This window comes from Hemitrygon akajei, chromosome 1 (assembly GCF_048418815.1).
Source record: "Hemitrygon akajei chromosome 1, sHemAka1.3, whole genome shotgun sequence".
Lineage (NCBI taxonomy): Eukaryota > Metazoa > Chordata > Chondrichthyes > Myliobatiformes > Dasyatidae > Hemitrygon > Hemitrygon akajei.
Genome location: NC_133124.1, coordinates 12,136,308 through 12,258,203, shown reverse-complemented (window position 1 = coordinate 12,258,203; position 121,896 = coordinate 12,136,308). Strand labels below are relative to the sequence as shown.

Sequence of the window (121,896 nt, the reverse complement as noted above, 5' to 3'; positions counted from 1 at the left end):
TTATTGGTGCCTTAAAACCAGCTTCTGCAGGTAGATGGGTCTCGTCAGCCATGGTTAGCAGCTCACCTAGAGGAAGGAGAACTCTGATCTCAAATCTTGCAGCAAGACCCAGCCATGGGCAAGGCTTCAGGAGTAAACTCTGAAGCAAAAATCTGGAGCAGGAGGCCCTAAGGCAGTCCTACATTGAGTTCCACACTGACTGGGGACTTCTGTGATACTTCTTGTGCCAAACTGTATCGGTCTCTGCCATTCCTTTGGGTGCATGGAGAGGGGATGCTTGCTACATGGGTAAGAGCTTGCTCTCCACATTGTACTGCTCTGGTTTGTGTATCTAGACAGCTAGATTGCAATGTCCATGGTCGACCCTGACCGACGGAGGCTTCATAGAACAGCCAACAGGATGCAGTCGGTCTCCATGTTCGTGAGCTGAGACTGAATCCCATGTTTCCTGTTGACCTATAAGGCTCACATATTCCATCAAACTGATCGCGTGTTCTTACCTTTAACTCGCACATTCCAGGTTTTACCTTTCCCTCAGGCATTCTCCGGATCTTATCACGTGCCTTTTTAATAAACTCTACATTGTTGGTATGCTATCACCCAAATTTTTCATGAATTTTATCAAACTGTGATGTTTTATTCAGCTGAGAGCTCAGTTTCATGATTTTAGCCATTGTCTTAATAAGATTTTGTATACAATTGATTTGTACTTTAACCGTGATCTCAAAATAGTAATGGATGCAACCGATAGATTTTCCCTCAACCAAAATATTATTAGAATGCAACAAATAGATTGTGCAACTGAAGTTTCAAAAGATTGCTGTTCTACCAAAATTTCAATAGATTGTCTTGAAACCAGAAAATTCTTGCGTACACCACTGGCTTGTACAGCTGACTATGATATTAATTTCAGTGTTTCTCTTAATTTTTACAGATCTGTTTATTTTCAAAATAGCAATGTATAATAGTTTCCTCACTCCTACATCTACCAGATGGTGTATCAAAGATAGAACTAGGTTTCTCTTGGATGACTTGGAATTGAGGAAGATCCCATTTCCTTTGTTTGCACACTGAAAATGTCCACCTTGTTTGGGATTTTTCCAAGTCCTTAAATCTTTGCAAACAACCTGCAGATTATGCCAAAAATTGTTTGATTCTGATGTTTTTAGTCCAAGATTTTTTCAGAAGTCAAGAGGGAAGCATAAAGCTTTTTGGTCCACGGTCATTTTATGAGCACTGACAGAACAAAGAAAAAGGAAATGGGGAACAGCAAGAGTCTACGAACAAAGAGGAAAGGAAGGGAAAGAATAAAGATGCCGGGACACTGAGGTCAACTTATCTTAAACCCCACAGATAAAAGACATCCAATTCAGATACATAGATAGGAGTTAACCAATCAAATAGCTCTTATTCAAATAATGCAACACTATAGAAGCTTCCAGAATCATGCAAAGAACTGTAACCACTAGGGGCCACACTGATCAATTGCATATACATTCTGTGACTGTAGGAAAAACATACAGGTAGTTACATAAAATACAAGCAGTCATAATTTTTTTAAACTGCAATATAAACTAAAAATTATACAGTCTAATCCAACAAATGCTAATGTAGCATGTCCACAACTCACACTAAGTGTTATGTCTTTGGAATGTGGGAGGAAACTGGAGGAAATCCAAATGTACAAACTCCTTACAGACAGTGACTATGGTGGGAATTGAACCACAGCTGGCACTATAGAGCAACTGCATTAACCCCTATGCCACCTCAATCAATTCAGGTTAAGAACTACGAGAATAGTTAGAAATCAAACATCTATTAAGTTGTAGAGAAGGGGGAAGGGTGACCAGAATAAATGAATGAATGAGTGATCGTGGGAGACTAGGAAAGACTGAATGACACTGTTAGATACTTGGGTTATGACCAAAGGAAAAATAGCCTGGAGCTGCTTAGTCATTTCATGCAATGGTGTTTATTAGGTGTGTCAATAATCAAACTTAAAAAAATAAGCGAAAATAGTGAAGCGAGAACTGCCAATATTTACCAAAAAATATCTACCAGAAAACACTATAATAGCTCTGTGCTATTTTTGTCCAATGTGAACTCCTGGCGGCCTCTATCTCAAAAGTTAATTTATGCAGTTAACAACTCTGAGATCCATCTTCTCCAGATAACCATGAAACAAAGAAAAGCATGAAGTTATTCAAAGAGAAACATCCAACCCCTGCACAGAAAAAAAAAACAAATCTCGGCAAATGGCAACATCAACCTTCCCCCCCATGCTCCCTTGCTAAAAGCGAAGAGCCCCATTTATTAAGCACCAGGGCACACCATCGTTAAATCACCACAAAGTCTACTTATTCATTTACTGAGGTCCCTTGAGCCATGCTGCCCAGCAATCCCATGATTTAATCCTTTGTGAATAATGGGATAACTTATAATGACCGATCAACCTACCAATTGGTAGGTCTTTGGACTGTGGGAGGGAACCCATGCGGACATGAGGAGAACGTACAACCTCCTCACAGGCAGTGGCGGGAATTGAACCCAGGTCGCCTGTACTGTGAAGCATTATTCTAACCACTGCACTACTGTGCTACCCTACTTAACTTAAGACTTAAGTTATTTAAAATTACACATGAATTTGAATATAACGCACCCCACAATGTAGTTATAATCACATTACAAAATAAACAGAAGTATTGACTTTAAGTGCAGTATACAGACTACATATACATGTTTATACATCCCCATTGCTAAAGAAATGGAATATTTAGCTGTGTATGGTGGGAAAGGCATGAATAGGTTCATTTCATGTCAGAGAAATGTATACAATATATATCCTGAAATTCTTCTTCACAAGCATCTATGAAAACAGAGGTGTGCCCCAAAGAATGGATGACAGTTAAACGTCAGAACCCAACCCTCCCCCATCAGCTCCCCCTCCCATGCACAAATAGCAGCAAGGCAATGAACCCCCCCCCCCCACCAGCAAAAAAGCATCAAGGCCTTCCACTGAGCACTCAGGCGTGCAACAAAGCATCAATAATGACACAAACACGAGGAAATCTGCAGATGCTGGAAATCCAGAGCAACACACACAAAATGCTGGTGGAACACAGCAGGCCAGGCAGCATCTATAGGGAGAAGCACTGTCGACGTTTCGGGCTGAGACCCTTCGTCAGGACTAACGAAGACATAAATATCAGGAATAAAGACACAGACTTGTAGTACCCCAGACTACTCGTTCACCCGGTAATTCAACATACCACAGGCTCTCTCCCTCCCTAATAAGGGAAAAAGAGGTGTCCCCGTTTCACAGCGAGAGGGGAGACATAACAAACAACTCGCTGATTTATGATGTTAGAAGTCTGTTGTGTCACTCTGCACCCAGAGAGCCGGCCCCAGGGCTGAGGTCTCTGGACGCACAGCCCACGGCAGCTAACCCGCTGCTCCCGATGTTTCGTGTCCTTCCGCGATGCCTCAGTCTGGGACACCGGCCTGGAATCAGCCCATCTCCAGAGCCACGAAAATCCGACACCCTGAAGGCACGCTAGTCTTCCAAACCGTGTCCTTGGGATATCAAAAAGCTTCCAAGGTCAGTGCAGTCAACAAAGATGTCTTAATGTATTTAAACGAACTATCTCTGCTTAAAACTGACGGAAACAGTGCCGTTTGGGGATGGAATTGCCCTCGTAGGATTCCACGCAGGAAACATGGCTGCAGGTCAGGGATACAAGTGCGTTTAAGGAAACGGGGTTTTAAACTCCCTATACTGACTATCTTGCTGGCGAACGTGCAGTCTCTGATGAATAAAATCGATGATCTGAGAGCTAGGGTGCTAAATCAGAGGGACATTAGGACCGCGTGTGTCCCTTGTTTCATGGAATCCTGGTTAACGCCTTCGTACCAGATGCAGCAATTCAGATCGACAGGTTTACTATACACCATTAGGATAGATCTATAGAGTCTCTCAAAAGCAGAGTTGGAGGGGTATGCCTCATGATCAACTCTTCTTGGTGCACAAATATATCAATTCTGTCCCAATTTTGCTCACCAGACCTGGAACATCTAGCAGTAAAGTGCCGTCCTTTTTAACTACCATGGGAGTTCTCCGGGGTCATTTTGGTAGCAGTTTATGTTCCACCTCAGCCAGTGTCAGTCAGGCTTTAGATGATCTGAGTAGTGGGATCAACGTGCACGAAACAACGCACCCTCACGGCTTCACCATTGTTTTGGGAGATTTTAACCAGGCTAGTCTGAAAATATCACTAAACAATTACCATCAACAGATCACTTGCAATACCAGAGGAAACACATTGGACCATTGCTACACCACCATCAAGAATGCCTACCATTCCATGCCCTCACTTCAGGAAATCTGATCACCTGGCTGTACTTCTACTCCCTGAGTATAGGCAGAGAATGAAGACTGCAGCACCAGTAGTGAGGACCGAGAAGGTTTTAACAAGGGAAGCACAGGAGCACCTACAGGACTGCTTTGAATAGATGGACTGGACTGTATTCAGGGATTCATCTTCGAATCTGGATGACTATGCTGCAGTTGTTACCAACTTCATTAAAACCTGTGTTGATGAGTGTGTGCCCACAAAGACTTACTGTACATTCCCAAATCAAAAGCCGTGGATGAACCAGGAGGTACGTCGTCTGCTGAAGGCCAGATCTGTGACATTCAAGCCTGGCGACTCAGTCCTGTACCGGAAAACCAAGTATGATTTGCGGAGGGCTGTTTCAAGAGTGAAGAGACAATTTCAAATGAGGTTGGAGGTGACATTGGATGTACGACAACTCCGGCAGGGTTTGCAAGACATTATTTCCTACAAAGCAAAACCCAATAGCGTGAATGGCAGCGATGCTTCACTACCAGATGAACTCAATGCCTTCTATACCCGCTTTGAAAGGGAGAATATAACTGCAGCTGTGAAGATCCCTGCTGCACCTGATGACCCTGTGATCTCTGTCTCAGAGGCCAATATTAGGCTCTCTTCAAAGAGGGTGAACCCTCACAAGGTGGAAGGTCCCGATGGTGTGGTTCTGAAAATCTGTGCCAACCAACTGGCAGGAGTATTCAAGAACATTTTCAACCTCTCACTGCTGTGGGCAGAAGTTTCCATTTGCTTCAAAAAGGCAACAATTATACCAGTGACTAAGAAGAATAATGTGAGCTGCCTTAATGACTATCGCCCAGTAGCACTCACGTCTACAGTGATGAAATGCTTTGAGAGGTTGGTTATGACTAGACTGAACTCCTGCCTCAGCAAGGACCTGGACCTATTGCAATTTGCTTATCGCCACAATAGGGCAACAACAGACGCAATCTCAATGGCTCTCCACACGGCTTTAGACCACCTAGACAACACAAACACCTACGTCAGGATGGTGTTCTTCAACTATAGCTCAGTTTTAATACCATCATTCCCACAATCCTGATTGAGAAGTTACAGAACCTGGGCCTCTGTACCTCCCTCTGCAACTGGATCCTCGACTTCCTAACGAGAAGACCACAATCCATGCAGATTGGTGATAATATCTCCTCCTCGCTGACGATCAACACTGGTGCACCTCAGGGGTGTGTGCTTTGCCCACTGCTCTACTCTCTCTATATACCCATGACTGTGTGGCTAGGCATAGCTCAAAGACCATCTATAAATTTGCTGATGATACAACCATTGTTGGTAGAATCTCAGGCGGTGACAAGAGGGCGTACAGGAGAGAGGTATGCCAACTAAGTGACAACCTTGCACTCAATGTCAGTAAGACCAAAGAGCCTACAAAGTACCCAGGACATCTTCAAGGAGCGATGTCTCAGAAAGGCAGTGTCCATCATTAAGGATCTCCAGCATGCAGGACATACCCTTTTCTCATGGTTACTTTCAGGGAGGAGATACAGAAGCTTGAAGGCACACCCTCAGTGATTCAGAAACAGCTTCTTCCCCTCTGCCATCCGATTCCTAAATGGGCATTGAACTTGGGAACACTACCTCACTTTTTAAATTATTTCTGTTTTTTGCAAAAATTTTAATCTGTTCGATATATATGTATACTGTAATTCATTTACTCATTTATTATTATAATTATTTTATTATTTTTCCTTCTTCCATATTATGCATTGCATTGAACTGCTGCTGCTAAGTTAACAGATTTTGTGACACATGCTGGTGATAATAAACCTGATTCTGATTCAGATGATGAGAATGGGCAAAGAAGTGATGGATGGAATGCACTTTGGTACAGGATTCCCCACAGGTTAACTTGCAGGTTGAGTCAGTGGTGAGGAAGGCAAATGCAACGTTAGCATTCATTTCAAGAGGACTACAACGTAAGAGCAAGGATGTGATGCTGAAGGAATTGGTCAGGCTGCACTTGTAGTTTTGGCCCCCTTATCTAAGAAAAGATATGCTAGCATTGGAGGTACAAGAATGACCCTGTGAAAAAAGGGTTAATGTTCAGGCGTGTTTGATGCCTTGGGTCTGTACTCACTGGAGTTTAGAAGAAGCCGGGGAGGGGGAATGTAATTGCAAACTATTAACATTTTTTTCAAAAGTGTTTCTTCCTCAGTAATTTTTTGTTTATGTTAGACCCCTTGAAGCTGAACACAACTATAATTTCAGACTACTTGCATCACACAGGAATTTGAAGAAACAAGATTTTAACTTTTATTCAATATAATGTATTTAATTGCATAATGGTGCTGACACCTTGCAATAGTTCAACTAAGCTAAAAATGTTTCGTTGATGATTTTCGTTTGTACTTCAGTGTCTCAGGCTTCTTGCTTAAGTATTCAACAATAATCAGCCAGCATTAATTGACTCCAGTTGCCCTGATACCGTTTCTCCACGACCGCAATGTCCTGGTGAAACCTTTCACTGTGATTGTTACTGACAGTGCCAAGATTTGCAGGGAAGAAGTCTAAATGGGAATGCAGAAAATGAATCTTTAGTGATGTGTTGCACTTCATGGTTCTGTATGCTTGAAGCATGTTGTCAATCAGCTGCACGTATTCTGCTGCTCTGTAGATGGCAGGAAAATTTTCAGCGACATCCTTGAAACCCTTCCATGTGATTTTCTCTGGTCCCACTAGAAGTTCTTCGAATTATCTGTCATCGATGATCTGTTTGATTTGTGGACCGACAAAAATGCTTTCCTTAATCTTGGCATCAGTTACTGACTTGAATTAAGAATTGAAATAACAAATATAGGTGATTTTCATGACCAATAGCCCAAAATTCATAAGGTACACACAAAAGTATTCACGAAGCAAAATCTTTTGTTGTCCAGCGATATTGAAAGCCCAAGATATAGTGGACGTGGACAGGACGCTTCCTACAGTGGAGGAGTCTAGGACTCAAGGGTACAGCCTCAGAATACAAGTATGTCCCTTTATAACAGAAATAAGGAGGAATTTCTTTAGCTAGAGGGTGGTGACTCTGTGGAATTCATTGCCACAGATGGCTGTGGAGGCCAAATCATTGGAATATTCAAAGTGGAGGTTGATAGGTTCTTGATTAGTAAGGGCGTCCAAGGTTAAGGGGAGAAGGTAGGTGAGGGATAATATATCAGCCATGATGGAATGGCAGAACACATTTGATAGGCTGAATGGTCCAATTCTGCTCCTAGGTCTCATGGTCTTATCTCCCAGTGGCTGCCCATTTGAATTCAACTTCCCCTTCCCATTCTGACATGTCTGTCCATGGCCCCTTCTAATGCCATTTAGAGGCAAAACTTAGGTTAGAGGAGCTACACTTCATATTATGTCTAGCCAGCCTCCTACCTGATGGCATGAACATCTATTTCTCCACCTTCTGGTAATCTGCCCTACCCCCCCCTTTTTCTATTCCCCATTCTTGTTCTCTTCTAACCATTTCTCTTTTCCTCACCAGCACATCACCTCCTTGATTCCCCTCCTCCCCCACGGTTCACTGTTTTTCTCCTATCTTTCTTGTTCAACCTTTTACCTCCTTCAACTATCTCCTCTCCCGGACTGCCTGATTTCACCTATCACCTGCCAGTTTATATTCCTTTTCCCCCACTCCCACCTTATTCTGGCTTCTTTTCCAGTCCTGATGAAAGGTCTCGGCCTGAAGCATTGAATCTTTATTACTGTCCATATATGCTGCCTGACCAGCTGTTCCTCCATTATTTTGCATGTTTTGCTCATGATTTCAGCATTTGTAGAATCTCTCGGTGTTACTCTTCACTTGTTTTTCCACTTAGATTACCTTAATGCACTTTGTAAGATTTGATTTGTTCTTCTTCCAGTAGTGTTGAATGGCAGCTGGCTGACCAATGTAAGATGCATTACTGCCACCTACTGAGCGTCAATCAAACACATCAAATGCTTGTCTTCCAACACCATTCTTTTCACATTTGTATCACTACAACCCCACATAAAACAATTGAGCATTAAAACCCCCTCACCACTAGTTAACAAACTTTTAGCATTCCATTGTAAAATTTAAAAAGGTGAAAAGAAATAAAAGAAAAATACTAACAACAGTTCTTTAAAGTCTGAATAGTATTTACCTCGCCTTGTAAAGCATCATTAACGACTTCTAGAATTGTCTTATCTCTAGACGTTTTTTCTGCTTTTAAAATAATTTTTATTTTTTTCTGTCCTACTTTTAGCTTGTGCTGTACACTTTACCACATCTGCTATGAAAGTAACAGTTTTTAGTTCATCAACAATCAACAAATCCCTTTTTATAAAATCATGCACTACATCCACCACACAGTGTTTTACCTCTACACGCAACTCCACATGACCAAATATCTGTCACTGAAAGGATCTCAGAGGGGGCGACATAAAGACTTGAACCATATAACTCACATAGTCTAACTCAACTCTATCTGACAATTTTCCCCCCAGCAAATTTGATCAACACCGATGAGCTATCTGTTCTTCCTACACCACGAAACCCTTTTAAACATGTATTGTCTAACACTTGCCCCCCAATTAAGTTATTTTTAAACATGGTCCATGGATTATCTGTGGGCTATTAGAGTTGCCTAGTGGATAAGGCATCGGTCTAGTGATCTGAAGGTCACTGGTTCGAGCCTCAGCTGAGGCAGCGTGTTGTCCTGAGGCTCAAGGACATACCTTGAGCGTGACACTTAACAACACATTGCACTGCGACAACACCGGTGCCAAGCTGCTTGGGTCCTAGTGCCCTTCCCTTGGGCAACATCGGTGGCGTGGAGAGGGGAAGGCCTGCAGCTTGGGCAACTGCCGGTCTCCCATACAACCCTGCCCAGGCCTGCGCCCTGGAAACCTTCCAAGGCGCAAATCTATGGTCTCACGAGACTAACGGACATTATAAAGTTTTTGACAAGAACAGGCCATTTGGCCCAATAAAGCTTGCCAAATTCCTATATTCACGGTGTGTTGAAATAACTATTGAGTTTAAATTTGAAAGTCTCTAAGGTACTGCTCTCAACTACACAACTAGGTAGTTTGTTCCACGTGGCCACAACTCGCTGCGTAAAGAAATGCTTCCTGATATTAGTCTGAAATCTCCCTTTAACCAGTCTCCACCCATGGCCCTGTGATGATGATGGATTAATTGCCTTCAGCTGGCATCCACCTCCCTTAATGATTTTGAACACTTCTATCATGTCTCCTCTCATTCTACATCTTACGCTAAAACAATTTAATTCTTTCAATCTTTCTTCATAGCTCATACCCTGCAGACAGGACTGAGTCTCATCTCCCTTCTCTGAATTCTCTCCAGTGCCTTCACATCCATCACAAATATGGAGACCAAAATTGTACGCAGTACTCAATGTGTGGTCTCAGAAATGCATTATGCATTAAGGAGAACATCTTTAGACACTCTGTTAGCCTTCCTAATTGTTTCTGTGCATTGTCTGGATGTTGATAGTGATGAGTCTACCAGGACACCCAAATCCTTCTCATACAGTGCACCTTTAACTCAAGACCCCCCATTGTATATTTATATCTAATATTTCTACTTCCTATATGTAATATTTTACATTTTCTTGGGGGCATTCTTGTGATTCCCCAAAGCCTCATCGTTCAATATAATTCCTTGGGGTTACTTTCCTTACTCCCTCAACTTTAAACTCCAACGCTTTCTCACGTTGCTTACTGCCTTTACAATACCAAGAGCGCCCGACTTTCTAAAGGTCTTGTGTCCACCGAATCTCCTAACGCCTTTTTTCCCCAAATCATGAGCTAATCTGATCGGATTGATATCAGAAACAGGTCCGCGTTCAAAACTCAGCAAACCCTTCAACCCTTCCTTCTTATATTTACATCCTGTCCACTGTAATCATCACTAGGCGATAAACTACTACGATCCCCAATTCGCCGATTTTTTTTCCGTTTCCCTTCCTCCTCATCAGCCAACACCATCTCCCGTTCGCAACTTGCGTCTTTCTCATCACTTCCCGACATCTCTACCAGTCTTCCTTCTCTCCATTTGATTTATATGAACAGAATGCAAGGTGTTTTCATATGTTACAATAATAACCAATTGTCCAATCAGTGTGCAAGCCAAAGCCTAGGGAGCCGTTGATTGGTTAGACGGTAGAGCGGATAGCGGTTATAATAAGGGCTGGAGACGCAGCGTGCGCAGTGACGTCAACCAATTGGCAGAGAAAGAAGGTCGAGTGCTGGTGACGCAACCATGCGGCTGCGAGAACCTCACGCGCCTTAGGAGAGGGGCCGAGTGGCCGCCGACGCAGCGTGCGAGGTGACGCAAGAGCAGCCGTCGGCAGGGAGAGGGCCGAGCGGCCTGCCGCCATGTTTGTGCCCGAGTCGGTGAGAGCGCTGAGGGGTGGAGGAGGTAGCGGCGGCGTCGACAGCGCCAGCCCGGGCTGTGCGTGAGCGAGCAGTTCTACTCCGCCGGGGATCGCAAGGCGTCACGCTTCCCCCCTCCGCACCGCCCACCAAGGAGTCGTGACTGGGTGTGTGAGGAGCCGCTATGGTGGCCTGAGCCGAGCCGGGGAAGCAGGCGAGCGAGTGCGAAGGCAGGCCCGCTTTTCCAGTGAAGGGCCGGGGGGCCGGGGGCCGGGGACCGGGGGGGGGGGAGGTCGGGCAGCGTCTCCTGCCGACACCCGCTTTCCCCCTTCCACTAGCGACGGTGGGGCTCCTCCCGGGCTCGGCTGCCCTCACTCACCATGGCCTGGGTGCTGAAGATGGACGAAGCCATCGAGTCCGGCCTTGTGCACGATTTCGACTCCAGCTTGTCGGGGATCGGCCAGGAGCTCGGCTCCGGGGCTTACAGCATGAGGTGAGCGGAGTGGAGCCCGTTGCCTGAGCTCTTTGTTCCGCAGTTGCAATGATCTGTTAGGGCGCCGCAAGCTTCCCTCCTTTTCGGCTTTTTTTCCCTCTCTTCTTCCCCCCCCCCCCATGAGGATGCACCGCTCTTGAATCGCCACTCTGGTTCTAAATATATTTTGTTGTTGATGGCTTCCAGGAAGTAACTGCTCTTCAATTGACAGGGGGGTTTAAGAGGAATTAACCGGCCTGCGAATGTGTTACAAAATAAACATTAGTTCTTCCCAAAACTAGGGTAAACAAACACAGAAATGCTGAAACACGCAGGAGGTTATCATTTCAAGTACCGCTTCCTCAGATTTAGAATATAAAACAGTACAGCACACGACAGGACTTTCCATCCACAATGTTATGCCGAAGCAATTAAATTATGCCAACTAAACTAATACCTTCAGCCTACACAATGTCCATATCCTTCCATTTTCTTCACACTCATGTGCCTGTCTAAACGTCTCTTAAAAATAAATCCCTAATGCAAGGAGTTCACAACCTTTTTTACGCCATGGACGAAAACCATTAAGCAAGGGTTCCGTGGTCCCCAGGTTGAGAACCCCTGCCCTAATGTTTCTGCCTCTAACACCACCCCAGGCTGCACATTTTAGGCATCCACCACTGTATCTGTGTGTAAAAAGAAAAACTTGCTCCTCGCATCTTTGAACTTAACCCCCTCTTACTTTAAATCCATACCCTTTGGTATTAAATATTTCAACTCCAGGGGGAAAAATGCTCTCTGTGCTTCTCAATCTTATAAACCTCTATTGGATCCCCATTCAACCCCTACTGCTCCAAAGAAAACCACCTCAGTTTGTCCAACGTCTTACACGTCCTCTAATCCAGACAGCATCCTGGCAAATCTCTTCTGCACCCTCTCCAAAGCCTTAACATCCTTCTTGTAATGGATGACTAGAACTGTGTGCAATACTCCAAATGACACCTAACTAGAGCTTTATAATGCTGTAACATATCTGTAATCTTTGACATGAAATGTTAATTTTATATCTGCACAGCTGTCTGACCTGATTTCCAGTACTTGTGATTTGTTATGCTATAAGCTGGGTTGGTGAAATGGACAGCAGGTTAGGTAGTGTTTAAAGAAATTAATTTGAAGCATAATGCTATTATGAGAAGCACAAGAGGTTCTGCAGATGCCAGCAATCCAGAGCAACATAAAATGCTGGAGGAACACAGCAGGTCAGGCAGCATTTATGAAAATGAATAAAGAGTCGATGTTTCGAGCTGAGACCCTTCATCGGGACTTGGTCTTCAGGACTTGTGTGTGATACTATTAATTGTATTTTTCTTTTACTTGTGTCTTGTTATCATAACTACTTCAATATTTCTAAGTATTTACAACCTATGATATAACATGGATGTTATTTCTTTTAGAGATTCAGTTATTGTGCATCAGACATGAAATTGTAATGCCTGTGATGCTGCAGATTCTTGGTTTTGTATGGATTGGTCTTGAGGACTATGCATTGAGGTTGTCAGTGTATGGATAGATCAGTGTACACAGAAACTTGGCTTAGTGCTATCCTGCCGAGTGCTGATTTTGTCTTCTGCCCTCTAGTTCAAACTTGCAATATGGTACCTACCTTAAAGAAGACGTCTACTTGGGCTGCATGCTGCCATCTATTGTGAACACCTTGTTCACAGCTCCTGCCCTGCTGAGAATTTGGCACAAAATTCTTTCCTCTGCTGTTACTTTTCCTGTAGCTCAATAGCTCTGTGTGGACTGGTTCCTTGTTGGGCGAGCTAGGCTAATCAGGACAGACAGACAGACATACTTTATTGATCCCGAGGGAAATTGGGTTTCGTTACAGTCGCACCAACCAAGAATAGTGAAGAAATATAGCAATATAAACCATAAATAATTAAATAATGCCAAGGGGAAATAAGTCCAGGACCAGCCTATTGGCTCAGGTTGTCTGACACTCCGAGGGAGGAGTTGTAAAGTTTGATGGCCACAGGCAGGAATGACTTCCCATGACGCTCAGTGTTGCATCTCGGTGGAATGAGTCTCTGGCTGAATGTACTTCTGTGCCTAACCAGTACATTGAGTGGATGGGAGACATTGTCAGCTGCTGAGTGATGAGATGTGGGGCTCAGGACTGCACCCTGCCCACTTGTTGATGGAATACCCAGTAATGAGCACCCAATGGTGATTATCATTTAGAGATACAGCACTGTAACAGACCCTTCTGGCCCAACGAGCCAGTCTTGCCCAATTAATCCATGTGACCAGTTAACAGGGACAGGGCAGGATGTGTGTGGAGTGCTGTTGAAATGAGAATCAATGAGATTCAGGATGCCTTAATGGGGTTATTTATGGGCTCCCCACACAGCTATGGAAATGACATAACATTAACCAGTGCAGGTAAGAGAGTTAATTCAATAATCATGGGGATGTCTGAGCTGGTCATACTAAATAGTAGGGGCTACACAAGTGTATAAGTAGTACAACACAAATGTAGCTTGCTGTGTTACTGCACAGCTCCAACAACCTGGAATTATTTCAAAGTTCAAAGCAAATTTATTATTAAAATACAATGTATAACCCTGTGATTCATTTTTTTGCAAGCATACTCAATAGAATAATAACCACAACAGTATCAATGAAAGATGGCACCAACTGGGCATTCAACCAGAGTAAAAGACAACAAACTGTGCATTACAGGGAACACAGTAGCAAAAAGAAAGATGATAATAAATGAGCAATACATCAAGAACCTGAGATGAAGACTCATTGAAATTTAGTCCATAGGTTGTGCCATCAGTTCAGTGATGGAGCGAGTGAAGTTAATCCCTTTGGTTCAAGAATCTGATGGTTGAGGGATAATAGCTGTTCTTGAACCTGGTGGTGTGAGTCCTGAGGCTCCTGTACCATTGTCCTGATGGCAGCAGTGAAACAAGAGCCTAGCCTTGGTGGTGGGGGTTCCCTGATGATAGATGCTGCTTTCCTGCAACAGCATTTCATGTAGACGTGCCTATTGGTGGGGGTGGGGGGGTTACCTGTGATGGATTGGTCTGTATTCACCACTTTTTGTAGGATTTTCCATTTGTCTGATCTGTTACTGTCTTGTGGAATTTGCATGTACTTTAAACAGTTTCTTCTTGCATCCTGAAGACATTGGTGCCTGTAAGTGAATTGGCCTCTTGATATGCCCATTATGTATGGATGTGAATTAGTTGAGGGAGTGTAATAACTGGAGAATAAAATGGAATGGGTATAAATGTGTGGTTGATGATCAGTGCAGAGACAGTGAGTCGAAAGATCTCAACTCTGGTTTCTAGATCAGTCGGCTGAGGTGCTAATGACACTCTAGGTTTTTAGAAAGGCTCAGGATTAATTGATTTGGTGACTAGCGAACCATGAACATTGATTAAAATCTTATCAATATTGAAAGTGATTTAATTCAGTCTAAAATCAGGGTCTCTTATAAAGGAAAAATATAGAATAATTGGTAGCTGAGCGAAGGGCGCTGATTAGGCTACGGTCAATTATGGATAACTCTGAACATCCTCTACATTGCACCATCCAGAGACAGAGAAGCAGTTTCAGCGACAGGTTGCTATCGATGCAATGCTCCTCAGACAGGATGAAGAGGTCAATACTCCCCAATGCCATTAGGCTTTACAATTCTACCGCCAGGACTTAAGAACTTTTTAAAAGCTATTATTAATGCTTTTTGAGATAGTGATTTAGATGCATATCATATTTTTTTACTGAGTTAAGTATTGTATGTAATTAGTTTTGCTACAACAAGTGTATGGGACATTGGAAAAAAGTTGAATTTCCCCATGGGGATGAATAAAGTATCTATCTATCTATCTATCTATCTAAAAGACTGAGAATGTTCAGTTTGTTGTTTGGGACAACACAAAAACAAGAACTTGCAAACTACTTTCTTGCCTGTACCTCCTATCTGTTGCAGAGCTTGTGGGTACCATGTTGATTTCACCAGTTGCTTTGCGACAAACAACCAGAGTAGCAGCATCCTCAATCCCAAGGGACTGTGAAGGATCAACAGTGGGGCACAAATTCCACTGGGCATCAGTGAAAGTCATGGCACAAGCGAATACGTGACATACAAGATAATACCTAGAAGCATGGTTTTCCACAAACACTTCTGTAAGCAAACGTGTACCTCAATCCTGTTGATTGAGCCGATGCGGGCAGTTCGCCACATAGCCACATTAGCGAGATTTCCTCCTTACATCACAATTGTTTCCGGAATGACGACCATTTAGCTGATAGAAAAGTGTATAAAGGCCAAGCATTCGGAAGACACACTGCAATCACACGCATTGGGGATGTCTCCTTGCATGATGATGAAACATTTTAAGTAAATTGCCAAGCTTGGAGAAGAAACTCAACCCAACCATCAACCACCTGAGCTACACATCTTCCAAATCATTTCCAGTAGTTGAATAATGATAATAACAATCTAGTTATTATTGCAGTTTGCTTCAGCCCTAGGGAATATGAACAAATGTAGAGAGATTTCCAAGGTTAAAGTTGATTATGGTATTTGAATGATCTAAGGGAATGAATCTTAGCAGTTCTAAGATGATGAAAGGTTAGCTTTGTTTGTCATATGCCCATCGAAACATAGAGTGAAATGCATCATTTGCATCAATGACCAGTGCAGTCCGAATATGTACTGGGGCAACCCACAAGTATTGTTATGCCTCTGGCACCAACATAGCATATCCACAACTCACTTGCCGTAATTCTTCTGTCTGGAATTTGGGAGGAAAGCTGGAGCATGGGGAAGTGTGGTTACGGGGAGAATGTACAAGCTCCTTACACACAGTGGTAGGAATTAAACCTTGAAGGCTGATCTCTGGTGTTGTATTGGTGTTATCCTAACCACAACACTACAATGCCACTAGGTTTTGCCAATATTTAATTTTCTTGGTTCACTGAAACCAACCTTAGTTGGATAATGTACACGCACTGTAACAGCGGTTTATTATGATATGAATTTCCTTATCACTTGGAGTGAATGTTTGTGTTTTGCTTCTTTATTCTTCAGCATTTAGTTGAAATAAGTTTTCAGTGAGACAGTCAAAACATAAAATTCCTCATGTTCGTGCTGGAGCAGATTAGACAATAAGACATAGAAACAGAATTGGGCCATTCATCTTGGCAAGTCTTGCTTTGCCATTCAATCATCATGATTTATTAATCTCTATCAACCCCATTCTGCCCTGTACCCTTAATCTTTGATACCCTTTGTGCTTTACATTGAAGGGTAGAATATGGCTTTTGCATAACACTGCATGACTGCATAATAGTGGAATAACTTGCTTCATGTTTGTTACTAATATTACTTGGGTGATGGTATTTATTGTAGTGATGCAATATTATTTTCTACATGAATTGAGGTATTGTAACTTGATGGGAGTTAAAATTTTGTATGAGTGTCCTTGTTGCTCCAATTGGCAAAAGGTAAGAATCAGTAAAGCAGGGGTTCCCAACCTGAGATTCATAGACCACTTAATTAATGGTATTACTCCATGGTATAAAAAAGGTTATGAACCCCTGCTTTAGAAATATTATATAGGACACAGGTTGTTAAAGAGGAAAATTGTGGAAACACAGGTTCAGCAAAGATAAAAATGGTTGGTGCTTCAGGCTGATCTTTCGGCACATTCCAAAGAAACAAATTGGCTGAGTATTTCCATGTGATTTTTTTTTTTGAGTCAGGCTTCCAGCGTTGTCAGTGTTTTTGCTTTTCAGTCTGAAACTTCTTGCTTCTGGGACTGTAAGGAAGTATAATTGGAGTTCAAAAGAATTACAAGAACCATTGCTTTTCTACTTATAGAGGGTGCCGTTGCAATAACAACTTTAAAAGATAACTATTACATCGAAACATACAGTGAAATGCATCGTTTGCGTCAGCCACCCTAGTTTGCATTCTGTATTGTGCTGGGGCAGTCCGCAAGGGTCACCATGCTTCCAGCACCAACATAGCGTGCCCACCGTTTACTAACCTTACCCCATAGGTCTTCTTGGAATGTTGGATCTTGGAGCTAGCGCTGTAAAGCATTACGCTACCACTATGCTGCTTTTCACTACTTGCAGGTGTAGTGATGAGTGGGAATCATTGCCCCCTGTGGTGCAATAGGTGGAAGATGAAAATGTTGAGAAATGTAAAGTGATGCACTTCAGTAACAAGAATGAGTTATAGAACACAGCAACTGGCCCATCAGCTCATGATGTCCATGTTGACAATTACACTTGTATGAGGTGCCGTTCTAGAATGTAAAAGACCATAAGACACGGAAGCAGAATTGGGTCAATTGATCCATCTAGTCTGCTCCACCAATTCATCATGGCTGTTCCATTTTTTCCTCTCAACTCCATTCTCCTCCCCTCTCCCTGAACCTTTCACACCCTGACCAATTAAGCACCTGTCAATCTTCACCTTAAATACAATGACCTGGCCTATATATCCACCGTTGGCAATGAATTCCACAGATCTACCACCCTCTGGCTAAAGAAGTTCCTCCTCATCTGTTCTAAAATGGACATTCCTCTATTCTAAGGCAGTGCCCTCTGGTTTTAGACTCACCCACCATAGGAAACAGCCTCTCTACATCCACTCTGTCTAGGCCTTTCAACATTTGATTAGTTTCAATGAGATTCTCCCTCGTTCTTATAATTTCCAGCGAGTACAAGCCCAGAGCCATGAAATGCTTCTTGTATTGATAACCCTTTCATTCCAGGAATGGTTTTCATGAACCTCCTCTGAACCCCCTCCAATGGCAGCACATCTTTTCATTGATAAGGGGCCCAAAACTGCTCACAATACACAGTGTGGTCTGGCCATTGCCTTGTAAAACCTCAGCATTACATCCTTGCTTTTATTCTAGTCATCTTGAAATGAATGCTAACGTTACACTTGTCTGTCTTACCATTGACTTAACCAGTAAGTTAACCTTTAAGCAATCTTGCACGAGGGCTCCCAAGTCCCTTTGCATCCTGGATTAAGAAATCTCCTCATTTAGAAAATAGTCTATACTTTTATTCCTTCAAGCAACGTGCATGACTATGTAGTTCTGAAAAGAAAATAGAAATCTGGAGTGATACACACAACATGCTGGAGGAACTCAGCATGTCAAATAGCATCTATGGAATTGAATAGTCGATGTTTTGGGCCGAGACTCTTCAGGACGGGAAAGGTAGTGAGAAGACTCCAGAATAAAATGGTGTGGGAGGGGCAGGAGCTGGAATGTGATAGGTGAAACCAAGTGGGTTTGAAAGGTAAAAGGCTGGGTAAGAAGGAATCTGATAGGAGAGGAGGGTGGACTATAGGAGAAAGGGAGATAGGTGGGGATCTAGGGTGAAGTGATAGGCAGGAGAGAAGAAGTAAAAGGCCAGAATGTGGAATAGAAGAAGGGGGGAGTGGGAGGGAAAGTATTTTTTACTAGGAGAAATTGATATTCATGTCTTCAAGTCAAAGGCTACCCAGACAGAACATAAGGTTTTTCTCCTCCACCATGAGGGTGGCCTCCTCTTGGCACATGAGACCATGGACCGATGTTGGAATGGGAATTAGAATTAAAATTCTCGCCACTGGGACGTTGGACCTTTGACAGATCTTAAGTATTTTTATATACTTGTATATAGTTTGTTGCAAGTGGTAGGATAGGTGCTAGTTTTGAGCAACGCTAGCTTGATGAACCATCACACAACATTGGTCATGTTTGGTGTATTGATTCCATTTCTGAATAGCGCAATGGAAATCTGAGGAGACTATAGAAAGAATCCCATGATTTACTAAAATGCCTCCATGAGAAATGTCAGTTACATGGCTAGACAGGAAAAGATGAGAATGGGAGCATAACATAATGTAATACAAATGTATTTTTAAAGATTAGCCTTTTATTTGATATGTACATCGAAACATACAGTTAAATGTGTCATTTGATTTGATTAAGTCAAATTGGTGAGGATTATGTTGGGCAGCCCACGAGTGTCACCAAACTTCTGCCACCAGCATAGCATGCCCAGAACTCAGAAATTGTAACCATACGTCTTTAGAATGTGTGAGGAAACTGGTGCACCGAAAGGAAACCCACATGGTCACGGAGAGAATGTATAAATTCCTTACAGGGAACTGTGGGAATTGAACCCCGAAGGTGATTGCAGGTGCTAACCACCATGCTACTATGCTGCCCCCTTAAGAAGTGATGTGTTGTAGATTGTAAAGTTTATAAGCAGATTAGATGGGAACAAACTGTTCCCATTGGAGGCAGTCTCAAGAGGACAAAACAAAGATAAGTTGCAGAAGGAACCAATAGAACATGAGGCTTAAACCCTTTCACAATGGTTGGAGTCTGCACATGTAGGTGAAGCTATGATGCAGGAAGATTCTTTGTAACATTCAGTTGTGATTTTGGTTTCCAAATCATGTCTATTCTGTTGAGTGGCATCTTTTAGTTTTCCCTTGAAAATGATGAATTGATCTGAGTTTCTTATTTTGCAGTGACGTCTTGGCCCTGCCCATTTTCAAGCAAGAAGATTCTAACCTTCCTCCAGAGGATGAAAGTAAACATCCACCATTCCAGTACGTGCTCTACGCAGCCACATCGCCTGCTGTTAAGCTACATGATGAAACACTTACCTATTTGAACCAAGGTATATTACACATTTTGAAGAGCTTTGCTCCATGTTGTTAATTGTTATATGCTTTTTAATGTGATTTACAATACCATCAATGGGTGAGTTAGTTGATGGGGTGGTGGCATGCAAACTGCTGGGGGCTGTGGCAATGTAGATGCTGATCATGTTTTCTTGCGTTGTGAACTTGAAGATCTATACATTCAAGAGGAATACTAAACTTATTCTACAAATAAAAACCTGAAAGCATTCTGCCTTTTAATGAAATTGATATTTTGCTATTTCCAAAGGCGAGATTTAAACCTTTGAGATACAAATAATACTGTAGTGTTATTCCCTGTTAATTTGATACAAAGCTCCTTCATGTTTGTAAGACATGACTGCATTGAAAACTTCATCTGATTAGGCAGTTTGTTGAACTTGTATCAACTTTGCTCATGTTTCAAAGAATATTTACTGTTACTGTTTGGTAAAGGCTACCTACTATAAAGATTCTGGCAAAAAGTCCTTTATTCCACATTCATCAGTGGGTGATTAGCATTGTAGATATATTAGGATGGAGGACCTGCTTGACTGTTCTTTCTGTTCAGACAATAATGCAAGAGGATGTTACCCAGTTTCAGTTTTAGATTCAGATTTATTTATGATGGGCTCATTAAAATGTACAGTGTAATACCCTGTTTGTGTTAACAACCAGCACAGCCTAAGGATGCACAGGCAACAATAGCAAAACAGCCTCCTTTCCCACCCTCCCACTTACTTAGATGCACCTCCAATACCATGACAGGCAGCTTCATTGACTATGATCTCCAGCTCTTGGCCCCGGACTTGCAGACATCAGGCCTCTGACTTCTGAATGTGCCCACGTACAGGCACTTCGGCTTTAAGCCCTCAACCTCTGGACTCAGACTTCGGTGTTTAGGCATCGACCTCTGGTGTCGACTCCACAGCTTGCTGATCACGGGACTTTGACCTCTAGATACGCTGACCTGGGGTGGTGGGAGAATCTTAATGCCTTTGCCTCCGTGGACCTCAAACCCTGGGACTAGGTGGAAGGTGATGGGTAAAGCCAGGTGGGTAGAAAAGATCAAGGCTGGAGATGAAAGAATCTGATAGGAGAGGCAAGTGGGCCATAGGAAAAAGGAAGGAGAAGACCCAGAGAGTGGTGATAGGTAGGTGAGAAGAGGTAAAGGGCTAGAGTGGGGAATAGAAGGGGAGGGGGGGGTATTTTTTTACCGGAAGAAGAAATCAATATTTAAGCCATCAGGTTGGAGGCTACTAAGGTGGAATATAAGATGTTGCTACTCCATCCTGAGAGTGGCCTGATCGTGACATGAGGATGCTGTGGACCAACACGTTGGAACAGGAATGTGAAACGTAATTAAAATGTTGGGCTATCGGGAAATTCCGCTTTTGGCAGATGGTGCCAAGGTGCTCGATGAAGCGATCCACCAGTTTGCAATGGAGGCTGCATCGAGAGCACTGGACAGAGTGGATGACCCCAGCAGATGCACAGGTGAAGTGTTGCCTCTCCTGGAAGGGTTATTTGGCATCTTGAATGGAGGTGAGGGAGGAGGTGAATGGGTAGGTGTAGCACTTTTGCTGCTTTCAGGGATAAGTGCTGGGAGGGAGATTAGTGGGGAGGAATGAATTGACAAGGGACTTATGGAGGGAGCAATCTCTACAGAAAGTGGAGATTAATGGGGGGAGAAGGTAAAGATGTATTTAGTGGCAAGATCCCTTTGGAGATGGTGCAGTTGCAAAGAATGATGTGTTAGATGCAAGGGGTTTCAAAGGTACATCTAATGTCAGAGAAATGTATGCAATATACATCCTGAATTTTTTTTTCTTCACAACCATCCATGAAAACAGAGGTGTGCCCCAACGAATGAATGACAGTTAAATGTTAGAAGCCTAAAACTCCCCATCCCATGCAGCAGCAGAGCGACAATTCCCCCCCCCCCCCCCGCCATCAGCAAAAAAAAAGCATCGGCACCCCCCACTAAGCACACAACCGTGCAGCAAATCATCAATAAAGACACAGTTTTTCAGTACCCCAAAGACTACTTGTTCACCCGGTAATTCAACATGCCACAGGCTCTCTCTCCCTAATAAGGGAAAAAGAGGTGTCTGTTTCACAGTGAGACAAAGAACCCTATTACTTTTAAGGTGGTGGAAAGATTGGGTGTGCACAGATGTCCAGGAAGTTGAGGAGTTGTCGGTGAGAGCAGTATCAATGATGGAGGAAGAGAAAGCCTGTTCTTTGTAGAAGTAAGACATCTCTGATGTCCTGAAAAGGAATACCTCATCCTGGGAACAGATGCGACAGAGATAAAGGAATTGAGAAAAGCATTTTTACAGGAGACAGGGCAGGAAGAGGTATAGTCAAGATAACTGTAGGAATCAGTAGGTTTATAAAAGATGTCAGTTGACAAATTGTCTCCAGAGATGGAGACAGAGATTGAGAAAGGAGAATGAGGTGTCACAAACAGAACGATTATCTGTAAGGAATGCCTTGCTTTCTCTCTGGGTTTTGAGTCTTTGTAACTTTGCTTTCATTGCATTTTGAGGAATATTTTAATGCCAACTTTAATAGTTGTTTTCATAATTGCAAGGGATTGAAAGGAAACATGCATATTTCAGGTTGTCTCATTGCCTTGCTGAATCTGCTGTCTTGCTACTTCCATTTGATCTAGCTTCAAGAGGTTGCAACAGAAATGCTGTTTTTAAAAATAAATCCACAAATGTCTTAAGGACCACTCAAAGACTCTGTTCAGATGATGTTTCTGACATGTAAAGCTACTACAGTGTCCTCTCTGTATCTGAACTGTGCGTTTGTCCACCATAATTAGCACATGTGAAGACATTATTATATTCTGTCAGAAAGCACCTAGACTGTGTCTAAACAACAGCTGGTAATTAGTAAGAACACATGAGATCCAAATAACTTATTAGCACTACCTATATAGATTTCTCAGCATTGAAAAGACCACGTAACACCCAAAGACTTGTCCCACTAAGAGCTATCCTTTCCACCAAGGATAGCAAAGTGAAAAGCGAACTTCAGAGAAATGCTTTACTATGTTTCTGTCTTGGCACAAATACCCTTAATTTCACTCTATATTTCCTATCTAATTCAAATTTAAAAAAAATCCTTATTGGAAGTTGAAGATATTTTAAAGATTTGCTTTATTTGTCACATGTATATTGAAACATGCAGTAAAATGTGTCATTGGCCAACTTAATTAGAGGATGTGCTGGGGATAATCTGCAAGTTTGCCATGTTTCCAATGTCAACATTGCACGCCTGCACTTTACTGCCCTTAACCCATACGCCTTTGGAGCGTGGGAGGAAGCTGATGTGGTCACCGGGAGAACGTACAAGTTCCATCCAGTGATAGGAATTGAATTCTGATTGCTGGCATTGTAGAACGTTATGTAACCACTATGCTATTGTGCCACCCTCAGCTTTCACCCATGGAATGAGCCAGGCTCAAGCTGATATTTTGCTGTTGTAGTTATAAATCTTGGAGAGGGACTTTGCACAAACTCATCCCTAAATCTAGGAGAAGCAGGAGAAGATATAAAGGCACCTCATATGCTGTCATTGTGACCATTTTTGAGAAAAGAGACTTGTGTTTCCCTGTTGCTTACTGTGGAAAAGGTTGTTTCAAAGATGGTCTTCAACCATTGCCATTTGCTGAAGACCTATTGCTTAAATTACAAGTGTGAATTCAAACCATTGAGAGGGATAATTGTCACGCTCTTCAGTGCATTAAATGCCAAGCGAAATGTGGTGTGCAGTAACATACTTGTGTGTCCTTTAATCTCAAAGCTCCTCCTAACAGAGGATTGAAGACAACCCTTCTCATTTATCTGTCTTTAAGGAAAATTGGTTCCCTTGTACATTTGCTAAATGATGCCAAGATGTCTGTGATTCTAATCAGAGAGTCAATCTGTTTACTGCCAGCATTGGAGTGATGACACCACTCTGAACAAGTCTACACCAACACTTTTCAAGGTTTAGTTATTTCCAGTACATAGTGTAAAGGAGAACAAAATAATTGGTTCTCCGGACCTTACAGCAATTCTGGACCAGGTCTTCAATCAACTTCTTATTTCTTTGGAACTAGTTTACATTACTAATGGCAAACTTTTAAACTTGTGAAGCCATTACTCCAGAATCCAGGTCACTCCAGTCATGGAGTTGTTTCACACAGATGTAAGCTGTTCCACTTGTATCTACCAACATTAATGCCTTTGACTGCTTTCGGTCTTCTGTGCCTTGGTGATTCAGGTATTTGCTTGCATGTAGCTTAAATGTTGAGTAGCAGCCTCTGTCACTAGGACAAGTGTGTATCCAGTCCCTAACCGCTGAGTAATTTCCCCCAGTTCCCCTTTAAATTTCCTGTCTCTTTGCTTAAACCTACACCCCCTATTCTTTGAAATCTTAAACATCTTCATGGGGGGAAGGGTAGTTTTTTGTTTGCTGCTGTCAAGTGAAGATGACCATCCTGATGCTAGGCTATGACCTCATATCAGAGGCTAGCTTTGATTGCCTGTATATTTTTCAACCAAGTTTTGTAGCATAGTGTAAATAGGGTGCAGGGCTCTGGTATGTTTTGCCTTGGGTATTTACCCTGGCTGTGTAATTTACTATCGGAAAATGACAGGTAGCTGCTGTCGGTTCTGCTCAGTGCACTGTATACTTGCTCATATCTACACCTGAGTGTGTGTGAATCATTGGTCTTGGTAAGGGTATGAGATGTATATCATGGTGATGGAATTTCTATTATGAAGCTGATTTGCACATCAGATTGCAGTTATTTTTAAACATTCTCTGTGATGCTGGTGAGTTTAAGTTGCAGTCAAAATGGTTGAATGATTTTACCAAATAAGTTTGTTGTCATATATTGAGGGACAACTTGTTTTGCATGCATCCATACATTCCATCTCATTGCATTGGTGCATTGAGGTAGTACAAGGGAAAACAATAACAGAATGCAGAATAGTTCAAAAATTTATTTATTAAAGTATACAACTTGAAATAATTCTTATCTAGGTAGCCATGAAACCAAGAAAAGAAAGGCGTCCTGATTATCAACTCCAAAATCCCCCCTCACCACATAAAAAGGAACAAACACATCAACCCCCAAATCCCTCCCCCGCATGAAAAAATGAATAAATTGGAACAGGAACATCAACTCCTCAAATCCCTCCTCCTGCACAAAAAACTGAACAAACCAATAAAACACATAGTATTAACAGTTACAGAGAATTTGCAGTGCAGGTACAAGGCCAGTGCAAAGTGGATTGAAGTCAAGAGGCTGTCTTAAATTTGTATGTGACTGTTTAGTATTATAAGTGGGATAGAAGCTGTCCTTGAGCCTGGTGGTATGTGCTTTCAGGCTTTTTAAAATCTGGGGTGAGGTGGGAGAAGAGAGAATGTCTGGGATGGGTGGGGTCTTTGATGATTGATATAAGGCAGTGAGAAGTGTAGACATTCCATGGAGGGGAGGATGGTTTAGGTGATGTGTTGGGCTGTGTACACAACTCTGCAGTTTCCTGTGGTCTTGGGCAGATCAGTTGCATTCCAAACTCTGATGCATCTGGATAGGGTACTTTCTATGTGCTATGACGTGGGTGATCATGATCTTTCCATGACTGTGATTCTCCTTGGCAAATTTTTCTACAGAAGTGGTTTGCCATTGCTGCCTTATGAGCAGTGTCTTTACCAGATGGGTAATCCCAGTCATTATCAATACACTTCAGAGATTGTCTGCCTGGCATCAGTGGTCACATAACCATGACTTATGATGTGCACCAGCTATTCGTATGATCATCCTCCATCTGTTCCCATGGCTTCACATGACCCTGTTCAGGGGCTGAGCAGGTCCTACACCTTGCCCAAGAGTGACCTGCAGGCTAGCGGTGGGAAGGAGAACCTTACACCTCCTTTGGAGATGTATCAACACCCTGCCATCTAACTTTCTATGTTGCATTGATTAAAAATGGGTGAGGGTGAAAGGGGACATACCATCTTTATTCAGCTTCCTGAGGAAGTTTAGGCTCTAGTGCATTTGGCTGTGATATTGACATGGTTGGACCAGGACAGGCTGTTAGTGTTTATACCTAGGAACTTGAAGCTCTCAACCCTTTTAACATCTGCACTGTTGATGTAAAAAGGAGTGCATTATGTACATGAGCTACTTCCTGAAGTCATAAAGAAGGTTGGAAACCCCTGCACTAGACTTTGCCTCCTCCCTTAACACTGAATTATTATTTGAGATTCAGTCCACTGCAGTGATGTTGTCTGCAGACGTGGCGCTGGAGCGGAATCTGGCCACGCAGTCATGAGTGTCCAGGTTGTAGAGTAGGGGGCTGAGGGGGCACAGCCTTGTGGAGCACCAGTGTTGGGGATAATTGTGGCAGAAGTTTCTGTGTCTATCCTTACTGATACAGACTGTTCAGGAAGTTGAGGATCCAGTTGCAGAGAAGGTGTTGAGTCCCACATCCAGGAGTTTGGAGATGAGTTTGCTTTGAGTTATAATATTGACAACAGAACTGTAGTCAACAGTAGACTATTTTGTTCAAAACTCTGTCTACTGACCAAATGCTCCAGAGATGATTGTATGGCTAGGGAATGGTACCCACCTTGGAGCCCTGTGTCTGGTCTGTAGAATGTTTGCTATCAATACTCAAGGTGATCTGTATTTTGGTTTTCAGGGTTGAAAGGGGTACCGCATCAGTTCAGACTACTTTTTAATCAGTATTTGTTTGAAGGAGTGCAGGTCGGTGGGACTAGGTGAGTGTAAGCGTTCGGCACGGACTAGAAGGGCCGAGATGGCCTGTTTCCGTGCTGTAATTGTTATATGGTTATTTGCATTGAGAAACCAAGAGTGGGGTGGCACAGCCTATGGAGCTCCTGTTTCAGGACTCCGGTGACCTGCATTCAACCCTGACTTCAAACACCACACTCATGAGTTAGGGTAGGTGTGTGTGCTTGGTGATCTGCATGGGTTGGTTAGATGAAAAGCCTGCTTTCGTGATATACTTTTGCATAATTCTAACATTACTAGTTCTAAAACTTCTATTGTACTTTTTAAAGACATTTATTGTTGAGACAATTGCAACAGCCATGGATATGTTTTAATAAAGTAAACTTATAATAATTGACCCTTTGCTGCACTGACAGCTTTCTGGACTATAAGATATTACTATTTTTACATTACGTTTACCTGTGAGCTAGGTGAGTTTAAATGGAGCACAAGAATTGGGATTGAGTTCTAAAAGGAATGTGGGACTTGGGTGTGTTTAAAGGTTACAGAGAAAACAGGTAAGTTCAATGCTGAGTTACTGGTGGTTTTGAACAACAGCATGGTGGGTGTTTGGAGTTTTGCTGTATAGAGCATTATTTGTGTAAAATGTATTTTTTTTTCCCTGGTGGCTTTTCTATCAATCTGAAAGCTAGGCAACTTAAAGCATGGACAGTACTACATAAGGCTTTTTAAAATTGATCACTACATAAGATAACTAAATAAATCAATCTTACAAGTGTTAAAATGTTATTTATCATGTGCCACATCCTGCCAGGCACTAGACTATTGAGAATATTGGTTCATATTTGTGATAGAAAAACTAGCATAGGAACATTAAGGATTTGTACAGGAAAATAGATACGTGGATTTGTACTTTATATACTTATTTAAATACAACCAGCTGAATAGAATTCAGCATGTAGGAATATTTTGTTAAATACTGTAGGTCTGATGTAGAATCTTATGGGAATTTCCATGAAGTGGGATGTTTTAGAAACAGCTCAAATTGAAAAGTGTTATTAGAGATGAGGATTACTATTCCTCTCTTTAAAAAAAAGTACCTAAGAGGCAGCATTGGTTCAAATCTCTGTACTTGACTGTTGTCAGATGGAGATGCATTTCTTAACCTGTGCTGTAACTTTCAATTGTTTGGAGGTTGCAAAATGATAATTAATCTCAAGAAGCCAGTTCATATACTTATTAAAATTAAGGTGTTTCTGCATTTATAATCTCATGTTCCTTGAGTAAAAGTCCTGTTTTCTGGAATCGAGGATTCTGAGGTGGCTAGTCTGGGGAGTTGACTTGCAGTGCAGATGGCTGGGTAGTTTGTAGGGAAGTAGGAAGCAGAGATGCCCAGCAGATCAAACAGCACCTGTGAGATGGAAACTGTCAATGTTTCAGAAAAAAGGTCCTTCAACAGAAGTGATCATGGGGATGAGCTATATAACAGGGTGAGTGAAGGACAGCAGTTAGAGGGTGAAAACATAGACAAAAGAATGTGTGAGTTGTGAAATGCAGAGTAGGAGGACCTGTCTGCAGATGAAACCAAAAGAATAGGTAGGACCTAAGATTTTAGGAAGTCTACTGATGTTTCCCTTTTGAGACTTTGCAAGATGCCCTTGTTGAATTGAAATGTTCAGGCTCCAGAATCCAAAATGACATTACTAGTTCCAGTGGTATTGACTTACCCTGTACTTCACATAAAATTGGGCCCTGAATAATAATTACAAATCAGTGTTTTTGAATAAAGGTGAAGGACATTGGCTGTAGGACCAGCACAGCAACAGAAAACATGCTTGAAATAAAAGGGTATGTTTGGATATTTTTGCAAATATACCTTTTTACTTGTGATTTCTCCCTCAGCAGCTGTGCATCTGTTTTATTATCCATTAATACAGTAGTACTTTATTATACTATTGTGGATATATATTACATTATACCAATATTCTTTTCTAAATTACCCAGTCCTTTGCATTTAATACAAAAGTCCTACCTAGATTTATTCTTTCAAAATGTAACATTCCATTCGCCTTTCCTCCACCCACCTACCTTGTTGATTAAGTTTCCGTTGCAATTCTTGATGCTCTATGCTGGCTATTTTATTAGAATCTGCCAACTTACTAACTTTTTCTAGCACAGTAATTTACAAAACGTTTTAGGTGTATGCTGTGGAAAGGGAGTAGTTCAGGTGGCAAAGGCAGGAAGTGGTGTGGGTGCAGACACACTCAGCCTTGAGACACCAGGCAATTCCAAACAATTGATTTATTGAACATAACAGAATGTCCCTCTGGTGCTTCCACTTCCCTTTCCCTTTTCCCTACCACGATTCCCCTCTCTCCTTGCCCCCTTCCCACTCTCAGTCCACGCTAGAGACCCATATCAGAATCAGGTTTATCATCACTCACATATGTCATGAAATTTGAGTTTTTCTTTTGCGGCAGTACAGTGCAATACATAAAATTACAGTACTGTGCAAAAGTCTTAGGCACCCTAGCTATAAGACTTTTGTACAGTACTGTATATTCTCATCCAAATCATTAACATAGATCCCAAATAATAATGGGCCCAGCATGGGCACACCACTAGTCAGAAACTTCCAGTCTGAGACCATAAGACATAGGAGTAGAATAAGGCTATTTGGCCATTGTGTCTGCTCTACCAGGTATGAGCAGGGAGGTCTTGGTACAACTTAATGAAACATTGGTTAAGCTGTAACTGGAATATTGTTGTAGTTTTGATCACCATACTATAGAAACATGATTGCACTGGAGAAGGTGTAGGGGAGATTCACCAGGCTGTCCTCTGGGATAGATATGTTTCAGTTATGAGGAGAGCCAAGATTGGCTGTGTTTTTTTTTCCTTGTAGTATTGGATGCCTGGAGAATTGGGTAAAGCTGCACAAAAATATGAAAATCATACAAGTGTGAAACTACCCAATGGCAAAAGTACATGAGACTAAAGAGCATGGGATTACAGTGAGGAATCAGAGGATCTGAAAGGAAAAATCATCTGAAAGGTGGTTGCAAGACTTGGAATATTTAAAAAAAAAAGCATTTAGACGAATAATTAAAACTCCAACACAGAAAACACTGAAAACCAAATGATGGTCAGTGGGGCTAGTATAGATTGGACCTGATGGGCTGAAGGGCCTGTTTCTATGCTCAGCTCTTATTTCTTACACTGTTCATAGATGATGCCCTGACTAATCCAGAACCTATCAACCTCTGTTTTGAATATAATTAATCACTTGACCTCCAAAGCCATTTGTGGCAGTGAATTCCACAGATTCTCCATCTTCTGGCTCAACAAATTCCTCCTCATCTCTATTCTAAATGGATGTCTCTCTATTCTGTCTGTGTCCTCCGGTCCTAGGCTCACCACCGTAGGTAACACCCTCTCCATATCCACTGCTCTATGCAGGATCTGCCTGTCTGTTTTGGATTTGGGTCTCTTTCCAAGGAATTTGGGTTGACTCTCCAGTATAGAAGTGAGGAAATAAGGTGCTGTTGGAGATGCTGCTTTTTGAATGGGGTGTTAAATGGGAATCTCATTTGTTTCTGGGTGGATACAATTTTTTGGCACTATCAGAGAAAATAAATTGTTGAGAATCACAATCAGGTTTATTATCACCGAATTTGTTGTTTTGTGGCAGCGGTACAGTGCAATACATAAAACTTAATATCAATTGCAATAAGAATATATTTTAAAATGGTGCAAAAAGAGCAAAAATGTCATGTGTTCAGTCCTGCCTCTTGACCTAAAATTAACTACCGTAGATTCCGGATTTTAAGCCGCTACTTTTTTCCCACATTTTGAACAGCTTTGAACTTTGCGGCCAATAATCCAGAGCGGCTAATACATTATTTTTTTCATGCCGCCTCGTAAACATTTTGCCTCGTAACAGTAGACCAATAAAATTGATGAGTAGTTCACAGAGGTCCAATGAAATTGTACGATAAATCAAGCGCACTTTCACAATTAAATTATTGTAAATCAGTCATTTGTACTCACCCTCATCAACATGGAAAACACTCGAAGCATTGTGCTACCTACCCTACTTAGTTTAAACTATATTTGTTTTCTGTACTACATCGCGGGATGCTATGACGTCACACCCGGTTTCGCGGCGTCTTGTGGGAAAATGCCGTTTGCGATGAAACGGAAAGGAGGGGGGAGCGGATTACGCGAGCGGCTTTGGATCCGAGCGAAATCTGCTTTTAAATGCCGTTTGCGATGAAACGGAAAGGAGGGGGGAGCGGATTACGCGAGCGGCTTTGGATCCGAGCGAAATCTGCTTTTAAATGCCGTTTGCGATGAAACGGAAAGGAGGGGGGAGCGGATTACGCGAGCGGCTTTGGATCTGAGCGAACTCTGCTTTTAAGTTAAAGGTATCAATAACTTTTCCTGGTAGGCTGCAGTATATATATTTTTTACCAGTCGTTAGGAGATATTGGAATGTTGTTCAGTAAAGAAGTATACGCAACGTATATTTAAAAGTAGCCGCGTACGGGCACGGTTCGAAAAAAAGCATTTGCAATATGTATTTGTTTTTGTTACCATATGGATTTAATTAAAAGTTAAAAAAATCCTCACGTGTAATATCTTTCTGTGTAAATATCTCATATTACAACGTGGGACACCTGCGGCCGAAAATCCGGTGCGGCCTAAAATCCGGTGCGGCCTTTACATTTAAAAAAATGATTTTATTTCTAAAATTAGTGCCAGCGGCTTAAAATCAGGTGCGCTCTGTAGTCCGGAATCTACGGTAGTCATTATTGTGCTAATGAACTGCTGTATACAAATTCACTGCCTGTTTTTTTGTGTGTTACATCAGTGATTATACTTAAAAACTACTTGGGCATTCTGAGAAGTGCAAGAAGTTCCTTGATTGTGTAAGCTGTTGCAGTATTGCAGGCTGTCTGAATTATTGCTATGTTCAACTTGATGCAATTGCACACCTACTTGAAACCTTCTGATGTTTGGAGATTAGAAATTTTTTTGTGTTAGAGGTTGTATGTGCGTTAATATAACTTAGTGTGAATGGAAACTATTGGGGTTTGAGGCTTGCGATTTTAGGTATTTGCTGTGCCTTCAGATACAGTGGCATGCAAAAGTTTGGGCACCCCAGTAAAAATTACTGTTACTGTGAGTAGTTAAGTGAGCGGAAGATGAACTGATCTCCAAAGGTCTTAAAGTTAAAGATGAAACATTCTTTTCAACATTTTAAGCAAGATTAGTGTATTATTTTTGTTTTGTACAATTTTAGAGTGGGGGGGGGAAAGGAAAGCACCATGCAAAAGTTTGTGCACCCCAAGAGATTTGAGCTCACAGATAACTTTTACCAAGGTCTCAGACCTTAATTAGCTTGTTAGGGCTATGGCTTGTTCAGTTATTGTTGGGCGAGGCCAGGTGATGCAAATTTCAAAGCTTTATAAATACCCTGACTCCTCAAACTTTGTCCCAACAATCATCAGCCATGGGCTCCTCTAAGCAACTGCCTAGCACTCTGAAAATTAAAATAAATGATGCCCACAAAGCAGGAGAAGGCTATAAGAAGATAGCAAAGTGTTTTCAGGTAGCCGTTTCCTCAGTTTGTAATGTAATTAAGAAATGGCAGTTAACAGGAACAGTGGTGGTCAAGTTGAGGTCTAGAAGACCAAGAAAACTTTCCGAGAGAACTGCTCATAGGATTGCTAGAAAGGCAAATCAAAGCCCCTGTTTGACTGCAAAAGACCCTCAGGAAGATTTAGCAGACTCTGGAGTGGTGGTGCACTGTTCTATTGTGCAGCGACATGTGCACAAATATGACCTTCATGGAAGAGTCATCAGAAGAAAACCTTTCCTGCGTCCTCACCACAAAATTCAGTGTCAGAAGTTTGCAAAGGAACATCTAAACAAGCCTGATGCATTTTGGAAACAAGTCCTGTGGACTGATGAAGTTAAAATAGAACTTTTTGACCGCTATGAGCAAAGGTATGTTTGGAGAAAAAAGGGTGCAGAATTTCATGAAAAGAACACCTTTCCAACTGTTAAGCATGGGGGTGGATCGATCATGTTTTAGGCTTGTGTTGCAGCCAGTGGCATGGGGAACATTTCACTGGTAGAGGGAAGAATACCAGCAAATTCTGGAAGCAAAAAAGCTGAAGATGAAAAGAGGATGGCATCTACAACAGGATAATGATCCTAAACACACCTCAAAATCCACAATGGACTACCTCAAGAGGTGCAAGCTGAGGGTTTTGCTATGGCCCTCACAGTCCCCTGACCTAAACATCATTAAAAAAATCTGTGGATAGACCTCAAAAGAGACGTGCAAGACAACCCAAGCATCTCACAGAACTAGAAGCCTTTTGCAAGGAAGAATGGGTGAAAATCCCCCAAACAAGAATTGAAAGACTCTTGGCTCTAAAACAAAGTGTTTACAAGCTGTGATACTTGCCAAAGGGGATGTTAGTAAGTACACCTTAGTATGCACAACCTTTTGCTTCGGGCCCTTTTACTTTTTTGTTAATTTGAAACTGTAAAAGATGGAAATAAAAAAAATAATCTTAAAATATTAAAGAAATGTGTCATCTTTAACTTTATGCCTTTTGGAAATCAGGTCATCGTTTACTTGCTTAGCTATTCACAGTAACAGAAATTTTGACCGGGGTGCCCAAACTTTTGCATCCCACTGTATGTTTACTTTGGGCACTATAGCAGTTAGTGCAGCACTCTTCCAGCTTGGGGTGTCAGAGCTTGGAGCTCAATCCTGGTGTCCTCAAAGGAGGCTGTATGTCCTCCCCATGGAATTCGTGGATTGCTTATATACATTGTATGTACATAAAGTGATGCTAGGTACAGGGGAGTCTGTATGCAAGGTGACTGACAGGAAATGAAGTAGTGGCAGTGGGAGTTGTAGAGTGAGTTGTGGGTAACTGTTTCTGAGTCTGGTGGTCCTGGCACGGATGGGAGTGGCACAAACAGTCCATAAGCAGGGTGGGTAGGATCCTTCATGATATTGCTGGCCTTTTTCCTGCATTTTCCTGTACAGAAATGTAGACGTATTTCCTAACAGCATTACTGAAAATCATCTGTCTACATGTAACGCTTAAGTGACAGGCAGGTATATGTCAAGGGGAAAAATTCCAGCCACTCGCCAACCCTGCCTCCCGTATACTCAGATGCTGTGGAAAACAAGTTAACGCAGCGTCGCACACACAATATCAAGCTCACACCAGACACAGTTACAGAATATACTTTAAGGATTTTACTAGTACTAAGTGATACAGTATATATGAAGGGAAAGAAAATAAAGTAAAAGGCGCCAAAACTTATCAGAGTTCAGTCAGTTTAGTGCACATTGTTGGAGCTCAACCATTGAACCGTTGGACCACTCTTCGCACTCCTCTGACCTCCACGATCTCGCACCTGGGACCACCCGCAGTGGTCGACCAAGCAGTGTGGCACACGTCCACCTTCTTCGGCGTCTTCTCCCTCGACTCTTGAAAAGACCGCGAAATCCCAGCTTCCATATCCACAAGAAAAAAAAATGACATCCAACCCCATTGGTTAACAAATGAATACAATCCCGTTATCAGCAATTCTAAACCTAAACAGGCTGTGAGAAGCTTCGAGAGTGCTCTGCAAGACAACACTCTCACCAGTTAGCATAACAAAGAAGCAGTTTTACTTTTAACAAACAGAGAAGCCATTTTGATTAACATACACAGTACATACAGAACTCTTGAGATTGATGGAGACTATCAAAATTCCACAAAGTTTTTCATTCTAGGCACAGTGGCTCAACTAGTATTCCTGCTGCCTCAGTGCTAGAAACTCTTTCATTTCAGGCATTGGGTGTTGCAAACTCCAAAAAGGCATGTTCTTTGTTATGGGTTTCCACTGAGTTTGGGGTGGCATGGTAGTGTAGTGGTTAGTGTAACACTATTACAGTGCTAGTAACCTGGCTGCAGTTCCCATCACCCTCCTTGAGGAGTTTGTATAGTCTCCTGTGACTGCGTGGGTTTCCTCCCAAATTCCAAAGAAGTATGGGTTAGTAGGCTCATTGGCCATGTAGCTGTAATTGAGCACACAGGCTTGTTGGACTGGAAGGGCCTGTTTCTGTGCTGTACCTCTAAATGAAAATAAGTAAGATTCTCTGGTTTCCTTAGATTTCTCAAAGCATCAGGTTCCTCAGCCATAACTCTCTTGTTTAAACACCCACTTCTCTTGTCTAAATGAAGACTGATTGGTTTTACGAGTGGGCTTGAAGAGCTGGGGGCTGTTTTTCATGTTTAATGTAGTAATTTTAGAATAATAGTTATAAAATTAATTTGTCAATGTTCATTGGTTTCACTTCACCAAAGCTGTATAGCGACCATGAGCATAGAACACAGTACAGCACAGGAACAGGCCCTTCAGCTCACAATGTTGTGCCGAATGCAATAAAGTAGTAATCAAATACCCAACTAAACTAATCCCTTCTTCCATTTGTTGTACATCCATGTGTCTACCTAAGAGCCTCTTAAACACACCTATTTTAATGTAGAATCAGAATCAGTTTTATTATCACTGACGTGGAATTTGTTGTTTTACAGTAGCAGTGCAGTGCAATACATTCAATATTCTATAAATTACAGAAAGAAATATATAAAAAATAAATGGTGTAAAACCACAGCTCAAATAACAAGATGGTGTTCATGAGTTCATCGTCCATTCAGAAATCTGATGGAGGGGAAGAAGCTGTTTCCTAAAATGTTGAGTGTACTTTCCCTCTGATGGTAGTAATGAGAAGAGGGCATGTCTTGGGTGGTGGCGGTCCTGAGTAGTGGATGCCATCTTTTTGAGGTATTGTCAATTGAAGGTGACCTCAATGGAGTTGGCAGAGTTTACAACTTTCTGCAGCTTTTTTCCAATCCTTTTCAGTGGCACTACACTAGATAGATGCAACCAGTTAGAATGCTCTCCACGGTACAGTCTAAGAGAAGGCTTCCTAAATGAAGAATTTTATAGATAATTGATAATGCTTCAATGTGCAAATCTCCATTAAATCTGCGTTAACCAAATCTGCACTGCTTCTATGAAAATGAGTTACAACTATTCTGGATGTCTTAACAGAGATTTTATGCTAGATAGGCCAATATTTTCAGCTTAATGTGTTATTGCAGTGAAGTTTATTGACTGTACTATAACTGCTATTTGAAAGCATTATAGCCTAGTAAAAAACAAGTTTTGTTAAAATTTGAAGTATTTATAAACCTTGTGTCTTTTAGGATTTGAATAGACCATATGGCCACTGCACTTCAGTAACTTCTCACTGAGTAACTACGTAATTTTATTATTGCTTTTAAACCACGTTTGTTTCTTATTTATAACAAATATTTCTGGTCTTTAACAGGTCAGTCTTATGAAGTCCGAATGTTGGATAACCGAAAAATAGGAGATTTGCCAGAAATGAGTGGGAAAATGGTTAAGGTGGGTGATTCATTTAATTGACACACTTGTACAATGTTAATAGAATAGCTTTGTGATTCCTTGTCAGTGTACCAATAGATGAGAAGCTTTTATGATAAAGGCATTGACACCCACTAGTGTCAATAAAGAGATCAGGATCTTTGTCATCCTCATGAACTATGAAGATGAAAGAGTTAAATCTGAACACTTAAATCTTTATTTATGAACTGATAAACTATTGTTCACATGTGCTGGTGGGATTAATCAGTAAATAGAATTGATTATATCCAGTGATTGTGCCAATTATTTAACAAAATAAATATGTTTGCAATCTGTGGGCATGCTGTGTTGGTGCTGGAAGAATGGTGATACTTGCAGGCTGACCCAGAACAATCCTCTGACTGTGTTGGTCATTGATGCATTATTTCACTGCATGTTCGATGTACAGATGACAAAGCTAATCTTTAAAACTTTTAACAGCAGCAATACCTCAGACTATAAATGCTGCCCTCCTCAAATGGTCAGTTTGGACAGATATAACGATCTTCGTGGTGGTGGTGGTGACCTTCACCTCACTTCCAGTTGATGCCACTCCAGCTATGGTGGCTTGACTGCTGTCTTTCTTGGGTGTACCCTGTGTATACCTTCCTTGCCTTGCAGCGTGGACAATTTTTGGCCAGCTGCGGCTTAGTTTATTTTTGAATTTATCCTTCTAATTCAGAGAAGGCTGTTTAGTTGCTAGTCTGTAAATGTCGTGCTATGACTGTTTAAAGTAAAATTTATTATCAGAGTTCATCTGTCACATATACAGCCCTGAGATTCATTTTCCTGTAGATGTTCTCAGCAAATCTATAGAAATGTAACTACAGTCAGCCCTCCTTATCTGCGGGTTCCGCATGCGCGGATTCAACCAACCACAGATTGGGAAAACTCAGAAGTTCTTTCTCCAGCACTTGTTGTTTGAGCATGTACAGACTTCTTTTCTTGTCATTATTCCCTAAACAACATAGTATAACAACTATTTATATAGCATTTACATTGTATTAGGTATTATAAGTAATCTAGAGATGATTTAAAATATACGGGAGGATGTGCGTGGGTTACTGCAGATCGGAAATCGAAAAAAAACCCAGAAGTTCTCTAAGTTGGAGCAGGTACATCCGGTATTATTTAGCATCAGTTAGTCAAACATTTGTCGTAGTATGTAGAATATATTTGACCTTTCTATGCATATAAAGCACTTAAGAAATGTATGTATTTCAATAATTAAACCACTGTGTTGCCTAATAATAATTGTAGCTTTCATCGGGGCAGGGCCTTCACATGCTCCATTATTCTCACTTTATCCTTTAAAATTGTTCCGATCGTTGACTGACTGTAGCCTAACGCTTTTCCAATGACTGATGGTGTTTCGCCTCTTTCCGATCGCTTTATTATTTCCACTTTATTTTCAATCGTGATCGTTCTCCAGAACAGAAACACTGTGGGAGGTGGGTCCTGAGCTCTGCCGGGTCCTAAAGTCCACCGTGCTGAGACAGGTTAAATAAACTCCTGTTCTCTGCTGGGTCCTAAAGTCCACCGCACTGAGACAGGTTAAATAAGCTCCGGAGCTCCGCTGGGTCCTAAAGTTCACTGACTTGAGCATCTGCATTTTTTGGTATCTGTGGGAGGTCCTGGAAGCAATCCCCCGCAGATAAGGAGGGCCGACTGTAAACAGGATCAATGACAGATCAACTAGAGTACAGAAGACAACCACCAATGCAAATGCAAATATAAATAGCAATAAATAACGAGAACATGATAAAGAATCCTTAAAGTGAGATCATTGGTTGTAGGAACATCTCAGTAGATGGGCAAATGAATGTAGTTATTCCCTTTTGTTCATGAGCCTGATGGTTTTAAGGTGGTAACTTCTTGAACTTGGTGGTGTGAGTCCTGAGGCTCTTGTACCTTCCACCTGGGTGGTGAGGATCTTTGATAGATGCTGCTTTCCTATGACAGTGTTTCATGTAGATGTGCTCAATGGTTATCCATCCTGATCACGTTAATTTCCAGCCCCATAAGTTGATGAGCAGCCCAATGAGCTCAATCGCCCACTGAATCTCCCTATAGAACAAAGAAATAGTTTGGACTGACATGATACAGCACAGAAGTAGGCCTTTTGTCATCCAAGTTTACACCTTCCACCAGCCCCCCATTTACACTAAATGTACACAAATCCTTTGTTTTCCTTCTCTCAACATTCTCATTAATTCTGCCCCAGATTCTACTGTTCTCCTACTCTAGGGGCAATGTACAGTGTTAATTAAACTACCATCTTGCATGTTGTTGGGATGTGGGAGGAAACTGGAGCACCCAGAGGAAATCTAAGTGGCCATGAAGAGAACATGCAACCTCCACACAGAGCACACGAGGTCAGGATTGAATCTGGTTGTTGGCATTGTAAGGCAGCAGCTGTACTGGCTATGCCGCTTTTGCCATCTACTAGATTGGCATGCAGTAGAGGCCCAGGTAATTATTAAACTGAAGACTTGATGTTAGCATACCCAAGAGCTGAATAGGCTTTTGGGGACTGAGTTAGGACACAATTGCTACTAATAATTTGGTTGCAGGGGCAATCTTCTCGGAAGCCCTGTTTGGTGAACCTGCATCTTTTTATTTTCAATCAGCCCGATTTTGATGTGACTAATGTCACACTGGCCAATGCAAACACTGCACGTCTTCAGCTTGGGAAGCTGTGTCAAATGTGGCTATTTATTTAAGACACACATGGAGTCAGACAGTTCGCGGAGAAGGTGTGGGGGAGGATGGAAGGGGCTGTGTCGAGGTTCATCCCCAGCAGCTGCGTAACAGAGGACTCTCTGATCTACGGGCTGTTCCCGGGGACGCACACCGAGACCAACATCTGGTGCTGCTGGCAGATCATCAACTAGGTCAAAGACGCTCTTTGGTCGGCCCGAAACTTGATGGTCTACCAGCACGCGGAGATGTCCGTGAGGGAATGCTGCCGACTGGCACATTCTCGCCTGCAGGAGTATGTGCTGAGGGACGCACTCAAACTCGGTGCAGCCACCGCAAGGGCCCGGTGGGGAAGGACCACAGTCTAGGGTCCTTCTCCCGTGGGAGTTAGGTGGGTGGTGGGGTGTATACCCCTAAACCACTGTATGTAAATATGGAATATCAGAGTGCCACCTGGGTGGCAAAAGTGTGGGAATGTAAAGACTGTAATGGAAACATTTGTAAAGGACTGAGAGTCATGGAATAATTTATTGTACCTAATTTTATTTTTGAATAAAGTATATTTTGATTTAAAAAAAAAAACAAAAACATATGGAGTCAGACACTAACATTCAAAGTTTCTGTTTAAAACGTTCCAATTGGTTAGACAATTACCCCGAGTGGTCCTTTTTAATTGTTTCTTCTCCATGGATAATTAGCATCAGATATCAAAAGTCCTTTCATTTGTTCCAAAAGAAATGAGATAATTAATCTCTGCAATAAAAACAAAAGCAATTCAAAGTTGAAGAAAAGTTATTTTATTTTCTAATGACCTGAAATGTTTTGTTTTTCTCCCCACAAATGATGGCTTATCTACATATATTTACAGTACTTTGTTTTAGTTCAGGGTTCCAACTTTACAGTTTCTTGATTACTTTGTTTAGTTTTTCTATTGCAGCTGCCTATCTCTCCCAAGTTACATTAACCACTAATTCTGCATTTTCTGTGCCATATTTGAGACCCCGCCTTATTTTAAAATTATCTGCATTTCACATGGTACTTGCCTTTTAATCTAACCAAACAGTGATCCTCATATTCTTTGGAATGTACTTTGTACTTGAATCCAACACATCTTTCAGTCTCCAGATAATACTAATTCCATTTGGTCATTGGGGTGCCACAGTAGCTTAGTGGTTGCATAATGCTGTTACAATTCAGGTATTTGGAGTTGGGAGTTCAATTCCATCGTATTCTGTAAGGTGTTTGTATGTCTTCCCTGCGCTGTGGTTTCTTCCCACAGCCCAGAGGCATTGTGGTAGTAGGTTAATTGTCTCATGAGTAGGCTAGGGTTAAATCGGGAGTTGCTGGTTGTGCGGCTTAGTGTCTATTCTGAACTGTATCTTTAAATAAAATAAACGAGAAAATATGCAGATACTAGAAATCAAAGTAACACACAAAATGCTGGAGGAACTCAGCAGGTCAGGCAACGTCTGTGGAAAAGAATAAAGAGTCAATGTTTCGGGCAGAGACCATCAGGACTGGAAGATTTGAACTTCATGGAGGAGACTTTGCATTGTAGTAATCGAATCACAAACTCCTGGAGCAACAAATAATCTGGAGGAATCAGAATCTGGTTTAATATCACTGCATATGTCATGAAATTTGTTGTTTTGCTGCAGCAGTACATTGCAATATTAAAAGCTATTAATGACAATTAAAAGTATACAGTGCCTATGTAAAAAAAAACAAAAAAAAATTATTCCCCCCCCCCCCCCCCCCGGGAAGTTTTCATGTTTTATTGTTTTAAAACATTGAATCACAGTGGATTTAATTGGGCTTTTTTGACACTGAACAACAGAAAAGATACTTCTGTGTCAAAGTGAAAGCAGAAATGAAAGGGTTACCATATGAGGAACGTCTGTCAGCTCTTGGGCTGTATTCCCTGAAGTTCAGGAGAATGGGGGGGGATCTCATTGAAACATTCCGAATGTTAAAAGGCCTGAATGGATTAGGTATGACCAAGTTATTTCTGATGGTCGGAGAGTCTGGGACAAAAGGGCACGAGTTCAGGATTGAAGGATGTCCATTTAGAACAGAGATGTGGAGAAATTACTTTAGTCAGAGGGTGGTAAATCTGTGGAATTTGTTGCCACGAGTGGCTGTGGAGGCCTAGCCACTGGGTGCATTTAAGGCAGTGATGGATAGGTTCTTGATTAGCCAGGGCATTAAAGGGTATGGGGTGAAGGCAGCGGAGTGTTTGCTTGTATCCACCTTTCTTTATTGTTGCACCACTACAGGTCCTTGTGTTACAATGCAGATGACGAATTGCCCCAGGTTCAATTTTTAATAGTTTTAAGCAGAACGGTTAAATAAATCTTTACACACCGAGATATCATTATATTAATTTTCAATGATGAATGAGGTATCTATGGAATTTCAGAATCAGGTTTATTATCATTGGCATGTGACGTGAAATTTTGAGCTTTGAAACAAAAGATTCATTGTTTCAAAAAGCAACCTAACTTATAATTTCTACTCTAGAGTATAGTTCGAGTTGTATTCCATGACCGGAGACTCCAATACACAGAACATCAACAGCTGGAAGGCTGGAAATGGAACCGCCCTGGTGACAGACTCCTTGATTTGGGTGAGTTTGCTACAATCTCATGTTCTTTTTCAGTCGTGGTCTCTGTGGTGCATTAATGTAACGGTGAGTTACAGGCATAAATTGATACATTAGATAATAAGACTGTAAGACATAGGAGTAGAATTAACCCATTCAGCTCATCCAGTCTGCTCCACCATTCCATCATAGCTGATTTACTATCTTTCTCAACCCCATTTTCATGCCTTCTCCCTGTAACCTATGACGTCCTGACTAATCAAGAACCTGTCAACCTCCGCGTTATACATACCAATAACTTGGCCTCCACAGCTGTCTGTGACAATGAATTCCACAAATTAGCACACTCTGGCTAAAGAAATTCCTCCTTATCTCAGTTCTAAATGGATGTCCCTCACTTCTCAGGCTGTGCCCTTTGACCCTAGACTTCCCCACTATTAAGAACCACTCTCTCCACATCCACTTTTTCTAGGCATTTATTGAGATTTGCTCTCTCCTCCCCCCCCCATTCTTCTAAACTTCAGTGAGTAAGTACAGCCCCAGAGCCATCAAATGCTCCTCATGTTAAACTTTTCATTCCCAGAATCATTCTTGTAAGCCTCTTCTAGACCTTCTCCAATACCACTATATTAGTTAAGAGGCCCAACACTGCCCACAGTACTCCAAATATGGTTTGACCGATGATCGAAATGAATGCTGATATTACATTTGCCTTCCTTACCACTGACTTGACGAAATTTGTTAGTGGTAGCAGTATAATGTAATACATGATAAATAGAAAAAAAATTGAATTATATGAAGTATATATACGTACATAAAATAGCTAAATTAAGAATAGTAGTGCAAAAACAGAACTGGGGGAGAAAAAAATGAGGTGATCATGGGTTCCAATGTCCATTTTGAAATCAGATGGCAAAGGGGAAGAAGCTGTTTCTGAATCACTGAGTGTGTGCCTTCAAGCTTCTGTACCTCCTTTCTGTTGGCAACACTGAGAAGCCAAGTCCTGGGAGATGAGGGTCCTTAATGGACACTGCCTTTCTGAGGCACTGCTCTTTGAAGATGTTTTGGATGCTATGGAGGGTAGTATCCGTGATGGAGCTGACTAATTTTACAACTTTCTGTAGCTTCTTTTGATCCTGTGCAGTAGTTTTCTTCCCCCATACCAGCCGCTGATGCAGCCTGACAGAATGCTCTCCAAGAGCATTCAGTAGACATTTTTGAGTGTTGTAGATAACAAACCAAATCTTTTGAAACTCCTGATGAAATATAACCACTGTCTTGCCTTCTTTATAGCTGTATCGATTTGTTGGGACGAGGTTAGATCCTCAGATACTGACATCCAGAAACTTTAAATTGCTCACTCTCTCCAATTCTGATCCCTCTGAGACTTGGTTCATGTTCCTCGTCTTACCCTTTCTGAAGTCCACAATCATCTCTTCTGATGTAAAGGCGATGACAAATACCTGTCTCAAAGAATGGGAGTTTAATATTCCTAGCTGTGTGAATTTGAAGAAAGTGAAAGAATAAAGGAAACAAGTCATGATAAGAACAATAATACTAGAAGCCCTGAAATGACTAATAATTTTTGATTCCACTCAGGTTGGAGGATCAGCACCTTATATTCTCTCTAAGTAGCCTTCAACTAGATGGCCTAAAAATCGATTTTTCGAACTTCCAGTAACTGTTCCCTTACTGTTCCGCATTCCCACCATTTATTTGCTTCCCCATCAGCTCCCTCTGGTGCTCCACCCTCTTCCCTTTCTTCCTTGGCCTTCTGTCCCCTCCTGTCAGATTCCTTTGTCCCTAGCCCTTTATCTTTCACCAATCGACTTCCCAGCTCTTTACTTCACCCCTCTCCCTCCCCCTTCCCAGTCCTGATAAGTGTCTTGGCCCGAAACATCGACTCTTTACTCTTTTCCATAGATGCTGTTTAGCCTGCTGAATTCCTCTAGGATTTTGTGTATATTAATTTGATTTTCAGCATCTACGGAGTTTCTTCTTTATAATTGGATGTACAGTCAGCCCTCCTTATCCGCAGGTTCCGCATGCGCAAATTCAACCAACCGCGGACTGGGAAAACCCAGATGTTGAGCATTGTTTGCCTCGCTTCTTGTTCGTTCGCTACTTGTGTTGTGAGCGAGAGGAGGGAGTTCAAGGCTAGTAAGGGATGACTGGCTAGCTATGTAAAGTGCTACAGCCTCAGAACTTAAAGAATCACGGGAGAATCGGGATCGACTGTTACTGAGGCGGCATCAGCGTTCCCAGAAGAGCTACGATGGTTGCGTCTGAACTGAACATGTATAGACTTTTTTCCTTGTCATTATTCCCTAAACAATACAGTATAACAACCATTTATATAGCATTTACATTGTATTAGGTGTTATAAGTAATCTAGAGATGATTTAAAGTATATGGGAGGATGTGCATAGGTTATATGCAAATACTACGCCATTTTATATAAGGGACTTGAGCATCCGCGTTTTTTTTGGTATCTGCGGGGGTTCCTGGAACAAATCCCTCGCGGATAAGGAGGGCCGACTGTAGTGTGTGTTGGCAGTAGAGTAAAAGGGCATTGGAGAAGGTGAAGTTCATGCATTGTTTTATTAAACCTGAATCAGTATGTTTATAGCTGTACTGAATTGGTTTATGGATCAAGGGGTGAGATTATATTATTTGTGGGAAAGAATTTGGGGAAGAATGTCATCAAAGCAGTTTTGAATCTAAATGGAAAAGAATAAGATACAGTCTACAGTAAAAAGCTCAACTGAACATCACAAACTGAACTGAGTTGGAAATTTATACAAATATATATTATGGATAACTCTGAACATCCTCTACATAGCACCATCCAGAGACAGAGAAGCAGTTTCAGCGACAGGTTACTATCGATACAATGCTCCTCAGACAGGATGAAGAGGTCAATACTCCCCTATGCCATTAGGCTTTACAATTCTACCGCCAGGACTTAAGAACTTTTTAAAAGCTATTATTAATGCTTTTTGAGATAGTGATTTAGATGCATATCATATTTTTTACTGAGTTAAGTATTGTATGTAATTAGTTTTGCTACAACAAGTGTATGGGACATTGGAAAAAAAGTTGAATTTCCCCATGGGGATGAATAAAGTATCTATCTATCTATCTATCAATCAAAAACAGGCCCATTGGTCCACCGAGCCAATACTGATGCTTTTGCCCATGTGCACTACTCACATTTCTTAAGTCCTGTTAGAGTCATAACTATAGCACAGAAACAGGCACTCTGAACCATTTAAGCTGTCTAGTCCCATCGACCTGCACCCAGATCATAGACATGTACATCCATACCCCTCTCATGCATGTATTGAATTGACTTTATTATGTGCATCCTTCATATACATGAGTAAAAATCTTTACGTTACATCTCTGTTTAAATGTGTAATCTATAATAAATGCATGTCCAATAGGATAGTCAGTATAACATAGAAATAGTGAGTGGAACAGTCTGATCGCCTGGTGGAAGAAGCTGTCCTGGAGCCTGTTGGTTCTATCCAGACTTCTCTTGCATGTTGAAATTGAAATCACATGCGTTACTTTTGCTCCACACTCTCGCTACCCTCTGAGTGAAGGAATTTCTCCTCCTATTCCCCTTATATCTTTCACCTTTAACCTGTGACCTGTCTTGCATATTTTAATGTCTCTAATTATCTCTTAAACATACGGACTGTATCTGACTTTGCCACCTATTCTGGCAACATATCAACCACTCACTGCTTGTGTACTAATAAGTAACAGAACATAATAAGCTACAACACAGTACATTCCCTTCGGTCCACAATGTTATTCTAAGTTCAACCTAACCCTTCCTTCTACAGCATTCTCTATTTTTTTTTATTCATTGATGTGCTATCTAAAAGTTTCTTAAATGCCCCGAATGTATCTGACTGTATATTTAAAAAAAAAGTTGCTCTTAACATCCCTTTTAAACCTGATTCCAGCCACTTTAAACCTATATCCTCTTGTTTTTGATACCATGGGAAAATCTACTCTTAACTATGCCTATTAGAATCTTTTATTTCTGTCCAATTACATTTTGGCCTCTTCCTTGCTGGGATGAACAATCACAGCCTATCCTATCTCTCCCATATCTAAAGTCGTCCATTACAGCAGAATCACTCTCTAATGCAAAAACACTTTCCTATAGTATAGGTGGTACAATACACAGCATTGGCACATGGGTGAAAGATAAATGGTGGGCTATGTATGAGGGAAGGGTTAGACTGATCTTGGAGTGTGTTAAAAGGTCGGCACAATATCATGGGCCAAAGGGACTGGTGTGCTTATACTGTTGAGTTGTAACCAGTGTTTTACAACTGAACTGAAAGGTTAAGCATGTAATTAAATATTTAAGCTTTCCAACTGGTGATTATTGATCGATGCACAGAGGAAAAAAAGATACCAGGCCTGTAGGGCCAGTCATACAGAGTTGAGTAAAAAGTATTTTAAGATTTAATTTGCTGTAGGGAGTGAAGGTAATTTAAATGTATTTTTTATTTTATTGTATTATTTAGAGATACAATGTGGAACAGGCCCTTCTGGCCCAATGAGCAAAAACGCCTGGCAACTCATCTATTTAATATGAGCCTAATCATAGGACAATTTTACAATAACCAATTAACCTACTAACCAGTATGCCTTTGGACTGTGGGAGGAAACCGGAGAACCCAGAGGAAACCGACATGTTTCATGTGGAGGCATGCAAAGCCCTGCAGACAGCACAGGAATTGAACTCCAAACTCTGGAATGCCCTGAGCTGTAATAGCGTCGTACTAACTGCAATGCTACTGTGGTGCCCTTTGGGGAGGAATAAGTAATGATTAGTCGAGAAAAAGAATCATTTTTAACAAATGCAAGAAGTTGTAAAGGTCCATGGGAACAACGTAGAACTGTTTTGGAGACCCTGTATGGTCCATAATTTCCTACAAGTGGCTACATACTTATAAAAGATGCGAGAGAAGGCAGTTGGCATGCTGGACTTCATTGGTTGAGACATTGAGAAAAGGGTGGCATGGTAGTGTAATGGTTAGCACAATGCTTTATTGTATGGCAATCTGGGTTCAATTCCCACCACTATCTGTGAGGAGTTTGTGCATTCTCTCCATAATTGTGGTTTTCCTCCAGGTTTCCTCCCACAGTTCAAAGGTGCATCAGTTGGTAGGTTAATTGGTCATTGTTAATCGTCCTGTGATTAGGCTAGGATTAAATCGGGGGATTTCTGGGCCGTGCAGGTCGAAGGGCCGGAAAAGCCCTCAATCAATCAATAAATAAATATGAGTCAACAGTCATGTTGCAGGTGTATGAATCTAGGGCACACTTGGAGTGCTGTGCGGATTTTATTGTCACATTACAGGAAGAATATGGAAGCTCTGGAGGGGATGCTGAAGAGTTTCATCAAGATGTTTTCTAGATTAAGGATCCTTGAGAGGATCCAAGGAGAGGTTGGACAAACTTGGATTGATTTCTCTGGAATGCTGAAGTTTAATAGAAAAATCTGAGAGGCATAGATAGGTGAAGAATATTGAACTTGGGGAGGCAGACAATTGCTTGAAATCTGAACCAAAAAACCCGGAAAATATCCAATGTTGTTCCTCTGCCTCTGCCAGGAGTTCATGCTAGACAAAGAAACAATCTGAACAAAACTTTAATGCAACTCAGTCTTGTACTTAAATCTCGTAAAGCATACAATAACTCAATTAACCTTGATAACTTTCCATTACTTTGGGTATAGCTTGCTACTCAACATGTTAAATCATAAAATGCCTCACTTGGACTCTGATACTGATGCAGGATGAACTAGCTTGGTTTATTTTGATGGGCTGCAGTCATGAGTTTTGAAGTTGAACCCTAGGGCTGCGCTCAAACATAATTGTTCACCAGTTACTCATGTACTCTGTTTGCTTTTTTTTGTTTTTACGCCAATCTTTCACAATGCTGCAGTTCAGCACAGAAGAGCGGGATGTTATTTGTGATTAAATTGTTTTCTTGAGTGAGTATCATGACTAAGTCTAACCATCAGTTTAAACAAGACAATTTAAGTGGTTTGGCATGGACTAAATGGGCTGAAGGGCCTGTTTTTGTGCTGTAGTTTTTCTATAACTATTCTGCTGTTTTAACCTGGACCCCTGTTATATCTTATTCTTGACATGGCAACAAGTTGTACTGACTGCTGCTGAGACCTGGATACCATGGAAAATTTTTAGTTTCTTATCTCATACAACCAAATGGTCCCTATCTTGCTGGTTCCAAGACTGTTAGCCTTTTCACACTTTGAGTACAGCACTGAGAATAATGAAACCTCGCAACTGTTTCCTTTCTTCATGAGGTTTAGTTTCATTTTAATTGCTGATGGATGGCCTCTCAAGACCTTCCAATTCACAATTCTGTGTGCATTCATGGGTTAAAGGGCCCTTGCCTGCGTTCTACTATTCTATGTATCAATAATTACGGAAAACATCCTTCCATTTGAGCAATCAGTTCTCTGTGATTTTAAAGAACACAACATAGAACAGTACAGCAGATTATAAGCCCTTCAGCCCAAACTTTGTGTTGACCTTTTAACCTACTCCAAGGTCAATGTAACACTTGTCTTCACATGGCTTTCCATTTTTCTATCATTTGTGTGCCTATCTAAGAGTCTCTTAAAAGTCTTAATGTATCTTCCTCTGCCACCATCCCTGTCTGAATGTTCAGTGCACCCACTTTGTGTTATTGTTCATATTTATATAAAATAAAATCCTACCTCTGACTTCCCCTATACTTCAATTACCTTAAAATTTTGTCCTTTCCATTGGCCATTTCAGCCCTGGGAAAAAGCCACTGGCTGTCCACTTGATCTATTGCTTTTTAGCCTACTCGGATCAATCTGACCCCTCCCTCCCTCCAAATAAATAGTTATGCCCCCTTGTACTAACAACTTCAGCATTGGGGAAAAGGTCTGTAGCTAACCACTTGATCTATGCCTCTTAACAGATTGTACACCTCTGTCAAGTCACTTCTCATCCTTTGCTCCAAAGAGAAAACCCTTAGCACATTCAACCTATCTTTGTAGGACTTCGTCTCCAATTCTGACAGCAATGTAGGAAATATTCTCTATACCCTGTCTAAAGTTTCCACATCTTTCTTATAATGAGAGAAATGACGTGTTTTCGTGCAGAACTTCACAGACCATTAACTATTCTTGTGTGTGACTTCTCAAACTGGAAATACTGTCCGGAATCCTGAGATGAATGTTTTGTGGAGTTTAGAAATATAAAAGGCTATGCAGTAGGGTAAATCTAGTCAGTTTTCTGCCCCTTTTTATTTCTAGAGTAGGTTACATGGTTGGCACAACATTGTAGGCTGAAGGGCCTGTAATGTGCTGTAGATTTCTATGTTCTATATGTTCTAAACCATTTTTTTCTTAGAATGCCTTTTGCTTTTGTAAAGTTGGCTTTGTTTCCCATAATACTTTTGGGTTTAATTGTTAACAATGCAGGTAAAGTAGTGCATCTGTGGAAAGTGGATAAACTAAATAAGGGTGGAATATCTCGCCAAATTGGTCAATTGAAATTATTAACCTGCTCAGTTGAGGAAAAACATCAGAGACACGAAATTACCTCTGAAACGGTTTTTATTCAGAGAGGAGTTCGCAGCCCCATGCACTTCGGGTGTAAGGTAGCCAACTCCCAATTTGTCGGTTTACAAAGGTCATACTTATACCCAAAAGCAGGGTACTACATTCGCAGATATGGTTACCGATTCAAATTCATCAATTGATTGGTTATTGCATAGCTAAGCACATGAAATACTCGGAATAAGCATAGACGCAAGCGTAATACTTGGAATAGGTATGGACGCAAGCAAAACATTCGAAATAGGTATATAGCTCAAAATACTTTGCCGAACACATTGTCTTGTGGTCGCAAGGTTCTCTTCTTTGTGGTTGCCACATGCTGTCTGGCATCTTATTTTAGCTACCTCTTCCCTGTCCTCCTACACTTCCCCAATGACGTATCCTCTCCCTGGTCCTGTCTACATATTTTGCTACACTTACCCCTCGCCCACCCCTTCTACACGTACCCCTTACCCTCTTCACATTCTCAGTGCCAGGACTGAAACAAACTGGAGAAGCTGGTTATCTGAAATTGTTGAATTCCGAATTGAGTCCCAGGGCTACAAAATTCCAGATGCAAGCTGAAGTGATGTTCCTGGAGCTTACAAATAAGAGAAAAATGCAGCAACTGGAAATCCAACCAATGCACACAAAGAGAAAATGCTGGAGGAACTCAGCAGGCCAGGCAGCATCTATGGAAAAGAGTATTGTCAACGCTTCAGGCCAAAACAAGAGTCCACCAGAAAAAGTGGGATCTCCCAGTGGCCACCCATTTTCATTCTGCTTCCCATTCCCATTCTGATATGTCCATTCATGGCCTCCTTCACTGTCGTGATGATGTAAAACTTGGGTTGGAGGAACAGCACCTTGTATTCTGTTTGGGTAGCTTCCAACATTATGGCATGAACATTGATTTCTCAAACTGCCGGTAATGACCCCCCTCCCCCTTTCCTCTGTCACCTTATCTCCTTGCCTGCCCATTGCCTCCCTTCCTTTCTTTCATGTCCTTCTGCCTCTTTCACCAATCAACTTCCTAGCTCTTACTTTCCAGGTTTCACCTATCATCTTGAGTTACTCCGGCATTTTGTGTGCGTTGCTCAGATTTCCAGCATCTGCAGATATTCTAATTTTGTGTCTTTCCAGGAGCTTACAGTGGGTTTTGTGGGGAGAGAATATGCTGTCTGAGAAAGAGGCCAGAGTGGACTGGGGAGGAGTCATTTGAATGGAAGCTTGAAATGACCCTTGCAAAGCATTCATCCAATAATGTATTTTGTATCTCTGTCAAGCAGATTATGTTGTGCGCACCAAATGCAATACACTAGACAAAGTGAATTGGAATGAATGTGGAAGGAGCCTTTTTGCCTTTTGAATGTCTAAAAATTAGCTTTATTTGACACATGTACCTTGAAACATACAAAGTTCAAAATACGTTTATTATCGAAGTATGTATACTGTATGCAACCTTGAGATGCGTCTCTTTGCAGGCAGCCACAAAATATAAAACCCAATTAAACCCATTAAAAAAGACTGCACCTTCAAGATTTCCGTTCACAGTGCAAAAGTTGTACAGGCCGTTGTAAAGCTCAACTTTGAAAGGGAAGTTGCAGGCTATTGCTTGCAGTGGTCATTTTTGAGAAAAACTGATTATTAAAGTAATTTTGTTTGCTGTCAGGAAGTGTCGCTATGTTTCACCAACGCCATCTTAAACTGGAAAGGCATTTACAGATTAGCGCATAGCTTGTGTTAACTCAAATTGACAAGGTTTGTGCAGGGGGGGGTTTGTTAGCCCACAAATGCCATCACACTTCTGGTGCCAACATAGCATGCCCACAACTTACTAACCCTAATCTGTACCTCTTTGGAATATGTGGGAATTCAGAGCAGTTGGATGAAACACGTAGTCACGGGGCGAACAGGCAAATTCCTTATAGAATCCCAATCAGTAATTGCTTCTGCTGTAAAGCAATTGAACTAACCATTATGCTATTGTGCCACTGACCTTTTTAACCTACTCCAACATTGATCTAACCCTTCCCTCTCACATAGCTCTCCATTTTTCTTTCATCTATATGCCTTTCTAACACCACCCCTGGCAGGACATATCACGCACCACCACTCTCTATAAAGACAGTTTTCCATATTGAGGAACAGGCCCATGATTGATCACAGAATTGTGAATTGGAGCTCTAGAGAAGCTATCTATTGGTAATTAAATAGAAACTAAGAGAGAAGATGAAAGGGATTCAGTTGTGAACACATGGAAGAGTTCTGCAAGAGAGAGAATTGTGTGCTGGGCATGGAAGAGCGAGCTAGGGTGTTTGAAGAGAACACTTCTGGATGTTGAGGTGAGGAAAGAGGTGGAAATTGAAAATGAAGGTGCCTGAGGCAGCACATGAGGACAAGTGGAACCCTTTCCTTGCTCTGTTGTGGAGCAGAGCCCGAGTGTCAGTAATGGTCGAGAAGAAGCTGTGGTTAGGAAATGGGAAGGTTGCTCAAATATACTGATTCAATTTCAGATTCATTTATCACATGTACATCATATCATAAAGTGAAATGTATTGTTACAACACAACCTAAGGATGTGCTAGGAGCAGTCTGTAACTGTTGCCACACATTTCAGTGCCAACATAGCATGCCTACAGTGTTCAGCAGAACAACATAAAAAATACCAAAACAAAACACCTCCCCACCCATACACAGTCATAGAGAGTGACCGATTACCGGACTAACTGATGATAAGATCTCAAACTCCAGGCCTTGAACTCTGGTTCACCAGCTCACTTGCCCTCATGCCTCCTGCTCAGACAGACAACCGATCCTGGGGATCCAGCACTGAAGTCCTCTTTAAATCATTGCTAAATCAAAGGGACTGGGAACTACTGATTTTTTTGTTGGAATAGCTACTGGTGCAGCTGAGAGTGCAAACCAACCACAGAAGCATGGCTGTCGTGGGGGCTCCTGGTGTGACTGAAACAGGAGATTTTGGCTCCTACCACCCAGCACACTTCTAGCTAATGTTCAATCACTAGAAAACCAGCAGGCTTGCCATTTCAAAGTGAGCTTGGGAACTGCTGTGTCTTTTGTATTGTTGACGCGAGGCTCTTCCACTTGATCCATTGATACAGCCCTGAGGGTTTCTCCATCTTTTGCGTGCCCTTACAATATCGTCAGGCACAGGGACATGCAGCAATGTCTGCGTTACGATCAGGGCTTCATGGTATGTTGACATGTCTGTCTTAAGTCAGCTTTTTTTTTAAAAAAAAAGTTAGATACAGCACATTAACAGGCTCTTCTGGTCCAAGGAGCCTGTGCTACCCAATTACACCCAGGTGACAAATTAACCTGCTAACCCATACATCTTTGAAATGTGGGAGGAAACCAGAGGAAAACCAAATAGTCACAGGGAAACATACAAACTCCATACAGATAGTGATGAGAATTGAACCCTGGTCGTGGTAGTGAGAAGCATTATTTTAACTGCTATGTTTATCATGCTTGTGTACCCCTGATCTGGAATTCCTATTAAAATTTAACTCTTTTTATTTACCAGTAGAGTTCACTTCTACAATCTTATTGGCACTCTACATACCTCCTCAAGGTGGCATTGAATAATACTTGTGATAGCCCTGTTCATTACACAGAATGCTGGAGGAACTCAGCAGGCCAGTATCTATGGGAAAGAGTAAACAGTCAACCTTATGTGAGCAAGAAATGTCATTACCCCTGATGTTTATGACAATAGAGTAGCCAGAATTTGGAACTTGTACTATTTTTCTGTTTTACATGTGAGTTTGTGGATGATGGAAGATATCAGATTTACCCTAATAATGCACTCGGACCTTACAATCTGAATGTTCCAAACTATTGCTAAATGAAACTGTCCTCTGATGCAAAGAAGGGAGATAGTGTTTCCATCTCTTTGAATAAATATATACACAAATGTGATTCATCTTTTTTTCCATTGTGCCTCCAGGTGGTTGTCTAATTGTTTCTTAAAATAACTTGAAATGTTGACTTGGGGCTCAATGTTATTTAATGATTGAAGAAAAGCTACTGTAGTTCCTAGATGACTCAATGGTTTAAACGTACACGAAGGGGAAGAGTCCTTGGCTTGTGGGGAATCCAATCCCATACAGTATTTGGACTTCAGCCAGTTCCTGCCATTTCTCTTTAATGACTTCAAATTTCAAAGCAAGTTTATAACCATATAACAATTACAGCATGGAAACAGGCCATTTTGGCCCTTCTAGTCCGTGCCGAACGCTTACTTTCACCTAGTCCCACCGACCCGCACTCAGCCCATAACTCTCCATTCCTTTCCTGTCCATATACCTATCCAATTTTACTTTAAATGGTAATACCGAACCTGCCTCTACCACTTCTACTGGAAGCTCATTCCACTCAGCTACCACTCTCTGTGTAAAGAAATTCCCCTTCATGTTACCCTTAAACTTTTGCCCCCTAACTCTCAACTCATGTCCTCTTGTTTGAATCTCCTCTACTCTCAATGGAAAAAGCCTATCCACGTCATCTCTATCTATCCCCCTCATAATTTTAAATACCTCTATCAAGTCCCCCCTCAACCTTCTACGCTCCAAAGAATAAAGACCTAACTTGTTCAACCTTTCTCTGTAACTTAGGTGCTGAAACCCAGGTAACATTCTAGTAAATCTTCTCCGTACTCTCTCTATTTTGTTGACATCTTTCTTATAATTCATTGACCAGAACTGTACACAGTACTCCAAATTCGGCCTCACCAATGCCTTGTACAATTTTAACATTACATCCCAACTCCAATTCTCAGTGCTCTGATTCATAAAGGCCAACATACCAAAAGCTTTCTTCACCACCCTATCCACATGAGATTCCACCTTCAGGGAACTATGCACCATTATTCCTAGATCACTCTGTTCTACTGCCTTCTTCAATGCCCTACCATTTACCGTGTATGTCCTATTTGGATTATTCCTACCAAAATATAGCACCTCTCACTTATCAGCATTAAACTCCATCTGCCATCGTTCAGCCCACTCTTCTAACTGGCCTAAATCTCTCTGCAAGCTTTAAAAATCTACTTCATTATCCAAAACACCACCTACCTTAGTATCATCTGCATACTTACTAATCCAATTTACCATCCCATCATCCAGATCATTAATGTATATGACAAACAACATTGGATCCAGTACAGACCCCTGAGGCACACCACTAGTCACTGGAACTTTGAGCTTTAAATTTATGTATCACCAGCTAGTAGCAGATTTGAATCATTCAATGCACAGAGTCTGCTCTGCCATTCCATCAAGACTGATTTATTATCCCTCTCATCCCCATTCTTCTTTCTGCCAGTAATCTTTGATGCTCTGACGAATCAAGAATATATCAGACTCTGCTTTAAATACCCTAATGAATTCAGCAGATTCACCATCCTCTGGCTAAACAAATTCCTCATTATCTCTGTTTTAAAGGGATGCCCTTGTATTCTGTGGCTGTGCCCTCTGGTCATTGAATCTCTACTGTAGGAAACATTTTCTCCATGCCCTCTATCTTAGACCTTTCAATAGTTGATGGGCTTCAATGAGATCCCTGCTCATTCTTCTGAACTCCAGTGATGACAGGTCCACATTCATTTTCTTGAGAGCAGAACAAAGAAATGCAGTGTAATTAATGTAAAACTACACACAAAGACTAACAAACAATTCATGTGCAAAAAAGGAGCTCTGCAAATAGTAAACAACTAAATAAATAAATGCTGAGAATGTGAGTAGTAGAGTCCTTAAGATCAACTCTACAGGTTTTAGGTGAATTAATATAATTTGTCTTAGTCACAGAACACTCCAGCGACACTCCAGTCCGTTCAGCCTATCTATTCCATGCAGAACTGTTAATTTGCCTAATCATGTTGACCTGTACCCAGCCCATGGCCCTGCATGCCCCTCCCATCCATGTACTTATCAAAATTTCTCTTAAGTATTGAAATTGAACCAGTATCTACCAGTTCCGCTGGGAGCTTGTTCCACACTTTCACCACCCTGAGTCAAGAAGTTCACCCTCATGTTCCTCTTAAACATTTCACCTCACCAACGTCCTATTCAACTTCAACATAACATCCCAGCTCCAATACGCAGTACTTTGATTTATGAAGGTTAACATGCCAAAATCTTTCTTTATAGCCCATTTACACGTACCTCTACTTTCAATGCATTCCCAGATCCCTTTGTTCTACTGCACTCCTCAGTGCCCTACTGCTCACCATGCAAGTCCTACCCTCGTGTCCTCCCAAACTGCAACCCATCACATTTGTCTACAATATATTCCATCAGCTATTCTTCCGTCTTGTTCAGATTCCACTGCAATTTTTGATGGTCTTCCTTGCTGCCCACCACTCTGCTCAATTCAAGTTCAGTGTCATTCAACCATTTGCATGAATGCAGCCAGACAAATATAGACAGGATGCAAAACATTGAACTGACAGCACGTACAGCAGAGCAACATAGTTACAATAAAAAAAACTGTAGCCCAAGTCCCTGAGTGTCATGGCCTGCAGATTGATGGTGCATGGATGTTATCCTGGAGAGACATTTCTGCAAGAACAGCCTGAAGCAGCTCCTCATATTGTGCAGCGCAGACAAATGCAAATCAGCTTGTCTTCCAGTGAGTGAACATTGGAGGGCAGCACTGACGGGAAGAGCTAGTCCCCGATCCAGCAGTGTCTCCTTCCTTGGCAGCCGTAGCAGATGGCCCCAAGGCGTGAATGAGGGCTTGGTCCACACTGCAACAGAGGCTATGCAGCTCTCGTGCTGTCGGTCTCGCCAATGAGCCAGTGAATCAGACATGCAGTGTTCTGTGTTACCACTATCCAACAAGACCTTGCACTCAAAAGCAAAACACCAAATACAGTTATTTGCCCTATCATTTGAAACGCACAACAAGTTCCTAGCTGAAGCAGGCTGCAACATGGAGTATAAGTCCAACTTCATCACTATGCAGCAACTTGCTAGTGGGGTCGACCTGCAGTATTTGATGTTCTTGATAAATAGCAGTGTGTTGTGATCATGAAAAAGATGTAAAGGGAAGACAGTCACACTTTTAAATGAACCGAGAGGTCGCTGTGTCTGAGCGCACCACCATTTTACTGGATATCTTGGCGTCATTAGCAAATTTACTGATCCAGTTTACTACATTATCATCCAGATGTTGATATAAATGGCAAACAACAATAGACCCCTGTGGCAGAGCACTAGTCACAGCCATCCATCCAGTCAGAGAAGCAACCATCTGCCACCACTCCCTGGCTTTTTCCGCAAAGTCAATGTCTAATCTAATTTACTACCTCATCCTGAATGCCAAGCAACTGAACCTTCTTGACTATCCTCCCATGCGGACCTTGTCAAAAGGCCTTGCTAAAGTCCATGTAGACAACGTCCACTGCCTTCATCAACCTTCCTGGTAACTTCTTCAAAAACTAAGATTGGTTAGACACCACCTACCACACACAAAGCCATGTTGGGTATCCCTATAGTGCCTGACTATTCAAGTGTATCCAGTTCCTTAGAATAACTTTTAGTAGCGTGCTTACCGGCCTAAAGTTTCCAGGCTTATTTTTAGAGCTGTTCTTAAACAACAGGGCAACATTAGCTATCTCCCAATTCTCTGGCTAAGGATAGTTTAAATATCTCTACTAGGACCCCTGCAGTTTCTGCACTAGGCTCCGACATGGTCCAAGGGAACATCTTGTCAGGCCCTGGAGGTTTATTTTCCTGAACAGATCAAACGCCCACTCCATGTGATCCATGACCTCACTGCTGATTTGCTTCACTTGTATTGACCGTGTCCATCTCCTGAGTAAATACAAATACAAAAAACCCATTTAAGATCTCCCCTATCTCTTTTGGCTCCATACATAGGTGACCTCTCTGATCTTCAAGGGAGTCAATTTTGTCCTTTGCTATCCTTTTGCTTTTACTATAACCTGTAGAAGCCCTTCTTCACCTAGATTCTCCTTCAACTTTTCTGCTTGAGGAACTTCATGCCTTCTTTTAGCCTTCTCGATTTCCTCAAGTGTTCTTTTGCATTTCTTATACTCCTGAAGTATGTTATAGGCACCTCTTCTTTTTAACCAGGGCCGCAATATCTCTCAAAAACTATGGTTCCTTACACTTGTTACCCTTGCCTTTTATTCTGACAGAAACGTACAAACTCCATACTCTCAAAAATTCACTTTTGAAAGCCTGCTACTTACCAAGCACAGGTTTGCCAGAAATCATCTGCCAGGTACTTTTAGAATTTTGAAATTTCAACCAGAGGACTGGACCTATCCTTTTTCATAATTATCTTGAAGCTGATGGCATTATGATCACTGGATGCAAAGTGTTCCTCGACCCAAACTTCTGTCACCTGCCCTCTCTCATTCCCCAGTAGGAGATCTTGTATTGCACACTCTAGTTGGGATTTCTATGTACTGATTAAGTAAACTTCCCTGAACACATTTGCCAAACTCTATTCCATCTAATCCTTTTATAGTATGGGAGTCTCAGTCAAATATGGAAAGTTAAAATCACCTATTATCACAACTTGTGTTTCTTGCAACAGTCTGTGATTTCTGTGTAAATCACGTAACTGTTGGGTGGTCTGTAATATAATCCCATGAACATGGTCATACCTTTCTCATTCCTTGGTTCTACCCATAGAGCCTCACTTGCCAAGCACTCCCGACTGTCCTGTCTGAGCACTGCTGTGACATTTTCCTTGACTATTATGCCGCCTCACCCTCTTTAATCTCTTCAGCTCCATCACATCTAAAACGTACAAAAATAGAAAATCTACAGAACAATGCAGGCCCTTCGGCCCAAAATGCTGTGCCGAACATGTGCTTATTTTAGAAATTATCTAGGGTTACCCATAGCCCTCTATTTTTCTAATCTCCATGTACCTATCTCGGACCCTCTTAAAAGACTGTATTGTAACTCTACCCCAGTTGCCGGCAGCCCATTCCATGCACTCACCATTCTCTGCGTATTAAAAACTTACCCCGATTCCCTCTGTACCTACTTCCAAGCACCTTAAAAATATGCCCTCTCGTGTTAGCCATTTCAGCTTTGGGGAAAAAGCCTCTGACTATCCACATGATCAATGCCACTCATCATCTTATACACCTCTATCAGGTCTCCTCTCATCCTCCATTGCTCCAAGGAGAAAAGGCCAAGTTCACTCAACCTATTCTTGTAAAGCAATCCCCAATCCTTGTAAATCTCCTTTGCACCCTTTCTATGGTTTCCACATCCTTCCTGCAGTGAGGCGACCAGAACTGAGCACAGTACTCCAAGTGGGGTTTGACTAGGGTTCTATACAGCTGTAACATTACCTCTCGGCTCTTGAACTCAATTCTACAGTTGATGAAGGCCAATGCACTGTATGCCTACTTAACCACAGTCAACCTGTGCAGCAGTTTTGAGTGTCCTATGAACTTGGACCCCAAGATCCCTCTGATCCTCCACACTGCCAAGAGTCTTACCATTAATACTATATTCTGCCATCATATTTGACATACCAAAATGAACCACATCACACTTAACACACACAAAATGCTGGTGGAACACAGCGGGCCAGACAACATCTATAGGAAGAAGTACAGTCGACGTTTCGGGCCGAGACCCTTCATCAGGACCTCCTTGCACTAGGGAGATACCAGTCAATATTGGGGAAATTAAAATCTCCCATCACGACAACCCGGTTATTACTGCACCATTCCAGAAACTGTCTCCCTATCTGCTCCTCGATGTCCCTGTTATATTGGGTGGTCTATAAAAAAACACCCAGTAGAGTTATTGACCCCTTCCTGTTCTTAACTTCCACCCACAGAGACTCAGTAGACAGTCCCTTCTTGACTTTCTCCTTTTCTGCAGCCGTGACACTATCTCTGATCAGCAGTGCCACACCTCCACCTCTTTTTTCTCCCTCCCTGTCCTTTCTGAAACATCTAAAGCCTGGCACTCTTAAGTAGCTATTCTTGCCCCTGAGCCATCCAAGTCTTTGTAATGGCCAAAACATCATAGCTCCAAGTACTGATTCACACTCTAAAGTTCATCCAATTTATTCATGATACACCTTGCTTTAAAATAGACACATCTGAAACCCTGAGTCTGAGTTTGAGCGTATCCCTTCTCTAACACTTGCCTATTCTCCCTCTCACACTGTCTACAAGCTTTTTTGATTTATGAGCCAACCACCCCTTCCTCCATCTCTTCAGTTTGGTTCCCACCTCCCAGTGATTCTAGTTTAAACTCTCCTCAATAGCCTTAGCAAACCTCCCTGCCAGGATATTGGTCCCCCTTGGATTGAAGTGCAACCCATCCTTTTTGTACAGGTCACTCCTGCCCCAAAAGAGGTCCAAATGATCCAGAAATGTGAATCTCTGCCCCCTGCTCCAATCCCTCAGCCATGCGTTTATCCTCCACCTCACTCTTTTCCTATACTCACTGTCACGTGGCACAGGCAATAATCCTGAGGTGACTACCTTTGAGGCCCTGCTTCTTAACTTTCCTAACTCCCTGTAGTCTGTTTTCAAGACCTCCTCTCTTTTCCTACCTATGTTTTTGCTACAAATATGTACCACAACCTCTGGCTGTTCTCCTTCTCACTTCAGGATATTCTGGACGCGATCAGAAACATCCCGGACCCTGGCACCTGGGAGGCAAGCTACCATCTGCGTTTCTTTCCTGCGTCCATAGAATCGCCTGTTTGTCCCCTTAATTATAGATCCCCTATCACTGCTGCCATCCTCTACCTTTCCCTAGTCTTCTGAGCCATAGGGCCAGACTCTGTTGCTTCCCCCAGGTAGGTCGTTCTCCCCCCCCCCCCCCCCACCACACCACAGTACTCAAACAGGAGTACTTACCGTTAAGGGGGAGAGCCACAGGGGTACTCTCTGGTATCTGACTCTTGCCCTTCCCTCTCCTGACTGTTATCCACTTATCTGTCTCCCAAGGCCCTGGTGTGACTACTTGCCTATATAGCTCCTCTCTATAACCTCCTTACTTTCCCTGACCATACGAAGGTCATTGAGCTGCATCTCCAGTTTCCTAACCCAGTCTCTAAGGAGCTGCAGCTCGACGCACTTAGTGCAGATGTGGCCATCAGTGAGGCTGGGAGATTCCCAGACATCCCACATCTGACATGCAATATAGAACACCGGCCTCACAGACATACTTCCTATTCTTAGTCTTCAGAAGTAACTTACCTCGCCTCGACCGAAGCCCTCCTATCTGTCTCCCTCTACTTTGTCGCCCGCTCTATAAAGCTGCCTTCTTTTTATACTCTTCCTGCTGATCTAACTGACTGATGTCCATGCACCTGTGCAGTGCTTCAACCAACGGAGCACTGAGTTGCTGTCCTGTCCCTGCTGCAACCAATCACCAACGGCTGCAGTGTCATAATTCCACATGTTGATCCATGTCCTAAGCTCACCTGCCCTTTTTAACAATACTGCTTACTTTGAAGTACCAACAACTCTGAACATTTGTATGTAGACTTAATAGCATCTTTTGCCACACCATTCCACATTCCATCATGTGGTCTGGTTCCCATAACCCTGCAACTCTAGTTTAAACCCCTTCCCTCCCATGTAAGTCTAGCAAATCTTCCCACAGAGATATTAGTCCCACTCTAGTTCTGGTGAAAACCATCTGGTTTGCACAGGTCGTTGAAGCCCTCCCTCAGTACCATTTCCTTAGATGTTAATCTTTCTGATCTTCCTATTTCTGGCCTCACCAGCATGTGGTACATGTACCAGTCCTGAGATTTCAACCCTGGAAATTCTGTCATTTAATTTATCACCTAACATCCTGAACTTGTGTTGCAAGGCATCATCAGTCTTCCCACCTCCATTGATGTAGACCGCAACATCATCCCACTTAAGAATGCTGTGGTCTCACCTTGGACTGACCTTGGCACCCAGGAGGCAACATACCATCTGAAAATCTTGTTTTTGTCCACCGAACTGCTGTCTGTTCCCTTAACCAATGAATTCCTTAGCATTCATTAGGTTAGGACTTTATTCCTTGGAGCATAGAAGAATGAGGGGGGGATTTGATAGGGGTTTACAAAATTATGAGGGGTATAGACAGAGTAAATGCGAGTAGGCTCTTTCCACTTAGATTAGGAGAGATAAATACCAGAGGACATGGCTTTAGGGTGAAAGGGGACAGGTACAAGGGGAACTTCTTCACTCAGAGAGTGGTGAGAGTGTAGAACGAGTTGCCATCTGATGTGGTAAATACGGGCTCACTCTTAAGTTTTAAGAATAAATTGGATAGATACATGGATTGGAGAGACCTGGAGGGTTATGGATTGGGTGCAGGTCAATGGGACTAGCGGAATAAAGTTTCCGCACATACTAGAAGGGACATTTGGCCTGTTTTCTGTGCTGTAGTGTTCTGTGGTTCTATTACAGCCTGCCTCTTCTCCCCTTCCCCTTCTGAGCCACAGAGTCTGGCTCCATGCCAGAGACCTGACTGCAGTGACATTTCTCTGCATGGTCATCACCCTCAACAATATCCAAAGTGATATGCCTGTTATTGAGAGGAATGGCCATAGGGGTACTCTGCACAGATTGCTATCTCCTTTCACTCTCCTGATGATCACCCAATTATTTGTGTCTTGCACCTTGCTACCTTCCTCTATTGCCTGTCAGTCGACCCCTCAGCATTCTGAATGATCCAGAGTTCATCCAGCTCCAGCTCCAATGCCTTAACATGATTGGAAAGAAGCTGTAGCTGGACAGGTGTAGTCATCAGGGATGCTGGAGATCTTCCTGCCTTCTTACATCCTGCAAGAGGAGCTTTCCACTATCCTGCACTTCCCCACTGCTCTAACTGTGAAATAACATAGAAAAATAATTAACCAGGGAAAACATATCTACCTGTCCTCTGACATTTGCCTCTCCTTGCCGAAGCCTCTGTGAGCCAAACACACTCTAACACTGATCCAATCACACAGTAGCCACTCTGCTTAAACCTAAATTCTCTTATTGGCCTTTGAAGAAGAGAAAAAGAAAGCCCTTAACTCCGAGTGTAGTCATTGGGATGCCGTCGTGACGGCATTTTTTTTTTAGCAGGCCTTCTTGTTTTTACAAGGCTGACACTCAACCCGGCACGGATGGAGAGCGTGCAAGGGAGCTGACTGGATTTGAACTCGGGAGCCTTCGCTCCGAAGTCCGGCGCTGATGCCTCTACGTCACCAGCCAGCTCACTTATTGGCCTTTGCCAAGTGCCTAATTATGCAAAATCCAACGTCTCCTCAAGAACTGCGGTGTGCAGAATGTCCCAACTGTCCCTGGTCTCTTCTGTTGAAATTTTGTTCTTTATAACTGAATCCTGACATGTGTTTTGATTGACTCATACAAAATGCTGGAGGAACTTAGCAGGCCAGGCAACATCTATGGAAAAAAAAGTACAGTCGAAGTTTTGTGCTAAAACTCTTCAGCAGGACGAGGTCGACTGTACTTTTTTCCATAGATGCTGCCTGGCCTGCTGAATTCCTCCAGCATTTTGTGTGTGTGTTGCTTGCATTTCCAGCATCTGCAGATTTTCTTTTGTGTGTTTTGATTGTATATTATTGTTGTATTTATGACAACTATTTGTTTTTAATATAGATATCCCGATGTCAGTTGGAATTATTGACCCCAGAACTAATCCAGCTCAATTGAATACTATTGAATTCTTATGGGACCCAGCTAAACGCACTTCTGCTTTTATTCAGGTTTGTGAAGTTGGCTTCCTGTTTTAAAAGTTGTAATTATTGGGTTTAAATAATGATGTTACAGCTTGTTGAGAGTGGCTGGAGATAAGTATCTACCAAAGGAGGCGTAAGGCATTCCTTCCCTCTGCTAGCCTGCAGTTCACCCTTGGGCAGGGTGTAGCACCTCCTTGGCCCTGCTGATCAGGGTCACATGAAACTGCGGGAGCAGGTGGTGGATGTTTTTATGAGCGGCTGGTGCACATTTCAAGTCCTGGTTATGCAACCACTGACGCCAGGCAAACACTCTCTGCGGAGTATTGAGAATGGCTGGGTTCACACGACTCGTAAATACACTGTCCAGAAGAAGGCAGTGACGAACCACTTCTGTAGAATTTGCCAAGAACAATCATGGTCAAGACCATGATTGCATAGGTCATATGAAATGGCACATAATGGTGATGAAGATATGAGAGTGGTGATCTGATGTTTGATGTCTGATTGTACCTTATTGTTTTGTGAATAATGTTTGAAATTACACAAAAACATCCGTGTGGTTAGACTAGTTTTACTGTTGCTAGCTGTAACTTATCAATAAATGTATAAAATACATAATCTTGTGGTGGTGTGGTTATTTTTACAGTATAGTTTTAAACCTAGAAATTCTGATTGTTCTTTCAGGTACATTGCATTAGCACAGAATTTACGCCCAGAAAGCACGGGGGTGAGAAGGGGGTTCCGTTCAGGATTCAGATAGACACATTCAAGCAAAATGAAACTGGAGAGTACACAGATCATCTTCATTCAGCCAGCTGCCAAATAAAAGTTTTTAAGGTATTGTCTATAGATTTATTTTACGTTTAAGGTGCCTCTTCTTTTGCTGCATCTTGAAGATGTTACAGCTGCTTTAGTTTTCTTGTACTTCAGGACACACAGTAAGTACGTTTGTCAAATGATAAGTTTGCGCAAACTTGTAAATCCAAAGTCCTGAGGGTTTAGAAGCCTTGCTGAAGCAATTTGAAACAGATTCTTATGTTGTGGTGTATATTTATTGGTCTGAATTTTGCAATTCAGAAAGGAGCCACCAAAGTCCTTGCTTGAATGAACTAAGTTCTGGGCTGAAAATGCAGAACTTGCAGACAGATTGAATTGGTGATGGGGGTTGGGAATAGAGGGTTGCTGAATCTTTGTCTGCGTTCCATAGTTAGATTTCACGTTGAAGACAGACGGGATCCATGTTTGGGTGGGGGGAGGTGTTGGGGGCTAATCTCTAGAATCAGACCTGACATGGGATATGAGATTCCATTGATTACAAAAGGAATTCCAAACCTGTAAGCTAAGAGGCAAGTGCAGAGGTGAGTTTTTCCCCATTATTCTGCTTTAAGTTAAATCATTCCCTAGCGTTTTAAGTTAACTTTATTTACATGACTTCAATTTTATTTGTTCCTGGGCAGATTTTACTATTTAAAGTCGGACAGATTTGGCAGCTCCACTCCCATCTTTGCTTTCTGTCAAAGATTGTCAGTACGGGACAGGAGAACCCCTGCTGTCTGACACCAAATCTTCATTCTTATGCCTCTGCCCAACTCGAAGGTGGGGATGGTCAGTGAAATTGGCCCTTTCTCTGGCCAAGGTAAATGTGGGTTCAGTCACAGCCCTTGTAGAATACCAGATGAAGAAATGTGTCTTTTAAAAGTTTTCAGTGCTGTAATCAAATGTTTGTGGTGATTGGCATTCTGTTTATTTCCAAGGTGAAATTTTTCAGTGAAGTGGAAAAGTAAGTAAGCTAAAATCCCCTATTGTATAACCCAAGATATTCTTTTGATCTTTATGTTGGTACATTAAAAGGTGATCATACAAGATAAAGATCCTATCTTCAATGGCCTGAAGCTCTGCGGCACATGTATTATGGAAACTTAGTCATTTAATATCGTGATAGCTTTATGTGGGGCTCCATTTGTTGATACTTGAATATTTTTTTCTTCTTCAGCATTTTGGCAATTTTCTACCTTCACTTGATTATTGTGGAATTTGTTACCACAGTCCACTGTGGAGGCCAAGTCATTGGGAATATTTAAAGCAGAAGGTGACTGGTTCTTGATTTGCAAGGGCATCAAAGGTTACAGGAGAAGGCAAAGGAATGGGTTTGAGAGGAATAATAAATCAGCCATTGTGGAATTGCAGAGCAGACTTGATGGGCGAAATGGCCTAATTCTGCTTCTGTGTCTTATGGTCTAAATGTGACTTCTAAGTGGGCACTTGCATTAGGCATTCCCTTAAAATACCTTTTACAGGCAAGGTTCAGAATAAATTTTGATAGTCTGCTTGACTCTGGGGAAGTGGCGCATCAGATTTGATTCCCCCGAAATAAGGATCTTTCTCTTTTATTAAAAAAAACTGGATTTTAATCTAAACTGATTTATTGATTTCCTAAGACTGAGATTTATAAACATCCCCTATCTGAAATGCTTGTGGCCAGAAGTGTCTTGGGTTTCAGATTTTAGAATATTTGCGTGTATATAATGAGATACCTTAGGGCTGGAACCCAAACACAAAATCCATTTACATTACATATACAGCTTACGTGCAACTGATGCGAAGCTCACAGAGTGAACAGTCCACAGTCGGGGCGCAGTCTGATGTGATGGAGTTGGATCCTCCATAGTCTGCCGGAGTTAAATCATCACTCCCAACAGTGATATCATTTGATGTCATGTCAGCACTGGAAAAAAGAATTTGGATTTTGTATAAGTGGTCCTCAACCTGTATTACATTCCTATTGCACCTGAATTTAGATTAGTTCATTTACTGTTCTGCTGGCACATATGATCCTGTAGCATCTGGGCCCATCAGTAACTGCCACTGCCTTGAGGCCTTAGGCAGCCATGTTCAATACTGTCTGTCAGGAGTTTACAAGTTTTCCTTGTGACTGCGTGGATTTCCTCAGGCTGCTCTGGTCTTCCCCTCACATCCTAAAGGCATGTGACAGATTAATTGGCTGCTGTTAGTTGTCCCTAGTGTGTAGATGAATACCAGAATCTGGGGCAAGTTAGGCCATAAAACATAGGAGCAAAATCAGGCCTTTCAGCCCAATGAATCTGCTCTGCTATTCGGTTGTGGCTGATTTATTATATAGCTCAACCCCATTCTCCTGCCCAGGTCCCTGTAACCTCTGTTGCCCTTCCAAATCAATCTGTTAACCTCCGCTTTAATTATGACTAGTGACTTGTCCTCCATGACTGTCAGTGACAATGAATTCTACGGATTTACTGCCCCCTCGCTAAAGAAATTCTTCCTTATCTCTGTTCTAAAGGGACACCCTGGTATTCTGAGGCTGTGCCTCAGATAGGGATGTTGGAAGAATTTTTAAAAATGGGATTAAAGCAGGGTAATTGGAAATGGGTGGTTGACAGATTTGGTAGACTGAAAGGCCTGTGGCTGCCTGAGTATAATTGGGGTAACTGGGACTTAAGCATCATTATTAACAGGTAGCAGTCTAAGTTCTCTACCTCACTTTTCAGTTACAGGAGTAAAGCTTTTCTATTTTTCCAGCCAAAAGGAGCAGACAGAAAACAGAAAACAGACAGAGAAAAAATGGAGAAACGCACTCCTCAAGAGAAAGAAAAGTATCAGCCTTCATATGAAACAACTATCTTGACTGAGGTAAAATACAGGAAAGTATAGGTTAAGGAGGAACAGTGAGAATGCAGGTAGTGCAAATGCATTTTCTCTTAAATTTGGAATAAACAATGCATTATAATTCTGACAATCTAAACTATTGTCTTCTGTGAAAGTGTTTCAAAAATGCATTGTTAGTGTTATCTTTTTGCTTTTTATTTTATTTCACCACCTCCATTTCATGCAATTTTGTGTTCCAATTGTTAAATTTATTTGATTTCGTTGCTCTGAAGAATGTAGCAAATCTTAACCAAGCATGCTTTCTGCGGACACTACAGGAAGTTCTGAAAAATTGAGCATATCTTACAAGGTTTTTAGACCCTAAAACCATAATGCATAGATGCCATTCAGCCCATCGAGTCCAATGCGCCATTTCATCAGAGCTGATTTATAATCCCCCTCGACCGCTGCCTTCTCACTGTAACCTTTGATGCCATTACTAACCACGAAACCTATCAACCTCTGGTTTAAGTATACCCAATGACTTGGCCTCCACATTCACCTGTGGTAATGAATTACTCAGATTCATCAAGCTCTGACTAAAGAAATTCCTCCCCATCTCTGTTATAAAGGGACGTCCTTGTATTCGCGGGCTTTGCACTCTAGTCCTAGACATTCCCACTAGAGGAAACATTCTCTTCATGTCCACTCTATCTAGGTCTTTCAATATTTCATAGATTTCAATGAGATCCCCTTCCCTTCATTTTTCTAAACTCCTGAGAGTATAGAGTAATAGAACATGACATTACAGAAACAGGAGCTTTAACCCAACTGTTCTGTGCTGATCTATTAATCTGCCTAGTCCCATCAACCTGCACACAGACCAGAGCCTTCTATACCCCTTCCATCCATGTACCTATCCAAATTTCTCTTAAATGTTGAAATCCACATCTACAACTTCCACTGGTAGCTTGTTCCATACCCTCACCCCTGAGTAGATAAGGAATACCCCTTTATGTTCCCCTTAAAGCATTTCACCGTTCATCCTTAGCACGTGACCTCTACTTCTAAATTCACCTAACTTTAGAGGAAAAAGTCTGTTTGCATTTACCCTATCTGTGCTCCTCATAATTTTGTATACCTCTATCAAATTTTCCCACATTCTTCTATGCCCTAGGAATTAAAGTCCTAACTTATTCAAACTTCCCGTATAACTCAGGTCCTCAGGTCCTGGCAACATCCTTGTAAATTTTCTCAGCATTCTTTCAATTGACATCTTTCCTGTAGGTAGGTGAACAAAACTGTACACAATACTCCAACTTAGGTCTCAGCAACGTCTTGTACAACTTCAACATAACATGCAAAATCTGGCACTTAATATTTTGATTTATGAAGGCCAATGTGCCAAATGTTTTCTTTATGCCCCTATCTAGTTGTGACATCACTCTTAAGGAATTGTGGATCTGTATTCCCAGATCCCTCTGTTCTACCACACTCCTCAGTGCCCTACTACTCACCGTGCAAGTCCTACCCTGGTTTTCTTCACCATCTCTGCTATAACAGCTTCATGCCTTCTTTTAGCCCTTCTGATTTCCTTCTTAAATGTTCTCTTGCATTTGTTATATTTCTCAAGTACTCATTTGCTCCTTCCTGCCTAAACATGCTACACACCTTTTTCTCGAATCAATACCTCTCGAAAACAAATATTCTCTAAAGCTGTTATCCTGCCTTTTATTCTGACAGGAACATGCAAACTCTTTATTCCCAAAATTTCACTTTTCACCATGTTTCACTAAAATTTCTCTTGGGCCTCCCATTTACCAATTGCACCTTTGCCAGAAAACAACCTGACCCAGTCCATACTTGCCAGATACTTTATGATACCATCAAAATTGGCCTGTCTCCATTTTAGAATTTCAGCCAAAGCACCAGACTTATCTTTTTCCGTAATTACCTTGAAACTAATGACATTATAACTAGTTGAAAAATGTTCTCCTACACAAACTTCTGTCACCTGCCCTGTCTTATTCCCTAATAGGAGATCTAGTATCACACTCCCACTAGATGGGATTTCAAAGCACTGATTAAAGAAGCTTTCCTGAGCACTTTTGATAACCTTACGTTCTTACAACAGTCTGCAATCTCTACAAATTTGCTCCTCTAAGTTTCATGGAGTGTTGGATGGACATTATCATGGTTATTACTTTCTGTTCCCCAGTTCTTTGTACAGCTTCAGTAGACAAGTTCTCCAGTTGTTGTGTCTGTGCACCACTGTGACATTTTTCCTGATTAGCAATGCCACCCCACCTCTGTAATCTCTTGTCACTTCTGAAGCAAGGGAACCCTGAACATTGAGCTGCCACTCATGCAGTCAAGCCTCACTAATGGCTACAATGTCAGAATTCCACAAGAGGATCCATATACTAAGTTCATCTGCTTTTCTTACAATACTTCTTGCATTGAAATATGCACAACTCTGAACATTAGTCCAACCATGCTGAAACTTTCGATCCCTGACTTTGTATGTAGGCTTAACAGCATCTTTCATCACACCACTGCACTAACTGCTCTGGCATTCTGGTTCCAATCTCTCTGGAACTCTAGTTTAAACCCCCAATGGAGGACAAAGAAATCTTCTCACAGGGATGTTAGTCCCCCTTCAGTTCAGATGCAAACCATCTTATCTGTACAGGTCCCACCTTTCCTCCAAGAGAGCCCAGTGATTCAAAAAATCTAAAGCCCTCCCTCCTGCATCATCTCCTTAGATGTTAATCTGTATGATCTTTCAAGTTCTGGCCTCATCTGCTCATGTAGCAATCCTGAGATCTCAACCTTGGTGGTCATGTCCTTTAATTTAACACCTAACTCCCTGAACTCACTTTACAGAACCTTGTCACCCATCCTACCCATTTCATTGGTACTGACGTGGACAATGGCCTCTAGCTGCCCTGCCTGACCAGCCTTATAATGTCTCAGCTTTTGCCTTCATTCACAATCTAATCCTTCAGTATAACATCTTGAATGGAGTTACATATCCTAGGTCTGTAAGAATCTGTGTTGTTTAGTTGTAGGTGATTTATTTTTCTCTGGAAGATATTCTATCCTAGACCTCTCAGAATCATTTATTTAGTCAACACTTTTATGCCGTGCTGAGCTTTTCCTCATGTCGGTAAAAGGTTTTATTGCACATGCTTTCTCTCATTCTTAGGCATAATTTCACGGTAATCTTTTCTGAGACTCCTTTATCAAGCTAACATTCCTCTTGTCTGCAGGTGCAGATTAATAATATCTTTAGTACTGCAAACCCGGGAGGCCTTGTACAATTAGCTGTTCAGTCATTATTGCCTCGGTTACTTACTGTGGAAGCCACTGCGGCTGATGCAGATAACTATAATGTGATGGAAAGTCTGGTTCAATTCTTCCCCTCCCAAAAACAAAACCAGCAAAGTAAACCTCGTGGCTAATTTCATAGTAAGTACAGCAGATTTTAGCACATTTCAAATTATTCAGGGCATGTTTTTCTTTAAAGTATGTACAGGTATGTGCATTCAACTTTCTGGACATGTTTAAACAAAAACCCTTGGGAAAATCATTAAAAATCAAATAGCCTTGCTGGGTTAGACCTTACGATGCAACATGACTGATCTTCTTTTATGCTTATGAATACCTGTGGTGTCTCCTCATAACTGGAAGTTTTAACTTCTTCAGCTGCCTTTTAGTTTATTGATCTTTGTTGGTCCACTAATTTGTTTTTACAAATGTTATGTTTCTTTCAGAAAGACAGTGTTTGTAGTGTATGATTAAAATAACTTACTTTGACTTGAAGCTAAGTGCCTTGACTTCAACCTTCAACATGGAAAAGTAACTTGGTGATCATAGCTTCACAATGCCAGTGTACTTCAGTGAGCAGTTAATATTCACACACCAATTGATCTCCTATCCTTTATTCATTGGACTTTGTTAGTTGTATATCTTTTATTTCCTGACCTTGCACCTATTACCAAACCCCTGAGTACACAGTAAAATCCTTTCTGCCTAGCATTATCCCATAAATGGACCAGAAGTTTCTTGTGTTCAACTCTTTATTCTGACCACGTGGCCACCTAGTTTTAATGTTAATTGTACATTTTTGCAAAGGTACTAAATTTTGCTATGCTGATGACTTTTTTTTGATGAAGACAGATTTTTGGGGTTTGGGAAAGAAAATCCAATTTGCACCATTTTTATTACGTAGTATTTCTGACTACAGTGAAACATACCTGACACAATTATGTTTTTGTTTTGTTTTCCTCATTTGTTCATCCCACATGTTTTCATTTGCCAAATTTCATTTCACTTCACTGATTGTATTTGGAATTTTATTTTCAGTCTAATTATACAGTTTTTTCCCCCTTAAATGTATGACAGTACAAATAACCTTCAGTGTTGTGTATTTCAGGATAGCAGTGCCTGATTTGTTCTAATTGAATTCTTATGCTGTCACTGGTGTCCGAGCTACACCCTACAAATATGTTCATCAATTTGACTGTACCTGAAATAAGTCGGTTTTGGCAGGGTGCACTCAACCATTTTTGAGCTATTGGCACTAATTGGCCTCTTTAGTTGTCAGAAATGTTCAGTCAATTGGACTGAAGGTTTGCACGCTTGATGTTACTGCAATACAGCGTAGTTTTCTTTCTCTTCAACATTTATTGACTTGGAGTTGGAGGGGTGACTAGATAATGTAAGCTTCTGGAATGGGTAAATGCATTTTCTCAGGTGATTAAAGGCCATATAAATGACTTTATTGCATGCTAAGTGATGTAAAGGTGCTGGAAATTTCCCAAAACTTGCATTTGTTAGGTTTCCACAGCTGCATGGACTGTGTTCCAGTTGTCAGTGTTGCGTGAAGTATGAGGAAATCCTTTTGAAATAATTCCAAATTTCTTACTAGTCAGGCTGATGTCTGTTCCATTTTGAAGGAAGAAGCTTTCAATGTTATGCTTTTGTGATTATTTCAAGGCTATTCAAATTGAAGTATCTAGTAAATGTGTAGCATTGAAATGAAAGGTTCTGAAATTGCGAGTTCATTTTGGCTTGCAAGAGTACTTTTGAATAGGTGAGCCAAAACATTTCCTGGTCTCCATCTCCAGTTATGTTTTAACCATTAATTAACATGCATAGGTGTGGCTTTGGTAGGTATTTAGTAGTTGTGTGCTTTGAATTGCTTTGAGAAAGCAAGTTTGCTTCATGAAAGATGAACTCCTAGGCTAAATTTGAATGCTTTAACCGGTACTGTTTTGTGTTGGCAGTACACACAGTACACTCTATCTACAGAACTCTCAGTCAACTGCAGGCCCCATTTTGAATTTTTACTGGCAAATATATCTCTATGCATCAAGGAACCCATCACTGATGGATGACCATGATCTGTTTTCCAGATCCCTTTTGTCAAGTGGCTCTGCTGTGCACTGTTCTAGTTGAGAGCACCTTGTTTTATTTTATATATATTTACTGAGCTACAGCATGGAATAGGCCCTTCTGGCCCTTTGAACTGCGGCACTCAGCATTCCCTGACATAATCCTAGCCTAATTACAGGACAATTTGCAACAGCCAATTAACCTACTAATCGTTATCTCTCTGGACTGTGGGAGGAAACTGGAGCATCTGGAGGAAACCCACACGGTCATGGGGACTACTTACTGGCAGTAGTGGGAATTGAACCTGGGTTACCTGTATTGTAAAACTTTCTGCTATCCACCGCCATGCCGCTCCAATGTGATGTCAAAGTTGTTATTGTGTCATTGGCAATAGTTGAATTCTGATAATCTAGCACACTATGGACTTGGCTGGATTGGCAGATTTTCTAACCTGTTGAATGTTATTTCATTCAATCCTTCAATACTCTTTTAATTCATTTTGTAGATATTATATAGTACAATAAATTTCCTGTGATCTCATTAAGTTCAAATGCTCTCTACTCCCTACTAAGTGGAAAGGGAATATTTTAAACATTATCCGATGAGCCAGATGTGGAACCATTGGACTTCCGGAATATTCAGATAATAGATTATTGGTGCTTGTTAGCTAATGCTTCCTTTTAATATTTAAGCATTTTACTGTAATATGTGTTTGTTTAGTGGCTGTGTTGGTTACAGAGTAGAGTACCCAATTTGTATTGGCAGTTATAGTTAGCAACTCCATGCCCACATCTCTCATGAATATTGAGGACTTGGTGTATCCCTTTTGGGATGATGGCCTATAGCCATACTAATTTCAGTGGAGTTTTATCTAGCTAAATAGAATAAAGTGTATCTTTATTAAGCCTTTATAAAAGAACTGCAGTCAGAATCATTATGAATTTTGAATCCTGGAGCTCTGAGTTAAGCCTTAATGTGTTGAATTGTACCAGTTTGGCTAGTAGGTGGAAGGGAAGTGCTTTCGGGGAGAGAAGAAGCTGATACTGTGTACTTCCAGCTGCATAGAGATATTAAGATTTGAACTCTTTATTACCCATCTAAGAGATGTGACCGATTGATAGGTAGAAAAACCATACAAAGATTACAAATGATTAAACCCAAGAATGGCTGGCTTTCTCATGTAACTGAAGTGCAAATTTCCTTTATGGGTGAGATTTTTTCCCCGCTATGCATTTACTCCAGCATTATATGTGGTAGAAAGTATTCATTTAATCACTGATCGTGAGGTTCCTTATTATTCCAAGGTTTTAATATTAACACAAAAGGTTGCAACTGTTGGAATAAATGTGCAATATAACTTGAATTTGGCCATTTCTGAAATGTTGTTAATGTCTTTAGAACTTTGACGTGAAATTTTTAAGTTAAGATCTATAAACTTAGTGTAAGTTTTTTTTTTGTATTTTAAGTGGATGTTCAGGATGTTTGGATTGTTTTACATTTAATTATGCCACTGTGAAGTCAGCTATTGGCAAAATAGTATTTCTTCCATTGAGACAGGAATTCCTTGACAGTTGTAGACGAGATATTGAGAGATTTGATTCATAGCATCAGAAGCATAAATAGAAGGTCTAGAAAGATTCTCTTTTCTATATGAAAATCGAATTTAAAACAATTGTTTGTGTTAAAGAAATGCTTACACTGCTAGGTGTTGTGCTCATGATGTACTGTATAAATTGATACTAGTCTTTGGTGTCTGTCCAGATGAGACTTGAGCCTATTATTGAAGATGCACTTGAACATGAGCAGAAAAAGTCCACCAAGCGGACTTTGCCAGCAGACTGCGGTGATTCTCTGGCAAAGCGAGGCAGTGTAAGGACTTCTGCTTACCTTTTTGTTGTACAAGATGGCTTGTGCAAGAATACAATCAAAGTGTTAGATATAGGATTATGTTTTATAGTCACGTAACATTTAACAGTGAAAGGACGTACTTTGGATGTTTTAATGTAAAATTTTCAATTTAACGTCCTTAACTCTCCTAAATCTAACACCTGATACAGAAGCTCTTAATTCCTCAAAGGCCACAAAAATGTCTGTTTAATATGAATTGTCTTAATTTTCATATTTTAAACTGCCTGCCAATTTGAGCACTTGCAACAATAGTTGAGATAAAAATATACAGGGGGAAATTACTATTTGAGGATTTATTGAAAATTTATACATTGTATTATTATCTCCCCTCCACATCCCCCAAAATATTTTGTATCAAGATTAATATATACTTTGGTTTTTGTGGCCTAAATTACTGAAACATTTTGCATAATTTAACAAGTGAATAGTAGATTAATTCAAACTTCTAATTTGTTACGAAGAATTTGTTCAACTTGGGGCTTTCCTTTGCTTTTTTTGCCTTTTGTCTTTCTTGCCTTTTTGAAATGCTGTTAGCTGTTTATGCTGTTAATACTTTTCTATCCCAGAGTAGCAGAAATGTCCTTTGCACAGATGCAAAGAGTATATAAATAATTTTTTGAGGGCTGTTTGTTAATTTGGGAAGTATATGTATAATTATTCCATATTCTCTTTTCATAGAGAATTTAAAACTTGCTTGACTGCATTCTCTAGGTTTCAAATCACTTTTAACACAAAGCATTATTTTAAGTGTCTGGAAATAACATTTTTTTGTCAGTTTGCGAAGTTCTTGAAAAGATCAAAGTTTGTAGGAGTGAGATATAGTAGCTTAATATTTATTTCACAAGTTACACCTATGGGCCATAAAATCCAATGCCAATGTAGAAAATTTAAATTTAATAATTTTTGTGCCAAAAGTTTACTATGATAGGAGTTAACATCAATAGTTCACGAAATTCCTATTCTGCATGTGATTCCAGTCACTCATTCGATGGCTGATTCCTTGGGGTAACAACTAATGGGTTATTGAAATATTGTCTTGCTCCAGGTCATTCTCTGGCCTGCTGTTATCACTTGAGAAGGGATTTTTTTTTCAAGTGGAAACTAATTACATACATGTTCCAGCCTTAAGATGTTTGGGAAGCTTAATGTTTGCATCAGGTTCTTCAAAGTCAAACATTTTGGCTGAGTTTTTAGAACTTGGAACAGAACTTCAAAATAACACAGCTAAAAGGGCAAAGGGTGTCTATGTATTTTAGGAATTAAGTTCACAGTCTGTTTGAATGCACTTGTGGTTTTCCTAGAATAATAAATGTCTACTTCAGAACACCTAGTCAGAGCATGTTGAAGTAGAACTCATTGGCAGAGCAGTCTGCCACAACGCTCGCACCTGTATCCTAAGCAGTTTTGCTCATATTTGTTAAAATGATCAGCTAAAATTATAGCAGACAACAAAGAAATGGAACGTAATTGGGAACTGAATGAGTAAGGCAACTTTGCAACCCAACAGGACAACAATGCAAACAGGGCACTTACCACCAATTTCTCAAGGGCAGTTAGGAATGGTCCTTGTTTGTGACTGAAAATTAGTATTTAAAGAAAAGCCCTGAGATGGAGAGTGCAGTAAAGGGGGTAAATTTAACCTTAGTTTGAGAAATAGAAAAACAGGCGTGAAGAAGGATAAGGAGGATAAGAGGTATAGATCGAGTAGACAGCCAGTCTTTTTTCTAGAGCAGAAATAACTAGTACAAGGGGCGAGTACAACCTTAAAGTGTTGGGAGGAACGTAGATGGGGACTACAAAGGAAGTCACAGAGGCTGGTAGGTGCATGAAATGCCCTGCAAAGTGTGGTGGTAGAGGAAGATACATTAGGAACATTTAAGAGGCTCTTAGATAGGCACATGGATGATAGACAAGTGAATGGCTATATGAGAGGTAAGTATTAGATTGACCTTAGATAGGTTAAAGAACTAGTATAATATCATGGGCTGAAGGATCTGTACTATTCTTTGTTCTAAAAGGGAAAGGAATCAATTTTCACCTTTCCTCCAGAACTTCACAGTTGAGGGAATGAGATTTCATATGTCGTTTTTGATGCAAAAGGGATCAATTGAAAGTCTTTAACACCTACTGTGTAAAGCTATGTATACTTGTGATGACATTGTATTTAAGTTTAATGATCAAGATCGCAAAAAAGATGAAAAGCAATCATTTTCATAAACTTACTGGGAAACCAATATAATTTAAATGAAAGTGGGTTTGCACTTAACTATGCAGCTGGTCCTTGGCCTTAAATGAAGAGTCATTAGTCTTCCTGTTATTTTGGCAGCATATTCTGGACCAATGGTTTAAGTCTGGCTGGTCCACGCCTTCAATGTGCAGTAAAATCAATTCTCTAGCACTCAGCAGCCTCAAGTTTTATCCTGAAAATGTGAAATGTGAGACTGGGCACTTGTCTACCTGAAATTTTAAGGACTAGAAAATAAATTGGTTTACTGTTTGGGGTGAATAATGCAGATTAGAAAGAAAAATGAGTGAAAACATCAGAAACAGAAACATGCAAGAAAAATATTTAAAAATCTCAAATATTACAATGAATAGATATGGTTCAAATCATCCTTCTTGTCATAATTGGCATTGCATTTAAAAGCAGGTCCTTAAAAAGCTACTTGCTCTTTTTCTTTAAAAATGCACTAATATTTTACTGTGGAGTTAATGTGAGAGAAAAAAAATGAAGTTGTTACTTGCAACTGAGAGTGAGGGAAGTGTTTGAGCAGAGAAATGTGATCAGACAGTGATGATTTGTGACTGGTGAATTTGAATTGCATGTTCAATCATGAACATGCTAGTTTGCTTCAGCATGATTTGGCACAATGTTTTGGGCTGGGTTATTAAACTGAACAACTTTGGCCTCATCTCAAGTCATTTTTAAATGGTTGTTGCAACTACAGTTTCTTTGGCATAATTCATTTTAATTGTACTTCTGGAGGCCTAATTGAGAGAATTCCAGACAAGTTAATATTGCTGTAGAAAAGCAATGTTGTGTTCCCATTGCTCTCCTTTTTAAGCTGCATTATCTTAGCTTTAACATGGAACCATAACTAATGACAATCTACACAAAGTAAAATGTATCATTATTAAAGAGACAATTCCTCATTTTGCCATTATCATAAGAAACACTGGTGTTCATTGGGCCCTGGTCCGACAATTCCATGCATGCTGATGTTTTTTTTGCCTATCTTCGCCATTGCCCTTTGCCAACATTAGTTCTGTGTTCTCTGTCTTACCCATTTAAGTGCCTGTCCTGATGTCAATTTTGATTGTATCTGACTCCTCCACCTCTCCTGGCAACAGGTTACAGACAGCAGAGTTTAGAATGGATGATGTTTATAGCTAACAATATCCTCAGCACACAGCAGGATAATCTTTATCTCAGGTATTGTGAATCTGACATTGTCTTGTTTTTCACTCAATGGGGAGGAGGAAAAGTCTGAAGGGACCACAGATGCTGGAATCTGGAGCATAAAGCAAACTGCCGGAGGAATTCAGATAAAGGGTCTTGGTCCACAAAGTCTGCTGTACTCTTTTCTGTAGATGCTGCCTGGCCTCCTGAGTTCTTCCAGCATTTTCTGTGCATTGCTTAAATTTCCAGCATCTACAGATTTCTCCATTTTGTGCTAGAGGAATTCAGCAGGTTGACTAGCATCTGTGAAGGCAAATGTGTAGTTGACTTTCAGGTTTAGACGCTCCCTCAGGACTGAGGGTGTGGGGGGAATACCAGTAAAAAGCAGGAGGTTTAAGGGAGGGGCTGGCAGGCGATAGGTGGAATCAGCTAAGGGGGAAGATGATAGACAGGTGGAGCCAGATGGGACGGGGAAGAGGTTGAGGTAGAGATAGCAACTGAATAGTCGTAAGTAGAGATATGAGGCCCTAGAAACTGGAATCTGTAAACGGAACCAAGATTCAAATTGCATTTATTATCAAGTAATGTATAAAGTATACAATCTGGAGATTTGTTTGCTGACAATAGCAAAGCAAGGAACCTAAAAGCACCCAATTAAAAAAAAGACCAGTGCTGCCCCCCCCCCCCAAGTGCTCACAGAGAAAGAGGGGAAAAAAATCCACAAAACAAATCATATAAACAATAGAAGCGAGCATTCCGAACCAGGTCCTTGGATCCGTATCCGTGGAGTGGCCTGGATTAGGCTCAAAGCCTTAGTATGCAGTTCATCATAGTAGATCATAAGATACAGGAGCAAAATGATGCCATTTGGCCCATTGAGTCTGCTCCGCCATTTCATCACCCCTCATTATTCTTAATTCCAGTGAATACAGCCCCAGAGCCATCAGATGCTCTTCATATGACAAGCCATTCAATCCTGGAATCATTTTCGTTAACCTTTGAACCCAGTCTCAGCACATCCTTTCTAAGATAAGGGGCCCAAACCTGCTCACACTACTTCAAGTGAGGCCTCACCAGTGCTTTATAAAGTCTCAACATTACATTCTTGCTTTTATATTCTAATCCTCTTGAAATGCATGCTAACATTGCTTTCACCTTCCTCACCACAGTCAAAACCTGCAAATTAACCTTTAGGGAATTGTGCATAAGGACGTCCACGTCCCTTTACACCTGAGTTTTTTTAATATTTTCTCTCAATTTAGAAAACAGTCAACCCTTTCTTTTCTTTTACCAAAATGCCTGACCATACACTTCCTAACACTGTATTCCATTTGCCATTTCTTTGCCTATTGTGCTAATGTATCTTGCATTTGTAGTCTGTCTACTTCCTCAAAACTATCTGCTGCTCCATCAATCTTTGTATTGTCTGAAAACTTTTCTACAAGGCCATCAATTCCATCATCCAAATCATTGACATATAATATAAAAAGAATCAGTCCCAATACAGACCCCTGTGGAACACCACCGGCAGCTAGCCAGAATAGGCTTCCTTCATTCCTACTCTTTGCCTCCTGCCAATCAGCCGCTGCTTTATCCATGCTAGAATCTTTCCAATAATACAATGGTCTTGTAGTTTGTTAAGCAACCTCGTGTGGCACCTTGTCAAAAGCCTTCTGAAAATCCGTACACAGCATCAACTGATTTTCCTTTGTCTATCCTGCTTGTTATTTCTTCAAAGAATTCCAACAGATTTGTCAGGTAAGCTTTTCAAACACAAGGAAGTTCAAAGTGCTTTACATAGAACAAGATATAAAAATTAAACATGAAATTTCAGATGCTGTATAAGAGAATAAGATCACACAAAAATAGATATATAGTAACTAAAAGCTGCTTCATCATGTTTAGTTTTGACCCTGGGGACAGTAAGCAGACCTGCCCCAGATGATCGGAGATCCAAGTACCCTGCACCCTCATCCTTTAATACTCGACTCCAACATCTTCCCAACAACTGAGGTCAGACTAACTCGCTTATAGTTTCCTTTCTTCTGCCTCTCTCCCTTCTTGAAGAGTGGAAGAACATTTGCCATTTTCCAGTCTCTGGAACTGCTCTAGAATCTAGTAATTCTTGAAAGATCATCACTAATGCCTCCATGATCTCTTCAGTCACCTCTTTCACAAGTGGTAACTTTGTGCCTTTCATTCCCCCTGACATCTGGAGCTTCCACAGTGAAAACTTATGCAAAATACTTAATCATTTTGTCCGCCATTTTGTTGTTCCTATTACTACCTTTCCAGCAGTGTGATATCCACTCTTACCTCTTTTTTATACTTTATCTGTCTGAAGAAACTTTTAAGTATCCTCTTTAACGTCATTGGCTAGCTTACTTTCATATTCCATCTTTCCCTTAATGACTTTTTTAGCTGCCTTTTAAAAGCTTCCCAATCCTCTAACTTCCCACTAATTTTTGCTCTATTATATGCCCTCACTTTGACTTTTATGTTGGCTTTGACTTCTCTTTTTAGCCATGGTTGAGTTATCTTTCCTTTAGAATACTTCTTCCTCTTTGGGATGTATATATTCTGTGCCTTCCGAATTGCTTCCAGAAATTCCAGCCATTGTTACTCTGTTGTCATCCCTGCCAATGTTCTTTTCCAATCAATTCTGGCCAACATCTCTCTCATTCCTCTGTAATTCCCTTTCCTCAACTGTAATACTAATAACCTGAGCAGGGCAAATTGGTGCAAAGTTAGCAGTGGGGATGGGTAGTGGACTGTAAGGAGAGAAAGGAACATGGCGAGTGTGGATTATCCAAAAGTAGAAGCTTCATTAATACCACCATTGGGTTGTGGGCTACACAGGCGGATTATGAACTGCTCTTAGGCAGGGGAGGGTAGGGAATCGGAAGTTGTCAAAATAATGCAGAGTATGAGAGATGCCATGGATGTAGCAGAGAGGGCAACTGGACAAGTAGTTTTGGAATAGAGTTGAGGTATAAGGAGAAAAATCCAGTTAGGATCTCCTGTGTCTGTAAAGATGTTTTCATTTGTTTTAGGGTTAGGAAATTGTGTTGAAGAGAAAATGGATCCAGGTGAGGGAAAAGGAAGAAAAATTTGCACTAGTCATTTGAAAACTGTTTTCTTAAGCTGAATTGGATTGGAGCCTATAGTGGACCATTGAAAATTTGCTTTATAGAAGGAAAATATTTGTTCTGGCCAGATAGAATGTGTTGCTGAGAAACCTCTTTGGAGAATATTGCAAAGTATGCAGTCTTTTATGTTTTCTAGAAGAGACGTTGCTCCTCTGTTCAACAGTGATCTTGGGTGGTAGTTTGTGGTAGTTAAGTGTTCAGGTCTCATTCCAGGACTTTGCATAATGTCATGCCTGCCACAGAATCAGTGAAGTGCTGTATTTTGAGTTGGTGGTTTAAAATCTCATTCATGTAGGTCAGTGCGAAAAGGTTCCATGGCACCGTCAGGGAGTTTTTCCTCATTCCTTGCCGATCATGTCATCTTTCAACCAGCATAAGCATAAAGAAATTAACTGACTGTTAAATCTTAATTGTTGTCTGCAGTTCCCATGTGCCTAAATAGACTCGTGCATATCTCTGTTCTATTGGCTGTAACTGAAAGTCATGTACTGATTTTTACAGTAGTTTGTTTTATTGGGAAACATTTGGAATGACCCCTCTCATTGATTTCTGCAAAACTTTTCTATTCACTAAGACAAAAATCTATGAATGCTGCAAAATACAAGAGATGGAGTTTAAGAGTCGCGATGTAATGATGCAGCTCTATAAAACTCCGGTTAGGCCACACTTGGAGTACTGTGTCCAGTTCTGCTCGCCTCACTATAGGAAGGGAGTGGAAGCATTGGAAATGGTACAGAGGAGATTTACCAGGATGCTGCCTGGTTTAGAGAGTATGGATTATGATCAGAGATTAAAGGAGCTAGGGCTTTACTCTTTGGAGAGAAGGAGGATGAGAGGAGACATGATAGAGGTGTACAAGATATTAAGAGGAATAGATAGCGTGGATAGCCAGCGCCTCTTCTGCAGGGCACCACTGCTCAGTACAGGAGGTCATGGCTTTAAGGTAAGGGGAGGGAAGTTCAAGGGGGATATTAGAGGAAGGTTTTTTACTCAGAGAGTGGTTGATGTGTGGAATGCACTGCCTGAATCAGTGGTGGAGGCAGATACACCAGTGAATTTTAAGAGACTACTAGACAGATAAATGGAGGAATTTAAGGTGGGGGGGGGTTATATGGGAGGCAGGGTTCGAGGGTCGGCACAACATTGTGGGCCGAAGGGCCTGAAATGTGCATTCTATGTTCTATGTAAAATTTTTGTTTGAATCCCCAAGTTAAATCCAGGGGATTGGAGCATTGGCTTTGTTCTAGCAATTTCCCTTAATCACAACATCAGAACATTCCCTGACTCTGGATGTGAGTATTTGCTTCTTGTGATAATGATGGGAATATCCAAATTCACTTCAGAAAGGAGTCATGAAAATGAAAGGCAGCATTCTATCCTTGGCGCATCTTCACTTTCTGTTTTGGCAAGCTGAAAGAACAGTTATGTATCTGAATAATAATTGCTTAGTTAGCTTATGGTACAGTTTAACTGATCTTGTAATATTCTCAATAGTTTGTAATATTGGCTGAAATCATCTTTCCCTTGAGCATTGATATTTTTGTTCACAGCTTCCGTCCTGCACTGTGCAGTATTTCAAGTTTAAGTTTATTGTCATCGACTGTACATATATACAATCAAACAAAACAATGTTCCTCTGGACCATGGTGCACCCACAAAATAAGTACCACATATCAGCACATAAAACAAAATATTACCACAAATAAGTTAATAAAATAGAAAAGATAATTCAGTGTATATAGTGCACAGCATAGGTAAAGAGTGAACAGTACTAGTACAGTAAACAGCTCACTGTCCTAGTGACGAGACCTTGGTGGTGGCAGGGTTGGGGTATTCATTAGTCTCACAGACTTGCCCATATTGGCAGTCCTAGTTCTAATGCTTCTGTACCACCTTCCTGACAGTAGTGGGTCAAAAAGATTGTGAGATGGGGTGGTAGGAATCCTCAGCAATGTTTCGGGTGTTGCTAAATAATGCAAAATCATGTTTGGAAAATAAATTGCAGTATTTTCATTTCCTCAGTTTGAATTTAAGATAATGCAGATAGACCATTGTGGCATTTTATAAATATGCACCTGGCTTGCAGCATTTTATTTGTGTTGTGCATGGATAGTTTGGAATCTGCCAAGTTCATTTTGTTTTTGTATGTCATGCAGTGGCAATTTTTCATGTTATCTGCTGAAATGGGTAGATTTGTTCGATCCATTTAGCTGTCCTCAGCAACTTATCATTTGGAAATGTGTTCAATTATCATTTCTTTCCTCCCCTTGCACAATGCGTCAACATTTGTCCACAGCTTTCTTTTAAAATTTCAAGTTCTAACCTCATTTTTTTCCCTTCTTGATGCTGTAGTGCTCCCCTTGGCCAGACAATGCATATGTGAACAGCAGTCCTTCTGCCACTCCAGCATTTGCACCAGGGCAAGTTGGTGTTTACAGTGTTCCTGACAGGTACGGCATTGCCAGAGTAGTTTAATACACTTAATCTACAGTGGTTATTAGCCCTTTTATGCTTAATATCTCAAAATACAGATAAGGTCTTTTTAAATAAAACGCCTGAAGTCAGAACTGCATCTCATAAATGCTGTTGTTTTGCAGTAATTCCTCTTCGCCAAATCATCAAGGAGAAGGAACGCCACAGCTTGTAGTGGAGGTATGTGACTGCACAGCAGTAAAGATTATTTCTGTGAGACAGTGGATTACCTTTATCAAAAAGAAAATATTTTTTGTTACAAAAGCTGTCTTCTCTGATTTTTGAAAACATTAACTTTGCAGCATGAAATAGATAAAGCATATGGTCTTTTAGGTTGAATTTGGAAAAGCTGCTTCCTTTACTGGCTTACCATTCTGCTATCCAGGATTGCTTTATTTGTGCAGCTGTCTACAAAGAAAAAAGATTGAGGGTGAATAACCGTTCAACTGGGAATATAACATTCTCCCAATGACTGGATTTCCTCCAGGTGCTCCACGTCCCAAAAATGTACAGTTAGGGTTTGGAAGTTGTGGGCATGCTATGTTGGTGCCAGAAATTTGGCAACACTTGTGGGCTACCCAGCACAATCCTCGCTGATTCAATTTGATGCAAATGAAGCATTTCACTATAAGATTCAATGTACATTGATAAATAAAGCTAATTTTCATGTTATCGAATAGTAACTATTGCACTTTTAAACATTTATTTGGTGCATGTATGAAAAATAATCTCAATTATAAATAAAATTTTGAGGATTTACTGTTCTCAATTTGATGTAGGATCTCTTTAAAGTGAAGATTTACAGTTGTTGGAATGCAGATTGCTTTTAATATCAGGCAAATGTCTATCTGTCAGGGCTCTAGCAGTGATGGTTATTTAAGTGAACAGGTGATGTGTTTCAGTTTCAAACTGTTGTGCAAAGTTTTGAATGATATCACAGAATAGCATTCCAGTAATGCCATAGAATAGTAAATCCATTTGCTAGGTATAGTTTTCTTTCTAAAAAATGAATCGGTTTTCTTGGATTAAACTGGCTTGATTCAGCTGCTAGTTTCCAGTTAATGTAGGGGTAGTGGAACTAAATGAGGTATTTTCAGAATAACACACAAAACGCTGGATGAATTCAAGTCATGCAGCATCTATGGAAAATAATAAATAGTATACGCAACAGGATCAAGAGAAAATCTGCAGAAGCTGGAAATCCAAGCTACACACACAAAATGCTGGAGGAACTCAGCAGGCCAGGCAGCATCAAAGGAAAAGAGTACAGTCAACGTTTCAGGCTGAAACCCTTCGGCAGGACTCAACAGCAACTTGTTTCAAAATAACTTTTTCAAAGGTTTAGGGAAAAAAATGTACCAAATCATGGTCCTTCTGTGAAAAGCTTTGTTGGTGGGAAATATAAAGATATGTGCATTATCCAATAATTTAACAATACAATGGATTCCAGTTAATTGACTACCGATTAATTGGAGCAGATGTTTATTTGGGACAAATCCTAAAAAACAAAAACTAATTGAGATGTTGCAATGTATTTTTTGTATGAACTGTATTGTTTGATGTTATCCCCAAATTTAAATAGCTGTTCTAAATCCTCTCCAAACAATGGGCCAGGATCAGAGCTGTTTCCTATGCTTTTATAGCCAAATACTGATGAAGGGTTTCAGCCTGAAATGCCAGTTGCTTCTTCCCCTCCATAGATCTGCTGAGTTCCTCTGGATTTCCAAGTTCTAAAGAATCTCTCATGTTTTGCTTTTATACATCTTGATTTAGCTTATTCTGTTGTCTGGATTCCAGCTTACTATTATTTTCTGTTATCCGTTCGGACTTCACATGAACAGGTCTTGGTTTTGAATCATACTCTATGAAAGGCATGTTGAAAATTAACCATCTTTTTCTCAATATATTTTTGAGATCTGGGCTTAATTACTAAGAGCAATTTTTGTTGTTCGTCTGTACCTGCTGTTGTATGTAGCAGTGAGCTGCTGCGTCGAACCATTGCAGACATTCGTGTTCATGGTGATGCTCATGGGGAACTGATTTTATCCTAGCAGTGATAGAGAGAATAGCAACATATTTCTAGGTCAAGATATTATATGATTTTAAGGAAATCCTTGAACAGATATTGTACCCACGATAAATGTCTGCAGGAGAGGGTGTACGTACAGGGGTGAGATATATCAGCTAGTTGAGTGGTGTTGCAGCAACAACCTTGCACTCAATGTCAGTAAGACCAAAGAACTGGTTGTGAACTCCAGAAAGGGTAAGTTGAAGGAACACACATCAGTCCTCATAGAGGGATCAGAAGTGGAGAGAGTGAGCAGTTTCAAGTTCCTGGTTGTCAGTATCTCAGAGGATCTATCCTGGGCCGGATATCTATCAATGCAGCTACGAAGAAGGCACAACAGTGGCTATATTTCATTAGGAGTTTGAGTTTTAGTATGTCACCAAAGAAATTTCTATAGATGTACCATGGAGAGCATTCTAACAGACTGCATCACCATCTGGTATGGGGGGAAGTGTTACTGTACAGAATAAGATGTAGAGAGTGCTAAACCTGATGAACTCCATCATGGGCACTGGCCTCCATTGTATCCAGGACATCTTCAAGGAGCAATGCCTCAAAAAAGCAGCATCCATATTAAGAACCCCATCACCCATGATAAGTATCCTCGGCAAATAACTGCAATGCATTTTGTAGATATTATACAATGCAGCCACTTTGTACGGGGAGTGAGTGAGTGTTTGGGCTACTTTATCATGAATTGTTTTGACTGACCTTGGGTTTTGGAAGATGGACCAATTGAGCAGGTCAGGAGTATTGCATCACACTTTTAATGGATGCCATATAAATGGTGCAATGGCTCTAGTGTGGCAGGAGGTGAGTCACTTTTGTAACTCTGTTCTTTATGTGGCTGGTACAGCTAAATTTCTGGTTGATGGTTGCAAACTGAATCTCAAAGTAGGTGGTTAAACTTTCTCATAGTAGATGGTTATTGCCAGCATTTTTGTAATGCAGCTGTAGCTTGAGTGTGGTCTAGGTTTTGCCTCATGCTGGGCAAAGACTGCTTCACTTGCTGAGGAGTTGAAAGTGGAATTAAGCATGAGTGACCATGCCTACTTGGAGGTTATTGTTGAAGCAGCTCAAGGCAATTGAACTCAGGTCAGTTCTCTGAGGAATGGCTGCAGTGATGAGCTGGGAGAACTGAGATGTAGCAATTACAAACTTACTTTTATGTGCCTCCAACACGCAAGAGAGTTTTTCACCTTGATGTTTATTGTATGAAGGGAGTCCATTATCTGCCGAGGTGTCTGCTGATTTTGTTCGGTTACGGTCAATCAAAAGAACATGGCAGTATACACTGGATGAGTTCCTCTGTCAATAACTACTAGGAATTAATACACAGCTTTTTAATACTGAAATAGTATTGTCAGTATTGTAAAATTTGTTCTGTTTTTCATTTAAATGCATTATTTGTTACTCAGTGAACTGTAGTTTTCTTTTACTATCCATTGTATTGCCTGCCAGCTTCTGCCTCACCCTTCTCCTTCACTGGGCATCACCCCTTTCCACTTTCAATCCCAGTGCGGATGTCAATACAAAACATCCCCTGTCCCTTTGCCTCCACTAATGTTTGGCAGGTGTGGGTGGCACAGTAGTATTGTGGTTAGTATGGTGCTTTAAAATCAATCAGAGAAATAGATCAATGTTCAGTTCCCGCTGATGTCTCTAAGGAGTTTGTATGCTCTTCCATGACTGTGTGGATTTCCTCTGGGTGCTCCAGTTTCCTCCCAATTTCCAATGACTTAAAATTTCAGGTTAGTAAGTTGTGGGCATGCTGTGTTAGGACTGGAAGCATGGCTGCCCTACACAATCCTCACTAATTTAAGTCTGCAGAAGAATTCTGGCAAGTTCTCCAAGATGATTGGATTCTCTAAGGTACATAGCAATATACCTTAGAGAATTGAGGCAGTTTTAAAGGCAAAAGGTGGTCACACCAAGTATTGATTTGACTTACTAGCAAAAGAAAATCTGCAGATGCTGGAAATCCAAGCAGCGCATACAAAATGCTGGAGGAGCTCTGCAGGCCAGGCAGCATCTATGAAAAAGAGTGTAGTCGATGTTTCGGGCTGAGACCCTTCATCAGGACTGGAGAGAAGAAGAATGAGGAGTCAGTTAGAAGGGGGGGAGGGGAGGAAGAAACACAAGGTGATTTGATTTAGATTTTTTTAACAGTTTACTGCTCTTTATAGTAATTCTTTTGATATTTAGAAGCTTTTCATTTATTTTGACAGCATCATCGCTTTACAGAATGATTTTTATATATGCTTAAGACTTTTGAACAATACTGTCCTTTGAACTTTGAGAGGGATAATAAATCAGCCATGATAGAGCAAACTCAATGGGTCGAATAGCATAATTCTGTTCCTTATATATAGCTCTTAGTTTTCTGGACTAAAACCTGAAATAGTTACAAGTGTCATGTACTGCCCTCAAAGGTTTCATTTACTTTTTGTTCTAAAATGTGCAACACATTCTAAACAAACAGTACCATATAATATATCTGTCAAAAAAATAGGAGAAATGCTTTTCAAAGATCAGTGCTTTAATACATTCTACATATTGGTTGGGTTAGCAGCAGGAAGGTTTAATGCTGCGTCAATATATTTTGAGACCTGATTGAAATTAATAAAATTTCCTTTTCCTTCACCTTCTGCAGCAACTCTGCCCGGCATCAACAATACAGGAGGCTCAGCAATGGTTGCACAAGAATCGATTCTCAACGTACGCAAGATTATTTTCAAACTTCTCAGGTACTGTTTGCTGGTGTTTGCATTGCAAAAAAACTGTCGTTAAGTCACTAAAGAGTGATGCTAACGATTATAAATGAGATGTGAAATGGGATTTTGTGGTCCTTCTGGAACCATGTAAGAATGCAGAATTGAGTTCCCATTCTCAACTTAATCTTAGGAAATGTTGAATGAATATCTGTTTCCCCCAATAGGAATAGGTAGGTCAGGAATGTAGGTAGAAGGGGAGTAATGTAAAAACAAGCAACCCTAGCTCTATTCTAAGATTGAATTGCCAAAGACCAATTTGTCTCTGCCGTTAGTACTTGGATCTGAGGAGAAGGATAGTAAAACAAATTGACACCAGGATTTCAATAGATGGCACAATTAATATCTCAGCTTTGAGAAGGAAGTGGAATTCTTTTTGCTTAACGCAATTACAAATAAATATCTGTAGTACCAGTGTAAGGAAACACAAAGTATATTGTTCACATCCAAGTCAAGAAATTAAAATTCTTAAACTGTGTTAAAGTCCCATAATTTGTGTGTCACTGAAGATTCTTTCCACAGGTTCTGATTTATTAAAGTTGACTCGAGATGATCTGGTCCAGATATGTGGCTCCGCTGATGGAATTAGATTGTACAATGCACTTAAAGCAAGGTAATGTTTCAAAAACCAAAAATCCTTTGCTTAAATAGAAGATGGCAAAATCTGTTTATCTCTTGGGTTTGATTTCAAAATATCAGTGTACATGGCAATATCCACATTGTTATATATGGTAAATGTAATTAAAATCAGTACATTCTCCCTGTAATTTTGGTATGAAGCTAACAGATTTTGTATCATTCCTTATGTGTAAAATCCTGCAGTTGTTATCTGGAGTTGAAATAATTGCAACCAGATTGCTTGAGATGATTGTGAGGATTAATCTGGGATTCACAACCCCTTTGGTTAATGGTAAGACTCCATGTTATAAAAAAGGTTGGGAATTCCTGATCTAGAATCAGTTATTTGTCTGGGATGAACACATCCCAGGCAGAAATTGACTTCATACATTTTTAAGCTGTTCCTTGAAATTATTTATGGATCTGTTGATATCAAAAGGTCCTACAGCTGTTCTGAAATATACTGAAATTGTAGCTAACTCTTTTAGCTATTTAATACACAGGTCCTTAAAGACTACTGAAAAATGGCTTGTTTTACAAATGTGTAGTATGTAGAGGAGGAAGATATGATCTCCAAATTCTGTAGTGTGGGCCCTGCCAAAATGCTGACTATGAGAAACACTTCAGAAGTATTTCATAGGGTTTAGAGTGATTAAAATCTCACATTCTCAAAATGGAGGTATAAACATGTCTTGGTGAATTGTGCTCATTCCAGAGAAAATTCAACTCTAGGTTAATCCCACTTTGGTTTTGAATTTAGTCAAGAAAAAAAAGGAAGCATATAAAGCCATAGTTAGACCATGCTTGTATTCTGTTGTGGTCACCTCATTGTAGGAAGGATGTGGAAGCTTTAGAGAGGGCACAGAGGAGATTTACCAGGATGCTGTCTTGATTAAAGATCTTATCTTAAGAGGATAGTTTGAATGAAGTAGGGCTTTTCTCTTTATAGAGAATGATGAGAGGTGACTTGATAGAAGTGTATAAGATAAGAGGCATAGAGTAGACAGCCAGATTCTTTTTATCAGGGCAGTAATAGCTAATATGAGGAAGTATAACTTTTAAGGTGTTTAGCAGAAAGAGGAGTGGAGAGGGGATGTCAGAGGTAGGATTTTTACAGAATAGTAGGTATGTGGAACACGCTTACAAGGATAGTGATAGGGGCATACATTAGGGACATTTAAAATACTTACAGATAGCACATGGCTGAAAGAAAAATGGAGAGCTATGTGAGGGGGAAGGGTTAAATTGATCTTGGAGTAGGTTAAAGGGTCAGCACAACATTGTGTGCTGAAGGTCCCGTACTATGCTGTAATGTTCTGTGTAAAGTTTAAATTCTCTTCTAGCTTTATAATCTTCAAGGACACTGCTTCCTAAACCTGATAAAGCGTCTAGGCCTGGAACATCAACTGTTTATTTTCTTCCATAGATGTTGCCTGACCTGCTGACTTCCTCCAACAGCTACAGAATCTCTTGTGTCTATTAATATGCTAGATGATCTCTTGCATTCTGAGCCTTCACGATTAAAAGCAAGGATCCCATTAACTGTCTTAACCACCTTCAGTATTCGAACTAATTTAATTTTGTGTCTCCAAGCTTTGATGGTTTTGAGTATTTGGTTTTTGTAATAAGCTTCCCTTTTTTTTTAAGCTTTATCCTAATTTGTATAATCTCTACAGATGTGTCCATTAAATTCTGTTCTTTCCATCCTGCCATTTGTCAGAGAGAAATTTCTTACAAATTGAGAATTTTCTCTTTCTCATTTAGTCTTCACCATTAAAAGTCCTGCCATAGTGTCTATCCATCAATTTTACTCCCACTTATTTTGATGTTCTTTTCATTGTATGCATTCCCTTTGTAATGGAAGATTGAAAAATCAAGAATGATGAAATTCTGAAATAAAAATAATGCTGGCACATTCAGTGGATCAGGCACCACTTGTGGAAAGAGGAATTACTGACATTTCAGGTTGATGATTCTTCATTGGGTCAAGTCATGATGGAGTCTTGCCCCGAAAGATCAATTTAATTTCCCTCCAACCTTCTAAGTTCTACCAACATTTTCTGTCTGTTGCTCTTCATCAGAATTGTTTTGATTAAGGATATTTGACCTGAAACAATAGTTCTATGCCTTTCCACAGATGCTGCCTGCCTGGCTGAGTATTTTCACCACTTTGTACTTATTACTGATAAACCACCCTTAACTTTACCCCTCTCTTATAAATTGGCCTTGTGCATAATTAATATTTGTGCTTTAAACAGATGTATTATAAAGGCTTAAAGATCATGAAATCTGCTGCAAAACTAATAAGATATAGGAACAGAATAAGGCTATTCAGCCCATTGTGTCTGCTCTGTGATAATAAACCTGATACTGATTTTGAAGATGTTGGAATATATTTTAGAGCAATTCTAGTTGCAGTATCACTCATATTTTTAGTTTTGAAGCAATCCATCGCCAAAAGCATTCTTCTTGTCAAATGATCACCAGAAACCATATAACCATATGACAAATACACCTTTTTTTTGCTTAATTCTCGAATGTTACTTTAAGAATGGAGTCTGTTCAGGGTGTAACCACCATCCTCATATCATCAGGAACTCTAATCTCCTGTTTGCACTGCAAGAATTTTATAAGCAGAGGGACTCATTTAATGGGTTGGGCTCGTGTTCTCTTGCACTTAATTCGATCAATGCAACACTATCATTGCTGTTTTGAATTTTCATTTGGCCCAGAATCACTCTACTGTTTTAAATTACTTTTCCTTCTGGGATTTAGAAATTATGGCTGTCTCCCTTCCTCCTAAGATCTTAAAGCTTTTAAATTTGTTTTATGTCTCCTAGTTGCAGCTTTATGATTTAGCTTTTCTATTTACGTACTTACCCCTTCATTTTTTTATTCTTTAAAAACAGCTGTGGCAAAGGAGTTGTGGTACAATGTTCCCACAATGTAATAAGAAATGCGAGTCCGATTTCCTTCATCACCTGAGGCCGATTAGAGTAATTTGCTGCCTGCCTTAACTTTGATTGCCAAGATTTTGAGTTCATATTTTATTTTTCATTGATTAAGTCAGTCAGTGGTCATTTTCAAGGGAATGGTTCACCAAATGTCCATCTTATAGTTTTGTATCCTTGGTGAAAGATTGTATTTTCTGATACAGATCTGTGAGACCGAGGTTAACCATCTATGTCTGCCAAGAATCACAGCGTGCACAAAATGTTTCACAGCTGGCTGGATCACATGATAGTGAAAATGGTGAGGGTGACAGTCGTGCAATATACGGTAAGTATTTTTATGTAACCTTGTTTGGAACGTACTGGGGAAAATAGATTAGATATTTTCTCATTTGACTTGAAATTTAGGTATTTTGTTGGTTGAACATTAATAGAAAATGGGAGACTGATTACTAGGAATCTGATTTTTGTATACACTGGATTCATTGTGCTTAATCCCTTTAAGGCATTGTTGAGGGACATTAGTAAAGATGGGATCCTGGGTTTATGATTTACAGTAGATTATAAATCTACAAAATAGAAGTGGTGGATATGGATTCAATTGCAACATTTAAGAGAAATTTGGATAAGTACATGGATGAGAGGAGGACTAGGTTGGTGGGAATAGGCTTAGAATAGCAGCTTGGCATGGACTGGATGGGCCAAAAGGCCTGCTTCTGTGCTATAGTGCTTTATGACCCCATGACGATTATAAGCAACATCCTTGTGGGCAGGTTTGGAGAGGGTCTAAACTAATTTGGCAGGAGGATGTGAACTGGAGTGATAGGGCTAAGGATGGGGCACGTAGTATACAAGTAGATGCAGTGTGTTAACTAGATTATGAGGAAGAATAGGCTGATGATAGGGCAAAATTGGAGTCAGTGGGATGAGTTGAAGTGTAACATGGTGGAGGCAGAATCACAATGAATGATGAATAGAGGACTGAAGATGTTATATTTGAATGCATACAGTATACGGAATAAGACAGATGATCTTGTAGCATAGTTAGAGATTGTCAGGTATGTTGTAGCATCACTGAGTCGTGCTGAAAGTAGATCATAGTTGTGGGCTTAACATCCAAAGATACACATAGTATTGAAAGGACAGGCAGGTAGGCAGGGGTGGCTCTGTTGGTTAAAAAAATGAAATCAAAATCTTAAAAAGAGGTGACATAGGATCGGAAGATATTTGTGGGTAGAGTTAAAGAAATGGCAAAGGTAAAAAGACCCTGATGGGAATTATATAAAGGTTTCTGAATAGTAGCCAGGATGTGGGGTACAAATTACAATGGGAGATAGGAAAGGGAAATTTTACGATATTGAATGGGAATTTCAATATGCAGGTAGATTGGAAAAATCAGGTTGGTGCTGGATCCCAAGAGGAAGAATTTCTAGAATGCCTACGAGATGTCTTTTCAGTTTGTAGTTGAGTCCACAAGGGGAAAATCAAGATTTATTGTTGTGTATTGAACCAGATTTGATTTGGGAGCTTTAAGGACCTTGCAGTTTGACAGGGAGAAGCTGAAGTTAGATGTATCCGTATTACAGTGGAGTAAAGGGAATTACAGAGGCATGAGAGAGAAGCTGGCCAAAGTTAATTGGAAGGGGACACTAGCGGGGATGATGGCAGAAAAGCAGTGGCTGCAGTTTCTGGAAGCAATTCAAAAGGCACAGGATAGATACAAACCAAAGAAAAATTATTCTAAGGCAAGGATGATGCATCCATGGCTGACAGGGATCAAAGACAGCATAAAAGCAAAAGCAGGGGTATATATCAAAAAATTAATGGGAAATTAAAGAGCTGGTAAGCTTTTAAAAACCTACAGAATGTAACTAAAAAGCCATAAGGAGAGAAAAGATTAAATATGAAAGTAAGCTTGCCAGTACTATAAAAGATTATATCAAGATCTTTCAAATATATAGAGTAAAAGATGGGCAAGAATGCTTAATCAGATTGCTGGAAAATAACGATGGAAGAGTAGTAACGGGACAAAGAAATGGCAGAGAACTTGGAAGTATTTTGCGCCAGTCTTCACTGTGGAAGGTACTAACAGTATTGCAGAACTTTGAAAGTATCGAGAGACAGAAGTGGGTGTAATTGCTATTACTAAGGAGATGGTGCTTGGAAACTGAAAGGTCTGAAGGTCTTCTGGACTACACCCCAAAGTTCTGAAAGAGGTAGTTGAAGAGATTCTGGGGGCATTGGTAATGATCCTTTAAGAATTACTGAATCCTGAAATTGTTCTGGAGTACTGGAAAATTGTAAATGTTACTCCACTCTTTAAGAAGGGAATGTGGCAGAAGAAAGGAAATTATCACCTAGTTAGCCTGACTTCAGTGGTTGGGAAGATGTTGGAGTCCATTATTGAGGATGAGGTTTCTGGCCAGTTGGAGGAAGATAATAAAATGGGTCAATGCTAACATTGTTTCCATAATGGGAAATCTTGCTTGACAAATCTGTTGGAGTTCTTTGAGGAAATAGCAAACAGAATAGACAAAGGAGAATCGATGGATGTTGCTAACTTGGAATTTCAGAAGGCCTTTGATAAGGTGCAGCACATGAGGTTGCTTAACAAGGAAAGAGCCCATGATATTACAGGAGAGATACTAGCATGGATAGAAGATTAGTTAACTGGCAGGAGGCAAAGAATTGGAAAAAGGGGGCCTTTTCTTTTTGTCTGTGGGTGACTAATGGTGCACTGCAGGGGGTGCTGTTGGTACCACTTTTTTTTCATGATAGATGTCAATGATTTGGATGACGGAATTGAAGGCTTTGTGGCCAGGTCTGCGCACGATATTAAGATATTGAGAGGGGAAGGTAGTGTTGAGGAAGCAGGGAAGCTACAGAGGACTTAGACAGATTAGGAGAATGGGCAACAAAGTGGCAGGTGTGTATCTGCCAGTGTTAGAAAGTGTATGGTCATGCACTTTAGTAGAACGAATAAAATGATAAGATTATTTTCTAAACGGGGAGCGGTGGGGGGGGGGGGGGGTGGTGATCAAAAATCCAAGGTGTAAATATCTTGGGAGTCCTTGTGCAGGTTTTCCTAAAGGTTAACTTGCAGGCTGAGTCGGTGGTGAGGAAGGCAAATCCAATGTTAGCATTCATTTCGAGAGAACTAAGATATAAGAGCAAGGCTGTAATGCTGAGGCTTTTGTTCTTATATCTGAGGCTTTATAAGACATTGGTCAGCCTGCACTTGGAGCATTGTGAGTAGTTTTGGACTCCTTATCTAGGCATTGGAGAGAGCCCAGAGGAGGTTCATGAGTCTCATTCAGGCAATGAAAGGGTTAACATGTGAGGAGTGATTGATGGCTCTGGGCCTTTACTTACTGGTGTTTAAAAGAATGAGGGGATATCTCATTGAAACGTATGAAATGTTGAAAGGCCTAGATGGGGTGCACATGGAGGGAATATTTCATATAGAGGGGGAGACAAGGACCAGCGGGCGCAGCCTCAGAATAAAGGGATGTCCATTTAAAACAGTGATAAGGAGGAATGTCTTTAGTCAGAGGATGGTGAATCTGTGGAATTCATTGCCCAAGACAGCTGTGGAGACCAAGTCATTGGGTATATTTAAAGTGGAGGTTGGTAGGTTGCTACATAGTCACTGCGTCAAAGGTTACGGGGAGAAAGCAGGAGAATGGAGTTGAGTTTGGTAATAAATCAACCATGATGGAATTGTAGAGCTGACTCAATGGACTGAATAGCCTAATTCTGCTCCTTTGTCTTATGGTCTAAGATGAGCAGGTCATTTTGTATTTGCTGTGTCCAATTCTGGTTGCCATATCTTAGGACTAATGTGAAGCTATTAGTGTCATAGAGCACTACACCACAGGAAAGGCCTTTCAGCCCATGCCGAGCAGTTGTTCTCAGTCCTATTGACCATCGCCCTCCACCCCTTTCATCCTTGTACTTATCCAAAGTGGGATCATACAGCATTGTAGTAGAGAAACAGGATTTACTAGAATGATCCTAGGAATAAAGGACCTCAACTGTAAGGTTTGGCTGGAGAATCTATAATTATTCAGCATAGATCAAAAAAGATTAAGAAAAGGTAGAAGCAGACGCACATAAAATGACTGCTGCAGTGACTTGGGTTAAGCAGCATCCATGGAGGCAAAATGATAGCGATTTGGGTCGAAACCCTGAATCATGTTGAGAGGAGGCTGGATTGAGGTGGACAAGTTTGATTTAAATGGCAGCTGTTCCTTTAAGTGAATATTTCAAAGATCAAAGGTCACATGCTCAAATCTGTGGGCAAATGTTACAAAGATGTGAAGAAGAATTTTACCAGAGTGCAAGTTAATTTCAGGAGTTTGCTGCTTCCAGAAGGGTCAAAGAAATTGGAGCCTTTATAAAGGGAATTGAGGCACATGGGAGCATAACTTACAAGATGAACTGTTGTGCTAGATGGCAGCAGAGCTTTGATAAGCCCATACATTGGTAATTGATTCAGCCACCAGCCCTCAAATGGTCTAGCAAACCATTCTTTTGTAGCAACCTGACAAAAACACAGCCAAATCTTAATTAAATGATTAAAAGGTTTGTATTTTGGAAGAGCAGTTTCTTGTTGAGCAATAACTTCATAGTCATGGCAACAAAATACAATTGGTTTTGTGGTGTAAGTTGCCAAGAGTTTTGATTTTTCCTAATACAATGTTTACACTCTTGATGACTCCCTAGTCGGCCCTTCAGTTCCTATATTCCAAAGCCTTCCTTTGCCTTTTTGCTACCTACCAATCAGGAACCCATGCAGCCTTTTGAGGTTAAACTGATTTATTTGGATTTCTTCCAATCTAATACGATGAACTTGGTGTTCAGAATGTGGTGGTCGCTACACTAGAGAAACAACATACATATTAGATAATTGTTCCTCTAGAACATCTGCTCTGGGTTTTCAGGATGACTTCTATTCCATGAATTGAATTGGTTTCACACCATCTGAAGTATTCTCGCTATTCCTTCTCCATTTCACTGTTGCTGACAGCTAACTTGGTTTTCCCTTTTCCAAGTTTTGATAAAGGGTCTTGAGCCCCAAGTTTTACCTGCTTCTCTTTCCACAGACCCACACTGACCTGCTGAGTTTTTCCAGAATTTTCTATTTTTCAGATTTCTAGCATCTCCAGTTTTTTTTAAAATCTCAAGATCAGCCATTATCTATACATCTGAATCTGATTGCAAGTTAGTTTCATTCATTGCATTTATGTTTCTCAGTATATTGATTCACTCAGATCATTACCGAGCTAAGGATTTCTTTCCTGTAGGATGTCAGTGGAAGTTTTCTTTCACAATTAAGTACTTCGTGGTCGCAGTTACTGTTGACACATTTATTTGGAGGTTTTCTTTGGCCTCATCAGCCTCCGGATTTCTCTGTATAGAAGTGAGAAAATTCAAATGGTTCAATTTACTATCAGAGAATGTATACAGTTTACAACCTGAAATTCTTACTCTTCACAGACATCCACGAAACAGAAAAAAAAAACCCAAAGAATGAATGACAAAAACATTAGAGTGCCAAGACCCCTTCCCCCCCTCCTCCCTCCCACACAAAAGCAGCAGTTGCTACTTTGCCCTTGAGTTTGTTGGTTTTTAACACGGTGCATTTCATTGTGTGTGATGTAATATGTGATAAATAATCTGACTCTGAATCCCATTGATTTGAATTGAAGGCAAAGGCTGTAAGGGATTGAAACAAACAACTTCAGCCATTATTCAGACTAATTTAACTTTTATTTAAATACTTTAGATTTTTTTGGTTTTAAAATGTTTATAAAATGTCAAAACTTAAAGTTTTGACAGTTCTGGCTAAGGCAGTATTTTGTTTAGCTGGTGGTTATTTTATCTCTCTTTTTGTACGATATCCAGAAAGCCATCTCACACACAAAGTGACAATTCTGAACCAAAGTTGAATCATTGAAGGATGCTTATTGAGGCAGGTCTTGAATGCTATTATCCTACAAAGTGACATAAGTGACAATAAGTCTTGGCTCCCAAATTAACTCAATGCCTTTTATGCTCACTTTGACCTCAACTTTGTGGAGGAACATTCATGAGCTCTGACAGCCCCCAATGACCTTGTGATTTCAGTCTCAGAGGCCAATATGAGGCCTTCAGGAAGGTAAACTCTCAGAAACATCCTGCCCAGATGGCCGAGTACTAAAGGCCTGTGCTGATCAACTGGCTAGAATATAGGGCAATGTCACAAAAGATCGGGCCAGCTTTCTCCCACAAGCTGGCACTGGAAGCATCAAAGACATGGAAATCCCAGGTTATTTTAGGTCAACTAGCTTATTGCAGACTGCAATTTCCACCTTTTTTGATTAAATTAATATTCTTCATCTAGCAGAGTGGTGTCTAAATTTACAATTCCAGGCTGTCAGATTGTGTTCTGGTCACATTCCCGTAGTACTCTGATACTGTACAACAGTTACAACTTTTTTTCATGAGGCAGGAATTTGTAGATCACATTTTAAAACGTTTTTATTGTGTTTTCTTTCCAGTGTATCATGCCATCTACCTGGAAGAGCTGACAACTGCAGAACTTTCCAAAAAGATTGCAACGGTCTTTAGCATATCCCAAAATCAGATAAATCAGGTTTATAGGCAAGGTCCTACAGGTATTCATGTTCTTGTCAGCGATCAGGTAAGTGACAAGTCTGAAGATCATTTATTAATGCTAACAACTGCTGCCACTGTTATGAGCTGGATTGAAGCCTGTCTGTAATTACATTGGTTCAGTAGATAACACATGTCTGAGTCAGTGGATCATGGATTTCAACCATAAACAAAATGTATGCATGTCCTGGATCAAGTCATTATAGGCAGATTTGAACTGCCTTTAAAGTGATACTATTGTAGATTCACTGGGTTGGTACCTGAGGTGAGGAGTTCGTTTTTAAATTGTTTTTTTTAGATTCGCAAGGATGGTTTTGGGAACAGAAAGGGATCAGATTAGTGTTTAGGGACTGTATTGTGGGGGAATTAGATGTCAAGCTGGAGTCTTAAGTCTCCACTCTGCGTTTGAGGGCTAGCGAGTCATCTGTGTTTGACATCCATGGTCAGTTGTTGTGCTAGCAGAAAGTAGATGAGGCCCTCCAACCCCAGGTCAGTAAGTTGTTGGCAGATTCCAGAGTCAGTTCTGTGCAGGCAGGCAGAACAGTACTGTTACCCACCCCCACCTTGAGTTTTCAAATCAGTGAAACAGGAGCTCACAAAGCCTAGTGTTCAGAGTGCCGTCATCGGTGAGTCCAGAGTTCAAGGCCTGGTATGTCGTGGGGTTACTGCTGAGGACTGAGGTCCAAGGGTTGAATCTGTTGTCCAGAGCTGAGTCTGCTGGGAATGTTGAGCGCCCAGTCTGTAGGCCTGAGGTCTGCTGGAAGCTAAAGAAAGTGTTCTGTCCTAGGATCAAAGGACTGTTTGTGTGCGTGTGTGTGTGTGTGGGGGGGGAGGGAAAGAAACCAGGCTTGTTTTGCTGCTGTTGTTTTGTTGCTTGTTTTCTGTGTTGTTCTGCTGAGCATTGTTGATACCAGAACGTGTAGAGACATTTGTGGGCTGCACCCAGCACATCCCCAGTCTGTTGATCAATGACATAGATGGCATATTATAGAACAGTAAAGACCCATGATGTTGTGTCAGCCTTTTAGATGGCTCTAGTCTGTTCCAGTGTGTTTAATTTAGATAACTGTATCCTTTTACCAGGATGCTGACCAGATTAGAGGGCATATGCTATAAGGAGAGGTTGGATAAACCAGGGTTATTTTTTCTGGAGCAGCTGAGTGGAGACCTAATTGAGGTTTATAAAATTAAGAGGCATAGGTCGACATCTTTCTTCCCAGGATTGAAATGTCTAATAGCAGAGGGCATGAATTTAAGGTGAGAGGGCATAAGTTCAAAGGAGGTGTGCAGGACAAGTGATTTTATAGTGTTGGGTGCTTGGAATATGCTGGCAGGGTGGTGACAAAGGCAAATTCTGTTCAAGAGGCTCATGAATGCAGAAAATGGAAGGATATGGACGTTTGATAGTCAGATAGGATTCATTTAGTTGGGCATTTGATTACTAATGTAACTAGTTCAGCACATTGTTATGGAGCAAGGGGATTGTTCCTCTGCTGTAGTGTTCTATGCAATGAGATAACTGCTTCTTACGCTGTAGGTATATGTTAACAGCGTTGCTTATCGTGTCTTATTTCTTGGACCATAAGACATAGAAAAATTAGTTCTTTCAGCACATCGAGTCTGACTTATGCTTCTCCCTCTCCAATTGCAGTATGAAGTGGCATGCAAAAGTTTGGGCACCCCAGTCAAAATTTCTGTTACTGTGAATAGTTACCGTAAATTCTAGTGTATAAGCCGAGATTTTGGTCCTAAAATTAGGGGGCCAACTTATATACAGGGTGCCAACTTTGGAAAAACGAATACACGGAAGACAGGTTGTATTTATTGGCTGTTTTTGAGTCAATTTTGTTCTACTGTTGTCGCATGAATTCTTTGAATGATTTGTTTAAAATCACATCTAGTGGCTGGAGCACGGAGATCAAACCACCAGGGATGACTGCAATGTCCATATTTTCAGCTTTCAATGCTGCTTTTGTCTCACCTGACAAGTGCGCTCTGAAGACGTCCCAGACAAGTAGTGACTTTTCTTTCCCGAAACCTTCTGGACGTCAACACCACACCTCTTTAACCCACTTCAAGCAACCGGCTTCGTCCATCTAGCAGCATTCTTGAACGTAAACAACAACCCGCGGGAATTTTCTGAGCAATCTTTGTTTTTTGTCTCAACACAAGATCACATCTATTCATAAATCGCTGCACCAACTTCGCGTAGCTTTGAAATTTTTGCTGACCTCACGGCCCATTTCAATGCTTGAACACGAATCATTTCTCTGATAACAATGTATCTGGACGATCGCTGGTGATTCACCCACTCTAAAACTTTTTCTTCCAGTTCTGGCCACTGGCATGTTTTTCCGCAGTTTGCACATTTTGTCTTTGGCATTTCCCTCAACGTGTTCTCTACCTTTCTCCACTCTCTCACTTGTTTCTCGTTTACACTAAACTTCTTAGCAGCTGCAGAATTATTCGTTCCTTTAGCAAAATCAACAACCTTCAGCTTGAAGCCACCATCATATCGCATTCATTTAAATCTTTTGTACACGGTGGTCGCAAACTCAATACTGAGTATACGTACTGATCCCGCCACCCCGTGTTATGTTTTTAACGAGATTACGATGGGCTCTAAATGGTTTCACAGGGGTTACAATTCTGAGGATTCTTTACCATTGGAGACCGAATCCAAAATTTCCCTCCCTGATTTATTTATTAGGAATTCGCTTATAACGCTGTACGATGTGTAGGCCTGTTTTTTTTTTAGCAGGTACTGGTTCACAAAATTTCCCGGTTCCGGATCTGGCAAAACTGAGTCCCGGCATGTGAGATCTTGTGATCTTTTCTGGTTAAATCAAAAACCTCTATAAAAGGGGTCTGCTTATACAAAGGTAACATGAAAATGGGGGGTGGGGGGGTCAGCTTATACTCCGGAATATACGGTAAGTGAGTAGAAGATGAACTGATCTCCAAAAATCATAAAGATGAAACTTTCTTTTCAACATTTTAAGCAAGATTAGTGTATTATTTTTGTTTTGTACAATTTTAGAGTGGGGGGGGGAAGGAAAGGAGCACCATGCAGAAGATTGGGCACCCCAAGAGATTTGAGCTCTCAGATAACTTTTACCAAGGTCTCAGACCTTAATTAGCTTGTTAGGGCTATGGCATCATTAGGAAAGGCCAGGTGATGCAAATCTCAAAGCTTTATGAATACCCTGACTCCTCAAACCTTGTCAATACCCAACAATCAGCAGCCATGGGCTCCTCTAAGCAGCTGTCTAGTACTCTGAAAATTAAAATAAATGATGCCCACAAAGCAGAAGAAGGCTATAAAAAGATAGCAAAGCATTTTCAGGTAGCTGTTTCCTCAGTTCCTAGTGTAATTAAGAAATGGCAGTTAACAGGAACGACGGAGGTCAAATTGAGATCTGGAAGACCAAGAAAGCTTTCCAAGAGAACTGCTCGTAGGATTGCTAGAAAGGCAAATCAAAACTCCCATTTGACTGCAAAAGACCTTCAGGAAGATTCAGCAGACTCTGGAGTGGTGGTGCACCGTTCTACTGCGCAGCAACACCTGCACAAATATGACCTTCATGGAAGAGTCATTAGAAGAAAACCTTTCCTGCATCCTCACCACAAAATTCAGTGTCAGAAGTTTACAAAGGAACATCTAAACAAGCCTGATGAATTTTGGAAACAAGTTCTGTGGACTGATGAAGTTAAAATAGAACTTTTTGGCCACAATGAGCAAAGGCATGTTTGGAGAAAAAAGGGTGGAGAATTTCATGAAAAGAACACCTCTCCAACTGTTAAGCACGGGGGTGAATCGATCATACTTTGGGTTTGTGTTGCAGCTAGTGGCACGGGGAGCATTTCACTGGTGGAGGGAAGAATGAATTCAATTAAAAACCAGCAAATTTTGGAAGTAAAAAAGCTGAAGATGAAAAGAGGATGGCTTCTACAACAGGATAATGATCCTAAACACGCCTCAAAATCCACAATGGACTACCTCAACAGGTGCAAGCTGAAGGTTTTGCCAGTCCTCTGACGTAAACATCATCAAAAATCTGTGGATAGACCTCAAAAGAGCAGTGCATGCAAGACAGCTCAAGAATCTCACAGAACTAGAAGCCTTTTGTAAGGAAGAATGGGTGAAAATCCCCCAAACAAGAATTGAAAGACTCTTAGCTGGCTACAGAAAGCGTTTACAAGCTGTGATACTTGCCCAATGGGGTGTTACTAAGTACTGACCATGCAGGGTGCCCAAACTTTTTGCTTCGGGCCCTTTTCCTTTTTTGTTATTTTGAAATTGTAAAAGATGGAAATAAAGTAATCTTGCTTAAAATATTAAACAATTGTGTCATCTTTAACTTTGTCTTTTGCAAATCAGGTCATCTTTTATTCGCTTAGCTATTCACAGTAACAGAAATTTTGACCATGGGTGCCCAAACTTTTGCATGCCGCTGTATTATGATCACTGACTCCTAAGGGTTCTTTTACATTAAGGTCCCTAATAAGATCTGAGTTATTACACAACACTCAATCTAAGATTGTGGGGGCTGCTGCAGAGGGTTGTAAATTTAGTCGGCTCTATCTTGGGTACTAGCCTACAAAGTAACCAGGATATCTTGAAGGAGCGGGGTCTCAGAAAAGCAGCGTCCATTATTAAGGACCTCCAGCACCCAGGGCATGTCCTTTTCTCACTGTTACCATCAGGTAGGAGATACAGAAGCCTGAAGGCACACACTCAGCAATTCAGGAACAGCTTCTTCCCCTCTGTTATCCAATTCCTAAATGGACATTGAACCCTTGGACACTAACTCACTTTTTTGATATATATTACTTCTGTTTTTTGCACAATTTTTAATCTATTCAATATACATATACTGTAATTGATTTACTTATTTATATAGTGCATTGAACTGCTGCTGCTAAGTTAACAAATTTTGCGACACATGCTGGTGATAATAAACCTGATTCTGAGATGGCCTTTCCCCAAGTAGTCTCAAGCGCAAGCTGCTCCAAAAAGCCATCTCGTAGGCATTCAACAAATTCCCTCTCTTGCAATCCAACACCATCCTGATTTTCCCAATCCCCTTGCATATTGAAGTCCCCCATTACAATTGTGTCACTGCCCTTACTACATGCCTTTTCCAGCTCCCTTTTCAATCTCAACCCCATATCTTGGCTACTGTTTGGAGGCCTATATATGATTCCCATAATGGTATTTTTTACCCTTGCAGTTTCTTAACTCCAACTACGAAGATTTGACATTCTCTGACCCTACGTCACCTCTTTCTAAAGATGTAATTCCATCTCTTACCAACAGAGCCACACCACCGCCTATGCCTTTCTGCTTGTCCTTTCAATATAAAGTATATCCTTTGCCATTAAGCTCCTGGCTATGGCCTTCTTTCAGCCACAATTCAGTGATGCCCACGTCATACCGACCAATCTGTAATTACGCCATGAGTTCATCCACCTTATTCTGAATACTACGCGCATTTAAATACAGCACTTCCAGTTGCATTCTTTGCCCCTTTTAATTTTGCCTCTGTGGTACAATTTAACTCTTTGTTCTGTCCGCAATTGTATCCAATCATCGTCCTTCCTTACATTCATGTTACATCCATCATCTACTTGTAAACCTGCTGGCTCATCCTCAGCTCTATCATACTGGTTCCCATTCCCTTGTCTTATTAGTTGAAACAACTACCAACAGCTCCAGTAAATCTTACCACAAAAATATTGATCCCATTTGGATTCAAGTGGAACCCTTCCCCTTTTTACAGGTCAGACCTGCCCCAGAAGAGGTCCCAATTATCCAGAAATCTGAAACCCTCCCCCTTGCTCCAATTCTTCTGCCAGGCATTCTTCCAGATGGACCATTCATTCTAATTATATTGTATCATCCATGAAGTAAATAGTCATGTTTTGTCCCTCTGCTACCATTCCTCTTCATACTGAGCCATGTGTTGTTTCACCACCTGTCTGAACAGCCATTTAACTTACAAGCTTTGGCTTAAGTACAGGGTAAAGGTAAAAGGACCCTAATGGCATTTGTGTACTGGCCTCCAAACAGCAGTCAGGATGTTGAATACAATTTACAGCAGGAGATAGAAAAGGCTTGTCAGAAAGGCAATGTCATGATAATCTTTGGGGATTTTAACATGAAAGTGGATTGGGAAAACCAGGTCAGTACTGGAGAGAGAATGTGTAGAATGTCTAAAGTGATGGCTTTTTAGAACAGCTTATTGTTAAGCCCATTTGGGGATCGGCTGTGCTGGGTTGGGTGTTCTGCAATGATCTGGAGGTGACAAGAGAGTTTAAGGTTAAGGAACCCTTAGGGAACAGTGATCACAATATGGTCGAGTTCACATTGAAATTTGAGAGGGAAATTATAAAATCCAATGTGTCAGTATTTCAGTGGAATAAAGGATTTTACAATGGCATGAGAGGGGAACTAGCCAAAGTTGACTGGAAGGGAATATTTGTAGGAAAGACAGCAGAGCAACAATGGCTGGAATTTCTGCAAAAAATGAAGAAACTGCAGGACATATATTCCAAATAATAAGAAATTTTCAAAGGGACAAAAGACACTACTGTGGCTGACATGTGAAGTCAGAGCCAAAGTAAAAGCAAAAGAGAGGGCATACAAGGAAGCCAGAGCTAGTGGGAAGATAGAGGATTGGGGAGCTTTTGAAAACTTGCAGAAGGAAACTAAGAAAGTTACTAGGAAGGAAAAGATGAATTATGAAAAGAAGCTGGCGACTAATATCAAAGAAGATACTAAAAGTTCTTTTAAGTATATAGAGGGTAAAAGAGAGTTGAGGGTAGATATAGGACCAATACAAAATGACGCATGAGATATTATAATGAGAGATGGCAGAGGAACCGAATGCGTATTTTGCATCAGTCTTCACAGTGGAAGACATCTGCAGTATACTGGACATTCAAGAGTGTCAGGGAAGTGAAGTTTGTGCAGTGAAAATTACGACTGAGAAGGTGCTCAGGATGCTGAATGGTCTGAGGGTGGATAAATCTCCTGGACCTGATGGAATGCACCTTTGGGTTCTGAAGGAAGTAGCTGGAGAGATTGCAGAGGCATCAACAATGATCTTTCAAGAATCGATAGATTCTGGCATTGTACTGGATGAGTGAAAAATAGCAAATGTTTCTCTGCTATTTAAAAAGGGTGGGAGGCAGCAGAAAGGAAACTATAGACCTGTTAGCCTGACATCAGTGGTTGGGAAGTTGTTGGAATCGATTGTTAGGGATGAGATTATGGAGTACCTGGAGGCACATGACAAGATGGACCAAAGCCAGCATAATTTCCTGAGAGGAAAATCCTGACAAACCTACTGCAATTCTTTGAGGAAATTCCTTTGTCTACCCTGCTTGTAGATGTAGTAGATGTGCTGTACTTGGATTTTCAGAAGGCCTTTGACAAGGTGCCGCACATGAGACTGCTTAGCAAGGTAAGAGCCCATGGAATTACAGGGAAGTTACTAGCATGGGTGGAGCATTGGCTGGTCGGCAGAAAACAGAGAGTGGGAATAAAGGGATCTTATTATGGCTGGCTGCTGGTTACCAGTGGAGTTCCACAGGGGTCAGTGTTGGGACCGCTGCTTTTTACGATGTATGTCAATGATTTGGACTATGGTATTAATGGATTTGTGGCTAAATTTACCAATGATACAAAGATAGGTGGAGGAGCGGGTAGTGTTGAGGAAACAGAGAGCCTGCAGAGAGACTTAGATAGTTTAGGGGAAGTGACAAATGAAATACAATGTTGGAAAGTGTTATGTTCATGCACTTTGGTGGAAGAAATAAATGGGCAGACTATCATTTAGATGGGGAGAGAATTCAAAATGCAGAGATGAAAAGGAACCTGGGAGTCCTTGTGCAAGATACCCTAAAGGTTAACTTCCAGGTTGAGTCAGTTGTGAAGAAGACGAATGCAATGTTGGCATTCATTTCTAGAGGTATAGAGTATAAGAGCAGGATTGTGATGTTGAGGCTCTATAAGGCACTTTTGAGACCACACTTAGATTATTGTGTGCAGTTTTGGGCTCCTTATTTTAGAAGGGATATACTGACATTGGAGAGGGTTCAGAGAAGATTCATAAGAATGATTACAGGAATGAAAGGGTTATCATATGAGGAACGTTTGGCAGCTCTTGGGCTGTATTCCCTGGAGTTCAGAATGAGGAGGGATCTCATTGAAACATTCTGAATGTTAAAAGGCCTGAACCAATTAGATATAGCAAAGTTATTTCCCATGGTAGAGGATTCTAGGACAAGAGGGCATGACTTCAGGATTGAAGGACGTCCTTTTTGAACAGAGATGTGGAGAAATTACTTTAATCAGAGGGTGGTAAGTCTGTGGAATTTGTTGCCACGAGCGGCTGTGGAGGCCGTGTCATTGGGTGTATTTAAGGCAGAGATAGATTCTTGATTAGCCAGGGCATCAGAGGATATGGGGAGAAGGCAGGGGAGTAGGTATGACTGGAAGAATTGGATCAGCCCATGATTGAATGGCAGAACAGGCTCGATGGACCAAATAGCCTGCTTCTGCTCCTATATCTTATGGTCTTAAGTGGGATCGAAGGGAATTGTACCAATTAGTCTTAATGTATTTATTGTTTAACAAAACAAAATCTTCGCCTTCAGTTGGGAAGGTGGTGTTGATTTGGAATCGGAGTTGGTTTATTTATATGAGATTACTTTTCTTTGCTGATTATATGGAATCCATTTAGACAGGATTGATTTGCTTGTTTATATTTGTAAGTTAAAATGAATTTAAATATCTAGAGTCAGAATAGTCATACGGCGCAGAAACAGGCCTTTCAGTCCATTGTATACATGGCAATGATCAGGAAGTCCTCCATGCTTAATACACTTACCAGCTCCTGGTCTGTAGCCTTATATTTCCCGGCAATTTAATTACTCAATCCAGATACTTATATGTCATGACTGCCTTTCTGCACCCTGTTCTTCAATATTCTCCAGGCTGACACCACACTTACAATGAAATAACTTCTTCCTTAGAATCCTCCTCATTATTCACTCACTGTAATCCTGTGCCTCTGTTGGGTCACCCTCCCCCATACCCCCCAACCTCCCCTCCTCTTCTCTGAGGCAAACAACCCAAACTTTACAATCTGTCATTATAGATGAAATGTTACATCCAGGTAACATCCTGGTAAATCTCCTCTACACCCTCTCCAGTGAAATAATGTCCATCCTATTGTGTGGCAACCAGAAATGCATGTGATAGTGTACAAAGATCTTTATGCTATCTTTGTACATCCACTGTAGGCTAATCAAAGGGTTTATAAATCTGTACCTTAATATTCAGGCTCTTGTACAATCAGCAATAACTGATGAAGGAAAACCTCCCATCTACTTCATTTGCCACTTGTGCTGCCATCTTTAGGGATGTGTGGGCTTCTGTGAGTCCTCTGAAAGTATCACCTCACACTTGGTGAAATTAAAATTCCATTTGCCCGTGCAAAATGGTCTGAACACAACAGCTGAACCTCTTGACCATGACTGCATGCTTTGAGTTGCGCCATTTGATTGGCTGATTAGATATTTGCATTAATTAAGAGAGCACTCAGTGTCTTAATAAGCTGGTAAGGAAAGCGGGCTCTGTCGTGGGCAAAGTACTGGAGAGTTTAACATCGGTAGCTGAGCGAAGGGCGCTGAGTAGGCTACGGTCAATTATGGAAAACTCTGAACATCCTCTACATAGCACCATCCAGAGACAGAGAAGCAGTTTCAGCGACAGGTTACTATCGATGCAATGCTCCTCAGACAGGATGAAGAGGTCAATACTCCCCAATGCCATTAGGCTTTACAATTCTACCGCCAGGACTTAGAACTTTTTAAAAGCTATTATTAATGCTTTTTGAGATAGTGATTTAGATGCATATCATATTTTCTTACTGAGTTAAGTATTGTATTGTATTGTATTGTAGTACAATTACATATTAATTGTATGTAATTAGTTTTGCTACAACAAGTGTATGGGACATTGGAAAAAAGTTGAATTTCCCCATGGGGATGAATAAAGTATCTATCTATAGTTCAGAGCTATGGTCAGCAGAGTCACCAATTGTGTGATCTTCAAACTTTCTAATTTAATCATTTCAACCAAGCAGTTAATGCCTATGAAAAACCTTAAGAGCCTGTTGTCAATCTCAGTGGTACACCACAGGTCATAAGCTTCCAATGACATAAACAACCGTTCACCGTCACCCTCTATTACCAACCTGACTTTTAGATCCTTTTTGCCACTTGCCATGGATCCCATGTTCTGTTAACAGTTTTGGACTTTGTCAAACACCTTTCTGAAGTCTGGATAGATTGTTCCTACCACTCTCTGTAAGGAGTTTGTACGTTCTCCTCATGACCACATAGGTTTCCTCTGGGTGCTCCGATTTCCTCCTACATTCCAAAGACATACCAGTTGGTAGATTAATTGGTCACTGTAAATTGTCCCGTGATTAGGCTAGGTTGCTGGGAGGCGTGATTCGAAGGGCTGGGAGGGCCTATTTCACACTGTATCTGAATAAATTTTTAAACATAAATAATATAGAACTATCAAATAAGGACAACTGATCGTGGGTTGGGGATGTGTACTGTAGCTCCTGTTGAGCGCACACCTATACCCGATGTATTTATAACTGAGATGGATATTCAAGATTTTTATTATTCAGTACACAAGTGTAAAGGAAAATGAAATGATTGTTACTCTGAACCAAATGCCTTATTAAAAAACACAATAACCATAAAGAACACAATACAAAACTGCAGTAAATATAAATATATAAGATTAGCTTAATAGATGGACATGTAAAAACTCCTGTCTGCTGCAGTGCAGTTTCTGTACTATGTGATGGTTGTGTTTAGGGTCTCATCTGCTGAAGGTCAAAGTTATCCCTGAGATTCATTTTCTTGTGGGCATTCCCAGTAAATGCAAAACACAATAGAATCAATGAAAAACAGATGGAGAAATGACAAATGTTGAAAAGACAAACTGCAAAAACCAAAAAAAAAAAACTAATAATAATAATAAATGATTAATAAGTAAGATTAGCATGGTTGTAGAGTCCTTGAAGGTGAATCTATAGATTGTGGAATCAGTTCAGTGTTGAAGTGAATGAAGTTATCCACACTGGTTCAAGAGCCCGATGGTTGAAGGGTAATTCCTGACCCTAGTGGTGTGGGACCTAAGTCTCCTGTGCCTCCTTTCCGAATGCTGCAACGAGAAGAGAGAATACCCTAGATGGTAGGGGTCCTTGATAATGGCTTCTGCTTTCCTGTGGCCGCGCTCCATGTAGGTGTGTTCAATGGTTGCAAGTATTTGAGTGCATAGACGAGCTCCCTTCTGCCTCCTCAGAAAGTAAATAACTTGGGGAGCTTTCTTGACTGTGGAGGATGTGTTCTGGGGCTGTGAGAGGTTTTGCAAAATATGCTTACCTTCTGAAAATTTGTTTTGCAGATGGTTCACAACCTCCAAGATGAAAGTTGCTTTATAATCAGCACAGTGAAAGGTAATTGTTTTAAGCAGCTTTAAATGTAGCCTAATGTTAAGCAGACTGATACTATTTTTTTTTTTTTATTTTACAGCTGAAAATATGGAAGGCTACCATGTGATTCTGAAGTAATTTGCCCCATTGAGCTGGACTACATTTTTGCATATAGAAGCTATCTTTATTATGACAAAGGACTTTGTGCAAATCCATGTAAATGTTAGAATCTGACTTCACTGTACAAAATGTTTCATATTGAAAACACAGCCTGACTGTTCAGTTACCTTACTGTGAGTTTGAAACTTCTGGAAGTATCACTGCCACCATCTGCACCCTCTCTACGTTTCAGAATGCAATGAGCTCGAGGGTGGGCCTGAAGTCCAGAAATTGTGGTTCAAAGTGGTCTTTATAAATAACGAAGAGGAAAATGGCCAGTAGATACAGTTTTGCACAATAATTGTCTCATTTGAAGCATTTATGCTTCCTCTTACCCGTCTGGTTTATCGATTATTGGTTTTGAAATTTATGTTGAAATATGCTGTTATTTTAAAATGTTTTGCCTTTCTTTGTGCTGTATGTATTATTGCCTTTGCTAGTTTGCCCAGCTGAAATTGTATTTGCAAGATCATATAGTTGAGGTGCTAATCTGCAGGAGAGACAGATATTCTGATTTCAATTCCGCGTGGCAGCTTGCACATCCCACCCCCCACTTCCCAGGCTTCCTTTAGCTCATGTGACCTTATTAACAACTGAGTCAGCAGCTTTTTTGTAAGCCTGACCTGGGTTCTGCATTTGAACATTTATTGTTTCAGTTCAACGTCAGATCTTTTACCTGTAGATAGGCAGCAGTTGTGAGGAAAACAACAGCTTCTTGTTTTGTTAATGGCCCACAACCGCTTGTAGATCCAAGAGGGCAGGCACTCCTGTATTTAAACATAATAAATTTTAAAAGTCCATAATCACATCCTATGCTTTTGAAAGCAGAAATTAATGTAATTGTCCTATAATTGATTTAAATCATAATTGTGCCTCTGTGACCAAATCTCACTGCACTGATATGTTAATAAAGTATTGTTTGCTTACTTTCAAAAATGTTGAGGGATTATAATTATCACTTGGCATTGGAGCGTTTTCAGGTCAAGCATTATGAATAGAAATCAAATTGACTCAGCATCTCTGCCCACTTCAACTTGGCAGTTAGAATTTTTTTTACAATAAAGCACTATAGTGTCTTTTAGGTGTGGAATTTCAAATTTCATTTTATTTATTGGTGTCCTGGTGCAAAAAGAACAGCCATAGGTATTGTTTCACTTAATTTATGATTACAATAAGCACCAGCAACTTTGTCTTTTTTTTTCTTGATTTAGAGATCTTATTCTGAGATATGCATAAATTCAACTTGCCTCTAATAAAGTTTAATTTTTTTGCAAATAACTCTGAGAAAGTGTTAAGTCTTGAAATATTTATGCATCTTGCACTCAATACAACGATCCTCTACCAGTCTGCTTCAGCTATACCCAGCCCTTAGGGGCCTCTTCAGCCAAAGGCTGACGTTAGTGGTATTAACACCATCGCCAGCAGTCTCTTGGTCATCTAGGAAAAGTGTCTGACGATTGAACTCATTTTCATGGTCTGCAGGGCAACGATGATCACTACCCTCTCTGAATGCTCCTGGATCATATCATCAGTTACTCGCAGCATGCATCTCAAAGCACTGACACGACCATCAACACTACCTCCATAAAATTCTCAAAATCTACATACACTAGCAGGACAAGTGAATCAGTGTTCACATCCTCTCCAAGGTCACTGCACCACTAATCGAGGCCCTAATTTATAGTCTGTTCAAAGTAAATTTATTATCACAGTACGTATATGCCAACAGCTACTATCTTGCAGGCATTTACAGGAAACTAAACAGTAAAATTTATGAAAAAAACTATGCATAAAGACTCACGAACAACCAATGTCCAAAAGAAAAAATTTACAAATATATTTTTATAAAACAATATTATGAGGTGAACAGAGAAATTAATTCAAGGATGTCAAAGTATCCTTTAACAAGTATAAAAGATCCTATTAAAACACACACACATCTGGATAACTTTTTTGGAATTGAGCAAATGTTTGAAAAGGGGTGCTGGCAGGCTTTATTGGATAGCTAATAGTTGGTTTGAGTGCCTTTATAGCTTCCATGTTGTTTGAGGTTGTGCTGAGGAAACAAAAAAATTATAGAATATTACATCCAAAATAAAAAGCAGTGGATGCAGTGGCTGACTGGCAAGGATCAGCTTAGTTGTACTTGAGTTTGATTTAGAGTAAAGGTGGGATGTACAAAGATCAGAGGGACAGCACAGTGATAGAGAAAAAGAGATTGCATGATAGATGGCGGCAGAAGAGACTGCGGGTACTGGAATCTGGCCCAACAAAAGAACAAACTTCTGGAGGAACTCGGTATGTCCAGCATAGTCTTTAGAGCAGAGGTTCCCAAACTGGGATCCAAGGACCCCTTGGATAATGGTAGTGGTCATAGCATAATCTGCTTTAGAGACAAGACCCAATCAATTAAGATTTCAATTATAGAGGGAATATCGACAATATGAAAAGGGGAGAAGGTGAGACAGGAGCTGGTGGAACTAGATGAGGGGTGAAGCTTCTGTGTTCAACTTCACTACCACACTCCTCCCAGAAGGCAAAGAATGACCAAAATCCTTTGCAGTTAAGACATGGAAAATGTCCTGAAGTCATAGATGCAATCACAAGGAAAGAACGCCAGCATCTAATTTCTAAGGAGATTAAGATGGTCTGATTTGTCAACAAACTTGTAACGATGTATAGTTGAAAGTATCCTGACTGGCTGCATAATGGTCTCGTATGGCAATTCAAATGTGCAGGAATGTGAAGGAAACCACGCACCTCTCACAGAAACTCTTCTCCCTCCTGCCATCTGGCAAAATGTATTGAAGTATTCGGGCTCTCACGATAAGACTGTGCAACAGTTTCTTCCCCCAAGCCATCAGACTCCTCAATACTCCTAGACTGACATCTACATATAACAATTACAGCACGGAAACAGGCCATCTCAGCCCTTCTAGTCCGTGCCGAACGCTTACTCTCACCTAGTCCCACTGATCTGCACTCAGCCCATAACCCTCCGTCATTTATTATTATATTGTAATTTGTCCTCTACTGTGCCTATTGTCTTGTTTATTAATTATTTTACTGCCCTGCACTGTTTTGTGCAGGTCTGTAGTCCAGTGCAGTTTTTATGTTTTATATAGTCTAGTGTAGCCTTGTGCTGTCTCACATAGTCTAGAGTAGTTTTGTATTGTTTCATGTAGCACCAGGGTCCTGGAGGAACATTGTTTCATTTTTACTGTGTACTGTACCCGCAGTTTATGGTAGAAATGACAATAAACTTGACGACTTGAGCTGCAGAGAAAAGTGGACTTGGCCAAAACAACATGGACACATCCCTCCCCACCATTGGTAGTTTCTACAAGAGGTGCTGCCTTAAGAAGGTAATATCCATCATCAAAGAACCCCACTACCTGGGCCACTGCTGCTCAACTGCTACTGTCAGGCAGGAGGTACAGAAGCCTGAAGTCTCACCACCAGGTTCGGGAACACATACTTTCATTCAACCAGACCTGGCAACATCCTTGTAAATTTTCCCTGTACTCTTTCAAACTTACTTACATCTTTCCTGTAGGTAGGTGACCAAAACTCTGCACAATACTCCAAATTAGGCCTTACCAATAGGTTAGCAAGCAAGCAGGATGCATAGGACTTGATGTGAATTGGACATGGGCACTAAGATTTTCAATGAGATTAGCATTCTGTAGCGAATGAATCTGCCACCACCTCTTAATAGAAGATAAAATTCACCATTGTCTCCAATGTATTTGAAAGGCGAGGTTTCAAACCTGTTCACAGATGAGAAAATCTGCAGAGGCCGGAAATCCGAGCAACACACACAAAATGCTGGAGGAACTCAGCAGGCCAGGCAGCATCTATGGAAAAAAGTACAGTCGACATTTCAGGCTGAAACCCTTCAGCAGGACTGGAGAAAAAAGCTGGAATTTCAAACCTGTTACAGAAATTGCCATCTCCAATGGTATGTCACCACCAAGCACATCTTTCCCTCCCCTTCACTTTCTGCTTTCCACAGGGATCACTCCCTATATGACTCCCTTGACATCCCTCCCAACTGATCTCCCTCCTGGCACTTACCCTTGCAAGCGGATCAAATGCTACACCTGCCCCTACACCTCCTCCCTCACTACCATTCAGGCCCCAAACAGTCTTCCCAAACTTCAGCTATGAATCTGTATCCAATGCTCCCAGTGTGGCCTCTTGAATATCAGAACCAATGTAGATTGGGAGACTGCTTCACCAAGCACCTAGGTGGCCACTGGGACATCCTGCTAGGAAAAGCGGGATCTCCTAGTGTCCACCCATTTTATTTCCACTTCCCGTTCCTATTCCGACATGTCAGTCCACGGCCTCCTCTACTGTTGTGATAAGGCCACACTCAAGTTGAAAGAGCTACACCTTATATTCTGTCTGGTCAGCCTCCAACCTGATGGCATGAAGATTGATTTCTCAAACTTGGGGTAATGCCCCTGCTCCCCCTTCTCCTTCACCATTTCCCATTCCCATTTCCCTCTCTTATCTGCTTACTTGGCCATCACCTCCCTCTGGTGCTCCACCCTCTTTTCTTTCTTCCATGGTCCTCTGGCCTCTCCTATCAGATTCCCCCTTCTTCAGTCCTGTATCTCTTTCACCAATCAACTTCCCAGCTCCTTATCTCACCCCCCTCCCTTAGTTTCACCTATCATCTTCTGTTTCTATCTCCCCTCCCCCCACCTTATTACTCTGACTCCCTCATCCTTTTTTCTCCTGTCCTGATAAAAGGTCTCAGCCTGAAAAGTCAACAGGACTCTTTTCCATAGATGCTACCTGGCTTGTTGAGTTCCTCCAGCCCTGTGTGTGTATTGCAGAACTCATGGTCTGCTAGGGAACTGTGTTCTAAACTGTTCTATATTTGGAAGTAATTCAGAAGATGTGCAGCTTGGGTAGTTGATGGTTGGGTTGAGTTGCTCCCCCATCTTGGCAATTTACTTGCAAACGTTTCATCACCATGCGAGGATACATCATCAGTGCACTGTTGATTGTGGCATGTCCTTCAAGTGCTTGGCCTTTAAATACTTCTCGATTGAACATCGTTTCACAAACTCAATTATGACGTGGGGAGGAAAACTCATTGCTGATTGGCTTTGTGGCAAACTTCATGAATTGTGGTCCAGAATTTTGCCCACATCGGCTCATAAATAAGAAGGTGTCTGTTTACAGAATTGCTTGTGGAAAACCACGCTTCTAGGAATTCTCTTGCATGCTGCATGCTTGCTTGCACCATGACTTTCATTGATGTCAATAGACAATACACAATAGGTGCAGAAGTAGACCATTCGGCCCTTTGAGCCTGCACCGCCATTTTGAGATCATGGCTGATCATCTACGATCAATACCCGGTTCCTGCCTTGTCCCCATATCCCTTGATTCCCCTATCCATAAGATACCTATCTAGCTCCTTCTTGAATCTGGTGCTGTGGGATCTAAGGCTCCTGTGCCACCTTCTCCTTAGTGAGCAGAGAGCATGGCCTAGATGGTGGAGTTTCTTGATGATGGATGCTGCTTTCTTGTAGCACCACTCTGTGTAGATGTGCTCAGTGATGGGGAGGGCTTTTCCTGTGATGGACTGGGCAGAACCCACCACTTTAGTAGGCTTTTAGAACATAGAAGAGTACAGCACAGAAACAGGCCACTTGACCCACAATGTTGTGCCAAACCACCGAAAAAGCAAATTAAAAATACCCAAACACTAATCCCTCCTACTTACACCATGTCCATATCACTCCATCCTCCTTACATCCACATGCCTATCCAAATGTTTCTTAAAGGCCTCTAATGTACTTGCCTCTACCACCATACCAGGCAGTGCATTCCAGGCATTCCATGACTCTCCGACTAAAAAACTTACCCTCACATCCCTCTTGAACCTATCCCCTCTCACCTTCAATGCATGCCCTCTGGTAATAGATTCTTCAAACTTGGGAAACAGATAACTCTTTATCCACTCTAACTGTGCCTTTCGGGTCTTTCAACATCAGATACTCCAGGGTTGATCAGGCCCAAGCTTATGTCACAGCAGCACTGGTCCACGGGACACACCACTTGATCCATAACCATCTGGAGGCTTGCTCACCAGCCTCTGTGATGGTCCTGATGGCTCTTTTCTTTGCAGGCCAATAGACAATAGGTGCAGAAGTAGACCATTCGGCCCTTCGAGCCTGCACCACCATTTTGAGATCATGGCTGATCATCTACTCTCAATACCCGGTTCCTGCCTTGACCCCATATCCCTTGATTCCCCTATCCATAAGATACCTATCTAGCTCCTTCTTGAAAGCATCCAGAGAATTGGCCTCCACTGCCTTCCGAGGCAGTGCATTCCAGACCCCCACAACTCTCTGGGAGTAGAATTTTTTCCTTAACTCTGTCCTAAATGACCTACCCCTTATTCTCAAACCATGCCCTCTGGTACTGGACTCTCCCAGCATCTGGAACATATTTCCTGTCTCTATCTTGTCCAATCCCTTAAAAATCTTATATATTGGAATCAGATCCCCTCTCAATCTCCTTATTCCAGCGTGTACAAGCCCAGTCTCTCTAACCTCTCTGCGTAAGACAGTCCTGACATCCCAGGAATTAACCTCGTGAATCTACGCTGCACTTCCTCTACAGCCAGGATGTCCTTCCTTAACCCTGGAGACCAAAACTGTACACAATACTCCAGGTGTGGTCTCACCAGGGCTCTGTACAAATGCAAGAGAATTTCCTTGCTCTTGTACTCAATTCCCTTTGTAATAAAGGCCAACATTCCATTAGCCTTCTTCACTGCCTGCTGCACTTGCTCATTCACCTTCAGTGACTGATGAACAAGGACTCCTAGATCTCTTTGTATTTCTCCCATTCAGATAATAATCTGCCTTCCTGTTCTTACTCCCAAAGTGGATAACCTCACACTTATGGATTTGATAAGCGATCTTGCAGTAAAGGAGCCATTAGGAGGTAGTGATCATAATATGATAAGTTTTTATCTGCAATTTGAGAAGGATAAGGGCAGCTCGGAGGTGTCAGTGTTGCAGTTGAACAGGGGAAACTATGGAGCCATGAGGGAGGAGCTGGCCAAAGTTGACTGGGCGGATATCCTAGCAGAAAATGCAGTGGAACAGCAATGGCAGGTATTCTTGGGAATAATGCACAAGGTGCAAAATCAGTTCATCCCCCGGAGAAGGAAGGATTCAAAGGGGGGGGGAAAGGGGCCACAGTGGTTGACAAAGGAAGTCAGAGATTGTCCAATCGAATTTGTGCCCCTCTCGATGGGTTAATGACTAGGGAGAGTTGGTCATGCCGCTTTACAGCTAGTCGATGCTCATGGATCCTTGTGGATAGTTTTCGAGTCAAAAGGGAACTCAATGCACTGGAAGGCTATCACAGGTTCTACCTCTGTAAAAATTCCAAATCTAATGGATGGATAAGCAAAGTTCAAAGTAAATTTATTATCAAAGTACATATATGTCATCACATACAATCCTGAGATTCATTTTCTTGCAGGCATTCCCAGTAGAACAAAGACATACAACAGAATCAATGAAAAACTACACACAAAGACTGACAACCAATGTACAAAAGAAGACAAAACTGTGCAAATACAAGAAACCCCAATAAATAAACCCTGGAGAGTTTAACATCGGTAGCTGAGCGAAGGGCGCTGAGTAGGCTACGGTCAATTATGGAAAACCCTGAACATCCTCTACATAGCACCATCCAGAGACAGAGAAGCAGTTTCAGCGACAGGTTACTATCGATGCAATGCTCCTCAGACAGGATGAAGAGGTCAATACTCCCCAATGCCATTAGGCTTTACAATTCAACTGCCAGGACTTAAGAACTTTTTTTTTTTAAAGCTATTATTAATGCTTTTTGAGTTAGTGATTTAGATGCATATCATATTATTACTGAGTTAAGTATTGTAGGTAATGAGTTTTTGCTACAACAAGTGTATGGGACATTGGAAAAAATGTTGAATTTCCCCATGGGGATGAATAAAGTATCTATCTATCTATCTATCTAAATAAACAAACAAACAAACAAACAAATAAATAATACTGAGATATGAGTTGTAGAATCCTTGAAACTTAGTCCATGGATTGTGGAATCAATTCAAAGTTGAGGTGAGCGAAGTTATCCACTCTGGTTCAGGAGCCTGATGGCTGAAGGGTAATAACTGTTCCTGAATCTGGTGCTGTGGGATCTAAGGCTCCTGTGCCACCTTCTCGATAGTGAGCAGAGAGCATGGCCTAGATGGTGGAGTTTCTTGATGATGGATGCTGCTTTCTTGTAGCACCACTCTGTGTAGATGTGCTCAGTGATGGGGAGGGCTTTTCCTGTGATGGACTGGGCAGAACCCACCACTTTAGTAGGCTTTTAGAACATAGAAGAGTACAGCACAGAAACAGGCCACTTGACCCACAATGTTGTGCCAAACCACCGATAAAGCAAATTAAAAATACCCAAACACTAATCCCTCCTACTTACACCATGTCCATATCACTCCATCCTCCTTACATCCACATGCCTATCCAAATGTTTCTTAAAGGCCTCTAATGTACTTGCCTCTACCACCATACCAGGCAGTGCATTCCAGGCATTCCATGACTCTCCGACTAAAAAACTTACCCTCACATCCCTCTTGAACCTATCCCCTCTCACCTTCAATGCATGCCCTCTGGTAATAGATTCTTCAAACTTGGGAAACAGATAACTCTTTATCCACTCTAACTGTGCCTTTCGGGTCTTTCAACATCAGATACTCCAGGGTTGATCAGGCCCAAGCTTATGTCACAGCAGCACTGGTCCACGGGACACACCACTTGATCCATAACCATCTGGAGGCTTGCTCACCAGCCTCTGTGATGGTCCTGATGGCTCTTTTCTTTGCAGGCCAATAGACAATAGGTGCAGAAGTAGACCATTCGGCCCTTCGAGCCTGCACCACCATTTTGAGATCATGGCTGATCATCTACTCTCAATACCCGGTTCCTGCCTTGACCCCATATCCCTTGATTCCCCTATCCATAAGATACCTATCTAGCTCCTTCTTGAAAGCATCCAGAGAATTGGCCTCCACTGCCTTCCGAGGCAGTGCATTCCAGACCCCCACAACTCTCTGGGAGTAGAATTTTTTCCTTAACTCTGTCCTAAATGACCTACCCCTTATTCTCAAACCATGCCCTCTGGTACTGGACTCTCCCAGCATCTGGAACATATTTCCTGCCTCTATCTTGTCCAATCCCTTAATAATCTTATATGTTGCAATCAGATCCCCTCTCAATCTCCTTAATTCCAGCATGTACAAGCCCAGTCTCTCTAACCTCTCTGCGTAAGACAGTCCAGACATCCCAGGAATTAACCTTATGAATCTTCGCTGCACTTCCTCTACAGCCAGGATGTCCTTCCTTAACCCTGGAGACCAAAACTGTACACAATACTCCAGGTGTGGTCTCACCAGGGCCCTGTACAAATGCAAGAGGATTTCCTTGCTCTTGTACTCAATTCCCTTTGTAATAAAGGCCAACATTCCATTAGCCTTCTTCACTGCCTGCTGCACTTGCTCATTCACCTTCAGTGACTGATGAACAAGGACTCCTAGATCTCTTTGTATTTCTCCCTTACCTAACTCTACACCATTCAGATAATAATCTGCCTTCCTGTTCTTACTCCCAAATTGGATAACCTCACACTTATTCACATTAAACATCATCTGCCAAGTATCTGCCCACTCACCCTGCCTATCCAAGTCACCCTGAATTCTCCTAACATCCTCATCACATGTCACACTGCCACCCAGCTTAGTATCATCAGCAAACTTGCTGATGTTATTCTCAATGCCTTCATCTAAATTGTTGACGTAAATCGTAAACAGCTGTGGTCCCAATACCGAGCCTGTGGCACCCCACTAGTCACCACCTGCCATTCCAAGAAACACCCATTCACCGCTACCCTGTGCTTTCTATCTGCCAACCAGTTTTCTATCCATGTCAATGTCTTCCCCCCAATGCCATGAGCTTTGATTTTACCCACCAATCTCCTATGTGGGACCTTATCAAATGCCTTCTGAAAATCGAGGTACACTACATCCACTGGATCTCCCTTATCTAACTTCCTGGTTACATCCTCGAAAAACTCCCAATAGATTAGTCAAGCATGATTTACCCTTGGTAAATCCATGCTGGCTTGGCCCAATCCTATCACTGCTATCTAGATATGCCACTATTTCATCTTTAATAATGGACTCTAGCATCTTCCCCACTACAGGTCAATAGTTCTCTGTTTTCTCCCTCCCTCCTTTCTTAAAAAGTGGGATAACATTAGCCATTCTCCAATCCTCAGGAACTGATCCTGAATCTAAGGAACATTGGAAAATGATTACCAATGCATCCGCAATTTCCAGGGCCACCTCCTTTAGTACCCTAGGACGCAGACCATCTGGACCTGGGGATTTGTCAGCCTTCAGTCCCATCAGTCTACTCATCACCGTTTCCTTCCTAATGTCAATCTGTTTCATTTCCTCTGTTACCCTATGTCCTTGGCCCATCCATACATCTGGGAGATTGCTTGTGTCTTCCCTAGAGAAGACAGATCTAAAGTACTTATTAAATTCTTCTGCCATTTCTCTGTTTCCCATAACAATTTCACCCAATTCATTCTTCAAGGGCCCAACATTGTTCTTAACTATCTTCTTTCCCTTCACATACCTAAAAAAGCTTTTGCTATCCTCCTTTATATTCCTGGCTAGCTTACATTCGTACCTCATTTTTTCTCCCCGTATTGCCTTTTTAGTTAAGTTCTGTTGTTCCTTAAAAATTTCCCAATCATCTGTCCTCCCACTCACCTTAGCTCTGTCATACTTCCTTTTTTTTAAATGCTATGCAATCTCTGACTTCCTTTGTCAACCACTGTGGCCTCTTTCCCCCCTTTGAATCCTTCCTTCTCCAGGGGATGAACTGATTTTGCACCTTGTGCATTATTCCCAAGAATACCTGCCATTGCTGTTCCACTGTCTTTTCTGCTAGGATATACGTCTAGTTAACTTTGGCCAGCTCCTCCCTCATGGCTCCATAGTCTCCTTTGTTCAATTGCAACACTGACACCTCCGAGCTGCCCTTATCCTTCTCAAATTGCAGATAAAAACATCATATTATGATCACTACCTCCTAATGGCTCCTTTACTTCAAGATCGCTTATCAAATCCTGTTCATTACATAACACCGTTACACCAGAATAGCCTTGTCCCTGGTCGGCTCTTGTACAAGATGTTCCAAGAATGCATCCCGTAGGCACTCTACAAACTCCCTATTCTGGGGTCCAGCACCAACCTGATTCTCCCAGTCCATCTGCATGTTGAAATCCCCCATAACTACTGCGACATTACCTTTGCCACATGCCAATGTTAACTCCCTATTCAACTTGCACCCAATATCCATGCTACTGTTTGGGGGCCTGTAGACAACACCCATTAGGGTCCTTTTGCCCTTACTGTTCCTCAGTTCTATCCACACAGACTCCACTTCTCCTGATCCTATGTCCCCCCTTGCAAAGGACTGAATCTCATTTCTCACCAACAGGGCCACCCCACCCCCTCTGCCCACATTTCTGTCCCTACGATAGCACGTATACCCTTGTACATTCATTTCCCAGGTCTGATCTCCCTGCAGCCATGTCTCTGTTATCTCAACAACATCATAGTTACCCATTCGCACCTGGGCTTCAAGCTCATCCGCCTTATTTCTGACACTTCGTGCATTCAGATATAGAATTTTTAGCCCATTTCTCCTCTCTCTGTTTGAATCGCTGCCTATTGTGCTTAACCCAGCTCCACGAACTCCCATCGGGCTATACGCCCCTAGAATTTTGTTGTCCTTCCTAAATTTACTTATTCTTTCTGCACATTTAACTCCATGTTCCGTCAGACCATCCCTCTGTACATGTGTCCTCCTTATCACTTGTTCCGCCTCTCCTTTCTCTACTACACACTTAATATTCCGGAACCGTGTAGTCCCCACCTGTCCTTTATTCTTCATCTCGCTATCCTCTCTCACATTCTGGATCCCTGCCCCCTGCAAATTTAGTTTAAACCCCCCCCCCCCCCCCAAGAAGCACTAGTAAACTTTCCTGCAAGAATGTTAGTACCGCTCCAGTTCAGGTGCAAACCGTCCCTTCGGAACAGATCCCACCTTCCCTGGAACAAAGCCCAATTATCTACAAACCTGAAGCCCTCCCTCCTGCACCATCCTCTCAGCCACGTATTAATCTG

The 121,896-nt window shown here is 41.1% G+C and overlaps 1 protein-coding gene across 2 annotated transcripts; it reads left to right on the top strand.

Moving 5' to 3' along the window:
* Nucleotides 1-10,665: 10,665 nt before the first annotated feature.
* LOC140718880 (upstream-binding protein 1-like) lies at nt 10,666-110,888 on the top strand. 2 transcript variants are annotated; one of them, XM_073033186.1, is made up of 16 exons: nt 10,666-11,274; nt 19,820-19,971; nt 36,151-36,227; nt 41,466-41,571; nt 62,829-62,935; nt 63,593-63,745; nt 66,464-66,574; nt 73,691-73,798; nt 82,739-82,836; nt 82,984-83,038; nt 87,580-87,673; nt 88,220-88,310; nt 91,473-91,594; nt 97,809-97,951; nt 109,424-109,475; nt 109,552-110,888. In XM_073033186.1, exons 1-16 carry the CDS (start codon nt 11,162-11,164, stop codon nt 109,587-109,589), a joined length of 1,620 nt encoding a protein of 539 aa, XP_072889287.1. In that variant the 5' UTR covers nt 10,666-11,161; the 3' UTR covers nt 109,590-110,888. The 2 variants fall into 2 exon arrangements, with proteins under 2 accessions (XP_072889287.1, XP_072889336.1); XM_073033235.1 differs by lacking the exon at nt 73,691-73,798 and having other exon boundaries at nt 10,669-11,274.
* Nucleotides 110,889-121,896: the final 11,008 nt, after the last annotated feature.

What these genes read in the sequence shown, in the direction of transcription:
- LOC140718880 (XM_073033186.1), top strand. Translation starts at nt 11,162, where the DNA reads ATGGCCTGGGTGCTGAAGATGGACGAAGCCATCGAGTCCGGCCTTGTG. An exon ending in CTCTGGCAAAGCGAGGCAGT is followed by an intron (nt 73,799 to 82,738) that starts GTAAGGACTTCT and finishes TTGATGCTGTAG; the next exon opens with TGCTCCCCTTGGCCAGACAA. An exon ending in CGCCACAGCTTGTAGTGGAG is followed by an intron (nt 83,039 to 87,579) that starts GTATGTGACTGC and finishes CACCTTCTGCAG; the next exon opens with CAACTCTGCCCGGCATCAAC.